The sequence below is a fragment of the Sander vitreus genome, chromosome 9 (assembly GCF_031162955.1).
Source record: "Sander vitreus isolate 19-12246 chromosome 9, sanVit1, whole genome shotgun sequence".
In the NCBI taxonomy this organism is placed as follows: Eukaryota; Metazoa; Chordata; class Actinopteri; order Perciformes; family Percidae; genus Sander; species Sander vitreus.
The window spans coordinates 9325235-9447130 of record NC_135863.1 but is presented as its reverse complement, the minus strand read 5'-3'; the positions used below and the strand labels follow the sequence as shown (position 1 = coordinate 9447130).

Sequence of the window (121896 nt, the reverse complement as noted above, 5' to 3'; positions counted from 1 at the left end):
TGAAAAAGGAGCGAAAAAGATCTGTCATCTGAAGCTGCTGTAATCCTGTAAAAACACCCACCAATCGTGGCCAGTTAGCTTAGTTGGTAGAGCAGGCGCACACACACACACATATATATATATAGAGGTTTATTCCTCGATGCAGAAGGTCCAGGGTTCGAGTCTGACCTGTGACGGTTTTCCTGCATGTCTTCCCCCTCTCTCTCCCCTTTCATGTCTGAGCTGTCCTATCATTAAAGGCATAAAAAATAAAAAATCTTTAAAAAAACACCCACCAATCACTGACTCCTAGTCCGCTTGATAAGAACCAATATCCTGAGCTCAAAGCACGTCGCCGCCGCCGACAGAGTTATTGTCATCATTATTATTATTATTGTAAGTCCATTGAAGAATGGAGTAGTCATGTTTGTTTTAAACATTCTGTACGATAATATTAGGTGTTTGCTTACCGGTGAATGAGACGTGAAGTAGTTTTGATGAGTGAAATTGCAGCCCTTTCTCTGCCCTGCTCTGAAGCAGCTATGCAGAGATGCTCATGCATGTCTGTGTGTGGGAGGGGGAGGGGTTAGACAGAGCCCCGAGAAGATGCTACTTTCAAATCTTGCTAGCTTTTCAACATTACCAACCCTACCTTTAAAGTAAGTTCCTTATGTGTGTGTGTGTGTGTGTGTGTGTGTGTGTGTGTGTGTGTGTGTGTGTGTGTGTGTGTGTGTGTGTGTGTGTGTGTGTGTGTGTGTGTGTGTGTTTGTGTTTGTGCGTGTGTGTATGTATGTGTGTGTGTTGGTTCTGTTAAGGTAACTTTGGTCTTGGCATGTCACAGAGTCTTTGCAGTGTTTTGGAGTGTATCTTGGCCTGTGTGTCTGTGAGTGTTTGCTGTGTGGACCACAGAGTTGAGCGTCAGGACTCAGTGGATTCATCAGTGGTTCTTGTCGTAGTCCTTAACCATGCCCTTGATGTGGAACAGTTTGTGTCTCAGGCTGCGACACTGTTTCTTCTTAGATTGGTAGTCTGATGTCTACAGAGCAGAGGGGGGCAGTAGATGAGTCATTTAATAGCCTAAAACAGTGCATTCATGCATAAATTATTTAATACTACTAGACAGTAAAAATGTTAGCTCTTCTGCTCTACAAATAAAAGCTCTGTGATAGACTGTCAAGGAAAAAGGTCAGAGACATAGGTTTATGTGCAAAAGAACACAATAAAAACTAAATGATTCATTTTGTCGCTGGATGTTAACAACTTAATTCTTCCATAAATAACTGCAATATATTTTTTAAATAAAGTTTATATGGAATTTAGTTTATAAAATGTATCATCAGAGACGTCTCCCCACCTGCTTCAGATCCTTCAACTGATTATATTCCACTGCTACAGCCTGTGGAAAAAATGAGGAAAAAAAACATTTGTTACAACATTTGTGTCATTCACATAGAAACTGAATGTTAAAAGAATCTTGTCTATTACCATTTAAAATAAATTTTTGTTCACTCAGGACCTTGGTGATCAGGGATTTTAGTCTTTGTGTGTCCGTCTGAGTCTTTGCAATATATACTTGCATTTCCTTGCTGCCATAAAAAATAGCGCCAGGTAGGAGGAGCTAGAGAGACAGATATTCCAACAACATCCCAAGACAAAGTTGGATATGACATTTGGTTGAACTAATTAGTGCAGTGACTCAGCAACTGAAAATCTAACTGTACAAATGCTAAAAGTTAAGGGTGCGTGTTTTATAATTTCCCTTAACGATTCGTAAAACTTTAGCACACTCAGTAAAAGATTTCTTGCCTAATTGTGAACTGTCGCACTGCAGACTGACATCTAAATATTCAGTTATTATTGAGTTCCCTATTGCATTCCTCATTTGTAATTTAGGCTTATACATGCCTTTTTCCTGCGTTTTGGGGGTGAGCACTGTGTATATTTGACCTGGTATTTGGCAGAGTTTTCATCCAGTGTGTCCAGCTGCCGGCTGAGTTTGTTTAACTGGTCATTAATGTCGTCCATCTCAGCACACAGGCGCTTGTATTCCTTAAGGTCGGCATCAAACTCTCTCTTATAGTCATGACGCTGAGCATCAGATGTTATTTCTGGGTACATACTGGAGGAGGAGGAGAAAGGGTGGGGAGAGGAGAGGGATCAGCATCGGAGATAAACCTACATCAGTCACTAGAAAGACTTAAAAACATTCCCAATGTTGCAGCACAAGAACATCCAGTGTTGTAATGTAACGTAGTACGAATACTTTACTGTACACAAGTAGACTTTTCATGTATCTGTACTTTACTTCGTTACTTATATTTCTGGAAACCTTTACTTATACTCCACTACATTTCTTAAATAAAATGTATACTTTACTCCACTACATTTCTCATGGTGAATGGGGTGGTGATAAAGATAACATTGAACACCTGTGGAAATGTTTTCGTGTATTGGAGTAAAAGATTCTTCCTCACAAAAAAAGAAATGAAAATTCTGTTTCTGTTGTTCTCTTTGCTGATGTCAGCTCTCTCAAAAATATGGAGTGTTTGATCCTTTGCCTTGGGAGCCACAATAAAGTTCATAATCAAAGTCCATTTTTTACTTTTACTTCTAAATATTAAGTACATTTAATATCAGAATGTTACTTTTGATGCTTAAGTACAGTAAATATCAGATACTTTAAGACTTTTACTCAAGTAATATTCTAAAAGGTGACTTTAACTTCTATCAAAGTCATTTTCTGCTAAGATACTTGTACTTTTACTCAACTATTGCGTTCAAGTACTTTATACAAGACTGAGAATATCACACCTAACAACCTTCACTGAGGTTATCAGGCTTACTATTGAACTACAGGAATACAGTGTTAAGTGCTGGTTTCAATAAGGTGTGTTAGTCTGGGTGTCTCACAGCCAAATATAACTGCTTTCTCATAAACTACATCGACTTTCATGTTTTGTACCTTTGGCCCAATTCTCTCATTATTCCTGAGTACAGCCCATGTGAACTGGCATGCCTCAGAGGATTAACTACTCTCCTGGACAGAGTAAAGCATATACAGACTGAAGCCTTTTCCACACAGACGTTCTAGCTGCATTTTCTTGTAAATCATGTTCACTCTATGTGAGCTTGATTTTCTGAGCTTACAGTTCATTTAAATCAAAGAATTAAGGTCTGGTCCTGAGGGAGCGACTGCAATCTACGTTCTGTGTTCTTAGGTAATGAAATTGCATCTTTAATCCAGACAAAGTATGATTTGCACAGAGATACAATGGTACATTCTTACTTCTCCCACTCTTCTCCATCAAGTTCATTTCCTGTTTCTCCTCCTGTGGTGTACTCTGTCTCATACTGAGACTCATCCAGCTCTGGGTTACGTCTGCGTCTCTTGCCCCTGTTGGCAGAGGGTTTGCGGCCCCCGCCGGTCCCCTCTGACGGGCTCGAGCTGGTTCGTCCACCATGGGAGAAGGCTTCTGATGGTCTGCTGGTGGTTCTCTCCGAGTACCTGCAGCACAGAAAAAATAACATGAAAAGTAATGACTGGCTTCCACTCGAACCACAAAAAAAGTATTGTTCATGGGAACAGAATTGGTACGACAATTTTGTTGGAGAGATAATATTCATAAAACCATAAAGAGGTGACTGAAAGCAGAATGTCAATTTGTGTTTTGTGTCTTTCACTTTTCCCTTGTTGTCTACTAGCAGTGAGTTTCTATACTGAATCCAGGGATTCCCACAGTAATGTCAAGTACAGTAAAATTAAAGGTACAGTAGAGTTCAGTACAGGCTAGACAATAATTAATTACCTAGACTGCATTTGCAAGTATAAAGTTTTGATTTCAGAAGTGGACGTGAAGCCGAGGTACTTCAGTTCCCAAAACAAGTGAAATTTTCTGCATTTGAACTAGGGCTGGGCAATATATCGATATTATATTGATATATGAGGCTAGATATCGTCTTAAATTTTGGATATCGTAATATCCTGATATGACTCACAAGTGTTGTCTTTTCCTGGTTTTAAAAGCTGCATTACAGTAGAGTGATGTTATTTTCTGAACACACCAGACTGTTCTAGTTGTTCCATTATTTGCCTTTACCCACATAGTTATTATATCAACATAACTGATTATTTATCAAAAATCTGATTGCGTGCATATTTTGTGAAAGCACCAATTGTCAACCCTACAATATCGGCAGAATATCGATATCGAGGTATTTGGTCAAAAATATGGGGATATCTGATTTTCTCCATATCGCCCAGCCCTAATTTGAACACATTTATATTTGTTCTTATTCATATTAATCTAGCAAATAACATATACAGTAATGAAATATAAACCCTACTAAAAATCACATTTATGAGAGCTGATAAATAATGCTGTATTTGCATCTTTACTACAAAGGGGCAGCGACAGTAACTCAGTCCGTGGGGGCTTGGCTTGGGTTAAATTTGGACCAAGTATGGAGAGTGGACTGGTAGCTGGAGGGTGCAAGTTCACCTCCTGGGCACTACTGAAGTGCCCTTGAGCAATGCACCAAACCCCCAACTGCTTGGGTGCCATCATATGAGGCAGCCCCCTCTGGCCTGTGTGTGTGTGTGTGTGTGTGTGTGTGTGTGTGTGTGTGTGTGTGTGTGTGTGTGTGTGTGTGTGTGTGTGTGTGTGTGTGTGTGTAAATAGAACATTGTGAAAACTTTATATTTCCCCTTTCAGGGATTAATAAAGTATACAGTAAGCAAAAACATCAGGACCCAAATAACGCCAGAAACGTAAGGAAAGGTCTAATGTGAGACTGTGTCTAAAGAAAAAACTATTTACTGACATGGCCCAGACAGATCCCATATGGAGGAAGGTAAACACTTTGAACCACTAATGATTATTTTTGCTAACACCCTACAATTTGACTATGCCATGTTGAGGGCCCTCAGTGACCAGGGAGCAGGACAGCAGGTACAGCTCTTTAATAACGGTAAGGAGGAAACATGCTCAATTTTGTAGGTTTCTAGGGATTTGTAGAGTAATTCAAGTCCAGCGGTGCAGATATTACAAGGCTGCATAATGTCAACAACAGAGCACTCTGACATTCTTCTGCTTATGAAAATACCAGCTATATTTACTTTGTGAGAGAGGAAGTCATCAAAATTATAATATTCTGTGCTTTGAACCTAATCTAAATCCTGTTATGTAAAATGTGATTATTTTGTCTTAGAGTCCGGGAACATTAACTGTGCAGTCAACATTAATCAGATCACTCAGAGCATATTTTTGACACAAGCTGGGCTTGTTTTTAAGAAACTGTTAGGAGCAACGTTTTTCGTCTGATACACGGCAGTCTTGAGGACATTGACGCAAACAAAAACAAGGTGCTTGAGCAATAATTTCTAGCATTGAAGAAAAGCAAATACAGTTGTTCACAAACATGCTGCATTTCAGTGAACATGAGGAAAAAAAGGAAAGTTAATCCAACAAGGGCTCAAAGGTCTCACACACACACACACACACACACACACACACACACACACACACACACACACACACACACACACACACACACAGAGAACTCATTTTGTGTGTAGGGCAATATGTTATCATGGGCTTTAAAAGAGCAGTGATTAAATATTGCTTGTGTGAGTCACATGTTTGGAGGTTCATTGTTTGCATAGAATCTTTGCTTTACAGTGTACAGTCAAATGTTGCAGCTACTTTCTGAATAGAATATTACCTAAATCTGTCCGATTGGAAAAACATTCACTGCTGTATGTATATCTTAAAGACACAGTCAAATAATTACAACATCATTCTGCATCTTTGTGTCACTTGGTAACTTATCTCTTGTTATATACCAAATATAAATCAAATCATTGTGATCTTTTCTTTTCTCATCTTGAACTCGGGGTGTTTTTGTACATTAATCCAATCAAATGTGATTTGTGGCAACTCGCTAACCTCGCTCATATATAACCATGCTCATTGGGCCTAGTAGCTAGCAGTGATATCATGGTCAGAGGTGTGTGTTTTGAAGTCAAAAACGTTTACATTTTCAAAAGAGCGTTTGTGGTGAGGGGGATGTAGGTGGAAGCCAGCAGTCCTCTACAGCTCCATATCACGGTGTATTTGCTTAACAACACCCACTTTTGAGCGATCCAATCAAGGGATTGGAATTAAAATCCCTCGCATAACTAAACACATTTTTTTTTTGTTTAGCCAAAACATGCTTCATCTGATTTGTATGTATAATTCCAGATTCTCAGTTGAAAAGGGGCGGAGAATTTAGGTTCACCCACTCATTGTTGTCATAGTTGTCCTCATTATAGGAGCTGCTGTCCACCTTAGCTGGGGGGTAGGAGATGACACTGTTCGCTGAGGCGTTGAGCAGCCCGGCTCCCTTCTCTGATACCAGCAGGGTAGGGGCGTCTTGAACACTGCGGCTTTCCTCTACATTGTTCACCTACAGCAGGCAGGAAAAAACAAAAGGAACAGACTCAGCAAACAGAAACAAACAACTAAAGCACTCACAAAGACCAGGTCACGCTACAGGGTCATTTTCTGATTGACATCCTGTTCATCCAGAAACCGTAAATATTTTCTTCTTTTCCTTAGGTCCCTTCTTGAGAAGAAAAGCTATCTCTACAACCAAGACAGAAGTATGGTAATTATTAGTGCCTTAAGTTTCAAAGAAAAGTCAGGCATGTAATTGGACAGCACAGTCTAACTACTCAGTGAAATGAGGGCTATCGGTTTGGTTCACAAAAACAAAGGATGACTTACGGCTAATTGTAAAATAAACCTGACACTAACCATAAATAAATGGATATATGGTCTCTTGTTTACAGTGTTTGCTCTAGTTTTGTCTGTTTCTGAGAGCCTTATAACCTAAAAAGATAAGGATAAGGATATAATGTATACACAGAAAATATCTGACAATAATTCCAGCTTCACTTTCAATTCTTTCTATTGTTTTATGTCTGCATGAACACCTGGAACGGATGTGCTCCTTTCTTTCTTAAAACAAAAGATCTGACATGTAAATAAGTGTTCCTTAATCTGTATTTTCAACTCCTTCCTGTGAGCTCAGACAGCCTGCATGAGGGAATTCCTCACAAAAATGAAGGCCTCAGGGGTGGTCACTGTTTCTCTCACTTCCACTGGGTCAGCAAATGTATCAATCATTAGATGCCTTTCAGACAAACTCTACACAAAGCAGTTAAGTGTAAACTAGGGTCTTACTGTGCTTCTGCTACCTGGAAGGCTAACTGGCTTAAAGTTAAAGCAGAAACCCTTTTGGTTGTTTTTCAAATCTAGCAACACAAAGAGGATGTGAAGCCACTAAAAACACAACAAAAAGGAGACTAAAACTTAAACAATTCATCGTATAAGCAAGTACGCAGGTAAGCAGGTTTTAAATTAAGCAGGCACACAGTATCTGCCTTTGTACACAAAATAGCCCTGACAATGGTTTGGGTGGTGTTACTTTTGACAATGCATATTTCTGAAAAAAACATTAAAACTGTGTGCAGCAACGTGCAGGAGTATGTTCTTCTGAAATACATCTACTGCACCTGCACAAGAAGGCATTCATATTTGCTGTACTTGTCTATAACGTATTTCAGCACCACTCCTGCTTAGAGGTGATAATTTACAACTATACTGTATATATAACCCTTAAAAAAACATCTTACCGCTTACTTGATGGTACATTACTGAGCAATCTCTTAAATTCCTTACAGTGCAGGAGCATAAGCCTTGCCCCCGAAAAACAATAATCATTGTGGGTGGAGTGACTGGGTGGGGGAGAGTTGCCCTTGCAACTTGCAGCTGCAGGAGAATCCCATTTGAAGACTGCACTTCATGTAAGAATCTCAACAATGCCTCCTCAGTGTGCAGCACAGCAGCTGCTGGGCTGTGAGCAGCCTGTGTAAGCACAGTAAAAATGTCTGAGTCCTGGACCCGGTGAAGAAAAGCATAAAGGCAATGATGGAGAGACACAGAGCGAGACAGGGAGACGAAGACATGGATGATGATGAGGGAAGGAGCCATGGGAAGCAGACAGGCATGCAAAGTGAGGGAGAAGTGCATGTGTGATAAAAGAAGAAGAAGAAGAAGAAGAAGAAGAAGAAGAAGAAGAAGAAGAAGAAGAAGAAGCGTAGTGGCAAGGAGAGTCACAATGGAAAAGGGTATAAATGTCTACTTGAAAACCAAAAAACAGTCTTACTTGTAGGATTGTGCTTCACCAAAGAAGATGCAATTGTGCTTTGCAAAACTAACCAGAACAGCACGTTTTATTGAGCAGCAGTGTTTGACATATTTAAAAGAGAAAATACAGTGAAAGCTGCAATTTTCAAATCACAATAGCCACGCGCCGACCGTGGACTGCACCATCTGTAAGGACAACTCTATGATTTTATAATTTTTGTATTTTTTGTAAAATATTTTAGTTAGTTTTGTTTGATTTTTGTTTTCTTTAATGCTATATAAATAACCAACACACCACTGAATTAATTTTGAAGAGAATACAAAAATCACAATTTAAATCTATTTTAAATGAACTATTGGCCAAAATAATCATATTTATATATTTTTCTACACTCTACACTACTCCTCCTCGAAGAGATGCCAGTACTCAAAACATTTCAAACAATACACCTCATCAGTCAGACCAGGGATACCACTTTGGGAGAAATTAATTACAAATCTTTGATATTTATGGTGCAGCCATATTGTGTTTCTTAATACAATTGTTCTAACTTGTTTATTGTCTGCACAGTATTATGCTATATATACTACCAATGTTATACTATAGCATCAAACCAGATTCACTCTGTATTTGGATGTTTTAATCTGCCTCTATGAAACCAGCCCAGGATGCTTTCACTCTACATTTGTAGAGCACTTCAGTGTTTCCAGCACACAGACAGCCCTGCAGAAACCGACTCTGATGACCTCATGCAGCAGACACAATGCAGCCCCCCTTGGGCCAGCTGAATGAGGCCAGTGTATGAGGTCATCAGAGCATGCCAGGCCTCTCCGAGCTCAGCAACAGAGATGGGTCCAATCTCAAACCAACCACAGCCTTAGACTGTCACTGACCTTGTGTTTAAAAGGGCCAAACAAGCCTGATGACTCACTTTGTGGCACAGATACAGTATGCAGGTAGCGCAGCAATGAAGGAGAATAGTAACGGCAGTGTGGAACATTGGACATATAAGGAAAATGAGGACAGAAGGTCAATTCTACCACATTAAGAGCCTGTTTATTGAGGCAGAAAGCAAAAGTCAAATATGTTCCACAACCTACATACATGTGTTAATCTTTGAGACTGAGTAGCTTGAATAAATAATTATCTGATTGCAATAGCAGTCATCAAATCTAAGAAATATTTGCTCTTTCCGCCAACCTTTAAAATCCAAAACATGTCTCTTACTACAAACATGAGTATTTACATAAAACATGTTAGAATTGTGAAATTTCTAAATGCAGTAGCAGTGTACATGCCATTACTGTACCTACAATAAGTCCGATGACATCAGTGAGCATGGCTCCATTATCAGACACTAGTGCTAGTCATAGGATTCACTCTAGGTTTGTCGAATCTACTCTGCTCTGCCTGTACACCTCTGTGTGCATGCTGCCATGTTCTAGGCAATGACAACCACTCTCAAAAGCAAACAGCTCTGTACAATCTAATATAACAACATGTCTGTTTGTGTTCTTTAAGTATTGTATGTCAGTGCAAGAGATAAAGGGTTAAGGTCAGCTAGCAATATTTAGTTTTGTTTAAAACCTGTTTTTTGCATACTAAGGGATATTTAGCTTTTCAATTTCTTTCACTTGCAATTGGCATGCATGTACTGTATACCATGTGTCTGCATGTATTGATTTGTGTTCGTGACACACTCTTGCACAATGTTTGAACAAACACTGGATTTGGACAATATGTGTTGGGGAGAATGCTGATTGCAGTATGTAGAAACAGAAAAGACATATTCTACAGACCCAGTTTTAACAATAAAACAAATTGCTTACAAACCAAGTTTAAAGAATGTCAAACTACCCTATTAGTTCTGTTTGTGACTATCAATTAAATTTTCAAACCTGAGCTTTTGATGTCAACTCATTCTCAATCACTGTATTAAATAGGGCATCTTTGAAAAGGGGCAGGTCAAGTCAATCATCAACCCATATCTCAGATAACATTCCCATGTTTAAAGCGATATTAATAGACATTTAAAAACCTGAAAGCAGGCTAGAAACTGCCTGCCTGCTTACTATCTTCTCAGGTGGTTAATGATTACTCAGAGTGAAACCAGGTAGTAGGCCATGAGCATAACAATCAGTGACTGCCGTCAGCCCCTAACCCGGAACAATGTGACTAAGTCAGAGGAAACACTGTTAAGATAGTGTGACTGTTTCCCTGCAGGATCCGATAAACTCATAAAGATCTGTTTATGATGCTCCTTTTGGACTTTCAACCCATAAAGAGAAACAATGAAAGCATAAGAGAGATTTGAACTGGTGAACAACATCTCCTAATATTGTGTCAAAAATAGCATAACAAGTTACAAACCAACCTGTGGAGAGTGGCAGCTGGGCTATTTACTGCATCTACGTCACCACAATCACCTAACCTACAGTATCTCACAAAAGTGAGTACACCCCTCACATTTTAGTAAATATTTCATTATATCTTTTAATGGGACAACACTGAAGAAATTACACTTTGCTACAATGTAAAGTATTAAGTGTACAGCTTGTATAACAGTATAAATGTGTTGTCCCCTCAAAATAACTCAACACACAGCCATTAATGTCTAAACCGCTGGCAACAAATGTGAGTACACCCCTATGTTAAATTCCCATAGAGGCAGGCAGATTTTTATTTTTAAAGGCCAGTTATTTCATGGACCCAGGATACTATGCATCCTGATAAAGTTCCCTTGGCCTTTGGAATTAAAATAGCCCCACATCATCACATGCCCTTCACCATACCTAGACACCTGGCATGGTTTTATGTTGGTTAGCCTAATAGCTGGTTTGATTTGCATAGAGAGATGATTTTATGGAAAGTACCCCATGCCAATCTCTAGGTATGGTGAAGGGTATGTGATGATGTGGGGCTATTTTAATTCCAAAGGCCAAGGGAACTTTATCAGGATGCATAGTATCCTGGATCCATGAAATAACTGGCCTTTAAAAATAAAAATCTGCCTGCCTCTATGGGAATTTAACATAGGGGTGTACTCACTTTTGTTGCCAGCGGTTTAGACATTAATGGCTGTGTGTTGAGTTATTTTGAGGGGACAGCACATTTACACTGTTATACAAGCTGTATACTTAATACTTTGTAATACATTGTAGCAAAGTGTAATTGCTTCAGTGTTGTCCCATTAAAAGATATAATGAAATATTTATTAAAATGTGAGGGGTGTACTCACTTTTGTGAGATATTCTATATCTATACATGATGACTACCTAAGCAGGATGACTTCCTCACTGATGACCTACCTTCTTTACCTACTTCGCATTGTAAAAAAAAAGGTTGGAAACTAATTTCCCACATAGCAAACTTGGTGACAGATGGACAAAAGCATATGTCAATCAGTTTTGGTGGCACAACCTTGATAAGAAAAAACACTGTAGTTGATCATTTCATCATCTAATCAAATCGCCTGTGAACATTGTATTCCATCAACTTTTCTAAGGCTAGATTTAAGCTCTCTAAGCTGTGCATGCACAAACTCGGGGTCAGTTTGGGTCCAAAAAGTGATTTTTCTTTGTAAATCCCACGTAAACCCAGTTTATATTGTGACTACCATCCTGTTGTCTCTTACCCATTCCTCTACGTCCCTGCCCTCTGAGGCCTTCCCGCCAACGAGAGGCTCTTCCCAGTAGATGTTTGGTTTCCCATATCGCCAGATCTTGCCTCTTGTTTTATGTGCAAAGAAAGCTGCAACACCGAAGGCGATGACAACCACGAATCCACACACCATGGCAACTCCCTAGAAAAGCAAGAACATGACAATACAATCTGGAAAGTTCTCAAAGAGACAAACTGTAAAATAAAGCTGGTTTATCCTGGTACAAAAAGTACACAAATACAGGTGTGACATCATTCAGAGAAATAAATATCACAATTTGTGGCTTCATGTACCCAAAAAATGTAACAAATGCTTCATGATAACAGATAACAAAACAGTACAGGACTGATAACATGGGAGACTATAATATGCTTTGTGAGTCCAAATTCATCTCACACTTCCCACATTTTTACAGCAATATTTCACAAAAACCAAAACCCAAAGCATTTCAACTACATTAATTTGAGTGCTTAAGCACAAACATAATCATCAACAATTCTGATAATGAATTAATAAGTAATCTAATAAAAACAGCTTAACATTACCTAGTAATACAGTAGTACAGCTCCAGTAATGTGAGGATTTGCTGTTTGTTTTATTTGTTTTATATTATTGTATATTGAATATATTTGGGTTTTGGGTTGTTGTTCAGACAAAATAAACAAAGACTGAACAGTTAATGGATTGTTTATTTTTTAACAGAGAAATTGATGAAATTGTTACTTGCAGCCTTATTTAATTAATTTGTAGTCTTTCACATGTTGCAATGAAGTTTAAAAGTGCCTTCACTGCTCATCCAACTTATAATACCTTCCACATAAAGTATTACGGTTAGAACTCTAGTCCGATCAATTTAAAATCATGTTATAAATATTCAAAAGAGGCCATTGTCAGACTATTCAAGCTACTACTTGAATGGATCACACCAAACACTGACTCAATCCTTGATATCTACACACCTCCTGTGGGTCCACAAAGCAGTAATGGTAGAGATACTGGTTGTATATGGGGAAGCCTCCCACTCCTCCCATCTGAGAGTAGCTGGTCTGGTAGAGGCTCTGGCACATCATAAGCATTGGATTGTACATCATACTTGAGGTGCCCTGGGACATGGGGTTCACCCCGACAATGTAGACAATGTTTATGATGCCCTGGAAAATACAATGACAGTCATTATTACTTACATTATCACATTATTATTTACAACATAAGGTAACCATAAAATGTGTATGAGTTTTACCTGCAGGATCGCCATGATGATGCTGGCTATCATGAGGGCCAGAAAGAACTTTCTACCACGGACAGTGTTGGATTTAGAGAAGCTTGTGATGAAGAAGGCCAGTGCCCCTATGAAGTTAATGGCTGCCATGGCAATCATGGTGGTTTTGGCTGAGTAAGGTGAGAGGTAGGAGCCATAGCCTCCTCCGTAGCCACCTCCGTAGCCTCCTCCGTAGCCTCCTCCGTAGCCTCCATAACCACCGTATCCTGAGCCGTAGCTGCCGCCGCCATATCCACTGCCGTAGCCCATTCCCATTCCCATTCCATACTGCATGTCCCACATGAGAGTGGAGGCCACGCAGGCAAATATCGCCACACACAACACGATCACTGTAGCCATCATGGCCTTGATGATCCCTGGAGGTGACAGCCATTTGTAGAAGTGCTGAGGTTTGTCCTCAATGTAGTAAGATCCCGGCGGAGGTGGGTATGCGTTGTAACCGCTCTGAGGGGCATTGAAGCTGCCTGGAGGGCCAAAGCCGTTGTTGGATGGCGAGCGGAAAGGAGGAGTGTAAACAGGTGGACTCTCGTAGTGCTGCTTGTCGAACATCGCTCAAAGATATCCCGTACTGTAAACAAAATTAAAAAAAACTGTTTGATGATAGATGAGAGAGCAAAGTGTACTGCACAAAACTAGGAAGAGTTGTCCGGCTCTGTTTTTCAGCAGCACTGATATGAATATAATACTACGTGGAGATATGGGAAAGTTAGGCGTGACTGTCTTTCGTAATGAGAGTTAGTAACAGAACAGTGTAAATATTTTAACGTTTCCAGGGGGTGTGATTAATGCGGGCACAAGTTAGGCTTGTTTCTGCAATTTGTTCTTTCAGGTTGAGTAAATTAGTTTTACAGAGAGCAGAGCACAAAGTTTATCACTTGTCATTTTATAAACTAGATCAGACCTGCTTTCCTAACAGAAAATAGAATTATCAGAGGAATGCCCTTAAGCTTTAAGGTCTCTGAGCCGGCAAAGTCAGAATCAGTGTGGAGATGTTGGTACCAGGGTGGGAAGCGCAGCCAAACAACAATACTTTCCTTTTTGCCTCTTCACAGGCTGTAGGAGTCTCTCTCCAGCCCCCACAATGTCCAGCCAGACTTTGAACATTTCACATCCCGCCCGCTACATTTTTGTTTTCTTTTCTTTCTGGTTACAAATCTTACAGAAAGATATCCAAGGCCACAGCGTATACAATTTAACAATACCCATTCTTCTACATGGAGCTCTACAGGGAGGGGGCTGCCTACATGTGAGTGAAACGCAGAGCAAAGTCACTGTAGAGTTAGAACATTAATGCCTTTTTTACTTATTTTACAACACAACGCTCAGTGCTTGTAACAGACTGTAAAATATCATCTGTTAATACATCACATAACAATAGAAGAAATTATTAATTATTTCAAGGTCCAGCACAGGTTCCCAAAGCCCAAGGTCAAGTCTTAAAATGACTTGTTTTATCAGATCAAATGTCCGAAACACAAAGATATGGAGTTTTCAAGCTAAAAAAACATGGATGTGTTCTTTTGTCATGTATGATTGTAAACTGAACAGTTGAACAAACCATGTGATTTAAATATCAGTTTGTATATTAGTCACTTTGCTCTGGGAAATTGTAATGGCCATTTTATTTTACTATTTACTTACATTTTATAGACAAAACGATTGTTCGATTTAGTGAGAAAATAATCAATAACTTAATCGTTAATGAAAATAATATTTTTTTCAGCTCTATTTAGCCTAATTTATTATCAAGGGATATTTGCAATGTGCTCTGCCTTTCTAAGCTCGGTCTTCCAGTGGCATTACATCAATGATTTTAACAACAACAACAAAAATATCTTCCATCTACATCATGCTACTGTTCAGTCACCTTAGTGGGATTGTGAAGGAGGTAACGGCCATTCAGAAACATAGACATACAGACAGACGGACGGACAGGGAGACAGTCCCTGGCACTGCCCACAGTCTCCAGTCCCCAGTAATAACTCTCCTCTCTTTATGGGACTCTGGCATACACGGCAGAAGAGGTCTCGCCTCAGAGCCTCCATCCCAGACACCTTCCCATTATTCCCTCCCTCATTCCTCCATATCCTTCATCCCCCTTACAATTCCCCCTATCCCCCAGCTCTCCTCCCCCCAATTCTCTCCTTCCCTCCATAACTTCTTGCCTTTGTTTTGGGAGCAGGAGGGGCAAAAGTCAAGGCTGCTCGTCACGGGAACAGTGTTGCCATGGAGTTGGGGTAAAAAAAAAAAAATTAAAAAAATGTGGGGCACTGTCCAGGGAGGATCACACAAGGGCTCCTCTGTGCTGCTCCTGAGTGGAGTGAGGCAGGAGAAAGAGGGGAGGACAGGTGGATGTTGTGCACAGAGGTGTCAGGTGTCCTCTATTGTTGATCAACAGGCCGTCTCCTAAGCCACTGGGTCTTAGTTTAATTTCTACTGCCAGTGTTTGATTCATGGTTTGATTATATCAAAGATTTTCCGGTACACACTTCCTGTCTCTTAAATGGGCATGGTCTGGTTTGAAAGTGTAGTTAATGTTGTGGGGATTTATAAGGATACATTTGCATGACTAATTCATATTTGCTTTTGCTAACATTGCATATTTACACAGCTAAAAGCAATATTTTTATTACAACGAAAATCAATTTCGTTAGGGTGTTCGCAAACGTTAGTTGACGTTAGCTTATCTGTTTCCAGATCTTGCGAGAGTTTGTTCCTGAGACAGAAAGGTCTAGAACAAAGTTCATTTTCCCCTGATTTGTCCATCTAAAAAATGCCATTTTGTGAAAAAATGGGTTCAATGTTTACTTTGGTGACTATAGGGGAAAGAATCATAATCTGTGTTCATCTTCACTTCTCCCATTGGAATCTATACACCCAGGTCCTGCCGCTAGTCTCCTAAAGAGACTTGGCAGTGGTGAAACTAACATGACACAGATACAGGAAATGACTCTGAATTGTGGCGTCTCGGTCTCATTTGATCATATTGATAACTGGCAGGAAATAATCTGAGGCTCATGCCCTTTCCGAGCAATGAAATTGCACTGAGGACCAAACAATTGTAAATTATACTTCCCAAGGCCTCATAACATGAATTCCTTTTTCTATGTTATAACAGTAGGAAAAGTACAGCTTTTTAAGCCCAAACTGTCCTTGTGTCAGGTACAGAGAGAAATCAAGGGCTTTAAAATCTTGAAATCTGAATCTTAAACTCTTTGAGCTGAAATTGTTGTACTTTCCTCAATGTAATAAAGTAGGAATTTTCTAAAGGGAGCGTTTGAAAGTAGTGTGAATCTTTGGGAGGCAGAAATCACAAGTACAGGTTTTTGGACTTGGCTAGAGCTGCAATGATTCATGGTTTAAATCATTCCGGCAAGCAAAAATTCCAAACATTTGGTGGTTTTAGCTTCTCAAATGTAAGAATTTGCTGCTTGTTCTTTTTTTTTAATGTTATTGTAAATATCTATGGGTGTGGACCTTTAGTCTGACAAAACAAAACATATGGTGACATTAACTTTGGCTATTGGGCCTTTTCCACTACATTTTGTTGATCAAAAAATGAATCAATTATTAAAACAAATATTGGCAGATTAATCGATATTGCAGCCACAGACTCAGTACCTGGACAAGAAAGATGTGATTGTGTCTTGCACCCTGATTGTTAAGCCCCACAAAACCACAATATCTTATTTAGGACATCTGCTTTACATTAAGGGAAAGCCTTTAAAGGACAAATCCGGCACAAAATGAACCTAGGGGTTAAGAACACGTGTGTCCGAGTTCGACCGTTCTCTGGGATATGTTTTCATGCTCATCGAATGTGACCAGTTTTATTGCAAACCGCTAATTACCTTATAACGCTAGTCGTCGGGGCACGGGTAAAGTAAAAAGAACTCGCTATTTCTATACTACTAACAAGGCTCAAAATAGCACCACACTTCCTCCTTTAAGTTATTTAACAGCCTATTTCCTGATAACAAAGCATTTGCTGTAGCAGCAGCAGCAGCGTGGCAACTATAGTAGGAGTACCAGGTGATGACTAATGAGGATCCTTAATAAAGAATAAACCAGTAGTAGCAGCAGTAGTAGTAGCAGTAGTGATCGTAGTAGCAGTAGTAATACAGTGGTGTTTGTCTAAAACTGGCACACAAATCTCATTTTCATGCTGGGCAGAAGGCACAGCGTTTGGACCAAAGTCACAGGTCAGGTCAGACACCCACCAGCAGCAGCCTGAGCTCCTCTACAACACAGAGACTTTATCATCTGCTGCTGATAATGGAATTCTAGTCATACAGTCACATGTCTCACATCTGTCAAAAACAATTAGGCCCCTGCCCAATGTAGGCTGGGACCCACTGGGAAACTCACAGGAGTCAGCCAAGGCTTCCTGCTCAAAAACACCCCACTGAAAATTCTTGTGGGCCATACAAAATACTCAGTAAAACTTTTGGAAAAAACATGTTGTGCAGATGTTTTAGGTACACCAATTACACCAATGAAGGTAGAGTAAATGTTGAATCAACATAACCCTGAACAAAACATTTGCTCCTCAGTATTTAATGTTATGTTTTTTTTATTCAATATTGTATGCATATTATTTAACTGTGTTATATACTCAATGGTACTTGTCACAGGGTTGTATGTTGGATGGTTGTAAGTTGTATTCTATTCTACCCTTTATGAAGGTAGGATTTACTGCAGGGCTGCTGTATTGTACTGCAGTTTTAGCTGGGTGTACCTACTGTATAAACTGGTATCTGAGCGCAATTATTAAGTAATTTACTTGTTTACATAACAAACAAAGAAACTCTTAAACTACATTAATAATACATCTTTGAGTCAAGACGGTCGTTTTGGTTTTAGTCAATTAAGATTTATTTTGCCGATTTGTGCTTTATCCTTTTAATGCTGAATGACTAATAGTATATTGAGAACACTAATCAGCACATCTGTGGTAAAAACAACTCCGTTTTACAGATCTGTTGATTCACTCATTCATATGAGTGTAAGTCAACTTAATGAAAGACTTTCTTTAGTCAAGGACAGCCCTAGTGTTTACAATAAATTAAAGATATACAAAGATAGACATTTAACATAATCAGAAAACATAACAAATTTACAGATTGCAGGTTGTGAACCTGCTGTGATTTGTTTTTGGTTGTGGCTAATGTCATTGGGGGAATGTAGTACAATTTGAGGTACTTGTACTTTGAATGAATATTTCCATTTTATGCTACTTATACTTATTCTCCTCAATATTTTGGAAGCCTATATTGTACTTATTACTGGACTAACTTTATCTGGCAATTCTTCAGATATTAGAAATAGAAAACATAATTCAACTAATAAATGATGATGCATTATTATAAATTAAGTTGCTGAAAAGTAGTTAAAATGAGGTTCACCTTTACCAGCTGCAATATTAGTGATGCTCAATGCATCACCAATTATAATAGGCCTACGTTATTCTGGAATGGGACATTCTGCAAATGATTACTTTTGGCACTTTGAGTAATTGAGTAGCCTATATTTTGATGCCAACACTGTGTTTACACTGTGGTATTGCTTACTGAACAACTTGATAAAAACACATTAATGCAAGTTTAGTCTGATAGAATAACTCTACATACTGCAATCAAAATCACCTTTAAACTTCATGTTGCCTTACCTGTGGAACGCCAAAGGGGAATAGGAACTTCCAGCCAATCCCTGTTTCCTGTCAAAACTCCCCTTCTGAAAGTTAGGAGCTGAATAATGTTTCCGTCAGAAAACTAACCTGTCTCCGAGATGAATTAATATTAAAGTGAAGCTCTTTATTCGAGGCTATCTTTAAACGTAGCGACTCCGCTTAAGCTGCTGTCCCAGGCGAAGACAGAGACAACGGTTTAGCTTCGACAAACAGCCTCTGCACAAGTGCTTTGTCCCGCCTGTCCGCTGTGATGAGGCCCACCGCACAACACCGCTACTCTACCGAATTTCAACCGCCAGAGGTCGGGCTTTCTGCGGCTAACAGTGACCATTCCGGACAGAGACGGCAGAAAGACCCTTTTTAATTCAATCCATTCTAAAATTATAGTAATGAAATTATTAATAATGCGTATAATAACATCATCATCGTCATCATAGTCTTCCGCCAAACAATGTAGTTCTTGAAAAGTAGTTTAGTCATTTCTAGCTAAAAACATTGGTGGAATGTAGTATCCTACATTTACTCAAGTAGCCTACTGTAACCTACAAATCTGAGGTAGCCTACCGTAGGCTACTTTCAACTCCGCTACATTTATTTCACAACTTTAGTTACTTGTTACTTTACTGATCGATATTTTTGCATACAAAACATATGTAGAGCTTATAAAATATGTTTTATTATAAATTAAAGTAGGCCTACCCAAAAGTTTATACAATTAGGCTACAGCTGAAACTATTAGTTGATTGACAGAAAATGAACTGGCAAGTACGCTGTTTTGCACAAGCATTGTGAAGGTGTTACTTTGGGTAATTGTGATGAGCATTTCATTTTTACAAACCAAACAAATTAATTTATTAATGGAGAAAATAAGCAGCAGATTAATCCATAATGCAAATAATCATTAGTTTCAGTCCTGCACAAAATAGTTGTAAATTAGCTCCACCTCAACCAACTACAGTAAATAAAATCAATAAAATCCTGCTTTTACATTAATGCATGAGTAACAATAATCCAATGATATCAAAAACAATAGTACAACAGTCACAGAGGCCATTTCTTTGCATTGATTACATTTTCCTGATGACTTATACTTTTACTTAAGTAACATTTTCAATGCAGGACTTTTACTTGCAATGAAGTTCTTACATTGTGGTATCAGAAGGAAAGTGTTTTTATGTGGGTTTCCCTTCATAAATGTAATCTTTAGACAGCTGTAAAGTCAGATTCAATGAGAAACCTGTTAACACTCAATTTTGAGTCATCAGAATTGAGTCAACATCACCATATTGGGGTCTGTGGTCACTCAAATCAAACTGGTGCAGATGTTTTAATTAATCTTACATAGAGAAAAGTTGACCGATATGATTTAGGTTCACCTAGTTCAATCCTTGGATCAGCGCCACAATTGCTGCCAGGTCAATGAAAACATTCAGCTTTATTCACAGTAGAAAGCTGAGGCAGAGATTGGATCGCATTTGCAATACATTTATTAGTTTTCACTTTTACAACAAATAGAAAATGGAGACATTATGTAATCCACAGGAGGAAAATAAGGGATACAGGGCACAATCTCCAGCTCCAAATCCAATATGTTTTCTACTCCAGATAGTGTATTGGACATTTGGCCCAGTTTAATATTCAACTCTATTTTATACAATATATGTATTAGGAGGTCCGTGCTCCGTCTGTCTTTCAGCGAAGGGGTCCTTGGTCTAAAAATCGTTGAAGACCCCTGCCCTATATAAAGCAGAGTAGTTACAGATTCATACACTAGGTGGCAGCATGGCATGTGTAGTGCAGACTTTGAACCCCTAACATCTTCCTATCCTGATTGGACAGATTAGAAGAGTGAACAGGCAAAATGCTGCAGCCACACCCATGCCCCCGGTTACCATCGCCATGACGTCACGATAAAACCAAACACAGTCTGGGCAGCAGACACCTGTGCTGTTAGAGAGAAGAAAAGAAAATACGAGTAGCTTTTGTTAAACTGTGGAAAAAAGCAGCAACGTTATGGTTGTTGAGAAGTGAAAGGTCAACTGTGTGCAATGTGTGTAAGAAAAAAATCCTCCATTTAGTGAATTCATTTCGGAAAATAAAACATACACATAGTCATAAGTTGAAGGATAAGGCTGGTGTTATTTTATATCTTACTGGCAGCAAATTGCATTAAAATACACAAGCCAATCATAACTCCTAATACCACACTTCCATTGAAGTCCATTAGTTCCTATTGAAGATGTAAATATTAAACAAGTCACACATATATTGTTAAATAATTTAAGTCTAAGTAATTACCTATAACAGCTGGGCACTATGTTTTAGCAAGCAGGAGTAAATAGTGCATTTTGTTCGGGACTATTTTCAACAGTGGATTATTACAAATTTGGTGCTCTAGTGAGTGTTTCAAGCAGCTGGGCGGTGTACGTGGAATTGAAAATAAACTACAGTGCCCATGTTCATCGTAATGTAGGGAACATGTTACCCAGCATTCACCTCATCCTGCCAGGGAGAAAAGTTTTGTGGTTTATCTGTCTGTGGGGAATGCCTACGCTTTTTCTGACAGCTTTCTCCAAACTTTTATTTTAAACAGAGTGTCAGTGAAAGGACTGCTTCAGACAGCAGGGTGTCAGTCACATTGAGAGACTCACCTGCATGGTCGTATGCTCTGGATGAGGACGATCCCCACACCATTAGCAAACTTGTCGGTGAGGCTCATCAATCCATAAACAAAGGCTCCACTTTGCTGCCAAAAAAGACAGAGATCAAAGATATAGTCGCTGCAGCAAAGCACAAAGGAATAAAATCCATCTAAAAAACCCACACAGTTCTTCACAGCATTCTTCTTTGTGAATAAGATACACAATAGACTGTGAGCATTTATCTGGCATTTTCATTCTTTTTTTTTTTTCAGACAGTGTGAGATGTGACAGCAGTAAATGTAATGTGCTGTGATAACCCTCCCATTTAATGACAGCTTTGTCTTGAACATTAACCACAAAGTGCAACTAACATACTTACTTTTAAGTATCATGCGATTTTTTGTATTTATTCCCTGATGTATTTAAGCTTTTTCAAAGACGATTTTTGGCACACTAGTAAACTACTGTGTTGTAACTGTCAACCCAGCCATGGGACTCAACTGTTGCCCAAATTCTCCTAATTTAAAAGATAGGGCTAGCATTATTCTATATTTTATTAAAATTATTCAATATTATTTTCAACAAATCCCATTAAAAGACCAACACCAACCAAGTCTGTCGATCAGTACTTTTTTGTCTTCCCATCCTTGTCCGTGGCAGTCACAAGCCCATTCGTTCCTACTGAAAATGTAAATCTTTAACAACAGGGTCACAAATATATAGTTTAAAGGCCCGTTTCTCAAGCAGAAGTCAATTTTGCATGTTGTGGACTATTTTCAGCTGCGGATAAAATACACATTTGGTGCTCTAGTGTGTATGTGGGATTGACTCCTAATAAACTGCAGTGCCTGTGTTCATCGTAATGAAGGAACATGTTACTCAGTGCAACAGTGTGAATAGGATATGACCAATTCATTATTCTAATTAGCTTTTTAATGAGATTTGTTGATAACAAGGAAAATATAGCATATGGCCAGCCTTATCCTCTTTAATTCCTTTATGCAACATCTCTCCTACAAGCTATAAACTGTTGTAGGTTAGTTCCTCTCCACCTACCGTCTGCTCCCCGATGAGTTTGGCCGTCATGGACAGAGACATGACTAGGATTGTAGCCGAACCGGCTCCCAGCAGCATGGCTGCTACATAGATCCTCTCAGCTCCCATGCTCTTGTCCACTAACACCCAGGTGGCGAAGCCCAGCACCAACAACAGGCCGACCAAATAGGTAATCTGACAACGAATAAATACATTTCATTTCAATATAACTTTTCTTTCTAATCACTAATTTATTAATCATGCAACATATATGAAATGTATGCATCTTGTTAGGGAGAGACTCACACTGATTCCTATGAGCTTGCTGACTGGTTTCATGGCCAGAGAGCAAACAAAACCACTGACATACATCACCAGAGGTATGATGGCAATGAAGTTCTCAGGAGAGAGGAGGGAGAAAAGTATTTAAATTGCAACACAGATGTTTGACAAACCGAGGCTACATAATGAGTTACAAACTCATGTAAACTCATTACAAACTGTGTAGCCTTACCTTTGGTAACATCAGTGAGTCGGTGAGGTAAACTGAGATGTAGGTCTGAGATAAGTTGACTATTAATCTGGTGCACATGTACAAGAAAGCCACCTGGTACAAAATCAATCAAAGGAAACAAGATTCAAAGGACCAATCCAGTGTTTTTGCAAACAAATTCAGTCATTTCATACCAAAATACTTCTCAAACGCATCACTGTTTTACTTAACACAAAGTTGATTTAAATACAGTCTACAATGACCGAAACTGTGATTTAAATAAGGAAATCTGATTTTTTTTTTTAAGTTAACAAGACTAAGAATTTGACCAATCATTCAATGCTGAAGTTATTAAATATTATTTTATATTATTATAACCTGTGATAATAGCCCTGTTGTGTTTGACACACGACAGGTTGGATTGCAAAATGGTAAGCTGCGATGTTGTAAGTACCTATAATTTAACTCCAACAACAAACTATATTCAGAGTGGTTGCCATTCCCTGTGAGAAAAGGGTTGAGAAATGTTCTGAATCAGCAGAAAGTTACCCAGCACATATTCACCTGGTAGAAGGAGGGCTCCTTCAGCCAATGCTTCCACTGAAATATAGGACGAGGCAAAACTTCCTGGGAAGGGGAAGGTATGAGCAGCTGATCCTCGCACCTCGAGGCTGACACCTTCTCTTTGGTGCCGATATGGAATATCAGGGAGAATAAAGCTCCAATACCCAGCATAATGAGGGCCAGCGTCTACGGACAGAGAAAGAGAGATAAGATAGAAAATAGTGATTTTACACAACTGTATTATCTCTCTGGCGTCTCTTTTACCCTGAACAGAGGGATGTCCACCTGGCCCAAGTTATCTGTGTTGTCAGGGTCCACATTTAGCTGAGACTGGAAGTGAAAGAGCAGCCAGGCCACAGTGTATACTGTAATATTGGCCACCACAGTAAAGGCATACCTACACAAGGAAGAATATAATTGACACAATCAAACGGTAACTTGGTTGTTACAGCTTTAAAGGAATGATAACAAAAAGAAACATAGGCATTTTGTTCTTGCTTCTATATTTGAGATTTGAGCTGCTCTGGACAACATGATAAAATGACAGTTACTTCTCTTTTCACTGGGAATTTCTGCCTTATTGTTTCACTTCCACTGGCATAATAATGGCCTGTGAAATGAATCCAATGTTGTAGAAATATTGTATCGTAGAAAAGACATTCCTCAGCTCTACTCTTTTAGTTATGACAACTTTTTTAAGGATAGGAATGAGAAGAGGGTTGCACAGAGGCAATAGGAGACATGGAACAATGGAAGAACTGACACCATTGTTCATGTTTTCATATTTCCATAAAAGTATATCAGTCTAAAAACTGTAATGTAACCCTAACCCATTTAAATGAATGGGCAGACTGGCGTTTTTGCCTGAGTGTCTGATTCTGTCTTCATGCGGCCTGTTTTTGGAAAACCAGTGCACCAGTCCAGTCACACCAGGTTGGCTTCCTCTATGATTGAGAGGGAATTATGAATGGAATTATGTGACTGCTCAACAACTGTGAAATTCAGCATCAGAGATTCCTTGTAAAGGAAAAACTAAGAAATGGTGACCATTGTGTTAAACAAATCATAATACATCCATACTATGACCCATAGGGTCAGTCCCTAATTTATGAACCGACAGCAAAAAGCTAAATTTGTAATGTCTCTTTGTGTCTGTAGATACTAATTTTACTGTTAAAGTCAGTGGAAAATCAGTATTAAATTCATCTGTATTTTCCCTATAAAGTTATCATAATCCGGTGATCATTGCAAGGCAAACAACGTTAAAGGAATAGTAGACATTTTGGAAATAGTCTTACCATAGAAATGAAAAATCCATTTTATCTCTATGAGTCTAACTCATGGGGTCTATCTATATTTGCTTTCTGGCCGAGAGATAGACTACATCATTAAAAGATACCACTTGTTACTTCAGCCAGTTAGCTTAGCTAGTTCAGCTTGAAGACTGGAGTGGAAACAGCTCACCTGGCTCTGTCCAAAGGCAACATAATCCACCTTCCAGCACCTCTAAACCCTTGTTTGTTTAATTCAGACAAAATCCGAAGTGTAACAAATACAATTCGCTATTTCAATTGGGATGGTAAGACATCTGTACGCCCAACACTTATATTGTCCCTTCCTGTCATTTAGAATTTCCATTTATAATCAAAGACTAATCACTAATGCTTTTACAAAGTTGAACAAACAAACCCCATGTGTGTATGATATGTGCACACTTCATAAATCTAATCTGCTAGCTGAGCGAGATGTTAGCTAAAGGGATGTCAGTCCACGCTGGTTGCCTGACAAGTGAAGTCAAATGCATTTCGAAAAATCTTAAACTTAAACTTTTCCTTTCAAGCTAAATTTCAATCAGAGCAAATGTGTTTCCATGTCAACATGAAAGAGCTTACCTTTCCTTTAAAATACAAAATGACAGTTTTGTACATTTTAAAACGCGAGTAACTAAGATGAGACCGTGATGACGTCATCTGACCTGTACGCAGTGAGCTCCACCTTGGCGCTCTCGCTGGACACGAGCTCTGGGATCAGGGACAGGTGTGAGATCTGAGTGGCTGCCCAGCCGAGCTGGAAGACGATGATAAAGGGGGAGAAGTAAAGAATCCGAGCCCACTGAGGAGTGTTGTCGTTACAGGCCAGGCAGGGGTTGAAAATGAAGAGGAAAGATACAACAACACAAATAGTTCCTAGAAAGTAAAGAGGGAACAAAATAAACAGGCCTATTATAATAATTATTATTATTTTTATTATTATGGTGTCACTAAAACATTTCTTTGGCTGTGGGACATATAACATCAGTGGTCGAAAGCAGTGGTGGAATGTAAAGAAGTACATTTACTCAAGTACTGTACTTAAGTACAAATTTGAGGTAATTGTACTTTGAGTTTTTTCTTTTCATGCCACTTTCTACTTCTACTCCACTATATTTCAGAGAGAAATGTTGTACTTTTAACTCCACTACATTAATCTGACAGCTTTAGTTACTAGTGACTTTACAAATTAAGATATTTGCACATTAAACAGTTTATAAAAAACAAGTGCTGCTGAGATGATTAGACGATTAAACACTAAGTTTAAAAATCCTGACATTTTAGAAACTGGAAACGATCAATCGTGTCTAACTGTGTGTCAATCACTGCTCATGCACATGCATTAATTCTCCCTTGTTGGGGGAGGGGCTTAGGAGAACGTTTTGGGCTTTATCAGAAAGCAGGAGGGACTGAGAAGTTGTTGATGTTCAATTTCTTTTGGCTAAATCCTGGATCTTCCCAATCCTACCTACAGCACCTTTAAGTAACATTTTCAATGCAGGACTTTTGTCAATCAATCAGACTTTATTTATATAGCATTTGTCATACATAAAAATATAGCACAAAGTGCTTCATACAACCCCCCCCACACACACACACAGATATACACATATAACACAATTTCCCCCCCCCCACCTCCCAACCCCATTCACCCCCCTACCCAACCACCCCTAAATTGACAGAAATGTCATTCAAAACAGGAACAAGCCGAACTAAACTGAACCAGTATTTTTACAGTGTGGAATTAGTACTTTTACTTAAGTATAGGCTCTGAATACTTCTTCCACCGCTGGTCGAAAGTAACTAAGCACTTTTACTTAAATAGGCTACAATTTTGTTTTATAGGCTAGGCTACTTTTCTTAAGTATTTCCATTTTATGCTATACTCCACTACATTTAAGGACAATTAACTGTAATACATTTTAGACAGGTACTTATATTATCAACTAATAATATTTGAATTGTTAAAGGTTAAACTAAAAGTAGGCTGTGTAAAAATTAGCTCCATTTCAACCAGCTACAAGCCTACATTAAATGCTGCTTACACATTCATGTTGCAGCAACAATGATAATAATCCAATAATACTCAAGGGGCCATTCTGAATTAGCAGCGGTGGAATGTAACTACTACATTTACTCAAGTATGGTACCTTAGTACAATTTGGCTGTACTTGTACTTTACTTAAGTTTTCATTGTATGCAACTTTGTACTTCTTCCACCTCACTATTTAAAAGGCATATATTCCACGTTTTACTCTACTACATTTAGGCCTAGTTGATAGCTTTAATTACTTTGAAGATTTAGTTTGTTACAAAATATAAATCAACTAATAAATTATGATATAGGCTTTAGGCCATTTCTGCATGAGTACTTACTTTTGGTACTTTAAGCGCATTTTAATGCTAATAGCCTACTTTTGTAGTTTTACTTGAGTAAAGTTTTGAATGCAGGACTTTAACTTGTAGCAGAGTAGGCCTATTTTGCTTTAGTAAAAGATCGGAATACTTCTTTCATCACTGTTTATAGGCCTACTTTAAGTGCATTTAGCTGGAAATAGTCTACTTGTACTTAAGTCAAATTCGTTTCTCATACTTACCCAATAGGTGCCAGGATTTTCTCTTGCCGTAAATGCACGCTATTCTGTCAGATCCATATCCAACCAGAGGCGTGCAGACCCCGTCCGCTATCTGACCAATCAGCAGCAGCACACCTGCATAGGTGCTCTGGAAGCCTAGCACGGAGTGGAGGTAGACCAGCAGATAGGTGAACCACATAGAGGCGCACAGGTCGTTTAGAAAATGTCCTGCTGCGTAACATAACCGCCTGCAGACTGCTAAAGAGCGTTCAGCACGTACAAACTTCTCCATGATTGATTTGAGTCCTGTGATAAAACTTCCTTTATTCACAAGTAGAGCTCTGTCGAGGTCATATTTACAAATACATAATGCAATTTGTTACACTAACAGACGAGCAAAAACACAGTTCAACCTTGGTCTGAGGATCTCAAAAAATATCCTTAATTATAAAGCACATAATAAACTTAGTGTAATGGATTATGCCAAGCTGTGTCCCCAAGCTGGTCAGCTGAACCGGTTTAGCTTTCAGCGGAATAAATTAATGCTCCAACAAAAGCTTCTTTTTTTTTTTTTAGCTATCAGCAGCACTTAACTCACACCAACAACTTCACGCGTAAAAAAAAAAGCGCGCTGGTGCAACATGTCATCCTCGGAGCATCTGGAGATCGGTTTTGTCTTTAAAGTTATTATGCAGCTCCGCAATGTACACGGCTCCGGTGTAGTCTATATTAGATGAATAACCAAGCCGTGATTATGAGTGGCTTTAAAAACTCGTGAGTTACAATACCCTTATCAAATACAGTTTGTTCCTGACGTGACATTAATTCGGAATTTTAGCACCTCAACTGGCCTCGGATGTCAAGTAGCCCATTTGTTTTCAATCCATCAGTACGGATTTACACATTTGCAATATTGCCCTTCTGTAAGACACACGTGTCGGGGTCATGGTCATGATTCTCATCACACAGTGGTGACATTACTGGTCAGTCATTGTTGTGCAATCTTAAAATCAAAAGTTAAACTTGTATGAATCATAACAATGAGGTTCAAGTGTTTTTAAAGGGGCACCTCCACTGATTTTATACATGAAGATCAGCTATTCAGCTCTGTGGGGAGCGCTCTAAAGTCTGAGAAACATAACCCTGATGATGCCATAGTCTCTCTTTCTGGGCTTGACAGAAAGCCTGCGTTACAAACAGGGCATGTGGGGTTTTACGGAGGGAGGGAAGGGGGGTGGGCGGTGTTTAGAATGAAGGAAATATTTAATAAAAAATAAAAACATTCAGTTGCATTGTGGGAAATGTAGGATCCAGTGTCTTTGGAATTTGACCCATGCTAGTCAAGTTATCTTGGCTCCTGCTGCTTCGATTTTCCACCTTTAAAAAAAAAATAAAAATCTGCCTCGTGAGTCCCCCAACTTTATGCAAGCACAATATTAAAATCGCTGGAGTATTCCTTTGTAAATTGAATAATTTAGTGTTTTAGACTGCGAGTCAGACAATAAACAGGATATTTGATGATGTGGGGCCTAGGATAAAATAATGTGGGTTTTCTGACGGTTTATAGTCCAAATGATTATTCGATTAATCGAGAAAATAGGCAGCAGATTAATCGATAATGAAAATAATCATTAGTTTCAGTCCTACGCGACACTACAGTTATGAGCAGGCAGCAGCAATGAACTCAAAAAAAGGGCAATTGTTTCTCCCCCCCCCCTTGACTTTTAAGAAGGTTCCTTTGTTTTCAGGCTCAGAAACAGCAGCCCATTAACTTCAGACATGAAGTACCTCATGAACAAGTAAACCTCATTGCGCTGCATGTCTGTCTGTTACCTCCTGACAAAATGAAACAATGGTTCACACAGATTTGGGTTGTCTATTAGACCTCTTACACACATGCACAAACACCAGTCCTGATCGCCCTCCAAACCAAACACCATTGTACAGATGTGTCGATTGTGACAGCAGAGGATGAAGGGATGTATGCTGTTTGTGAGAGCAAGTGACTGACACACACACACACACACACACACACACACACACACACACAAAATGCCATTGCGGGACACTCATTTGAGCTTTAAACATTTTACTTAGAAAGGCACAAACTATGATTTCCTGGTAAATTATTTTGATGTAAGAAATAAAAATCGAAAGACATATCTTTTTTTTTTTCTTCCATGTAAATCGACAACATTTTTCAGCCTTAACTCAGATATAAGCGTTGTGAAGGACTCTTCCTAGATCAGTCTTTATTAAGTTGTTTTCTTAATTGTTAATTTCAAACCTAAAGTTTTCCACTGTAATTGTTTTTTTTCCCAAAAGTGCAATAATAATAAGAGAGCTTAATATCTGTTTCTCTCAATCTTCCACAGTACCTGAGCCCAGTGACTGTGCTACAAAGTCCACGTTGACAGAGAAAAAGAAAGCCAGAGTGAGGAAAAGAATTGAACTCCAGAAACACTACAACATAAAAATAAGTTTTCAATGCAGGGATTTGATTTTGAAAACTGAGGATTCAATTACAAAAAAACAAACATTAAAATCCTCCAAATTCTGTTTTGTAGATGAAATGCTGCGTCGCTCAGATTTAACGTTAGCATAGTTCACCGTTTCCTCTTTACCTTGATCCCAAAACACACCAAAGGAAGAAAAGAAAAACAAACAAAAAACATTTTCCTAAAAGGAGCAGATTTCTTTCACTTGAACCACTCAACTGGTTCCCCCTGATCAACAGCTGACTGTTGGAACAACACGCGTTCTTATGGAATCTAGAATACAGAACTGTTTCAAACAGTTTCTTTTTTCATATTCACACCACGGTATTCGAGTGTTACATGTTGTGTCATTGTTACAGCTTTTTTTTTTAATATACTTTTTCTCAAGCCCCTCCCCCGTTGTAATGCAGGTACGTTTGTTTTTCGTTGATAAAGGAATCAAGAGTCTGTTGTGGAGTCAGTGGGACTGCAACATTCCTTTAACTCGCCAGTAGCCGGGGAGCACTGAGAACGTGAAAGCGAGCGCAAGGAGGTGGGGGGAGAGGGGTACAGTGACAGTGGGAATAAGGTGAGAGGGATAAAGAGGTGAGGGGGAAGCTGGAAAGAGATAAGGGACAGGGAGTCCGTGTAGTTGCTTCCATTTAAAACTTGACAGTGACCACAATGTTTCAAGTTCTCTCCGTTCTCTTCTTTCACTTGTGCCTCTGGAGGGCTTTCCTCTTTCTCCTTTTGAAGAAACAACAGCACCTGCAGGAAAACAAAGGAAAAAATAATTTCGAGACATATCTACAGAAATTAGATATTGGTACATCAACAGCACTCAACACACTGCTCGTTAGTGTTGGGTTTCAACGCTGGTTCAATTTTGGATCCGGTTTCCAGATTCACTTAACTTCACTTCTTTTTTTTTTTTAGCAAAGAGCGATGTAGAAAACGTTCAGTGTGTTTACATGCACTTACATGCACATTGACGGCTTTCTCCAAATTACTTAAATGTCATATAAACAAGAAAGTTTCCGTAGTTGAGGTAGCGGATTACAGAAAACAGATTTCTCCTGGGGCCCGTGTAGTTTTCTAATATGCTTTTTACAAGTAATGCATGTGCCTGACAAAGACTAGAGAGAGACAATAGAGATGCATTCTCATATTTTAAATAATTCCATCCAAAGCTAGACTAAGACGAAAACCAACACAAAGTAGCCTCTCGCAGTCTAAATAGGTTGGTTTCCAATGCTGAAGCGCTGTTTTTATTTAGATCAGGAAGCAACGTAGCACTGTTTTCTATCACTATTAGAGATAAAATCAGCAAGTAATACTTCCAAGATAAGGTCAGGGAGAATAGTTTACTCATCTGCTGCATGTATACGCATATTTACAGTAACCAATGCATTGCAAAGGTATTCTAAGATTACCTGCGTAACCTGGTTTCTTGAATGTATGTCAATGTACTGGTCACACGTTTCACTTTCACTGGTTGAAATCATCCAAATTGTACTCGCAAATAACAATAGCTGAACTTAAAGAGATTCAGTAAGGAATGCAAAAAGGGTTCAGATTTGTTTCCAATTTCACACTGGATTTGAACTCATTTAAATGCTATTAAACCCAGACCCAACAACGGCTAGCAGGACTGTCTTCTAAGCATGTGGACAGCGGGTTCGTACTTGGTTTCGTCGGCCACTTCAACCTCGGTGGGAGCGGTGATGGGAGCGTTGGAGTGTCCGGCTGTGGGATCATCGGTGTTTAGCTCGCCATTCGTTGAGCTCATCACCTGCACGAGTACAAAAGGACACCAGACTGCTCACACACACATACACTTCGAGCCGCCGACTGCAGGGTGGAAATGAACATTCACATAAAAATATGTACTCTTGAATATCCCAAATGATCTGCCCTCTCTCAGATAAGGAGAGCAGTTCAGCACGTAACCTGGAATGCCCCGACTAACGCCGGGTTCACACAAAAGCACAGCAAACGGCCGCAAACTGCTGCCCGCTTCCTTTCGCACCCATGTTAACCAATTGGGACGTTCACATAGGACGCGACGTGCCGCGAGCTCCACAGGCGGCTTGCGTTCTGCAGCGATAGTTTTGGCGTCTGGTCTATTTTTCCACGTACCGCGAGCGTATCTGGCATGAAATCACACTGATAAATTATTTAATATATACGCTACATAAAAGACAGTATACATATAAATGATCTGATTCTGATAAATGAGAGAAAATGAATCCTTTTGATTTTGCTGCCACTGTCCCTGCTGTTCTCCAGACGTTTTAGTTCCCCCGGTTTGACATGACATTTTAAAGTCTGCTCATCCACTAGGCTACATTTTTTAGAAATAGCCTGGTATCACTGCTGTTCGGGATTGTGTTTTTTTTTTACTTAAACCACATATTTGTCAATTGTGTCTAAACAGAGAGTTACATCGATAAGCAGACACACACGAGCACACACACGAGCACGCACGCACACACACACGAGCACACACACGAGCACGCACGCACGCACACACGAGCACGCACGCACGCACACACACACAAATTAGCTCTACGTGTGTTCAGAACAGTGTTGAAGTGAAAGTGTTGCCCGGCGCGGAGAAATTGAAATAGCTAGTTCTTGCCTGAGAACTGACAGATCGCAGTGTGAACCTGGCGTAAAGCAACTTCACAGAAGTTTAGAGTATAGGTTCACATTTTTGTGTTTGTCTTAACACGAAAGTCAGGTGCCCACATGGACATTTAAACAGGTTTTGCTTGCTGTAATCAGTCTTCCTTTTCATACTGCCCATTAAAGGGGTCCTTTTCTAATGTTTATAAGATGGTGGATAAAATCCAGAGTCCTCGATCTGTGTAAATATATACGTTCCAAGGTTCAATTAAAGCTAAAATGAAGTTCCAGTAGCTTGAGTTAGACACATCAAGTGCATATCTTTCAGTTAGACTATTTTTAGTACAACATTCCCTCTGTGTTGCTATCCCTCCACTGCAGCTCAGCACAGAAACACTGTCTGTGGTAACAAAGAGGGGATTCAATACTGAAAAGACCAACTTGATCTAACAAACTGCTAAAGTGTCACATCAGCTTTAGATAAACTTTGGAATACATTTTTCCAGAGCGAAGACTGTAAATCTTGTCTCGCATCTCTTCCATTGGAAGCGCATTAGAACAGGAGGAATTATAACAAGCAAAACAAACCCTGTGTCAATGGTCAAATGTGCATAATGGCATGTGAATACTGTTAAGACTTGAGAAATGTGAGCATATCCTTTAAAAGTTGCAATTCTATTAGCTAACACTAGGTGGCATATTTGTGCCACATTTACTACGGATGCCTCTGATTTCTACTGATATACAATTGGAATGCAATCCATTTTTTTAAATACTAACTGAAAAAACTAAAATCTATTGCGCTGCTATTGGCCTATCAGTTTGTGTTTTTCTAATGATTTAAGAACCTTTTAGTCGTGAGGTTTGCATGACAGTTGCTGTTTGATGTCATCTTGTTGGATGACCCTTCCTGTGGGCTTTCTATACAGCAGATGGGGCGAATAAAGCAGTGAGAGCAAATAGAGCAGGCAAAGCACTAACACACAGGAATTCAAACAGTCTGATGCAGAGAGAGAGAGAGAGAGAGAGAGAGAGAGAGAGAGAGAGAGAGAGAGAGAAGCGAAAAGAGAAGACAGAGCCTCTGACAGGCAGACAGTATGGAGTCAGTGGGAGAGGGGAATCAGACACATTCAGAACTATGGCTTCATGCATTAGCCACCAGAGCAGCAGCAGCAGCAGCAGTACCTGAACAGAGCCCCCCAGCCGCTCAGCTGTGAGGTGTGACCCCAGAGTCTCCTTATTGGTCACTGGAGTGGGCTGAGACTCACTTCCTTTGGGCTCAGGCGACTTGACGCAAAGAGCAAAAAGTGTTGAGGCAGGTGTTCGTGAAGTGGTGAGAAGGGGGGGGTTGTCAGGTGAAGGTGAGGCAATGTGGTGGGAGGGGGTTGAGGGTAGAGTTGTGTGACGGAGAAGGGACAAGGGGGAGGGGGAGTGAATGAAAACAAAAACAAAAAAATTATAGAAGACTTCTCCCAAGCAGAAGCAGGCTTGTTAAGACAAACTATGTTAATAGAAGAGTAGAGGGAAGCAAAAATTTATGCAAAGCTCAACACACTAACAAAGTCATGCAGGAGTAAAAGAAAACAGCCTTGATCACCTCAACTAGCACTGCATAGTCACTACGAACAGACAAGTATCTATGTTATTGGGTATTTGGGTAACAGCATTACTTGAACTTCAACTAGAGGCTCAAATTTTGCAGACTTAAAATGATACTTTTTCTCTTCCCACCAACAAATATAACCTACAGAGACACATAACACGTTTTCTTTTAATGCAGAAGACTGTTTTAACCAGGATGTTACAGGTTTTTACAGTCACGAGCAACGTGCATGGAACTGGAGGTGGTGCTTTGAGAGAAAAAGGTGGCAAGTTGTTGCCAAGCCAATCACGTTAAATGGAGAGCAGTGAAAAAGAGGTTAGAGTCCACTCTAATAAGTCAATCATAAAATCTAATGACCTCCCCGTCTGGCTTTACGGGAAACACTGAGTCAGACTCATCAAGTGAAACAACATGATTGGTACCATTATTTGAGTCTATCAGAAGGATTTCATAAATCATTTTCTACTTAAACTCTTGAATTATGGCCCCTCTACTAAACAAACAAAAACAAGGCTCGGATAGCATGCCAATAAAAGGAATAAAACAAAGTCAACACTTTGTCACACACTAAGCATATAGTTTGTCATTACTGGTATGAACAATGCAATATGCATTTTCAACTCATGCATGCAATGACTGGAGCTTAGAGTGGCAAGGTGTGAAGGATAAATTGAAGCCGAAAACTGTGCTTTGTTTCGCAGCTGGAGCAGGAGAGCCTGCCTCATGATTATGCATGTTGGTTCATTTACTGGTAGAGTATAAATTTTGTAAAAGTCTTGATGAAAGATGATGTCCCTGCCGAGCAGTCAGACTGTAGACAGGAACAGGAACGAAGGAGAAGTGGAACTGAAAGGCAGCCATTTTCTCCAGGAAGTTGATTACACTTGGACACAACAAGAGTAGCCAGTCAGAGGAACTTCAATGACAGGGTTGGCTGGTTGGCTGGCTGGTCAGTTGGTTGGTTGGTTTGTAGATTGGTGGGTGGGTGTGGTGTTTGTTGTGTTTTACTGCTGATGACCTCACCTGGTTTTTGGTCTGCTGTTGTGTTTTGTCTCTGCTGCTGGGCTGCAGGGGCGCGTCACTGGGGATAGGGCCTATCGGTGTGGGCTGCGGGAAACAACAAAACAATCAGTGTCAAAATGAACAATTTAAAAAGGGAACAAAGAGGAAAAACTAGTGTTGAATTTAGAGAAATGTTAAAATATTCAGCACCCATAGTGAGCAATTTTACGTAACAGGGTTTGCAGAAAGAAGTGACGAATCTAGTGACGGATTATTACAGTGACAGCAATAAAGCAACTGCGGCCGTGAAAGTCCAATCAAAAGGATTTCAGAGGGGAAGGACGAGTGGATTCGGTAAGAGCCACTCACAAGTGATTTGCCGACCCAGTCATATTCATAGTCAAAGACATAGCCATTCCTGTCGAACAGATCAGTGAAGAGCTTCCTCAAGTAGTCATAATCAGGCTTCTCAAAGAAGTCCAGCCTCCTCACATAGCGCAGGTAGGTGGCCATCTCTTCTGTAGCAAAAGAGAACATATAATGAAATTACTAATCTGGTTGAATGATGAAGAAATTAACCCTTGTGCATCCCATTAATAAAAGTTGATCTGATGTCCGTAGAAGTCAAAACTGCCATAAAGTGATATATTAATATTATTTTCCACTTTCACGGAGTTAAATCTTTTAAATCATCTTCAGTCCTGATCATCACTACCAAATGCATATTGATGCATTGCATCAAACACTGTAGTGCTCCATAATACCGCAGCAATGCCTCTATTGGAAACCAGAATAATTTATGTATTTGCTAGTGGTGTAACGGACCACAGTTGATCACTCACAGTTCGGAATGCATGTGAACCGCAGATCAATTGCAAAGTTTAACCATAATAATAGTGCGGAATACCTTTTTACGGTCGCTGTTACTTAACGTAGGCTGATAAACTCTCACTCTCACTCTCTCTCTCTCTCTCTCAAACAACCGGTACCGGAATAGCAACACGGATTTCAGTGCCACTTAAATGCCTGCACTGCTCTCTGATGCTCTGAAACAGGCGTTAGAGGCAACAGAAGCATCGCTGCATGTCACGCATGTTAACACTAACGGTACACTCTCTCCAGCAGCAGGTAACGCTGATGTTAGCCTAACGTTACCATTAGCTAGTAGCTGGATTAAACATGGTTAAAATGCTGACCGCTAGATGGTGTAAAAGTGTGTCTGTATTTCACTGTAGAGGATTCCAACACCGGGACGTACAATGGTCTGCCGCTAAAGCTAAGAGATAAAAGACAACGGCTGTTGTCGGAAAAACAACACAGACGTGAATGTTGCGTTTACTTGAAACTAGTAAACCTCATTTAAAGTTATTGTAAAATAAAATTGTTAACAGCAACTTACTCGTGAAAGAAGTTATTGTTGTTACATTTTTAATAAATCATTTAAATTGCCCCCTTTTTTGTGCTGATCCGAAAATGTATCCGATCCCTGATCCGAACCGTGAGTTTTGTGATCCATTGCACCCCTAGTATTTGCCCCATAGGGCTTACACGACAAAATGGCTCAATCTGGTGGAAAATAGTAAAAACAACAACTTCGAGGCCAGGGCTCTAGATTGAAAGTCTGATATAATAGAATGCGTAATTCTATGGTGTAATGGCCATGGGATCAAAAAATTCGATTTTAATGGGATTCAATGGGGATATTTTTATCCTTAAGGCTCTTATGGCGTTTTTCCATTACATAGTACCTGCTCGACTCGCCTCGCCTCTACTCGCCTCACTGTGCGTCCGTTTTCCATTGCAGATTTTAGTACTGTCTCAGCGTGGCTGGTCGTCATAGCGGCGCCGCAGTAAACTACCGTGACCTAACGCGACACACAGAACGTGGAAGGTGTGTTGTTGTTGCCACAGCCAGAAGACACATTTTGTTTCAAATGAAGCTAGAGGCAGCAAAAATAACCACAGCTGGCTAAACTATTTAAAAATGGCGGGTTTGTTCAGGACACCCCCCTCTGTCGCTTTCACGTCACCTTTTGGTATCGGCTCAGCTCGCTTGGAACCTCGACTGAGGTGGTACTAAAAAAAAAGTACCTGTTAGCAGGTACCAGGGACTTTTTTTCGTAATGGAAAACCAAAAAAGGCGAGTAGAGTCGAGGCGAGTCGAGCAGGTACCACGTAATGGAAAAGCGCCATTAGTGTCTGTATTATGGCTACACCGTTTATTATAGGAGCTGAGGTTGGACTTCCAAAATAAAAAAATTAAAAACTCACACCCATGACGAAATGTATGCCATATGCATCAAGACAGCAAAAATGAAAAATCCAAGGGTTAAATAACACCGTAAACAAAAGCAAAATGGTTGGTTCTACTGACCAGGGAAGCTTTCACAAAGCACTTCAATAGGTGTCGCTCGTTTGGTGTCTCCAATTTTCTGATACCTCTCCTTCAAAGTGTCCGCCTAGAAGGGAAAAATACATATTACACTCAAAATGTGAGCAAATACAAAGCTGTGGGCGGTGTAAACGAATAGGTGTATTATTCAAATGTGTTACATATTGGGCACCTGAGCTGAAGTCAGATGCAAATTCTCTGGGAAGTCATTCTGAATTCTTGAGCCATTACAGATATGGACAGCACTGAGATGCTTGTGTTGGTGAAAATCGGCTTTGTCACCCCAGTCACCAGAAACATGGAAACATCTGTTCAGTACAATCCCAGACAGTTTTTGCCACAGGCTATGGCACGGACCCAAAAAGGGACCTGTAGCATTATGACGTTTAAACCGACTATGTAAACATCGGTACTTGTCACAACAATAAAAATGTTGTTCATATCAGGGGGTTGTGTAGTCAGTTCATGTCCATGATGTGGGAACTCTCCTTGGGGGACACATGATGGATAAGTCTTGTATGCCATGATATTATGGTATACTTGCGTAACACAGTGTCAATCTATAGACATTAAAATGCACACTTCATACCAGCATCCAAAATGGTTGCACTTCACCCACTGGCCTGTACATTTTCAACTATGCATGATAGATTCTCACACTCAATCTACCACTGTCAACTACCAACCTGGATTCATCAGACTAGAAAAACTTCTTCCACTAATCAGCAGTCTAGTTATGATAATCCTTCACCCACTGCTTTAAACAACAATGACCCTGCAGGATTGTATACCATTATACTCCATCTGGTCACTTCACTCCTTCATTGTATTTTGATGCTAACTGTCATGTTGTGTTGGTGAGAACCTGTTTTGGCCCGAGCCAGCCAGACATCCCCCACATTCATACATCTATCACATTCATCTACAATGAGCTTCCTCCCACATAGCAAATGTTCAAATGAAGTGTTGGGTCTTCCAGTCTTTTCTATGTACACCTTTGATTTTGACGCCTGTAAAAAGCCCAGAAACTGCAGCTATAACCTGCCGTCCAGGAACATGTCAGCACACCAGTGTTTCTTAGTGCTTTAAGCTCTTTCTCAGTAAACTGTTCAAATGCAAAGCAAGTGTGGAGGTGGATGTGGTTGTGTTGCATGTGACTGTTTATGTAGCAACACAAATGCAAATGCAGGGAATAGCTCACATTTACAGGGGCAGAGTCTTTTCTAGTCACAGACTGTTAGATTTGATTGTGAGCACTTAACTTGAAAACTTGAACATGATAACAAAAACGTAAGTGGTGTGTGGCCCAAATGCAAACAGCAATTTATGACAAATTACTTTATAAAAAGGAAGACAATATTAGCAATTGTTTAGGATGTCAGAGCAGATACTTTACTGTAGATTTGTACTAAAACCAAGTTTTAAAGAATTTAAAGTAGTCTGTGGGCTTGGGTGACCAGCTGTACACTTTGGGGGAATAATGAGATAAAAATAAAATAAAATATATATATATATATATATATATATATACATACATACACACACACACACACACACACACATACATACGCTGCAAATACATGGAACACGAAAATCTACCTTATGTTGGGTGGTTAACCAACAATAATCACTATATAAGCAAAATAAAAAAGGGAATATAATATATTTTTAAGTGACCACAGAAAAACAAAAAACGTCAAAAGGTTTCCTGATAGAGAAAATAACAAGACTTTGCACAGGGAACACCACTTTGCTTCAAGTTGCCTCCGCCATGTCATTTATACGCAAGTGCCTCAACATTGTGCTTTCCAACACAGATTATATCAAGTTTGTATTAAACAACATAAATTAAAACAATCATGGAGGTCTCAATAGTTTCTGTGTCTGAGTGACAATACAGATCAGTGGGGAGACCTTGGAATGTCACCAGTGTGAGAGGATGACATCATAAACACCAGGCTCTCTGTCCCTAAATCATGTGGATGGGTGTGAAAGATATACTGTACTGACGAGTCCAGCAGGAAAAAGTACATCTCTATACCAAGCATTAGGAGGATTACAGGAGTCTGACGTTAAGGTATGTGCCAACATATGGATGGTGTCAAACAATACGCTACAGTACCTTTAGGCCCTGCCAGGGAAGGCTACCTCGGAGGAAGTACATGAACATGTGACCCAGCGCCTCCAAATCATCTCTTCTGCTTTGCTCTGGAAGAGACAGAACAAGACAAAAATTAGGTTACTTGTGAGAAAGAAATTCATTTCATAACCAGCTGGCAAGGTGAACAGGCAACTGATCAGTAGGAAATACAGCATAATTATGCAGGAGTTCAAATTAACAATGTACAGTGTAAAAGGCCATGATTAAGCCGTGGAGAGGGGCAATCCTGTGCCACGGAGAGTCAACAGTCTGCAGGTTTTCTCTCACTGATTAGCACTCTGACAAGTAGACGGGAAGAACTATTGGTTGGACTTTAAACACACAGACTGTTGACTCTCCAAAAATGTTTTTTTTTCTTCCTTTTTTTACAATGCTGTGTACATGTCGGTGAAATATTTGTACACAATACAGTTAGCAGTCTTCATTAAACTTAATGTAAATGCAAGCAAAGCTTGTCTATGCAAATCTAAAAGGCTTATCAAACCCCAGCCCTGCTGTATAGACTTCCTTACCCTTTCCCAAGTGTGTGTTGATGCTCATGTAGCGTGCCGTCCCAGTCAGACTCTTGTGCTCCCGGTAGGGGATGTGTTTTTTGGTCTCTGGGTCTATGTACTCTTTGGCCAGACCAAAGTCAATAATGTGGATGGTGTGTTGCCTCTTGCTTCCTGGCCGCCCGACCAGGAAGTTTTCTGGCTTCACGTCTCTGTATATCAGACTCTTGGTGTGGACGTACTCCATCCGTGTTATCTAGACAAGCAATAAACAGATCAAATTTAAATCACTCAATTTTCCAGACAGTTTTCAAACATGAACATGTGTCCGTCTTCAGTACTCAGAATACATTACGTATTCTGAGTACTGAAGACAGACACTTTCAGTAAACATCATAACTTTATTACATTATTACTTTCAGCTATCTTTGATGACTACCCAATTCAAATTTATCCCAAACTATGGTAGTGTCAACAATGCTACAATACTTTGCATGCAGCACCTTAGCATTCCCTCAACTATAAGTATGTAATAATGTCTAAGTTGCCCTATAATTTCTGTAAAGCTTGAAATCACTAAAGCTAGCTTATCTAAATATGTGCCTGCTGCACTCCTCCTCAAAGGCCTTACCAGCTGTATGGCTATCATGAGGACAGTCTTGAGGGAGAAGGTGCGGTCACAGAGATCAAACAGGTCCTCTAGACTGGGCCCGAGCAGCTCCAGCACCATGGCGTTGTATTTCCCACAAGGACCAAAGTAGTACACCTGAGGGATTCCCTCTGTGGAAACACAAATACACACAAATAAAGTGTGTGGACTTTTGTAATAATAACATATTCTCTTTAATTGGCACATTTATTCTTCTTGCCTGACAAAGAGTTATGTTTTTGGTGTAGACAGCACATGTGGAAAAAAAAAACACCAGAAACTACTCAACTACAGGGTCGCTCAGAGATAAGGGTGCAGAGGTCTATAAACTGCAAATGCACTGATATTTGTAGTATGTTTTCATTATAACAACTGTTGCAATAAAGTTGAGTTTACAACACTGCAGAGTATTGACGTGGCAACATGAATAAGCTGCCGAGGTCATCAGAACGTTGGGACATAAAAATGTGGTTGTGGTCAGTGTAATGTTTCCCATAATCCTGGGCCCTATCTTGCACCCAGCGCAATTGACTTTGTACACCGATGCATGTATCATTCCGATTTTGCACCAGACGCACAGCGAACTTTTCCCTCCACAGCGCGCGTCGGTAAATTAGGGAATGAACTTGCGCTCCCGGGGGTGGTTCAGCGAAAAGAGGTGTGTTCAGGTGCAAATGTTCCCTGGTGCTATTTTGCAGTTTCAGAAAACAATTCTGCCACAAACCAGGAAAAACGTAGTCTAAAGTCACTGGCGCATTATTCAGATGATATTTTAGAGGCGCATGCTTGGCCGTAATGTAGCGTGTGCACAACGCGCATACACTTTGCTTCTCTCATCTACACGGACGCAGCAGTTCCCATTTTTGCAAACCATTCATAAATACAAGGAAAAATATTACTGAAAATGCGCTTCAGGTGTTTGGATAGGTCAGGAGGCACTTTACAGTACAGTGCTCAAAAAGTCGCAGCATTCTTTGTGGCTTGTTGCGTTTTACACAACATTTCCATGAATCATGGATGTGTCGATGACATAAATGAGGAAATATTAAAGGACTTAAGGAGACGTGATGTTGAACTGCATGTGCCGATGTCAACCCAAATGCCCCAGCAGCAGCACGGGAGAGGAGAGACAGAAGAGCTGCATCGTCTATAGTGAGGTAAGCAAAGTAATCTCGGTCTAATGTTACACTACATATCAAAAATATCACCATGCATTCATAACCTCGAGATTCAGTGAGAGTGAGCCCAAAACATCGGAAAGTAAGTCTTTGTGACATTTCTTTATTTACATTTTGTCAAAAAGAAAAATCAATAGCGAACTGTAACTGAACAGAAAAAAAAATACAAACGGAAAATGAAAAAAAAAGAGAAAAATAACTAATTATTTTTCCCTCCTCTGATAGGCATGCGACGCGCGCCACGGCGGGATTGGACACTTGAGGGTCCGGGAGTGGCAATGCGCGATGTGCTCCTGGTGGAGCGGGTGGACGGAGATGGAGTGGGGGGATAAGGAAGGGGCAAAACAGGAGGAGGAAGGGGCACAACAGGAGCTTGTGGTGCATTTGGAGGCCCACGCTCCATGGCTGCAGCAATCCTCTCCAGACTTGAGATGTGCTCAAGAGGCCGCAGCAAGATCGGCACCCGGTCAAGACGGCCGTTTATACTTTGCTGCAACCCCGGACAGCTCCCGCTCCAGCCCTGACGACGACGTTGGCCTCCTTGGCTGTGAACCGCTCCTGTCGTGCGCCATTTTAATAGCAATCCACCATGGAACAAGCGCGCCTGCTTTTAAAAGGGAATGCGAGATGACGCTCTGATTGGTTTATTGTATGTTACGCCCAAACCACACCTATGAGTAATGTAGCTACTTCAGACCAACCCATTTTTGATTTGCGTCAGGCGCAAGAGTCATTTATCCCGCCGGTATAACAGCAACAGCGCCCGAGATCCGCCCACAAAACTACTTGTGTTTCACGTTTGATACTTGCGTTTCAGATCGTCAAAATAGGGCCCCCTGTCATCCCTGCATCAAATGAACCACAAACAAATGTCACTGGCTTTGCCATGTTAAGGATTTAAAACTTCATATTTTCAAAATATTGCCATATAGTAACAAACTAGTGTAATACATAGTGAGAAGACGTTATAAGTGCCGTGAAAGGTGCTTTATGCGCTGAACTGAATCATCACCCTGGTTTGTTGATAAAGTGTGGGAGGAGACTCCTCAGACACTACAGCAGCAATGACAAACTGCACTTCAGTTGGCTTCCCTCAACAGGTTTGTCAGAAACAGGCTACAGTACAGCTTTCCTCTGAAGTAGGATTAAAGGGAAAGGTGTCTAAAAGAAACACTAGTGACACTGTGGAGCACCCTGTCAACAACTGTAAATAGCCTTTGCTACTAGAAACCACCACACCCATTTTGTGGTAATGTGTATGACTTCTGAGGAATGTTGATGGATCAACACAGCAGTTTGTATGCGCTATCGTCATGTATATCAATGTTTTGACAGTGGGAAAACTGGGGAATGGCAAAACACTACAGTATGTCCCTCTGTTGGAACAATACTAAGAGTAGGGCTGGGCAAAATATCGATATTATATCGATAACGTTATATGAGACTAGATATCTTAGATTTTGGATATCGTAATATGACATAAGTGTTGTCTTTTACTGGTTTTAAAGGCTGCATTACAGTTAAGTGTTAAGTACAGTTAAGACTGTTCTAGCCTTTTCCCCACTTAGACATTATGTCCACATTACTGATGATTATTTATCTAAAATCTAAGTGTTAAGATATTTTGTTAAAGCACCAATTGTCAACTCTAGAATATCGCCGCAATATCGATATCGAGGTATATGGTCAAGAATATCGTGATATCTGATTTTCTCCCTATCGCCCAGCCCTAACTAAGAGTAATGCTGTTTCTGATTTTGCAAAAAGAAAGCCTGCGAATCCATTGACATTGATCCACTGACAGAAAAGTTGTAGCCTGTCTGCACTTCTCCCACGATCAAAACCACCAGTTACCAAGTTGACAGTCATTGCTACCGGGTTAGTCCTTGTCGAGTTGGTTCTGTCACAAGGAAGCCATACCAAGATCTTTGAACTACGCTGTGGAGCCAAATATCTAGTATCTATATTCCAGCCATCTGCCTGAAAGCTCACTAATCATTAGACATCACATCAGCGCTGCTACAATAGGGGTAAGAGCAGCACTGTGACAGTGACACAGACATAAAAAGAGTCCACAAGATTAAGATTTGGCAAACATTTTGTACTCTACTTGTACTAAAATGTATGACAGAAATAAACTAAAGACCATCTTGCGATGGGATCAGCCCAGGGGTGTAAAGTGGGGGCAACTCGGCCTTTATTTTGATCTCAACTACACACCTGTAAAGTTACGTGACTGCATCTTGTATAGTTGTGATGCTATCGCGGTGACAGAACACACACACGTAATGAGAGTTGAGAATGGGAAGTATTCAGCTTGGATTGTGTGTCAGCTGCTAGCCAGGGGACAGAGTTTACAGTCGGATTTACCCAATTTACCCTTCCACATCAGTCCAACACACTACACTGCCACACACACACACACACACACACACACACACACACACCTGTCTGCCCTTTAGTCTCTAGGATTTTCCTGGTAATAAAGCCTATGACAGATGAAGCAGTGACAAGAGATCACCTGGAGGGCTGACTCATCCATGCTTGGCCCAAATCTAGAGGGCATTCAAAGCACAGTCATCACAAGAGGAAAAGCACACAGTGTATTTTAATCTTATGCTGGTGAATGTGAGCAAATATATAATAGTGTTTTACAGCAACTGTAAGAACCAATCTTGAAATGGCTGGTGGAAAAAGCCCAAAGCCCATTTGGGGTGATTTCTGTCTACTAATGTAACTTATACTATATATTGTGAAATAACTCACAACAATAGCTGTGCTCAATAGAATGTGAGACTATGTCAGATGTGATGGTTGACATGCACTTAACCATAACAACATAACGGCAAAATTACTCTCCAATGCAACAAAGTTTCTCTAATAAGAAAGGAGTACTTCAAAAAGCAACATAATGATGAATCACGACTACCAATAATCATCTTGATCAGGCAACAATTTTGTTCTCTTCAAAAGCTAAAGGCCAAACAAACCATTTCAGCAGTTGGCTTTTCTCAATGATATAAAATAAGCAAAATGAATCTCATACAATTCTATTACATAAAAAAATACATCCAACTGTGTTCAGCATTATGGGATATGCTCTGGCTTTCATTGCAAGCCAATGTCAGCGGTGCTCTGACCCCTGCTGTATTTACAATTTGAGACAATCCGACCTATTGTATCTGCAGGCAGGCAACACAGTAAGAGGGGAGGGTGCATAATGGCAGCTGAAGAAAATGTTGCCCTACAATGAAATGTCAGATTTAAGGGCCAAAAAAAGAGAGGGCTCGACAAGAGAGGAGGAGAGGACAGGGAATGTGTATTAAAGATTTAGATAATGGCGTGCACTGAGAGAAGAGGAGGAGAAGAAGTGAATTCCATTAGGCCCAGTGCTCTGAAGATGTTCTCATAAGGCTGAAATGTGATCAGTACTTGGGCATGCACAGACTGAGCCTGGAGCTACAAATGCAACGCAGCTCACAACAATCCCCCAAAACGGCATAGGGCAAATAATTAGTGGGGAAATAAAACAGCTATACTTGTTTTTATCAAGTTATTAATTAATTCTACCAGATATTTGCAGCTTTTAATCTCAGTAGGTCCACAAGATATTGGTCAAGCAGTGACATGCCTAATTTTAAACTAGGGCAGTTTCTCTAAGTCAATACAGCACTCTCTTAACTCATTGAGAGCAAAACCAGTAACAATTATAATAATAATGAAGTTATTTATCAGATTGACTACTAGACTGTCTTTATGTCATTAGAAAGTTGTCACTCCTTACATTGCATCCTTTTAATTTTGACTATTGGACATACATTTATTGAGATAAAGACAAATTATTCATCATTGAGCCCTTTTATAAATAATGGCAAAAATATTTACTTAATAAAACTTGTCATTATAATCTTTTTTTTTGCTTCTTGATATTTCTTCTGCTATACACTATAGAGCATTTATCTCTATGGTATAGCTTTTGATGAGTTGTTAAAATAATTATTATTATCATCAATAATAATAATAATAATAATAATAATAATAATAATAATAATAATAATAATAATGTTATCAATTTAAACTATGATAGTCCTACAACAGCAGTCAACATGCAAACTGATTTGTATCTGTAAAATTATCCACATGGCATGCATAAGAATCCACAATTTGCATGAAATAATATCAACATAGACCCTGTGTCACTGACACAGCATTTCGTGAACTCAAAAGCCTTGATGGGGCTCATAAATATTCACAGGCATGCTCATAATAACCATCACTGAAAAATGGAAACCTCCCTATACGTGACACTAATTACAGTAACATATATGCAATCATGTATCCATGATTGCACAAGCTAAATCGGCCTGTGAAATACAGTTAAATGACACGGTGCATAAAAACTGCACAACATCTCTGCAGCCATTCTCTTGACAACTGTGGTAAAGTGATTAAGAAAGAAGCCAAAAACTCTTAGGTTGTCTAGAACAGGACTTGCTTTAGTATCACCAGCACATTTTAGCAGTGCTGTCATTACTGACAAGAGCAACTGAAATGCCAGGTCTATTCTCAATTTTCACAAAGAAAATGTAAACTGGGCGGCAGGAATCCCAACTGCTGGGATCTGTTCAGGACAGGAGAGATTTAACATGTTCAGATAAGCTCCTCCTGGGCATTAAGCACAGAGTTGTTTATGCAGTGACATATTTGAGGCTCGCGGGTTGTGCAGGACTAACAGAGTTGAAAATATAAGTAGATTTAATCTATCGCCTTGACTCCTCCCATGATAGACATGAGCCTGTCATAGTAGTAGTCTTCATCTCTGCTCAATTGTGTGGTTATATTGTAGCTCAATGTTAAGATGTCTTAAGGCACAGACACACAGAGCCGACGGCCAAACGTCAGCAGAAAAGGCAGTTGGGCTGATCAGTCTCCCCAAATTGGTCAAAAAAGTGCCTCAGAACACACCAAAGCGACAAGACGTAATACGTCTCCATAACAGCAGGTAGCGCTAATCTGTATCGTCTCCCAAAAATGAAAACCGGCAGCTGCTTGGACGAACGCGTCACGTGGGTCTTGTTTCTCCGGAAATTCAAAGACAGACTGTCATGGCAGCTTGTTCAGAATAAGATCTCATATTGTACTAAAATAGTTCACCAAAACGTGTTTCTGAAAACATTTTAAGCGAGAAATAGGCCATGCAGTTGCTGAATCTGTCTTCATTTCAGATCAGCAAAGGTCAGTTTTAAAGATTTGTCAGATTTTGAGAGACTCTAGTCACACTCATTCTGCTCCCCATTTCCGGGTTAGCACTCTACCAATCAGATGGGCCATTTGAGCGGAACACACCGAACAGACTCGAGTCACTGACCTCGCCAGACTGTCCAACGGCCAATTATCGGCTCTGTGTCCGGGCCTTTAGCCAATGGACAATTTAAAGTGCTTTATTTTGGCAACTTAATATTCTGTCTCCTGTTCAAAGTATCAACATGTGAGTAGTTTAAGGACTTAAACATGGTGGGAGGGAATTTAGCATTCATCGTTAATTATGTCCCCGATTTCCACACACTCATTGTCTGCAAGTCACACTTTGGCAACATTATGTGACACGTCACACCACCTGTTGAATCTGAATGTGTGTTGCAAGATCTCACCAGCTATTTCAGCCTAAATAAAAAAATAAATAAAATAATGGGAAATGCAATAGCTCTATACATGGCTCTGTTTTTGAAAGATAAAAATACCATATGATATGAATCCTAATCTAGGCTCTGCTCCTGAATAGGTCAATCAGAATATTTTGCCCACCATGTGCCCACCGATTTTAGTGAAATTCAGAAAGTGAGGTGAGTCAGGTCAATCTTGTACATAATGTTGACTTGCAGTCTACATCTGTAAAAAATGTGTGCAGTAGCAATCATAACTGAAACCATAAAAATAATAGTGTAATAATGTTCAGTATGCATTTGAAAACAGTTAAATGGCATCACATGAGCTTGTTCAATTATCCTACCTGTACATATCGCCTGTCTGTAGTTGTGTGTAAGGGCTAGGAATATTTTTACATGTTGCACAACCCCAGACTTCCATTAATAAGAGTAAGGCCAAAGGCCAGCAATGGCCTCAATGGAAGAGATGGTCAGGATGTGTTTAAATGCACCAGAGACAACAACCGAACGCAGAGAGAGACAAGCCAGCGCTAGAGGAATCTTCTGCTAAATGGCACGGAAGACAATTACAGTTACTGTTGAGTTTAGGCATTTGTGGGCATGCATTGTCTAAGATTTGCTCACAGATCAGAATGACGGATTGAAATAAGAACAGCCATAAAGAAAAACAAACAGGCCACACCCTGTTAGCAATGCACGTTCAAGAGTTTCCCTGCAATCTGCAGGCAGCACATAGTCAATCAGGGAGGCAGAGGACACACCATAATGGCCTGACTGCTTGTAGAGGGCCATCTATAAATAGTCAAGGACTGCCCTAATGCCCCACCTCCTTATCAACAGTAGAGGGCTTTTGCTCTGGCACAAGGAGCCAGGAAGCTGGCACGTGTCACTAAATTAGACCACGATGCACACACTGGGAGGATCACTGCAACGAGAGGAACCGGCCACTTGCAATAGTCTTCAAAACCAAAACTTGTCCGATATACAGACCTTAAAGAGGGAGTACACACTAAATTAGTTGTACTAAATAATTTGTTGGCACTTTACAGATAACCACATAGGTTCTTGTTGGCATATGATGAAAATTCAAAACGTATAAAAAAAAAAAAGTCCTCTCAAAATGATTTTGTATGCATCTGCTTGGATTTGAAAATTTGTTTCAGCTAAATACTCTGGCCCCTCATAATCATGATGAAATAGGAGAGACTCGAGGTCTACTACATATGTTGACCCCCCTTCCTCCATCTGCGTTAGTAGTTGCTGCGCCAAGAATATAAAGCAGAACACTGGCTAACCACAGTCAACAGTGTGTGCTTGTCTCACATAGCTGCTGGTTGGGCTAGCATTAGCAAGCCTGGGTGGAAACACGACGTTCATTAACAAGATTTACTCCTCTGCAGTGGCAGTAAACACAACATATAGGCCCGTCGAAAAACTGTGCTATATTCAGAGCTTTAAAAACACATTTAGAGCCTACAAACATTGACGTTAACCACAACAAATAGCACCGTTACAGCTATGTACTGACACTCTCGCTTGTAGTAGAGCCGTTAGCCCAGCTACAACACAGGTACCCACACGGAAATTCTCTCAAAAAGGGCCATAAACATGCTTCTAATGACTGTCAAGGCTAGAGTTGGACCGATTTCTGGTTTCACCGATCCAATCTATGAGGCTAAACCTCCATTTGTCACCAAGTCCCCTTCTGGCAAATTAAAAAATTAGCTAACATTATCAACCTGTGCCAACGGCATCACAGCACTAAATCCAACTTGTATTGCAAGCAATGTTGGGCAGTAGCATTAATAGTAGAACTACTTCTAAAAAGCATTGCTGTTTTCTGAATCAAATAGCTTGTCACTAGCCTAAGCTAGCTCTTTTATTGATCAAGTGGTATGGTAGTGTCCACGCAAGCTAACATACATTTCCACGAACATTCTGAAGGTCAAGCACGGAGCTTTCTGCTACAGTCTGAAATAAAACTGCCGAGTATCACTGGTGCTACTGCTAAACACAGACGTGTATCGTTACATGGATGTATAAAAAAGAGCTTTGATGTAGTAAACTACTATTGCCATGTTGATGTAACTAATAGCTTGCTTCATTTATTTAGGGGCTAACGTTAGCTTCAGTGTAGTGAATCTTTATTTACTGTTGAACAACTGGTAACGTTAGCTTAGCTCACTAAACTTCCCAATAGCGTGCCGAACACTGGTAATAAGCAATATGACAATATGGTTAACATAATGTTTGCATATAAAAGGAACTAACTAACAGAGTCGTTAGTGTCTGATGGCAAACTACTGCCGAGCCGAGGGGCACTGTGAAGGAGATTACATTTCAGTAGCGGTGGGAGTATGGGTGAGAGGGGAAATGGCTGAACGGCGCATGCTGTTTGTTTAATGTTTCTAGAAAGTTCATGGCGCATTACATTACACCGCCATGTGGTCTAGAGTCTACACGCTTAATATGGGCTCGCTCACCTATCTCACTCGGGAGCGGCTGAGACAAGTGTGAAACTTAGTGGTAAAATTCGGTATACCGGTCCAGTCCAGTATTTGGCTCGATATCTAACCGGTTAGAAAAATTTTACACCGGCCCACGCCTAGTCAAGGCTACATCAGACTCCCTGTCTTTCCAGTAGAGAAACAGAGGGTCTGACAGTAGCTTCTCATAGCTGGTTAGCTCTGACTACCAGCTCTACGTCACTGTCCATGCTACACTGAGCAGTGGTCAGTCAGTCTCTCCTTTGTCCCCTGACCCTCCTCGTCACACACTACAGAGCCACAAAGCCACGTCTCCTACAGCCTTTGCTCCCTTACTTTTCTCTAGCATTTTTTAAATATGCTGTGAAGGACGGTTATGGCAGAATTTGTGTGTAAATACCCTTTAATAGACTAAGTTAGCCTACTTTAGGCTAAATTATGTAATAAAATGTCAATTGGGACTTGGTACTTGCACTTACTCAATTATAGAAAGGACTTGATCGGGAGACAAAAAAAGAACTAATGGGACACGCAGGTGTGGATGGTTGCAGAGTGGGACTTTTCAGTTTGACTAAGTAGTGGGGACATGTTTGCACATGGTGTCTGAATTAAACCAAATCAAATCAACACATGCATCTTCTACACAAACTTATACAAACACGACAGGTGAGCATTCCCAAAAAAAATAAAAAAGTCCCAGTCCCTCACAACCATCTGAATCTGCCTTCTCTCTCACCCTCTATAACTAACTGACCAGCCAGAAAAGATCAAAGAGCTGCTGCCCTGGAGCCACAGCTATGCATCATAGCACATTAACATGTTCTGGGGCGTGGTGTAGAAGAGGAAAGAGGAAAAGAGGAAGCAGGCTTTCATAGCATCCATTGGCTCCCACAGATGTGGAAAGATAAACAAACGCACACCTGAAAATTAGCTTCAAGTAGAATGGAAGCCATTGGTGTTTTGTTCATGCGTTTGTTTCCTGATGCTACATGTCCACATTTGAAAATGCATCCTTTCCTCTCCATTTTTGCCTCCCATCTACACCACACTGGAAATTTTCACATTTTCTTTCTGAATAGATGCTGTATATCTGAGGTCTCGCATTGCAGAGAAAAAAAACTAAGCCAGTCCATGTATTTTTTTTCAAATAAAAAGGCATAATAGTAAGATATGATCACATTTGTTGCATTACAGTATATAATCCTCGATGTAAACAAATTGTCTCACACAAGATAAACATTTTTAGGGATTAAATCTTTGTCCTCCTCAGTCTCCATTTGTTAACATGCTCTCATAAAAGGCATCCATTTCCATGCTGCCATTTAGGGATGCACCGATCCGACTTTTTCAGTCCCGATACCGATGCCTGGGCTTTGTGTATCTGTCGATACCCAATATCGATCCGATACCGTTGTTTAATTAATAATAAACTGTATACCTTCCACCTTATACCTTCCTTCCACCATGTGGAAGAGACTAAAGGCACCAGACTTTCCTAACTAGACATTACTTTCCTAACTAAGACAAAATAACAGATGTAATGTATTGAATTCTTATTTATGTGTAGACTCAACTCTTCCAGCATGCGCCACACGTGCGGGGGGAAAAAAATATGAGTGGAAGCAATTTTTCACACCCTTGAGGTGCACGTCTGTTTTTGAATATAAAATCTGAGTTTTCTCTTCCTGCCCAATGACGTGTGAAAATGCGCATTCACATTTAACTCATCATTATGGTGCTGTCTATCAGAAACTAATAATCTATAGACTGCAATCTCTCTTACCTGAATTTCCCAACTGTTTGTAAAATCTATACTCCAAATGGAGCTGAGGCGCCCTGGACTTTATAGGTTCCTGAAAGAGAAGAGAGAGAAGAAAAAAAAAAAAAAAGGAGTGTTAAATATTTCATAGATCACAAATTTGTTAACAATGTCAATATTCTTTATCTACGATGACATGTTGGTGGTTTGGCTCAGTTAACCCTGCAGGTGACTACTATTCTGAAATTGGGAAAACAGAGCATTGTGTATTTGTAAAGCTCATTTGGAAAGTAATGGAAAGTAGTTGTGACAATCTTGCGTACAACATGATTATCTCGGCCTGCTATTAACTTAAATACGTACAATACAATGTTGTCCTTATTTCCGTGCCTAATATAACTTAAATTAAGTCTCAGGTCAGACTTGTTGGATGTGAGAGGATAAAGAGCATTCCCAGCTGGTGAACAGCAGGCTTTTGTGATGACATGTCTGATAATCAACCCACTGGGACATATTGTTCATTATATTGCTAGCTCCAGCTTTACAACCTAAAATGTAATCTGATTATCCCCACTGTTATGATACGAGGGCATTATAGATAAACTTGAAGAAGATAGAACAAACGCACATCAAACTTAATTCCTTTCCTTAATCTTCAACACAGCTTGTGCAAAAGCCTTGTCCACAGTAGCAGTATAGAGCTCAACAGTGACCAGCCACTTTTTGTCAGCTCTGTCTCCAGAAGTGTTTTTCCCCATTCAATTGTTTCATTGACGTTTCGAAAAAAAAAAAAAATTTATATATATATATATATTTATATATTTATATTTATTACACACACACATACATACATATACACACAAGTTTTAAGTCTGGAACCAAGCCAACCAGCTACGAGATGAATACTGAGCATAACATTTAATTTGGCGCAAAAAAACATTTTGAAAACGGAAAAGGTACAAGACCGTGTACAGAAACTATCATAGACTTCAATGGTAGAAGCTCACTCTAGCCGTTCGGTTTCGCGGGTACGGTAAACGTTTTTATGGTAACAACGAGTTGGACCAATCAAAGACGTTGCGGTTACGCTTAGGATTGCGAGTAGTGTAGTTTTTTCTCCATTAAATCGCGGATAAAACATGTTATTCTTAAAAAAAGGTTGATTTCATACGGACTTCTAGCTTCTACAGGAGCAGAAACCTTTGTTTCACAACCACGTAGCTTGGGGTCAGTCTACCTCAGATGGTAGAGACATTATGACTGATATTCTAGTCTCAAGTAAACCTGTGAGACAATTAGTTATAAAAAGATTTAGTAAAATCAATAAACTACAAAAAAAGAACAGAATAAAAAATGGAGTGTAAAGCTTATTCTCTGTGTTTTAACCTTACTACTCTACATACACATTCATGAAAATGCCTAAATATGTATTTGCCCTAGACACTTCTCAAGAAGTGCTTGAAGTGAGATTTAATCTTAAAAGTTGTTTCCTATGTGCGTCTAATTCTAAAAGCACTTACATCTATCTATAAATTGCAGGAACGTCTGTCAGTGTGTCTGTGTGTGTGTTATGTGCATATCTTTCCAATCATTAGTCCGATGGATTTCAAACTTCACAGGTGTCTTGCTACGGGCACGAGTAAGTGCAGTGCCAAGTTTGACGTTGCTTGGATTAGAAAGGCGAGCGAGAGAGCGAGAGAGATATATAAAAGTCACTTTTTTTTCAAGCTTTGGCTGGTCCTGCGACTTATAGTCAGGTGCGACATATATCAAAATATATATAATTTAACATGTTTTAAATGTTATTTTCATTAAGAAAACAAAGAAAGCTAGTCGCGCGCTGAAATCCAGATGGCCAGAGCTGGAGGAAGGAGTCCACAGATGGGTGCTTGAACAACGTGCTGCTGGGAGAGGCTCGTCAACAGTGCAGTTACGTTACGTTAACATACCGGACACCTACCGTATTCAGCCCCTTGTTCTGTGTGCTGTTGTGTAGTTTAATAACTTGCCTTTCCAGATTAAATGTCTGTTCTTGGTCTTGGATGTTGTGAAATAAATTTCTAAATAAATGCGACATAGTCCAGTTCGACTTATATACGTTGTTTTCCTCTTCATGACGTATTTTTTGACTGATGCGACTTATACTCCGGAGCGACTTATAGTCCAGAAAATACGGTATATAAATATATAAAAGAAGCACACGTTGGCTTTTGCCGCTGGCCACTCCCCCTCTCACCCTGAGGACCAGAGAGCTTTGGCAGCTAAAATGTGTATTTTGTGATTACATTCTGAATCTGCAGCATTCTCTGTCAGGTAAATACAGTAGTACAATGTCTTCCTCTGATGTAGAAGTAGCCTACACTGTAAGTCAGTAATAGGCTATACAGTGGAGTTGCATCTTAAGTGGTTTGGAGTCCTTCTGTAAGTCATTTTGGGGTACAATTTGGTTTTGATGAATTCTACAAGCAGAAATACCACAGACCAAGTAATCGCCAAGGTTATAATTGTTAACGAAAACGAATGAAATAACGAAAACTAGGTGGGAAAAAACACTGTCGTTAACTGAAATAAAACTAAAAACGAGGCATTACAAAAAAACAACTGTCAGATAAAAGTGCCTTTCAGTGGAAGGTGGTAAAATATGTGGACAATTTATTAAAGGGAAACAGCCCACGAATTTGAAAGTACATTTGAAAAGCGCACACAAGCTAGGATGCTAACCTAAACAAAGTAAAGGAGAACGCAAAGCCCCCTTTCCCCGAAACAGAAGCTAACCCTGGTAACGTTACGGGCATGGATGTATGATACAGGGCCAGGCAGCATGACGGAGACAACAGCAGGACAGAGAACACTACAGGAGGGCTTTCACCGGCAACCCAATAGCTGCTGGTTAGTACATACGCATGAACAACAAAAGCGGGAGGAAGCGTGGGTTAATATGTGGATTGATACTGGGATGTCTACACAACTGTGTGACTCGATTGACTTCAAAAAGTTCGCCACTTTACTCGAATTAAAGTTGAAAACGTCCTGTTCGTGTCTTCTTTAGTCTGTTGGCTATTTAGGTTTTTTTCCTGGAACACGTCACTTACACATTTTACACATACTGCGTCTTGTGTAGACTGTTACTGCTACATTTTATGTACTAGTGTTATTGTTGAATACATTGTGAATACATATTTCTAAAATTGTACGATGTTTTCATTAAGTTATTATTACACAATACTTTTTCTGATCTTTTTGAATCCCCCAACAAATAACCCATATTACAAAAAGAAAAAAGAGAAACTAATAACTAAACTAAAACTAAGCATTTTCAAAAAATAAAAAATAAACTAAACTAGCAAACCCGCTTTAAAAACTCATTAAAACTAAACTGAATTTGAAAACAAAAAGTCAAAACAAAATAAAAAACTAATGAAAAATGCAAAACTATAATAACCTTGGTAATCGCCCGTTCCAAACAGGCACTGCACTAGTTGTTTTTTTTTATTATATAAACTAAAAGCTGAAAGCTGTTAAGCTCCCACATTCACTCCATTAGGCCTTTGTTAAATCAGGAGCATTTTCTCTACTGGTGCCCTGCTAGCACGTAGGAGTGTACACACAAAGTATGAGCTGTGTTCAACACAAAAAAGGTACTTCCTTTTTCCATCCATTTGTGATGGCCGTTCTCAGTCCGATCTGATGTGTTCTGTGGATTCACTTCAAGGTTCAATCAAAAGATGGTTTGGTTTATTATTAAACCAACCTCGCTTGACTGTGTTTTAAAATATCCCCAAAACAGACAGCTTATTGCACCTTATACAGTAGTAGACAACTTGTCACACTTGTGGAAAAAAATAAAAAGGGTTACCTCAGATATTCCTCAATTTTGTCTCTACCTGCCTTCTACAAAACAATATCTGATCAATTAAAATAGTAAAATAACATAAAGAAAGGACCGAAAAAGTCTCTAAATCGGTTTTCAACTGGCCATGTTCAGTTTTGTCCTGCCTGCTGCCATTTCTTTTCTGACAGGATGATCTCCTCTGGATTCTGGCCAGAGATATTTTTGGGGGGAAGGCAAAGAGACAGAGCCGGAGTCACATGGTGTATGTGTTGTTGAGATTTCCATTCCAACCCCCTCTGTTTTAAGTAGGTGGGTCTGTGTCAATGTAATCAAACACCTGATAAGCTAATGATAATGACCAGTTGTGTATGTTTGCGTGTCTTCTGATGGAGGGAGCTGCAATTGCAGGCAGGGAAAATACAAAGGGTAGCAAGAGACATCATCTTGTCATATTTTAATTAAACCCTACATCAAACATCTAAACTAAGATTTTGCAGTGAGCCTAACGCTTCATGCTAAAATGTATCCTTGTGGCCAACAGTAAAGCAGCCCCAGATATTACGCATCTTGAGTGGCTTTGTGGTCATCCAACCACATCTTTTCTGTTATTCTCTGTAATGTGTCACACATTCACAATACATACATTTTAATGTGAATGCAGTGGTAGGCATTTACTGAGGAAGTGCTAACAGTATCAGCAAGGTTCAGTTACATTACCAAAGGGTGATTCAATGACGTTTTTCTAAAATAAGCTTTTAAAAACACTCAGATAGAAGTGAATCAATGAACGATAAAAGAGAGATCATAAGAAAATGGGGTATAAGGTTAGATCTTAGGAACGACAACAAACATCTGGCAAACACTGCAGGAACTATGTAGTTTTACAGTTTGGTTTTGGTTTGCAAGCAAAAAGAAGAAAAAGCAGCCATACACAGGTGGCAATGTTAAATAAGGAGGTGCATGAGCTTCTAATAATTTGACCAAGAAACTAAAACATGTTATAAAGATGATTCATGTGACTACATACGTGTTTTTTGATCGATGGGAGAACGTGCATTCTCCTGTTCCCATATGATGCCAACATGGAAAGTATGGAGAACTTGAAAACATCCCTACAAAAACCAATAGGTAATCTCACAGAGACTACATACATGTTTTTTCTATTTTTTTTGTTTGTTTTTTTTTTGGGGGGGGGGCTGCCAGAGAAATCAGCAGCCACTGGGCATGCCGTAGGATTGAAATTGAGAGTGGAAGACAGGAGGGAATACAAAGGAGTGGAGTCCTGTGGCAGGAAGACATGTGACTAGTCTGGAAGGTGGAGTGAGGAATTGCTGTAGTGTCTTCCACTTCTGACATGAACACGGACAATGACCACGTCTCGCACAAGTCAGGCCGCACCAGTGAGGAGAGGGAAAGAAAATATAAAATATATAAATAATGAGGCAAAACAGATGGCACCAAACCACAGGACCCGTTAAAACAGCTTACAATAGGAAACAGGGGCTTATGGCAGCTTTCGTACTTAAGAGACATCTCTATTCCTAGCAGATGGGCTTAGCTATGGCTATGTAAATGACCAGGGCCAAGGTACAAATGTCTGATGTAACATCTTTGCATATGATGAGGATTTTTCACAGCTCCTTCCCATATCAAACAATCTTTGATCTGCTCCCTGTGCCGACATGCTCCCTGGACATTTTGGGCATTTTTGTAAAAGGGAACGTATTGAGGGTTTATTTCTCCCAAGCATATATCCAAAAACTGAAGTCAGCTACACCCTTCACCTCATCCCCTTTGGTATTTGTATAAAAGAAAACATGTGGCCTTCTACAATTAATGATGCAATATTAGTTTTCAGATGACTTAACAATTCACTTTTAACTTCATCTTGTTTGTAATACTTGACTCGAGTGGAAGTTTTGGTTACCCTGTGTGGTGTCATGCAGAGAGCAGCTTTTTGCCAAGTGTGCTGGCCTGTGTCCAGGGCAGCTGACCCGCAGGCCAGAAGGGCCCTTCCCTGTCTGACCTGCTGCTACAGTAACCTCTCCACCTCAGCTGTTCCAAACTGCAGCCGTGTATGTTTCTTTGTATCTGGGTTTAATGTATCTCAAACCAAATTGTATCTGCATGAGACCAGGAGAAAAATTAGAGATCAATAAAAAATAGGAACGAGAAACTATTTTCAAGACCACACTTATGTACAAAAATCACAGCTGCTGTATTTGTAGTAAAAACAATTTCTCTAGCTTGTTCAGTTTAGGGACTTAAGTGAACCTTTATTAGGTAGTGCCATTAGACTAGCCACTAGGCTTGGGCCGGCGTAAACATTTTCAAGCCTAACACCGGAACAGACTACCAAATTTACCACTAGTTGTCGCACTTGTCTCACGAGTGAGACTGGTGAGAGAGCCCATAATAAGAGTGAAGCGACATCAGTCCACATGGCGGTGGTAATGCGCCTCTAAGCCATGACTTTTTACCTGCAGTGAGGTTAGTATCGTTGGTTATAATAACTCTTTGGTTAGGTGATTACACTTTGCCTCGACTTTGGCTTGAAGTTTTAGTTTAGTGAGCTAAGCTAACGTTACCAGTTAAGCGTGATTTATACTTCTGCGTAAAATCCACGCCATGGCTACGTACGTGGAGACACGAACCTACACCGTAGCCTGACCTTCTCCATAAACGACATGACATCAAGGAGATGGTTAACTTTTCCTGCTATAGATTTATGACCGTGGTCAGAAAACACAGGGGAGACACTTTGTTTCTCTCACTATGCCTCTAGAGTCCTTACTTGCTCGAAGCTAATCGCCGTCACTCTCTCAACCACTCACTCCCCACACACGCTGGGCCTGCTATTGTCTTAAAGAGATCGACGCACAAGTATAAACTTCAGGCCTCTTACGTAGGCTACGACAAAAGCTCTGCGTGGAGCCTCCGCACAACCATAAATCAAGCTTTATTCTACAGTAAACTAAGCTTCACTACACTGAAGCCAACGTTAGCCCCCAAGTAAATGAGGCAAGCTAAAAGCTACGTCAACATGGCAATAGTAGTGTACTACAGCGGATCTATTTTTTATATATCCTTGTAACGATTCACATCCGTGATTGGCAGTAGCACATCAGTTATATTCAGCAGTTTTATTTCAGACTGCAGCAGAAAGCTCCGGTGTTTGAGCTTCAGAATGCTCGGGGAAATGTACGTTAGCTTGTGTGGACACTACCACACCACTTGATCAATAAAAAAAGCAAACTTAAGCTATTGAAAAGCTATTTGATTCAGAAAACAGCAACGCTATTTAGAAGTGGTTAAACTGGTAAAGCTACTAACCAACTCTGCTTGCAATACAAGCTGGATTTAGTGCCATGACGCCGTCGGCCCAGGGAATTTGACAAAATTAACACTGCAACTAATGATTATTTTCTTTATTGATTATTTTCTCATTTTCAGTTTCCTGAAACCATGACAGCCAATCAGATGCCACCATCTCTGGCTTCTCAGTCAAATTTTGTCGACGATTGCAGGGACGATAGACTTGAGCATATAAATAGTGGTAGTTGACATACTAGCTGCTCCTCACAGCTAAAAAGCTTACAGAATAGTCAATATAAGCACTACCAGCACATACTGCTCTAGTAGGATCAAATCCTGTAATTACAACAGCCTGGGGATGGGTGCGAAATGAAATGTTACATGCCATTTCAAGGATCCCTCTTCGAGTATACGATTTGAATCTTGTACAAAAATATGATTATGTCATGACGGATTAGGTGGTGGTTCCTGTATTTCAACCTGTGGTAACCTCCATACTTGTCTGGATGGAGCAAGCCATCAGCCCCACAATAAAGTCCTCTTCCTGGGATTAACCAACTCTGCATATGATGTCATCTGGGCTAAATCTGATCTCTGCTCACCACAGCTGAGGAAGATCAGAATTGACCTCTGTGACTGGATGGAGTAATGACCATCAAAAGAAGAGGAGAAAAAAGAAAACTATCAATGATAGATCATTCAGAATAACTTTAAAGGGTAGCAAACAACAGACACGTAACAGTCAACAACTGCCTCAACACTACGCTGCAAATCTAGAATCTGTTAAAATGAAATTTCAACAAATCATGAAATATTGCTGACCAATTAGAACAAAGCTGTGGAAAAACGATGTCCCAGCGCTTTGTGCCTGTGCAAACAAACCACCTACAATTTCATGTCTCGTATATTCTCACATAACAAATTACACTAATTCTGCTCAATTAGTGACCCAGCTCACGAGACAGGACACGAGATAGGGTTCACGAGATTGGTTCACAAGATTTTAACACTATTTTACAGAAAACTTCAATGAAGTAGTAAGACAAAAAGTCACAAAATGAAAATGGTTTTGCCACAAACTTAAAATGACTGGCTTCTCTCCTGTATAACAGTTACACTGTTACTTATTCCATATGTACGGTGGAGAGACAGTCTCTTCACTCAGAGAACCAAGGTTACAACTAGGGCTGTCAAAATAACGCAGATTAATCCATTCCATATCGACGTTTGACCCGGAGCCGTTCTAGCCACCATTCGACTGTAAAAATGAAGGAGGGAGACGAGAATGTGCTGCCTGGATCATTAATTGGAACATTTACTTGTAAAAATCTTCGTCCTGCCAACCCTGGCTACCGAAATCTGGTGCCACTGATATGTCTGCACTTCTCTCTCTCTGATGGTCTGAAGACGATACAGGCAACACAAACACCGCTGCATGTGACGCTAGTTAACACTATACTCGACAGCAGCTAACGTTAGCCTACCGCTAGCTAGTAGCTGGATACACACGGTTACAATGCTGACAGCTAACGCTAAACGGTGTAAAGTTGGACTGTGTTTCACTGTAGAGGATTCAACACCGGTATCTAACAATTTGCAGCTGCTGTCGGAGAAACACCACAGACTGTGCGTTCAATGAAACTGGTAAACTACAGCCTCGTGGTGTATTTGAAGTTATTGTAAATGTCCTTTACCATCTGGTGATTGTTTTTGTCGTTCAACAGCAATTTACTAATGAAATAAGTTATTGTTATACATTAGTATTAAACATTTAATTTTGGCCATATGGCCTTAGCAATAAACAAGCCGTTCTTTAATGTCACCAACTGTTGTTTAGTACCCTTTTTTTTCCCCCCTTTTCTTTTTTTACTTTCTTAAAAAAAGTATCGGTTCAGGCACCGTTAATTATGTATGCGATTCATTTCGATTAATTAATCAGAGTATGTAATTAATTAGATTACATTTTTTAATCGATTGACAGCCCTAGTTACAACATAACCAAGCATTTTCTGGCAGTAGTTGAGACCAAATATTTTGTACTTGAATCTGTCATTGTACAGTAGACAGAGAGAAATAAAGCTTATTTTACTATTGTTTCACATTGATTACGTTCTAAAAATATATTACCATCAAACACTCAACAGATGATTTTTATGAAGATAGATGCTCTTTTCTCATCCTCTGCATTTTATTAACTGCAGCATTAAACAAAGAAGTAGGCAACACTAGTATCGATTTATGACCAGTATAGGACAGACGGAGAACGTTTCTCTCTGTTCAATATCATTAAAAGTAAAGTTAGGTTTTGCTGTCTGCTTTCTGGCTCATTTTAAAGTGCTCAATTATTGAAAAAAAATAATAAAAAAAAAAATCACTTCTTTTTGGGATTTGGGGTGTTATTTTGTGTCTCATCCACATCCATGCTGTTTTGAGTGAGAAACCGGTTTCTGAATGTGTCCTGGCTTCAGTCTCCGCGTGAGCTGTTCAAAATCTGCAGGGCTTTTTACGTCACTAGCCGAAACAAGGTGGCTAACCGTAGCATGCTAGCGCTAGCATACAAGCTTGTTCTGAATGGCAAAACACTGCTACAACACACACTAGTTCACCATAACCTACAAAAGAACTACTTGCATGTCTCTGTTCTGCAGGTATTCCACGCAAAGTTGGAAGTGTGCCCTCGTTTAGAAGAAGTCTCCCGGCTAATCCTGCCTTGTACTCCTGAAGTTGTAGAAACAAACAGCTAGCTAGATGATGTGATCTTACCTAGCTACTGCGCATGTGCGACTGCCAACAAAGATGTTACAGCAGTGAGAGTTCTCACTCTGTAGCTAAAACAGAGACCTGAACACAGGGTGAAAAGACGAGCTGCAGCAATGTGCAAGACAACAAAAATATGGTGTTTTTTGAAAATTAAACCATGTAAACCTATTCTGGTACAACCTCAAAATACAAATTATGAACCTGAAAATGAGCATAATATGGCCACTTTAACAGAGAAAGAGGGTGGTCTGTGTGTGTGTATCTCGGCCAAGAGAGAGAGGGAGAGAGAGCGGCGGTACTCTCTACAGGCAGCTTTTTTCTTGTGTTCAACTACTTTTAAAAAGATAAAACAATTAGTCAATCAGCAGAAATAAAATCAACTTTCTAGACCAAACAATTAATCAACTGATCAAGAAAAAATAATTGCATTTTAAAACAGTATGATACAGTAAAACAGACAGCTGTGATGTAATGTAACATACCTAAACATCTGTGTTGTGTATCATCTGTAAAGCCAGTGTGACATTCAACATGTGCATATGTATGCCATATTCAGGGGAACAGACCCAACATTATGCATAAAGCCCAAAATAGACCTTGACCTTTGCCTGACACCCAGTAAACCATTTCACCATATGCAACTGGCAATGTGACTCCCCTCATCTTGGCTCAAATGTCAACATAGTGCATCTTAGCAGCCTCCATATGGGTATTAATGATACTAGTGATTGCAGTGTGTGTGGTGTGTGTGTTTCTCTATTCATGCGTTCTTCATGATCAGAGGTGTATATGGTTGGGAGGTGGTGTTAAGGAGCAAGTGGTATCAGAGAGCAACAGCTGGCCGGTGTCCAGCACTTCTCCTGTTTCAGCTCAGATTTAACACACCCAGGTGGAGCCATCAGCTGCCTCCCAAAACCCAGAGCGATAATCGGGCACTGCTTGAAATCAGCCAGAATTAAACATCAATTGGATGTTCTCCACAATTTGACTGGAGTGGGGTTACAGTGGCTTTTGACCTAGATTCACTTCATGTGCCAATTGAGAATTATCATCATGATTTAAGCCAGATGATTAACTTAAATGTTTCTACTTCACATGGGCTGCGGGAGAGGAGTGGTACAGCTAAATGAATGGAGAGATAGCATCCGGTCAATTAATGGTGTATCATGTTATCTCATTGTCAACACTAAAGATGGCTTCAAGAGCAGTTCAAGTACAATGTCTAGTATCATTATCAGGCCTTAGGTGCATCTAAGAGAGCTGCCATGTACTTCTCAAATGATTGTATTTTGATGTTTATTGACCTTTGTATTGGAAATAGGTATTGACTTGTGAAGTTAGAAAAGCCTCTGTCAATTTCAAATATCCGCTTTCAATACTTTTCCCTTTGCTTCCATGACAACATCACACACAAAAATCTATAGCGGCCATCTTTAATGCTGCAGTGAAATTAGCAGGCTTACAAATTCTGTTAAATTGGGCTGGCTCTTTAGCAGCAGTTTAAAAGTAAGAGGAAGGCAAACACAGCACACAATGTTGCCAGTGATCTACAGTCAGGGGAAGTTCCACTCATGTAAACCCAAGAGGCTAGTCTCCTTTGTCAGGAGCTAGGCGTGGCATTAAGTACAATGTGTTGCATTGTGTACTTCCTCATTTGTTAAACTTTGAGCCTGTACAGAATAGAAATGGGTTTTTTTGTCAGAAGCTAACATTAGTGCTCTCTCCCGTTCCTCCGTCTTTGACTCCCCGCTGCAGGAGTCAAAGACGGAGTATTCACACGACACGCTGTATTCACTTTACTGTTTAAAACATTTTCCAGTTACGTTTTCCATGTATACTGCTCAAAACCAACATGAAAAAAAACGTAGTTATGTCCCCTCAGCATTTAGTTTAGTTTAACTGTAAATAAAATGAGCTGTGACGTTATTCTAAAATGTGATCTGAGATGCACTTTGCAAACTGTATCAGGAAATCGGGTTGAAGAAATAGTCTATGTAACCGCAGCTAGTGTTACTTGGTGAAGCCCCTAAACAAGAAAAAATTAAAGATGGCTTGAATGCAGGCCTGAGAGATCATCAGAAAATAGATACCAAGTTTCTGCTGATCACAGACTTCCGAGAGTCATTGACTGCATTTTCAAGCAAATTTTAATTAGTCCAAAACTTGTTGCTCCCCTAAAATCAAATCGAGGTACTATGTGTAATAAGGGCTACAAGCCCTACTGTTCATTCCATCTGATGTGGATGCACCACCCTCAGTAATGGGGCCTTTTCACAGCAGAAATGTTTACATGTCATAGCAGGAAAAGAAAACAAGTAATTACTACCATTAACGCTGGCTTTGCTCCTTTTGTGTGTGACCCATGTCAAAGTGGCAGTATGCAAAATAGTAGGGCCCTGGAACAGGTAAATGGATAGCAACCCTTATTAATATTAATTGCACCTGTGGTTTTCCCCTCATACGACATGTCAAAATGTTTGATTTCAAATCTAATATGCTAAACTACAGACTCAACAAAAGAAAGCGTCCCTGTCCTATTCCTCATGGTCTGCACCACATACCCTGTCAAACCCAAGCCATGCAGCAACATATTTACATTTCTCGCATGGTATGAAGCTGCTTTAATTCTAACCTCAAACCTTGCATTTTTGTCTTGCAAAGCAAACTCTCAAAAATAGACCTGAGGTCAATTTGGCTTCAGCTCTTTTCAAATTACCATCATCTGATTCTGGTTTGGTTATTTTGGCTCTAGTTTACCATTTCAATTATGATGAAGAAAGTTGAGACAGAACAGTGCAGTGTAGATTCATGACAGTCACCATAATCACAATAAAAAAGTGTGAGAAACTGGTTGACTATTGCTATAGCCTTGAACATTACATATAATTTAGAAAACAAGAATACATTGTCAGCGTGACGCCTTAAAAAAACTCTTAAATGGAAAACGTGATGTGCTTTGGCATGAACCAGGATGTACAAGGTACAATTACACAGCACTCACTGCTTTACAGGCACACACCCTACACCATATTCAAACTATTTTTTCTGCAGTCACACAAAACTGTTCTTGTTGCTACTCTGAAGTCAGCAACATTTAGACTATCCTGCGCAGGTTTTATGACGATACTAAATCAACCTTAAAGCAACAATGTATCTGAATGTACTGTGTTACTGCTGGCTACTGATTCATTAGAGGATTAGCTATTTGACTGAAAGTAGAATTGTACATGCTGTTGACATCCAAGGATTTATTCATTTAGCCTGGCCAGCATGCTCTCTGGAGAGCCCGAGCAGGGTAGGGAATAACTTAAATTGTCAAAATGTCACCTTAATTCCAGCCAAACATGCTGATAGACCTTTTGTGCCTTCACAGTTCTCTGACAACTGCCTCATGGCGAGCTGGTGTAAGCTGCTGAGCTAGACTGCAACAAGAGTTGCTTATCAAGCTTCACTGGGAGGCAGACAGGAGAGTTCAGTACAACACCTCAGATTTCCTTCAGAGTATCACGACTGACCAGCACCGCAAGCGGCTTCACTCACATAAACCACCTTACTCTAGGGGTGTGCAAATTGCGATTCAACCGAATTCAAAGAATTCCAAAAATCGATATTTTTTAATTTGAAAAAAAAAAAAAAAAAAAATTTTTTAATTTTTTGTTATAAATTGTATGTCTACTGCAAATCACATGGGAAAAGTAACTACATTTACATACTGTGAACCGTCTGTCGAGAATCGTTTTTGAAATGAAAAATCGATTTTGAATCGAATATTGAGCCTGAAAATCGATATTGAATCGTGACATTTTCTGAATCGTACACCCCTACTTACTCTTGTGCCTCTGCATCAGTAACTCAGCCACAGACTTTCACAGCCACACATATGCACTACTTTTTTTTTGGCCTTTGGGAATATGTTGGAAAACATGTTAATTGCCAATATACACATCCAGCACACAGCAATATTAGCATTTATTTGGACTCCGATATCTGGCAACCTGTAAGCCCAATGTTCTCCCTATAGCTCCGTTTTGGTTTTCACTAAGTCAGTGGGTTTGTCATGGCTTTTTCTTTGAAAATAGCTACTTGCTGTAGCTAGAAATGGCTGATGAGAGCAGTAAGTTTGAATCAAACAGTAAATTTGCAGTCTGGAAAACCAATACAATATGCTGCAGGATGCTAAACGTACCGTAAAGCTGAGGGAAACAGCAGTCGAGTGATACATTTTGTGATTTGGCCAACAAATGGAATTAACCTTAATTAGCTTCAGCTAGAAAGTCCAAAGGCGAAAATACTAATTTCAGTCAGAGCCATCAAGTTTGCGGGCTTAAAATAACAAGTATGGACTTCATTTTCAAGTCTTCAATCCATCTGTGCTTTGAACAAGCACTGGCAACATACAGAACAGTGTTTTACCCTATGTAAGTATATGGCTAGCACACAATGCACAGTAGGTCTCTGCGTTTGTCTCCCTATATGGTCACTCTAATATCAACCCCCCTCTCCCTGAGCTAAGGGACACGCACTGTGCTGTAAAGTAAGTCCCAACAATATAGCATTCACATATTACACTGCTCCCATGTTGGGCAGATATTACAGCCACTTGTCATTGTCAAAAGTGTGTCACCACAAAGAGGCCTCCAACTGGTTTATTACTGATAATACCAGTTTTGCAAGCCGCATTTCTGACAGGCACCTATCTGTCAATGGATGACAAACTACATGAAAAGGGGCTATAATGAAATACAAGCTGTAAAGTTTGCAACTCCAACTGTTTGCAGAGCGCAGTGCACTGGTGGAAATTTCAGTGAAAACCAATTAAATTAAATTTCTGAGCCCAAAGAATGGATTAGGTGGGTGTGCGCAAGTGCCCTGCACCCAAGGCTGGCACAATGATGGGGCTAAGAGGAGGCTGATGACCTTGATAAGAAAGTATCCTGAAGATATTGGCAGAGAGAGAGAGAGAGAGAGAAAGCACTGCACCAAGATAGCAAAAGCATTCAAATCAAAATAGTACAACACAGTGATGTTTAAGGGGAAAAGAGGATTAGATGGTCTTTTTCTCAGTGGACAGTTATGTCACCATACAAAAGTAGTGTATTGATGGGGCTGAGGGTTCCCCTTTACCCTTATAAATGAGCCTGATGTGTGCTAGTTTCTACAGTAAGCCTCGACAGAAAGCAGACATTAATTCTGCCGCCTCCATCACACAGGCGTTTGTTAGTGTGAGAAAGCATCCAGCTGAACCAAAGACTGAACCACTGTGTGTCGACAAGGCCTGCTAACAAAGACGACCTTTCAGCACTCAGCAGTTTCCCCCTTCTCTCTTGCTTTTTGCAGCAGTATTCACAGCAGTTCCAGATCCACTGACAGAGGATCTTGTGCACTGGTCTACCATACATCTTTATCTCTGCTGTCATGTGGTGGAGCAGGGTGACACTGGCATTCACCTTTGTCCCAGGTGCAGGCAGGCACCACCCACATGCGCAACTCTGCAAGTTGGTTCACGTGACACTCGGCACAAAGGCACTAGCTAAACACTGAGTAATCACTATGTGCTGTCCTGCAGAGGCTGGGATCTACAATTCATCATGTTGCAAAAAAAGAGAGAGATTAAACTAGTTTTAACCAGTAAGGTAACAAATCACACTATCTAAACAAAGTTTCCTTCCTGGCAGACCAACATCACTTTTTATTCAACCAGTCACAAAGTAATAACTGACATGCATCCTTAGAGGTTTCATGAGACCAACTGTAGAAATCTGATTTTAATGTCAATGGGAAATGGAGCGTAGTCTATATTAAAGTATGTATTAGAGCTGAAATGATCAGTTGTTGAATGCCAACTATAATGGTAATCTATTAATCTTTTAAGTCATGTATAAAGCAAAAAGGCCAAACATTCTTTGGTACAAGTTTCTCAAATGTAAGCATTTGCTTCGCATTTCTTTTACTAACTAAAAATCACATCTCTTTGGGTTTTGGACTGATCGGTTGAGCAAAACCAGTAATATGAAAACATCATCTTGGATTCAGGAAAAATTGTTTGACTATTTTCTGACATTTATAGACTAAACAATTGGAATGGAAATAATAATCCACAGATTGATAAATGATCAAAAAAATATTAGTTGCAGTCCTAATATACTAGTTCCTTTCAAACAAAATAATATTTGCACAGTTTAATATTGACTTCACTCTGAATCGTATCCACTTAAAATTGGATTATATTAAACTGTACAATATACTTTATAAATAAACATATAATTAATAGCATTTCCCCAGTCCTAGACTTTGCTAACAATTGTTTTAGATTCTATATTTAAGTGAGCCGTTACCACTGAAGTGACTGACAGACAACGGAGGAGAAACTACTCATGTCAAACATGTGCTCATAGATAACAGGGCTGTTATTTGTGTTAGTACATAAGGAAGAGCTCAGTAACAGCCTCTGACACAACTGGCCGTGCAGTGACATTCACTGGGTTACCCCACGGAGCTGTGAGATCAGGGACAGACATAAACATGTGGACAGACAACTGTGCGAGAGTCTGGGTTAGCCCAATAATTGACAAGGGAGAAGCCCTCTCCATGTCAGGCGTAACAACACCAGTGCATGGGCCGAAAACTACAATAAGAGTCCAAATTGTCTAGTTCATGTTGAAAATAAGAGCCTAAAAGTGATAGCTATTGTGAGCATCAAAGGAAGCAATTAGAGCCATCATTGTAGCGCCGAAAATACAAGAAACATTAATCACTATCTGAAATTAGTCCTCAAAATAAAATCCTAAATAAACCAGAGTCCTCACAATCAGGCCCTACTATTAGCCAGGCCTTGTCAAGTTTGTTGACACGATTAGCATACTTCCTTCTCTCACTATTATACATTCAGATAAACGCTGGATCCAGTGGGCCACAAGATCCATGGAGCAGTGTTATGGCCCTAATGCCAGATCCAGATATAGCTGGACACCATGGGGATAAAAATAACAGATGGGAGGGTTCACAGGCAAGGGGGGGGGGGGGGAGCCAGCACAACTAGAGATGTCAGAGGAGAGGAGAACTGCAATTACAGCTGTTTGCTAACCTCTGCCTTCCATGTGGTTAGCGAAGCCTTTAGTGGATGCCCGTTCAGAGATAATGACCTCACTGGGAGATGCGATGTGGTGGAGAGGATGCCAAGCTCACCCATCAGCTCCAGTATGACTACTTAACTGGAATTTGAGTTAGACTTCACTAACAATAAGCCCATGTCAGAGAGAAAAAAAAATCTGCCAGTGATCAAAAAGCTACAAGTGGCAACACATGTATCGCAGAAAGAAAAGCTGTGAAGAGGAAAGTGCGGAGGAAATGGTTGAGCAGAATCTAACAATCAGAAAACAAACAAGCCTTGACATTTCATGTGGTTTCTCACAGCTTGTCTAAATGCTACTCAACCGGTGGCTCTTTTATATATAAAAAAGAAAGAAAAAAAAGGGTTTGTGCTGACATAAAACAAAAAAGAAAGTAAAATATTGATTGCTCATATGGTGCGAGCTTATTAAAAAGAGAGAGCTTACAAGAATTGACTTTAAACTCCACTGACTGAGGAAAGTGTAGTATCAGTAGACAGGAAGTTGGAAAATTTTGGCTTTAACAATGTTTACATTTTACAAACCTTCAAAAATGTCAGTCCAGAGGACAGCAAGTCAGCCTTAACATACTTGTTTAGAACCACTTTGAGGAACTAAAACATGTTATAGTTAAAAGTTTACTTTAAGTTTGCCCTCTTTTTAAAATGCTGTAAGAGAGAATAGAGATGCCTCTCCTGTAAAAAAACAAAACAAACCCAGTCAAGAAATAGTTTAAGATATTATGCAGTCTATTCATCTTCACTTCTTTGATAAACACAAGCAGAGAGTTGACTCATGAACAGTACATGGGGCCCAGCTGTGGGAAGAGGGGGAGGGGGACAGTTCCTATTTACTTCCTGTGTCTGACTCTTCTAGGTCAAACTGCACATTAAAATACACTTTTAACATAATTGAACTACTAATACAAAAATTATAAACAGATTTGCAGTGTATACGTGGAATTGTGGCTTTATATTTCTACGTTACTTCACCAACCCTGAGGATGCACTTACCAATTTGATGGCCACATATTCGTTAGTATAGAGATTTTTTCCCAACCGCAGCTCTCCAAAGTTCCCACAGCCAATTTTTTTACCCACACGGAAGTTTGGGCCAACCATAAGAACTCCAGAATTGGTCCCTGAACTCCGGCCCCCATGTCCAGTCCTGCTGCCTGCTGTCTTAGACATCTTTTTCCCTTCCTCTGTCTCTCCCTTGCCCCCTCTCTTATCAAAATCCATAAGCTTGTGATACCCTGGCCTCTCCACGGTTATTCTCCAGCCATGCAAACCATAGAAGCTCCAATAACAACGACAGATGATGCTTTAGGGAGAGGGAGGGAGACAAAATCTCATAGGACAGAGGAAAGGTGTTGCTGTTAAAATGTGCAGTTGTTTAGAAGACACTTAAATGTGATGAAGTGCCCCTCGTGTCCATCAGGCAACTCTTCTGCTGAGTGCTTCCCTTTTTTCTTTGCGTTCCTTGTTAACCAGAGGGGCTCCTTTCTTGTGTTTTTCTTCAGTTTCAGTCTCAGAGTAGCATGTCCCTGCCTGAAGAATAGGCAGGTTGTGCTAGGATGTGCCCACAGACGCACATACAATACTAGTCATAAAAAAGCACTCCGATCCCAACTACTGCATCCACAAGGCCACTGGGGAACATCTCGTGGAGTGCCTCATTCCTTCTGGTCAGCCTTCAGTGACACAGTATACACTCTCCATGTTGCAGGGCCACAGCAGACAAGGCAACCCAGTGAGAGAAAACAGCGACGAGAGAGACAGGTAACCGATGGGTTTGATGTCAGCTGGATATCTGAAAAAGCAAAAACACACAGAAATTAGTTTGTTTTCTGTGTAGGCTGTAACAACACAGATCATCCGTTGTAAAATAAACTCAGTCAGTACTGTTTTGTTTTTAAAAAATCAATATAATATATCAATATTATATCGACATCGACATATGAGGCTAGGTATCGTCCTAAATTCTGGATATCGTAATATTGTGATATGACGCAAGTGCTGCCTTTTCTTGATTTAAACATTTTTTAATACTGAACTTACCATACATTTCTAGCGGTTTTATTATTTGCCTTTACTGACTTAGTCATTGTATCCATATTATAGACCTTTTTCACGGCACACATGTTGACATGTCATAGTAGGAAAAGCACAGGTGTATTCAAACCCATTAATGATGGCTGCATTCCACTTAGGAGGCATGCTGACTCACTGAAATAGCTTACTGGGACACTTGATGGAATTGAGCCATCGTTAAGGTTATCAATTTCAGCTGTGCTTTTCCTACTATGACAAGTCAAAATGTCTGCTGTGAAAATGGTCCATTGGTGATTATTTGTGTATTTGTATACTTGTGTAAATATTTTGAGAAAGCATCAATAGTCAACCCTACAATATTGCCGGAATTTCGACATTGATGTATTTGATCAAAAATATCGTGATATTCGATGTTCTCCATATCGCCCAGCCCTATATATCAATCAATATAGGGCAAAATATTGGAAAAATCTATCTTTATCTGTTCTTATAACACTTTGTGGCCATGAAGAGATTAACATTTTCATAATAAAAACGTTAACTTTTTATTTGAAGATCAAATGATGTCTACTGTGGCTGTCCCTTACTACAATCGAAATGAGATTTTGCTCCAGACTGGCGCAAGGGAAATTCAATAAAGCAATCGATATGAGCGGAAATATTCCACAGTGGACCTCAGGCATGAGAAAAAAAAAAAAAGAAAAAAAATCTCTTTTACAATTAAACCTATTTTTTGAAAGCCCAAAACAGTGCCTTTCAGGGATTTTGTAGATCACAAAGTTGTATTCTCATAAATGAGACTAATCCATCTAAAGTTGTTAGACTGTCATCTAATGCTAAGTTGCAGGCTCAATACTCAAAAGCTTTTCTAGATGTGTAAAACACAAAATAAGAACAGTAAAAAAAATAAAAAAAATAAAAAGATCTGCATACTTCTGCTAATGCATACAAACACACATCCAAGAGGTCAGGATTCAAAAAAAGTGACAAGATATGAGACTAAGCCATACATTATAATAAAAGCAATATCACACACAAACGACGCCAATCACAACCATAATTTCGGTTTTCTTTGGCAGTGTAACTTGACCGTCTCTGTGCAGCTTTTCTCTAACAATCACATGCAGATGTCTCTGTCCAGAGCAGCCCTCCTAACTCTCCTATGTCCATGATGTAAGATGGTGGTGGTGCTGAAGAGAGCAGGTAATGCAGGCACTAGCGATGGGCAGCTACTCTTTCCTATGGAAAGGCACTTACATGGATCAATGACTGCTGTAATGCCTCATCTCATCACAACATTTGCATCATTGGGAACATATTATTGGAAGGATTTGGATATGGTCTAGTCTACAGCTAGCTCAGCTTATCTGACAGACTAAGAACTAATATAGCCTTTACAGGACTAAAATACAGCATTATCAGTATGTTGATGATGAGTGAGCAGTGTTTTGTAAAAGATTTTTTTAAATCACTCACAGATATGATACCATTGGGATTTTAATCAAGTCTACAGAATGTTTTTTCCACAAACAAATTGGAGAGGTGGCATTTCCTTGAGGAGGCAAGGCTATATTCAATTACACTAGCTACTTAAGTCTGAAACGTTTTGAGGTCCATGTGTGAGTTAATAAACAATGACACAACCCATTAAAATCCACTGAAAATCTTGAGTATGTCTGTACTCTCACTACTGCAGTCAGCACACCTGAGAAAAAGCACACATTTATAAGCCAGTCAATCATTACACTGTCATGTCTACCTTTCAGCATGGCGAGACTTACTGTAGGAAATAAGGAGAGACTAGCCTACCTGGTCACAAGATTTCAAAGTACAATAAACAAGGTGGTTAAAAGCAAAGTCAAATGATCAGAAAAACCACTGAAATGGCACACATCATTTGTCAAGGTGACCCAAAAACAACTACACAAGTCCATGCTTTTAAAACACAAGTATGACATTAGGTGCTTTCCGACCGGATAGTACTTGTACTTTTTAGAGGAAAAGTACACTTCTAAGCAGTTCTAAGATCTACTCTCCCCCAAAATCTTTTTTTTCCATTTGCATTCCCACTGGCCAAGTGGCCATAGGGACTGGTAGGAGGGGTATGAAAGTGACGCAAGCACTGCAACGGTCTTTGCCCGGCGAGCCGCAGGACACGCGTGTGGAGTTTAACTCCGAAAAGACAGTTAACCACAGGTTCCTGTTAATCTTATGATGGACATGTGTTGTGATATTTAAACAAACGAACAGTCAACGGTGAAATAAAAGCCTCTTATTTACGAGAGCGGTCTGAGAGACCTCCAGCTCACAGCGAGGTGTCTGAGCAAGACTGGCCGAGTGACGAGCTAGAGGCCGGGGCAGGCGCTTGTTGGCTGTCGCCTCACTTCATGGTGGTTCTCAACTCCGAAAACTTTGAAGCAAATTGTCAATTCGGCATCAATTTTCGCAAGACTGCCTATATTCGAAATCTAAACAGTTAATTTCTCGCCTAAAACGTTGTCAGAAGTGAATTTAATGAGGAATAAGATGGTGAAAATTGTTAAAAATGTCCCGTTGTTGGTTGTTGCTCTGTCTGCAAGTTCCGAGTTGGCAGTGTGTGTGACTTATAAGTTCGACCAATCAAGTACACCTAGGAAAAGGGAAAATACCCTGCTCTGAAGTAGGAGCTAAAAAAGTACGCTACTAAGGCCAGAGGAACTTAAAAATCCCCAAATTTTTCCTGTCCGAACGACGAAAAAGTGTTCTAGGAACGTTTAGTTCTAAGAACTGCAAAAATCCCTCCGGTCGGAAAGCCCCTAGTGTTTGAAGACTAGAAATGATATAGAAAGGAACTTTTTGGCCAACTTGGCTCACATGTCTAGATTAGATTAGATTAGATGTCTCATTTCAGGAAATGCTGTATTGCTTTTCATGTCAACTGTTTAATATAGCAACCAAGTTGTTAACAAAATAGTGACAGAGTAGTCCCATACTTGTCTTGATGGGGTACATACAAATACAGAGACAAAAAAACGGTATGATACCTCGCCAAAACTAAACACTAGGTTCTATCGTCAGCTTGCTACAATAGACGTTAGTTAGCTAGTCCATACAGTGAGCTAGTGATAACGACACAATTTTCAAACGTAATAAATATGAATCCAACAGAGAGACTCAAATCAATAATAAATAGTGGTACCCGGACCAGATTGACACATTTTCCTTTCCCATGGTACAATATATCTGCCTTTTGAGTAGAGATGTTTTCCGATACCAATACCAATATTGGAAATGCCTCCAATACTGCCCAAAATGCTGGAATCGGTAACGGTGTATACACTATTCTATGCACAGATGTGATACCAACGGGGGGAAAAAAAATCTATATCTAACTAATGCGCACTGGAATCCGATTGGTAATCGGTATCAGCCGATACCTACGTTCACATTTCAGAATCGGTATCAAGAAGGACATCTCTATTTTTGAGCTTATATTAATCAATGTTAGCTCATAGCCAACTGGCTACCGAATAATGGTAGTGGCAGCTGTCATTTAGCAGTTAGACTTAAATTCAAAGGGTCTTTATTAGCATAAAAGTTTCAATGACCAAGGTTGCCAAAGCATCAAAATACAATGTGTCCAAATATTCGGACAGTACACAAACAGCAAAATGAACATTAACACAACATTAAGATTGATTTATATTAATTATATTTAAGCGTAGCTAGCTATATCTTGTGTGGGGGGTAATGTGTAGCTGTGCGTGTAGCTATGTGTGTTGTTTCAAAAGTACCTGATGTAGCTAGCTATATCTTTGATAGCACTAACTTTGTTTTACGTTATGAGAAAAATAAAACTAAATCTTACAAGTAAACCCCGTAGATGAGTGTCTTCATAAGTGTTACCATTACACTAGCTAGATGATTCGGCGGACAAGGCCAGATAACGTACTCAGGCTATCTTGGTGTTAGTTAGCAAGCTCAAGTTAGCTTGATATCGTTCACCCGCGGCCAGTTGGTTTCTGTTTAACCGTTTTTTTGTTCTATATATAAACGTTATATACAAACAGCATAAACGGCGATTAATCTAGAGTAGACGGTTATCTATACGCTGCAGCTCAATCGAAATGTCACATAGCAGTGTTAAGCTAACCTAGCTAGCACCTACCAAAAACATCTTTCTCTTGGCCCAACGCCTGATATATAAAACAGCTAACGATGTAACGAGGGCTGATCTATTAACAAAACTGTACAATAACAACACAAGCTGGCAAATCGTTAACGAACCAATGCAAATTGAACAAGTCGAAGCATAAAATATTCATTGATTGTCCCTGTGCTAACGTTACATTAACCTGGATAGTTAGTGAACGCTTAGCTTATAACTGAGAAATAACAAGTGACGTTGTAACGTTAACTAGTTAAATGTCACCGACTGGTTAAGATAAAAGGGGTCGTTGTTTCACCTAAGAGTGTGGTTTTTTTGAGTTCAGATTCCAGCCATTATCCTGACCACTGCCGGGCAACTCCTTAATCCTGAACACACACGGCAGCCCCGGGATCTCTTACCGCTTAGCTAGCTCAATAGCTAGCTAGCCATTTAGCAAGCTAACTTAGCACACGAAACATTAGCAAGGACGATAATGTACGGCGAGACGGTGTCTTTAAAAACAACAGTTACGTATACATCTGTGTTGCCAAATGAAAGCGTGTTACCTTTAAATTTCAGCTATCGAAAGGGAATCGAAGTCATGGTTCTTCGTTTGTGGGTGTCTTTCTTATTTCGTTTCTGTTGCCCTCAAGTTGCTATGATTTTGCTGTTGTCTCTTTAAGCCTCCCTCCGCTGCCGATACCCAGGCACAGCGTCATGGGCTCACTCACAACGCTGTGATACGCTGAAAAACTCACGTAACTGGTTTGGAGAATAAAGCAGAACATCAAGCGTGCGTTGAGTAACTGCTCGAAATCTCATCTCTATTACATCCATGTTCGAAATACATCCATACTCCAAACTGGTCGATTTAGTTGACACATTTAGCTAGGTGTGAAGACATTCAAACATCTACAACCTGGTAAACATGTGCACATACAAGTATATTATTTAGTTTCCTAAATATGATCCTCTCAAACATGTTTTTTTTTTTGCCACAGGTGTATCAAAAGGGTGACCACTGTCAATATTTTGAATTAACAGAGGTGGAAGAAATACTCAGTTGTCATGTTGTACGTAACCACAGTGTAGAAATACTCTGTTACAAGTAAAAGCCATCCATTCAAAATTGTACTTAAGTAAAAGTACAAAAGTAAAGTAAAAGTATTATGCAGTATGGCCCATTTCTGAATAATTTTTCTAATAAATGTGCATATCACTTTAATGTTGAAGCTGGTAAAGGTGAGGCTTGTTTGAACTACTTGTGAATTTTCCCCCTGGGCATCAATAAAGTTTTATCTTAATCCATAATATTACATCGTAATGTATTTGTTCATTATATTTTGTATTATTCATCTGAATCTTCAAAGCAACTAGTAACTAAAGTTATTGAATAAATGTAGTGAAGTAACCTACAATATTTGCCTCTGAATTTTAGTGGCATAAAAGTATAAAGTAGCATAAAATAGTAAAGTACTTGAGTAAATGTAATTAGTTACTTTCCACCACTACATAATGCAGAATGGCCCCTTGTCCTTGTTTTAGCTGTATGTCTATTTCTGTTTATGTACATTGAGAGCAATGGAAAAACTGTCAAATTCCTTGTATGTGTTTCCATACTTGGTCAATTGATTCCGATACAATTCTACTCTTGATAAATGATCAAATTGAATCATCACCCAGCCGCATACCAAATAGTTTGATGAAAATGTCTGAATGAGTACCAATAATATAATTTATTATTCTTGCAGTCTTGTAAATGTGTCCCAAAAAAACATTTTGAGTAAGTGAAACCCACTTTACTGGCGGTATACTAAACCTCACAAGAACTAAAGGAAAAAAAGACTTCAGGTACAAATAATTTTATTTTCCATTTCTATGTTGCTGTGCCTAGTTACAATAAGGAACTTCACTCAAACGTGTTTACCATCATTATTACTGTGTAGCTCCTTGGCAGTGTTGCCAGATAAATTGTTGAAGGAGACAACAATATCTTTAAATGTGGTGTTTACACTGCTTGTGATGGATTAAACAACAGCCTCCTTCAAGCAAACTCACACCACTGGCAACCTGTAGGATGTTAATGTGAGCAGACCCAAATTAGACTTGAAAGTATATGACAGTTCATCTGTACATCCCTTTAGACATACAGGCATTCAATAAAGCTATAATAAAAATTCATATTCTGTCTGTCATCAGGTTTACAGGAACAAGGCAATAAGTGCTTCTCCAACACAGGGTTGCTTCAGGTGTACCTGAGTCCACAAGGAGCAGAGATCTCCGACTGTAGGTGTACAGGTCTACAGTTACAGCCCCAGGTGAGGGTGAAGCACAGCTTTCGGGAACAAGCAGTCTAAAGGGAGAGCCTACAGTTTTTAGTAACTGATGATGGATGAACCCCCAGGGCGGAGCTGTGCTGCTGTATGATGGGCCAGAAAACCGGGGGAAAGGCGACCTCGGTGGACAGCACTCCTACAACCGGCTGGTGGCTGTAGCGCTCCCCCGCCATGAAGGGGAAAAGTGGAGGAGAGTGAAGGCGGAGGGGGCACCGTGAAACATCAGAGTCTGAAGGAGCGAGAGGGGGGCAAACATCCTTTGTTTCATGAGGAGGAGGAGGAGGACAGCAATGAAGAGGAGGGATGTTTCTGTCAACATGTGATGTGGTGATGTCCTGTTCGTCTTTGGCCCTGACTTCCTCCTGTCCCATGGTGCTGCGATGTGGTGCCTCCTCCAGACTGTGGTCTCTTGAGAGTGGGGAGCATCTCTGACCTTTACGAAACTTTGCCCTCCTGTTCTTGAACCACACCTGGACGAGAGAGAGTAAAACAGCAAAGGTAAATGTATCTTTATAGTACCATTCATACAAAAAAGTTTCAAAGTGCTTTACAACATTTATACTTTAAAAGGAAAGCAACATTAAAGGTGCACTATGAGTTCCTGCATGGTTTCAGCGCAATTTCATTTTTGCCTCAAATCATAGGCATCTCTCCTTGATCCGCTAGCTGCCTGCCCCCTGAATATACTGTGAAAAAGCCCGGTCAACACAGGGGTCGTAAACATCAAAAAAACACTAGGGGAACAGGCTGTGCACCAAAATAAAACAAATCACTCCAGCCAATCACCGACAAGATGGTTGGGGGAGGGGGTGGGGGTTAGTGACAGTTAAGCCCGAGACACACCAAACCGATAATCGTCCGTCGGACAGTCTGGCGAGGTCAGTGACTCGAGTCTGTTCGGTGTGTTCTGTGCCATCGTCCGTCCGAGGGGCCGTCGGCCTTCATTTTGGCCGATTTGACATGTATAATCGGCGGGGCGGGCACTGCCGGCAGTCGGACTCAAATTACCCATCTGATTGGTAGAGTACTAACCTGGAAACGGGGAGCGGAATGAGTGTGACTAGAGTCTCTCAAAATCTGACGAAAATCTTTAAAACTGACCTTTGCTGATCTGAAATGAAGACAGATTCAGCAACTGCATGGCCTATTTCTCGCTTAAAATGTTTTCAGAAACACGTTTCGGTGAACTATTTTAGTACAATATGAGATCTTATTCTGAACAAGCCGCCCGTCTGTCTTTGAATTTCTGGAGAAACAAGACCCACGCGATGTGTTCGTCCAATCAGCTACCGGTTTTCATTTTTGGGCGACAATACAGATTAGCGCCGCATGCTGTTATGGAGACGTATTACGTCTCGTCGCTTTGGTGTGTTCTGAAGCACAAACTCGGTGAGACTGATCAGTTCAACTGCCTTTTCTGCCGAGGGTCGGCCATCTGGTAAGTGTGTCTGCAGCTTCAGTCAGTTAGTCATGAGGGGCGAGCTTGCTCTGTTTTGTTTGAAATGTACTTGGAACATCAACATTAGTGACCATGCAGGAACTCATAGTGCACCTTTAAAAGACTGAATAAAAAAATGTGAACATATGTCGAAATTCAGAGGCAATTCTAATGTGAAAAGGAAAATGAAGACATAACAACAAACAATATGCTTTTGACCCGATTTGATTCTTTCATGACACATGGATGCCGGTTTGATTTGTTTGCCCAGTTTGTTATTTTTATTTATTGCGATTCTAGAAGTATTGCGATTCGATAGTATTTATTGCGATTTTCTTTTCCTTCTTTAACAAAAATAAAAGTTGAATAATGCACTTCTAGAGATAATATATTATGAGACCTTTCTAAAAAGTAATTGTTATCTAAAAAAAGAATGCACATCACATTGCAGTCAGTCAGTCTGACATTTATTTCATTTTTAAAGAAGTACATAACATATATTTTCTGCATTTTCTGCTTTTGCTCTGTTTTGCTGGAAACTGATATGATGTAGTCATCATCAGCGGTACCGTATAAACAGAAAATATTTAGGTGAATCATTGGTAAAAAAAAAAAAAATAATATATATATATATAGATTCTGGGTAAAAAAATCAATTTTAAAAATTGTCACAAAAAAATCACGATACATATGATTTTCTTCCCACCCCTAATAGATAGATAGATAGATAGATAGATAGATAGATAGATAGATAGATAGACAGATAGATAGACAGATAGACAGCTAGATAGCTAGATAGATAGATAGATAGACAGATAGACAGATAGATAGATAGATAGATAGATAGACAGATAGATAGACAGATAGATAGATAGATAGATAGATAGACAGATAGATAGACAGATAGACAGCTAGATAGCTAGATAGATAGATAGATAGACAGATAGACAGATAGATAGATAGATAGATAGATAGATAGATAGATAGATAGATAGATAGATAGATAGATAGATAGATGTACTTTCTTAATCCCAGGGAAATTGCAGCCGTGAAAACTTAAGTTTAATTTGAACTAGAACCTGAGCTAAACCTTTACAAATCAATATTTGTTGGGTGTTGAGTGTGCTCTCACCTGGATGCGAGCCTCAGGCAGGTTGATGCAGACAGCTAGCCTCTCTCTCATGCTGACATCTGGGTACTGAGTCTGCTGGAAGGCTTTCTCCAGAGCCTGCAGCTGTGACACGGTGAAGGCCGTTCGGCTGCGGCGCTGCTTCTGCTGGTTGCCATACCGAGCCTCCAGGATAAGCTCTGGGCGAAACAGAGAGAGAAACAAAAAGTCATCACCAACATATAATCGGAGGTATACTCAGGTTCTCTTTAACTTACTGTAATAAGGAGCATCATAATGGACGTCATTTTCTATTTTCTCCCACATTTCAATGTTTTTCTTTGCTACCAGGAGGTTTGACCTTATTTTAGACTTTTATTTGAAAATTGTTACCTCTTTTCTTAGGCTCAGTAAAGTATGAATTCCTAGTAGGTTGTGCAGTAGCCTAGTTGTATCAGGTGGATGCCAGATATAAACAGTGGTGGAAGATTATTATTTGAGTCAGAGTAGCAATACCACACTTTAAAAATACTCCATTACAAGTCCTGCATTCATAGTTTAACTAAGTCTTATCAACAAAACAATGCAACAAAATGCATTAATGTGTAGCATTGCAATGCTGAAGCTGGTTGAGATGGAGCTCATTTAAACTAATTTATGGCATTTCAGTTCTTTCAATACAGCATATCTTATTTGGATTATCTTCATTTACAAAGCAACCATTGGTGAAATAAGTACTCAGATATTTTACTTAAGTAAAAGTAATGTTCATTTAAGCTTTTTTTAAAGTCACTGTATATTAGGCTAAGTTAAATACATGTTAGTCCTGGAGAAGATACATCATTTTAAACTTTAGACTAAACTCTGAGACTGAAGTTTCTGAGTCACTTGAAGTGTTACAGGACTATGACCCACCTGCCAGTCTCTCAGCCACAGAGAGAGTGTGCACTGCAGGTCCGGCTGCAGAGTAGACGTGGTACTGCTCCGCCATCTGGTGGTGCAGGTCGAACAGCATGGAGTTAACACCGTGGAGGGGATACACGCCACCGCTGGACGGCCCGCAGAAATTCAACGAGTTCATATTGAATCTAAGGAAACAGAAATACTTATTTTACTGACTGAAGGGTGTATTTTTAATATGGAAAGCATTAAAGTAGGCCGATACTGAACTATTCTCAAACCTAGGCTTAATTGGTCTCTTAAACGTTCGAAATACAATTATGAGCTGCTAAAAGTATTAGGTCAAGGGAGCAATTACTACAGAATGAACAGATAATCTATTGTTATTTGATACTTAAATTGATAAATTGTCGGAATGAGAAGCCTACAAATAAAACACATGGCCACGACAGAACATGAGGGACTTACATTATTTCTCAATGCTCCCTAAAGTATTATAATTACTATTAATCTCCTTTTCGCCTTTCTTGGCATGTTATTAGTCACTGTTCCGATTGTCAACTCTGTATTTTATAAGTTAATTAAAATGTATGTATGAATTGGTAAAAATTGGGCGATTCAAAAATATGAAGTAAAAAAGTATTATTATTATTAGATTTCTTACGAATTTGGTGACATTTCTGATCTTTTACTACAAATACTCCAATTTGATGACAATTTTACATCTTATATCCATAAAAGCAGCTATAACAAAAATCTGATTTCGTTGATATCCTTCATACAATTTAGATACGCGAATCCTCTCCTCATTCTATGATTTCTTCCGTGATAAAAAAATAAATAAAAATAGTCATTCAATATCCTTGGCTGTTTACCTGCAAAACTAGAGCGTGAGATCCAGGTGCGCTTTTACGCACAGAAGTCTGAACCTGGTGAGCAGTGTAGTCCAGTATTTCCTAGTCCAGTTTGAGCCTTGAACCCTCGTACACCAGCGCTCTTTGTCGTGGCACGAATCTAAATTCTCCGAAACCATTCTCACCCACGACTATTTAAGAAGCATTTACCCAGGCTCCCCTCAGCCATTAGCCAATAGAAAGAAAGGTATTAGCCGGGATTAGGTGGGATGAGGGAAGAGAGGGGGGTTGCAAGGAGCTCAAGTTTTTTGAAACTATTGAACTTGAGAGATTTATGCCAAGGATCCCCCTATAAGCGAGCGTTTCATTCCCTCCCGTTAAAACAATTAAAACAATGTGGTCGGCTAATCTCCGAGGCAGGACAGATTAAAATAACAGCCTTTGATTGTGCTCTCCTTCTCAGTCCTCTTTCTCAGATCGCTGGCTTTGACAGTCTCCCCGTTTTTTTTTCTCTCTCTCTAAGGGTTTGTTTTGCTAACAGGCACCATATTTTGCCCATAAACTGTCACCATGTGAAGTTAATCTGAACCTCCTCAATGAGAACTATTTCTTTAAAAATCCCGCTGAGATAAATTAGGAGTCTTCCCAGGAACAGCAAACAGGAAAACACTTGGTACATTTTATAAACCATAAACTAGTAGTGGAAAGTAACTGGGTGCATTTACTTGACTTAATTACAGTTTTTTTTAGGTCGAGTTTTTCCATTTTGCATTTCTAAAGATTCAGATTTTACCCACACAGCATTCATGGTGTAGTTGTATGCAGATGTAGGGGCATTTCAACTGTTTATGAATGTACAGTATTTGTCAACAATTATAACTTCTTTTATATTCATTACATTCTACTAAATTGTCATTCATTATCTGTTTATACAGCAGCCTCCACTTATGAGTGCCCATGGGAGGAGTTATAGTTGTTGACAAATACATTCATAAAAACACCTATATCTGCTTACAACTTCATTATATGTTATAATCCATTTATTATATATGTTTACATACTGATTGCTAAGTAGAGGGGTTAAAGTGTTACCTCTTGCTCAAATACTTGTGCATTTATTAAAAAAAGGTTTTGTTACTATAGTTACTTTGCAGATTCAGAAAAATATAATCAACAAATAAATTAAGATGTATTATTATAGATCAAGATAAGACTATATTGATCCTCGGAGGTAAATACACAAGCTACAGTACCCAGTAGTATATAAAGTCATTAAATTGGCTCCACCTTTATTAGCAGCAACGTTAAATTGATAAACACATTAATGCATCAATACTTATAATCAGTAATATGATATATATATACATACATCACTCTGAAATGGGTGATTCTGTATTATTTCTACACTGTGGCATTGCTTCTTTTACTTAAGGAAAATATCTTAGTACTTCTCCCACCACTAATTTCCTATCAGGCCAAGTTAATTTTATTAATATAGCCCAGTATCATGACCTGTATAACATTCATCTATCCTTACATCCTCAATTTGGATGAGAAAAAACGTAATCGTACTTCAGAAGATGTAGGAGAAAGGAATGTAAATATCAGTTTTAAGGTAGTTTCTTGTTAAGTGTGTTTAAATGTAGTTGTATTTACTTTTTTTATTCTTAGTTTACAACATAAAAATGTAAAGTAAACTTCCTGAGCGTGAAATTCTCTAAAATAATGCTTTGTTGTGAGTACAACTTGTTGCATATACTTAAGTATTGCAGACACATTTGCCTGCTCTCAGTTTCAATTGACATTCTCATCTAACAAACATAAATGATGCTAAATAAGATGCTACAGGTACATTCCTCCACCCCATTCAACTGCACATGATTGTGTATTAATAATCACAGATAAACATGTTAGATGTCTTGACAGTTGTGTGTGCAGCAAATATTTGTGGTTCACTTCTTCTTCTCACACTTGCACACAATCCACTGCTCAGACTTCCAAAATATGTGAAAATGTTTGTGCTCTTTTTTCCCCTGGCTTTTTCTTTCCTCCTCCTTTCGCCGTTCTTGGCTGTCAAGCTATATTAGTGTCCGATAGAAATAAGTCATTTAGAAGAGGCTCTGTCGGCCAGCCCCTCAGACCCACTAAAAGCTCCAGGATTAGGTCCCAGAGGCCTTTGTCTCCGCAGCCCGCAGGATTAGGGGAGATTTACTGCGAGGAGAGAAAAAAAGTAGTTATTTCATGGCACTTTCATGATGAAACCTGGCCAAAGCTCTGTTGGCTGGGGGGATTAGAGGCACACAAAGAGTGTGGTTGTGTGTGACCCTCCCCATCCCAGAGCCGCCACCACTGACTCACCGCCCCCCTCCTCTTCCTTGGATCATTTCCACTTCTGCAGGGCCAGGCAGGGCTTCACCTCCTACCAATGAAGACGACCAGGGTTCGGTCTAAATGAGTAATGGCCTCTTCAATTAGCCCAGTCATCCAAAACTTGCTGACTGACTGTACCACTCAGTGAGCTCTGAACAACATCATATTCCATTACGTTAATCAGCAGTTTTGTGAATTCAAAATAAGAAACAGGCCTTGGTGCAGTAGGTCTAATCACCAGGATGTGAGTGTTTTGCATTAAAGCACAAGGTGCAGAGGTAAATGAGAAGTTACTGGATTTGAGTGCCTCCTGTAGTGTTTAAAAAAGCTTAAAGGGAGTTATCCTGCTCTTAGAGGATCCACTTACACATGCATGGATTACAGTGAATAAAAGGCTAAGCCACATCACTGACAACAGACTCACCGCTGAGCAGGTGGAAACTCGCGCAGGTTTAATAACTCTTGTCACATAGCAAGAGGGAATTACCGTAAGAAAATGACGTGAATAGTGACCATCAAAACATTCTGTCTTTATCCCGCTTGATGGCAAATAACATGAAGTTGTTAAAGTTCAGCTAATTAAAGCCCTAGCACATATTTTGCTGTACTGTTGCAAACATAGAGCATGCTGAATGTATTGCAAAACATTTGATACCAGACGATACCTTCAATGATAATGGTTAATAAATCATTAAGTAATCCGGTTATAAGCCGTTAACAAGAACAACTTTTAGGTTGCCAGGTTGTGAAATACCCCTTTGACTGGTTTGACCACTTGTTTATGGAGTAAGGGCAGCCAACAATATATTAGCACGCACAACTGCAGACTTGATGATTAAACCTCTTTGTTAATGACTTAACATTTTGTAAGTGTGGCCTTAATGATTATTATTAGAAAGTAAGTAGTCCGGAACAACGGAAGTACATTTCCAGGATAATTGCCGGACATCCCACGCATGGCTCATGCACCAGATGCACCTCACCTTCCTCCCTCTGAGTGTTGCAGTTTGCTGCTTGGTTCTTTCGGGGAATGGTTGTAAAGATTTACAAAGAATATGTTAACAGCATTTACTATTTAACTGGAACGTTTTGGGACCAATTGGTGGGGGATTGCTGTGGACGAAGTACACACGGCGATAAACTGGATACACTGGTAAAACAATACTCATAACCACGTATCCAGCTAATTTAAATAGCTCACATTACTGTATTGTGTGAACAGTTTAATTAATATTGTAATAGTTTAATTTTGTATGTAGTTTTTTCTTTTACAGTGTGCAAATGTTCCACCAAAACAAGTTCTTATCCGAGACCAGAGGCACCGACGCTGCGCCCGGAGCTTAGCGTCGCCCAAGACGATTGTGATTGGTTTAAAGAAATGCAAACAACTCAAAGCATGTGCGGTGTAGCCAGACCTTACTCCACAGGACTGTGGAGATAGGTCTGGCAATGCGAGACTAGAAAGTGAGAAACCCACGAGCATTCATTAAAGGATTACCAACATTTATTACTTCATTACTAAATAGAAAGGATAAACAGCTGCCAATAGGATTTTTCACAACTTGGCAACCTAAAAGTTATTCATTTTGATGGATTATAACTGATCAATAAAGCAATAGTTTATTATTTATAAACCATTAAGAACGTTTTTAAAAAGTCTGGTTACAACTTATAAACACAGTACCAAAAGCTGTGATTTTGTAGGATTCATAAGCTTCCAAAAATAATAAAATTATCTGATGACGTGATACTGAAAGAGCGAAAGGAAACACTTTGATTCAATCAGGCCTGCAACTAATGGTTATTTTCATTATTGATTAATCTGCCAATCATTCTCTTGGTTAATCGTTTTGGCTCATTGCAAATGTATAAAGCCCAAAGTGACATCTTCAAATTGCTTTTTTTGAACGACCAACAGTCCAAACCCCAAAGATATTTTTTATTATTAGGTAGTTTATTATAAAAGGAGACTAAAAACACCAACAAATGTCATTTAAGAAGCTGGAACAAGTGATTTTTTGGAGGGCATTTTTGCTTTAAAAATGGCTGATTACTTTTTTTGTCCACCAATTGATCAACTAATTGTTTTAGCTCTAAAACATTTTTACTTCAGTGTGGATAACATCTTAAGTTCAACAAATGTGATCTAAATTCCTCATCAGGATTTCAGCTGTGGATGGTCTGGCAACATATTTGCATTCAACAGGTCCAAATGTGACAAAGTGGGAGCTGTAAGTTTTAGGTTTAGTGGGAAGATATGACGGAAAATATTGACAAAAGCCTTTACGTTCCAAATGGATTGTTAACGATCACATTAAAAAGTCAAATAAAAACAATCGAGAACCTGGGAATAGGAATTATTTGGCATATTTGCTTGAAAAATGACCTAAACGATAAACCGATTAACAAAGTTGCCACTTCATTTTCTGTCCATAGACTAATAAATCATCGACTCATAATTCCAGCTTTAGACTCAAAGCACCTGTTGTTTCATTAAAGTTTATGTATTAATGAAATTTGCATTGGTGGAAATTGGTATGCAGTGGAAGAAAATGAGGGTGGAGTGGAGGGGCTTTTTTGTCACTAAGAGGTTTTTTGTTAATGTCTCCTGTTTAACAGATGTTTCAGCGAGCAATCCTCCCCTTATGTTCAGGCTTTCTTTAATTACTTATCAATAGTGGAAATTTGTATTGACAAGAGCCTGTCAGGAGGGGACCTTTGTAGTTGTCAGTTATCTCAAAGGAAGGCCCCCCTCAGACACCAACTGGATCGATCGGGATGCCAAACACAATTGAAAGGCCTTTTGGGGCCGCGATGATAGTCCGGGAGCGTGTGGGCCCAAGAGGGGAGAGCTAAAGACTTCTTCATCTGGGGGGAATCGATAGGGCCGGCTGGCCTTTGACCTGAGGGAGACGGGGAGAGCGGGCGCAGTTCAGTCGCTCTTCTTAAGCCCCAGGATCACGCTGTGAGGCCTGACACTGGCTATGACACACTCAGAGCTTAGAGTGACATTGACCCGGCAGCAAACACACCAAGTACACACACACAAAAAAATCTAACACACACACACACACACACACACACACACACACACACACACACACACACACACACGTAGCTTTGGTTCAGAGAGTGAAGTTTAAAGGAGAATATCATTTTAAGCGAACAAACCAATCCATTAGTCTGATTTTATCGATCTAAAATGAGTCTGAGAAATGCATTACACTCTAATAGTTCTTCCTTTATGAGAACTTAAGACTTATTGCCTTCCAATTAGCTTCTTATGATCTCCTGTGCAGCCCTTGGGAGCGCGGCAATAAGCAGCTACACCAGCAGATCAATACGAGGGACTGAGTAAACATCAGTCTCTTAATTGTGCGAGAGTGCAATAGATTAAAGAGAGAGAGCGGGGGACAGGCAGCTGTGGGTGTCCCGAGGGTCAAGGGCACCCACAGGGGGCCAGACCGGGGTGCAAGGGGTGAACTCTGACCAACAGAGAGAGAAAACAGACCCTGACCTCTTTAAGCCATCGTCTATTCAGCACCATCTTTTAAGACCTAGTGATAATACGAGCTGTGTAAACAAAGATTTAGTTTTGAGTTTTATCCAAATGGAAGAGGTATTAAGTTACACAGGATTTAGTAGAGGAGCCCCCGAGTAAAGGAAAAGGAGAACATTTAATATGATAAATATGTGAACAAATATGGATGCTTCCTGAGGAAGACCACCACGCTTTTGCACAAAATAAGCATATTTTCTAGATTGAATGGCTCCCCCTTCCTTTTTCTGTGTATTAAGACTGACCCGTTAGCGTTTCTCCACTGTTTCTCATGCATTCAAGATTAAGTTACATGTATAACGTCTTTTAAGTTCTGCCTTGAGTATTATGATTCGTTAAATATACTTTCAACCATCTTCTGGTCTTATTCGGTTATGTGTAAAAAAAGATGTCAGAATACCAGAGATGCAGATGAGTTATTCTAAGGATGCAACAGATCGAGAAGCTTTTCCTAAAAATACCATTTGAGCTGAAATAATTTGTTAAATAATCAGTTAGTGGCAACTGTTATATATAACATATAATCGTATGTCATTTTTAAAGCAAAAATGGAAATTGGCTGTTTTTCTTTGTCTTTTCTGATAGTAAACGGAATATATTTGAGTTTGGAGCTGATAGTCAGACAAAACAAGACATCTAAAGACAAAAGTCACAGTAGGTTCAGGATCAGGGCTGGATCTGCAGTGAATTTGACATTTTTGCTCAATTAATAAAAAATTGATTTTCGACTAATGAATGAATGAACTAATGGTTTCAGTCTGCAGGCAGTGAAGTGTTTATTTGTTCTGGCTCTCGCTGAGATAATGGAGCTCTTCATCTCCCAGCATGGGCTCAGTTTCGGGGCCCCGGCCTGCAGCTTCCCCCTTGTGACCCCCGCTAGTCAAAGGTGATCACAGGGGAGAGAGAAAGAGGCTCTGATCGAATTTGATAATGAAGACGACCCTTCTAAGCTGCTTTGCTCCACATGTTCAAAATCTCTGCAACACTCAATAAACACTAGGAAGCCCCCCCTCCCTGTCACTGGAACATTGTGTAGGTATTGATCCCAGCTAACTGGCTCTTTTAATACCTGAGGTCTGTGGCCCGGCCTGGGGAAATGCATACTGACATGTGACGGGAGGAGCTTAACAGGCAAACACACCGAAGAAAAGATGGGCCTCTCAGTTTAGCATTTCTCTCCCATTTTTTCCCAATTTACACATCTGCTGAAGAAAGGAGAATTACAGCCGCTGCACCTGCTGTTAAAGGGACATATACCGTAGACTACAAGAGACCCGGCACTGTACTGAGAAAAAGCTGTCACACTGTCAAAAACTATTTGTGCAGCAGAGGTGGAGGAAGTATTCAGATCTTTTAATGGAGCAAAAAGTTGCAATAAAACTGTAAAAATACTAGCTATTCCATACTTCTATAATACTAGCTATACTAACAAGAAAAAGTTCTGGAACAAAAGTATTATCAGCGAAATGTACTTTAAGTCTTTTAAAAAACATGATCAGCATATAAGTCAACTTCCCAGCATGCATTGTTTGAGTTAAACCTCTCCAGTCTTTTTTTTGTAGTTTAAAGAAAACATACATGATGGAAACCTGCTTTGTTTTTAATATATGTTAAGATAGGTCATTGTTTCTTTTCATAATAATAAAAACAACTCTAAGCATGATTAAGGTTGGTGTCGATTTCAGTCCCTACAGCCTGTTCACCTATAATTTGAAAAATAAACAATCACTGGGAGCAGCTTTACATATCTGTGAACTCCAACATCAGCAGCTGTAAATTCTGAATGAAGAACTGACTTTTCAAACTGAGAAAATGTAAACAGAAAGCAATTCTGTCTGTAATGTTTGTCAGTGTGTGTTGATTCAACTTATCATCTTAAAGGTGCCGTAGGTAGGATTGTGAAGATCCAGGACTTAGCCAAAAAATTTGAACATCAACAACTTCTTAGTCCCTCCCTCCTTTCCGCTAAAGCCCAAAACTGTCTACTAAGCCCCCCCCCGCTTCGTGTAGTTCTACTAGAACATAGGGTCAGTTTCAGCAAATATGACAGAAAGTTAGTTTTATAAAAGTCTTACCTACTGCACCTTTAAGGTTCAATTAACTCACTTTTTTAAGGCAGCAGGAGAACTTTACATTAAGTTGAACCATCTTAAAAATGATTTACAGTGTGTGCATGCTGTTGGTTAGTTTAATCTGTAACTAATAAACTGATCAAATGTTTTGTATGTAAACCTTTACTGAGACAAATGACCAGTAACTATAGCTGCAGTAAAAAGTACAATATTTCCTTCTGACATGTAGTGGAGTAGAAGTAGAAAGCAGAATAATCAAGTAAAGTACAAGTATCTCAAACTTTTACAGTACTTGAGTAAATCTACGTACTGTTGAGATGTAAAGACAGAACATCTTCTTTTAACTAATACCTTTTAATAGAAAAAGATAAACAACCAAAATTGAACAAATACAAAAGGAAACAGCATATTTACAGCCCTTGAGTATTCTTTCAGTCATTTTCAACATAAAACAGTACAGGTTAGCTGGTATTAACTAAATGATAATTGTCTGTGATTAATAACCCAGGCCTAATTTAACAATACTGAACCTAATTTTGTCTGCATGGAGGAATAACATGTCATAACTTCTGTCAAAATGATTCCCGTGGCTTTATTTCATGCAGTGCACATGACACAGAGACACTCGTGGATATACTATCACTATTTTGTCGGAGCTATAAAATACAGTGATTTATTCCATCAACCATACCAAATAGGTGATAAGCAGAGACTTTACATTTCTGCTGAGGATCTTTTATATGATCAAGTATTATAGGATTAGTTAGGTTTTGAGAGCCAACCAACAAAATGAACTGGATAAACAGAGCCTCAGTGAGTGAAAAAACAATGTGGAAAAACACAAGTGCATTTACATAGCAATGTTTGACAGACTATCACATCAATGCACTTAAGTGTAACTAAGTGTAACTAACAGGTAATGTGTTATCCATTAGAAGCGATTTCTTTAATAACACAGATGAGGTACTCAGACTTGGGCCCTATACACCAGAGCGTTTATATAGTGCAATTTAGGCTGAAGACACAGCCTGGCATGAATATCATATTAATCATCATTGTTCAGCAGACAATGCCCCATTATTTTAAGAAGTCCTTCTATAGAAAGGGTCTATTCATAAATTGTTTGAGGCCTTAAAAGAGATACTGCTCAAAATAAACAGATATACATTTTAACTAACATTATTTAGAACTGAAATACTAATAAGCAAATGAAAATACTGTTAATGTGGGCTCTTATTGCTTTGAAGGGACTGGCAGTTCCCCTATTCAGTACAGTGGGTAGCAACAGCAAACTTCCAACTGCAATGAAGCATCCCTCCCACCCCACCGACACTCTGACCTTAACTCTCTGAGAGCATGTGCAGGCCTCCTGATCGTCTCTGTCTCCCTGACTCTGACATGAAGGCAGGAAGTTGAACTGTGGAAAGGGTAGCAGAGGGGTCTGAGGTCATCTTTTGACCTTTGCATCCTCCTTGATCTTCCAGAACATCAGCTCCATGCAGGCAGATGCATCTTCACTCGAGTCGTGGCCCTCCACTGGGGGGAAGAAAAAAAAACGGAACGCAATTATTCCTTTTGTACCTGAATACTGCAGTGCTGAACATGTAAAAAGCTACAGTAGCATGGTTGTTTACTATTAGATTAATACAGATAAATGCAAACCTTATAGTAATCTGAAAACACAGTATGAATAACTTAATAAAAAGAAAATACTGTGTCGATGATGTTTAAAAGTTATATAGCAGCTCTGTGAGGCTGTACTAAGGCCCCGAGCTAAATGCTAACATGTTTAGCAGGTATAATGTTTTTTACAATGCTCACTCAACATTTCATAATAAGCACTGAAAACAAAGTACAGCTGAGACTGAGACAAATTGCTTTTTCAACCTGATGATGGCACAAGAGGAGAAGTCAGAGGATCACCAAAGTTAATACAATTCATCCTGACGGGGGGGGGGGGCATGTGTGTACCAAATGTCATGGAAAATCTGCCTAATAGTTGTAGAGACATTTCTCTCAAAACCATAAATATGTACATGTTTCCTTGCCATGGCTGTTGATAGGTCTTCATATTTGTACTATATGTGTAATTGTTGTCTAACTGTGTGTATTTTTCTTTTCTTTCCTTCTTTTGAGCAGAACTGCTCGGGAACGCAAAATGAATTTCAGTGTAAACTGACAATAAAGTTGTATCGTATCATACTGTAAATATCAACCTGTGATGGTGGCGCTAGAGAAAAAGTCAGGGGACCACCAAAGTCAGTAGGATTCTTCCCCTGGGGATCGTCAATGTTTGTACAAAAGTTCATTGCAACACATCCAGTAGTTGTTGAGATATTTCGGTCTGAGGTTGTGGGCCGACCAACCGACAGACTCAAACATTTTTTTTCCCCCAAGGATATAGCCACCTTATGGCACCGTTAAGGTTGAAGGATATGGAAAGGAAGAGATTAGGAAGTAATGGCAACACTGTTTAGTTTCCAAAGAGACTGCTGCTGCTTCTTTAGAAATCTTTGACTCTGAAACTGTTTTCATTAGTCCTAAACAGACCTTAAGTAGTGACGGAGAAACAAGACTTTTGTTTGAAGTTTGAGGCGTTTCAGCAAACTGGACTTAATGGGTGTTAACTCTCTGTTGACACATGAGGGACATCTGCTGGTGACAAGGTGGCAGGGCAGTCAAACTGTATTGGACCGCACTGCATTAATATAGATAGATAGATAATATAGATATAAGACAGACAGACTTCCTCTGGCTATGATGTGATGCGCCACACATGCATATTCATAAGTTTGAATTCAAAGCAGTTTACTTACCCGTTCCTTGGACTTATCTTATTGTACATCTTCATACAGGATTTACTACGTTACTATTATTGACCAGTGAGAATCCAACTGTTAGTGCTGTATTTTGTATTTCTACTAACTGTTGTATCTTTCCATTGCCATTTACCCACCTACAGCTCCTGTTGTAGCCCCAGCCATTCAAATGAAGATCCTCTCCTAAGCTTTCTTCAACATTTTTGTTTTTGTCCAGGAGGTTTTTGGGGGAGTTTTTCCCCTCACTTCAATAAAGCTAGGCCTTGGCGGGGACCTGCAGCTGCTGTGTGCCTATGCAGCCCATTAAAACATTGGGCTATACAAATTAACTTGAGGTTAAAGGACAAATCCGGCGCAAAATGAACCTAGGGGTTAATAACACGTGTACAGAGTCGACCGCTCTCTGGGATATGTTTTCATGCTCATTGAATGTGACCAGTTTTATCGCAAACCGCTGATTAGCTTATAACGCCATCTTGGGAAAACAGTCACGACCAGTCAAACGACAAACGCCATGCTTGAGCTGTGTTACTGGTTACTGGTTGCACGGCGTTCGTCGTTCGACTGGTCGTGACTGTTTTCCCAAGATGGTGCCCGCTTGTATACGTGAAAGGTACTGTCTTTCTAAACTATCTTTTTAATAAACTGTCTGTACACTTACAAAGTTCTCAATGCTTCGGTTTACATGTATGGACCCTCATTATGCTACCGTGGAAGTGTGGTGCTATTTTGAACCTAGTTAGTGGTATAGAAATAGCGATTTCTTTTTACTTTACCCTTGCCCCTAATTAACGGTTTGCAATAAAACTGGTCACATTCGATTAGCATGAAAACATATCCCAGAGAAATGTCGACTTGGTACACGTGTTATTAACCCCTAGGTTCATTTTGCGCCGGATTTGTCCTTTATTTTGACTGTAATCCTTTAAAAATGTTATTCATTGTAACTTGGCAGGCATGAATCTGCGGGCTATCCTTCAATAAAATGTGCTCAACAAATAAAGATTTACTGATGCTGACTGATCAATCAGTTAATCTTTAGTTGTTTGCATGGAATTTGACATGAATCAGTTACAAATGGAGATTATGTGATTATGCTGCTCTCTGGTCTGTCTGTGTAACTAGGGCCATGTTTATGTGATAGGGGATTATATTTGATGTGTGTGATAGGGATGCAAGCTTTTTCCCACCGTTGTCCTGGATGATGCGTTTGAGGTGGTCGGACATCAGGTTCCTCAAGGCACGTTTGTAGGGCAAGCCGAGGCGGTGAGGAAACACAATGGCCGTGTCTACAACTGAACTGTGGATTAGCTGGAGGCGAGGGAGACAGAAAGAGACAAACTGTGTTTTATGTCAACCGGTTTATTTTTTATTTCAGTCCAGATTTAACAGTAGAAACAAGGACAATTAACGCACTCCTTCCCTTTAAAGCAAGAATCGTCTGGAGTTACTCCTGATTGTAATTAAATCTCACTTAATGCACTGCTCTGCTTGAATATGTGCATTTTTGGGCGCTGCAAAAGAAAACACCTGTGAAAACGTTCTCGTGTGCTAAGTTTCAGTTTTCAGTCTGTTTCAGTTTTTTGTCCAAAAAAGTTCACTGAATGAGTATTTCTTAAAGCCGGGATTCTAAATCATTTAAGATTTACTTAAGAATTAAGTAAAACCTAGATTTTCCTTTAGCTTAATCTTTGCAACTTTTTGCACAGTTTCACAAAACGTTTTAGTTGTGACTGATAGGGGGACCAAAGCAGTAACGGGCAACAGAGAGGAACAATGTTCGCATTGTGGAAATAGCTACCATTGAATGAATTATTGAAATAAAAAAGCACCTTGCAGGTTAATGAAGAGCACACAATACCTTCAGAGCGAGCAGGTCACTCTCCAGACTGTGTCCTATGAGGATGGATTCAGCACTGAACATACTGAGCAGCACGGCCTGAACATCTCTCAGAGTGATGGTGGTGCTCTCCAAGTCCTCCTCCGTCACACCGGAAAATCTGGTAATTACATAAAAGATATACATATATACTGCGTTTAAAACATTGTGACTGTTTCAAAGACACATTAAGACAATGACTTTACCAGTTAAGTTCAATAGCAGACATGACCCATGCAGTGTCGAGTTGCGGGACACAAACTCACCGTGTGTTGTAATCAACCACTTTGCTTTCAGGTTTGACAAACGTATCGTAGATGACTTTCAACTCAGAGTCGATGACCGTCACCCTCGTCAGCTCCAGGCCCTGCTTTGTGTAACACTGATTCAGAGGAGAGAAGACACACATTTATGTGACTATGAATACCAAATATAAAAAACGTTTTGACAAAAAGAGACAAATCATTAATTTTATCTTAATTTTACTCATGTAATTTTACTGTAACAAACATATTGAGCACTGAGTGTTATTTGTATTAAACGGGCCTATGATATATCAATTCTAAAATCAAATATACACACACAAGATGGCAGTTTAAGACAAATTGTGCATTTAGATTAGAGTTTTCTCAGCACTGACTCACCATCTCACAGTCCAAAGCAAACACCCCTCCATTGCCATCTGGTGATAGAGCTTTACTGAACGTTGTGACATATCCATCAAATGATTCTTTACGCCCGTCCTGAACATGTTGCTGTGAGAATAATAATAAATGTTAAGTCTGGGGAGGTTTTCTTTTATAAATGTTTTTTTTTAAATGTGCAGACAATTACTTAAAAACTAGTAGATGAGAAGTTTTATTGTAGTTATACTGGAAGTGCTTGATTTTAAGTTTGAGTGTTATTATGTCCAGTTGTCTTCAGTAAAAAGACACAGCTCAGCTAAGCATTGGAAGTTAGACACAACACTGAATTCTGATATTGTAACACATGTCGGAATGTTATCCCAGAGAAGTATATCCTTAAATATATTTTAAATAATATATTTTTGATCTGACTGACGGATATGCAAGAGGTTATTTTGTCTACACAACTACAAGCTACAGAGATGAATTAACATCTCTGACAGTTTTTTACGACAACCAAACATTATGAGCTTCACTAAACTGGTCTTTACTGTAAGGTTATAGTACTGTCATTTAAGGTAAATTGTTTCCAGTGGCTCTCTCCATTAGCTTGTTTTACATTTCATTTCATTGTAAAAAATATGTGTACCATGACAGCCCATACATCTGACTATTTAACATGCAAACAAGGTTAACTAATAGTTGTTGGCTTGAAAAGAATTATACCTTGCAAACTTGGCAGCCTGGAGCTCCAACAGCCGCAGCACAGCAGCTGTAGTTGGTCTCCCAGCCCCCAGCGACTAACAGACAGCAAAAACATGAAAGAACAAGACGGACAGACAGACGTAAATAAAAGTTGAGAAAAGGGGTGGAGAGTTTGGCAGTATGAATTACAATACAAAGACCAAAATGTGCATGTATAAGATTGTTTTTTTATTAACGGTTTTCACTAGATAAATGCAAACAAGCTTGCCTTTATGTCTGCGCAATCGTCCCCAGTGAAAAATACATTCCTCTTTTCGTATACAGTTGCCACTGACATTGATCTTATACTCCGCTCCACATCGACAGCATATCTTGTTGAACGCTGGGAAACACATCACAGAGTGCCAGTCAAAGAATTGCTAGACCACACATGTTAATATAATTTAGTATTGGTCATTAGAAATGAGTGAGAGAGCTATGGGGTCATGCAGTTACTCACGATCTGAGATGGCCTTTTTCTCTGGGAGGTTGTACATGACGGCTTTGCCGGCAGCCTCTGGGCTTGCTCTCGGGTATCCGTGCTCCTGCAGTTGCTCTTCCGTCATCAGGTATGCCTGCAGCTTCCTGTACAGTGTAGCTCCTACAGTGGGACACAGCAACAAGTTAAACTGATGTCTTTGTGCAATGATGTGATAAAACCTACACTGAAAATGTGACGAAACACAAATAGAAGATGGAAACAGTGTTTTTCACTCTGACAAGTTGATCATAAATACTTATGCATGTGGAGAGACAACTAATTTTGCAAGAAACTTTCAACACGACCAGATAAATGTCGACTGCATTTAACATTTGGCTTAAGAGTTGCAGACTAATACAATTAATCTGGGGCTGCAACTAATGATTACTTTCATAATTTATTTAATCTTTAAGTCAGGGTTAAAATATTGACATTTAAAAGTTACTTATACGTTTGACCCAAATGTTATTTATCTGTTCATTTGTTTTTGCAAGTTAGACAGTGAGCAAAAGTTTTGTTTAAAAAAGATATTCCCTCTGACATCAGGTCATGGGGCAGGAGGTTTGCTGTAAACAGGACCTGGAGGTTGTCACATGGTTATCTGAACAGTTCCATTTTCTGTCTCGACACATCACAGACACCGAGACTCTCTTCAGTTTCTTTCTTTTTTTTTGTTCTCTTGTTCTTTTTGATTTTATCAATATTAATCAATTTTATCATATATTTTTAACATATCTGCGTTTTTATGTTGTTAGATATGTGATCAGGTTACTGAAGAAAAACAGAATGAGAGAAAAATGAGAATGACATGTAAAAACATGTTCAAGAAATAGGTTTACAACAATTCTAGAGAAAGAACTGAAAACACTGCAAACGTGATTCTTCTTGTCATCTTGACTAAGAAAGAAAAAGGAAGAACTAGAATAACAGCATTGCAGTTGTATGCAAACCAGTGGCAAGTTTACATCCTGTAATAATATATGTAGTGAAGACTTAAAAGGAATTTAATAAACGGGTATTAAGTGTATTTTTGGCGAAACATGAATGCTTCACACACATATTTAACCCGGCAGCACAGAGGATCTATACAATCACCACAGTTTCAAGGTGGGCACCACCTTAGTGTGACCAATTCAGTATGCAACCAAATGTCTCCTCTTATGGCGTTAAATAATTGCCAGAAAAGTCTTTTTACACATTTTATGTGCAGTTATCTTTTGCGGGGTGCAAATGTTTCACCTAAACAAGTTCCTTTCCAAGACTATTTTGCAGAGCCAGTGTCCCTGCGTCCGGAGCTTGGCGCCTCCCAAGACGATTGTGATTGGTTTAAAGAAACGCAAACAACCCAGAGTGTTTCTTTTTCCTATCCCAGAATGTATGTGTGGTGTAGCCACTACCAGACCTTACTCCACAGCGCTGTGGAGATAGGTCTGGCTATGCAAGACTATAGTGACCTTGACCTTTGACCACTGAATTCTAATCCTCATCTTTGAGTCCAAGTGGACGTTTGTGCAAAAATGTCAAGAAATTCTCTCAAGGTGTTCCTGAGATATCGCATTCACGAGAATGGGACTGTCCTACGTATGTACGGACATAAGAAAACATAAACGTACTGCTCGCCGGTGCGGAGACATACAAATCTAACTTACCAATGAGTTTCTCCTCCTGCTGTTTACCCATCCTGTTGACAGTGAAGCTGGTTGTAGCAGCAAGACGACCTCCCAGAACTTCTTCGTGGGACTGAGCCCTCCTGTTAGCAACTAACCCCAGGTCCTCTGCAGAGAAACACACACAAACAAAGAAGTTACCACTGAAACGTAGTCTGACCACCAGTCTGTACATCCATTACATTTCTGTTTTTTTTACATTTTTTATGTAACTAAACAAAAGCATCATGTACATGTTGACTAAGAGTAAATACTGTATGGCATACTGCACAGGGACTAAGGTGACATACTGGTGACAGGCAATGGAGAGGAGCCGCACTTGCTGCGGAGCTTCTTCAGAGTGTTCACAGCTACATTGAGGTAGATGTTCTTACTGCTGCTGCGCTCATATACCAGCTTCTCCTCGTCAAGGGCCTGAAACAATCAAACCTCTGTCACTGTCAAAACCACAACTTGTTCAACTGAAGCTGACTGTTATTGAATCTCCTCTGCATTCAAGACGGGGTATGATGAGAGCCTGCAGCGTTCTCTACATGAACAACCATCTTCTTCAAGACATTTTCAAAACTGTACATGGTTTCTAAGCTAGGCTAGGTGTTGATGGGACAGAAGAAAAAACATCTCCCTGGGTACAAATAGTGAAAACTGGGTGTGAATCATACCATCTGGAAGGCAACGTCCTCTGATGAGCAAAATTTGACACATTCATCTATGAAAGCGTTAAGGTAGCGCTGGCGGATGTTGTTGGGAACTTTGGCCCCAAACTCAATGGGGATGATGGGGCGCTTCATTGAACTACTCTGAAAATGTCAAAACAGAAAGAGCACATTTCTCAAGGTTATGCAGGGATGTTCAGACACAAAAACTATTCATAATAATAATAATATTATTATTCAGAAAAAAAACAACCAGCAGCATTAAATGCTGTGGCCTGGGGATACCTTCATGGTGGGTGTGTGTGCCACCCTCCTCTGCATGACAGTGGACACGGTCTTTGGCAAGATGCCAGCGGTGGTTTGGGCTTTGACAGTCTGATGGGTCTGGCTGGGGGATAACACTCGACTGGCAGCTGGTTTAACATCTGCAGGACCTGGTCAGACACGCATGTGACTTTCTACTTCAGTCTAACAGTCAAAATAGTTCCATTCAGAAATGATCAGGGGAAAGCAGTGGTACAGTTGTGTAAAAATAAAAACAAAAGCCGAATCCTGTTACAATATAGAACAGCGGAGGCACTCATACTTGTTTTGGAGGATGTTGTCTGTGGGCTGGGACGGTGTGCTATTCTCTTCCGCTCTCCAGAGAAGCCGGGGCTGGAGCTCTGTGAGGAAGCTTTGACTGTAGCAGAAAGCTGAGCAGCTTGCTGCTGTGCCATCTGCATACGCTTGTAGCAGACCTCCTGGGCTGAGAGTCTCTTGTATGGACGCACCACAGTTGTAGAAGGTGCGTCACTCTGATAAAAACAGAAGTACATTTTATTAAAAAGTGACCACTTTGTTCTTAATACAGAACGTATGATGATAAAATAAAATGATAAGGAAATAAGTCCAATTATTCTTTGGCTTCCTGCACTAGAGATGAAATCAGAGACTGCAAGGTAGTTTTAATTTGAAGCACCTGAGATGTGTACATACAGTATAAGCTACCTACTGAGATGTGTACATACAGTATAAGCTACCTCCCTGTGGAATATCTGACTTTGGTAATGATAATGTGAATGCACAACTGCAAATCAGATAATGCAAAAAGCAAGTAATACAAAGTTGCACACAAGTTTTTTTTAATGTTTATATAGATTCTGTATGTCTACACTTATTGTTAAATCGCTTACTGTCAAATCATGTAGTCTATTTAAAAAATACAGCCTGTACAAGCTGCGCCAATATTTGAATATTGTTCTTTCACTGTTTACTTCCTTGTTTGTTCTAATGCAACTGTACAGGCTTCCTGAATAACCACCATTAATATTTGTGATAAACCAAAACAAAGGTCCTACAGTATTGTATGATTGATTGATTGATTGTGGTTGTACTGGCAGCTTCCAGGTATGAATGTGTAACTGTGTGAATGTGATCAGGGCGTTCCTGCAAAAGAGAGGCTTCCTCTCAGTGAACCTTCCCTGAATAAATAAAAGGTAAAAACTAAAAAAAAATAAAAACCCAAGGAGATGTTTCCTTACTGCTCTCCTACCTCTGGCTTCACATGTACATGCTGCAAAGACAGGAAGTGAGTTTCCAACAGAGAGACATACAGGGTCAAGAACAATTGTACACGTACACATGCATTTTAATTAGAGTGATTACTTCTGACTTGCTGTATCTCACACGTATTGTGTGTTCCCCCCTGACTGGTTAAAGTCAAGGTGACAAACTTACACTTCCTTTGGCAACAAAATGGGAGACTCTCTTCTTTTGACCGGGAAAGAGAGAGGTTAATGCGCTCTCTGTGCTTCTCTCCTCCTCTGAATCCCTGGAGGGCTGAGAGGGCACAACATAGCATGTTTAACTGGCATTTGCAAAATATGACACTAGTTAAAAAAAAAGTATTTGGTAAAGGAAAAAGACAACTAAAGTGCAACAGAATGGCGAGAAAGAAATACCTGTTTAGCTTGCCTTCCCTTGTCTTCCATCTTCACATCCTTGGATTCATTGAAGATCCGCAAACACTCCTCCATGGGATCTGAGTCAAAGTCCAAATCGTCCTGGAAACTAGAGAAGTCGATTCCAACATCGTCGACCTCGTCGTTACCTGCCCCGCTGCCCTCCACACCGCGATCACCCTCGTCGTCAGAAGAAGACGGAGTCAGCTCGGACGCTTTCCTCTTGTTCAAACGTGCCCTCCTTAAAGCATCGGCAGATTTTCTCACCAGCACTTCTTCGTGTTCGTAGTCATCCTCACTGTCATCGTCCACCACTATTGGTTTGACCTCCTCTGGGCTCTCATCTCCAAACAGATCAACGTGACTAAGACTTCGCCGTTTGTCCTTAAGTCTTTTCCCATTTGATGAGCTGACGTTTTGCTTCACCTTATCTTTACTGTTTGCGGAACTCCCTTTAATGTTACTGCTATTGCTCCCACCACTAGAACTACTTTTACAAATTTTCTTTATATCCTTTTCTCTTTTACTGCTATCAAGTTTACCATTTTTGTGTTGCCGGTCCTTATACTTGCTTTGTTCCTTTTCCTTCTCTGATATCTTGCTTTTCTTGCTTACCCTTGCACCATTTTCTGTATCTTTATCTCGTTTGCTTGAGTCTGTTTTTACTTTTTCCACAGCTTTGATCTTACCATCACTTCTCTTTTCATCTCTGGCTTCCCTCTGAATTTTATCAGGTGTCTTAACCTTAACTGCAATTTTCCTATCGTCGCTTTTTCCATGACTCTTGTTCTCCTTCTTTGCAGAGTCCTGGTTTGAGTTCTTTATTGACCCCTTGTCTTTAGTGCTGCTGCTACTACTCTTACTACTAGTCGTTTTGTTTGCTACCTTTTCAAGTTTATGCACTTTCTCAGATGTGGCAATTTTTTTGTGGCTAGTTAGACTAGCCACCTTCTTTTTCTCTAAACTGTCCTTTTGTTTAATATCTTCCTTGACGTCTGAGTCCCCTGCCAAGTCCTCTGTATTCCTCTGTGTCAGTGCATTTAGCATACTATCAGTTTTTTCTTTTCTCTCCTTCCCCACAGCGTCCCAAAGTGACCCACTTTTGCCTTTTCTCTGCTGGAGATTGCTTAGCGAGGTGGGTCGATACTCTGTTCCAGAGCTCTCCCCATCAGAGTCAGAGAAAGTGTACTTTTTTGAGTCTACACTTTGCTGCCGTGGTTTTTTCACAGCTACAGCATACTCTGACATAGCTGATCCTGGTTGTTTGTGTGTGTTTCTCTGCTCCGTCTTAACAGCTTGAGCATCCCGGTCCCTCTTGCTTTTCGCTGCGATTCCTGCCGAGTAGTTGGACAGCGGGTCATACTCCATATCTGTAGATGGTTTTGAATTGTCCACAGTGTATTTACACTTAGAGGAGGATGTGCTGTTTGAGTACTTTGGACTGGGGGGAGGAGAGGGGGGTTGGTGTGTGTGTGTTCGAGATGGAGGCTTTCTCACTGAAGTAGGAACATATTCCATTGAGTTACTATTGTTCCCCTTGTTGTCTGAATCCAAGGTATACTTGCTGCAGCCAGGGGTGGGATTATAACCGCCAGTGGTCATCTGATAACTCCCAGGGTCATAGGCCATGTGTGAAGGTGGCGTTTTACTTTTAACAGCATCAGATGTAGACAACTTTGTACTCTTGCTGGGATCGTACGGTTCATCCCCAATCCGAGAGAGCTTCCTCTTCTCCCTCTCCACCTCGCTGCGGACCTCCTCGATGGCCTTGTTGACCAGCTCCAGAGCACCAGTAAGGTCTCCCGAAGCAGCCGGCTTTCCATTCTGCTGCTCCTGGGGCCTCACAACTTCTGGGTTGAAGGGATCATAACCTTGTTCTGCAGGGATGCAAGACAAACAAACGGTCTTAATAAATGAACCAATAAAACAATAAAAGGTCCACTGACTAGCTTTTAACTAGGGATGCACTGATCCAGTCTGCCCTAATATCGACCAGTTTAAGTTACATTCAATCAGTCATCAAAGACCACCCGCTCAATTGTAATCCCTGGAGAATAATACTGTACTCTTATTTAACTAAATATATATAATTCTTAATTTTGAAAAATCAGCAGACTGAGTATAGGTGTTCGAATCAGTACCAGTAGAGAAAACGTTTGATTGATGCATTCCTACTTTCCACTACATCTGGAGGTCTTCATCTGAGGATGCTATTAGCCAGAGAGAATTACATACATAATACAGCCGGCATCACAAGGTGAAGATCAAACTTTGACGCTCAATCCTAAAAAACATACACGACAATATATGCAACTATAACAAGGTCAGATGGTCTATGGCTGAATATTGTTGAGAGGATTCTAATGGGATATGAACATAAGTAGTTCATTTGTGCAAGTTAAAGATAAGTCTGGGGGCTAACAAAACAAAATCCAGGAGGACAAGTGGTGTATTATTCTTCCAGGGGGACATACTCAACAGACCAAAACAAAACACACTACCTAATTGTTCACTATCTGCAATACTGTCTTTGTAAGACATGTGCTTTGGTTTGGTGCTACAAGTGCAAGAACTATCTTTTGCTGCCAACACTGCTACCTGCAGATACAGGACCCTTTATTGATACACCTGATCTATTTTTAAATTACAACTTCCTTGTCATCTCAATTTTTTTTGGACTATTTTGTCTCAATACACTTATTTATGTTGGTGTAGTGTTTGGTGCCTTATTTTTGTTTTATTGTTGCTACGTTTATATGTAGCAGATGTTCATAATGTATATATTATTCAGTTGTGTTCTTAATACTATGCATCTGTTCTTTTGTTGCTTTGACACTTCCTTGTGTGGGCTCAATGCACTTTATCTAGTACTTCCTAGCTAAACCTCAGTTTACAGCAACCATGGGGGGTATATAACTGGTAAGATGGATATACTGTGGTTATTTGCAAAATGCAGCTAACGTTAACAGAAATTTACTTTACAGCGTTATCAGTTTTTCCGACATATTTTCAAGACTGTGGTCCAGTCCACACGTCCTCGCTGCCGACTCCGCGAGCGAAGACGTTCAAGTATGCGTAGTAAAATAAGCAGCACCTTTCTGTGCGGAGTGCAGGTCTCTTTGCTTTGTAACATCAGCTGGTGCTCCGTAGGACGCCCGTCTCTGCTGGCTGTGCCTGAAGTGACAGTACGGTCTGTTACACCCATTTCTGCTGCCTTTGCCCTCGCTGTATTCCGTGTAAAACGGGCAGTCAATCCCTCGGAAGAAGCCGGTGGATCTTATCATCATCCCCAGATGTTGCTCTCATGCCAACATGAACACGATCGGCCGTTTTCCGCGTAGTTTTCGTCGTACTACAGGAGCTTGAAGAAGCGACCGAACAATAACAACGTCTCTACGGCGCCATGTTGGATTGGTCGGAGAGATGAAATATCGCGTGAATTTCCACGTGTCGCGCTTCTTGACGTCAGCGATAGTACAACGTTAACGAAAAAAAAAGTTGTCATGTGATATCGTGGATTAGGAGAAACGTGTGACATCTTCCGACACCCTCCTCCCCCCCCAAAAAAAGCCCAAACGCCCAACTAATTTAAAAAAAATAAAAAAAAAAGTCTACCTTAATATGTCTACTAATCAAAACATTTGCTCGTAACGTGAGGTGGGTATTTTTCAGTTAGTGTAAGATTTAAATTTCACTCCTTTCCACTTTATTCAGTTCTTTACCTTGCTGGGCTTTTGCTAACCAAAAGCTTAATGTTAATTAGCATTAGTAGAAACACTTTGTGTGTGCGCTCCTCATTGTGGAACTGAAAGGGGCTCAGCCAGCTTTGCCAAAATAAGTGAGACAAGTTTTTCAACATTTTATTTCACAGGAATCCAGTGAGGGTCTGGTCTTTAAGTTTTCGGGTCAAATGGCCTGGGGAGGGGCGAGGAAAAAAAAAAAAAAAAACTTTTGCTCACAATAGACCTAGCTCATGGCAGATATTTTGAGGTCTCACAATAGGAAAGCACAGGCGTATTCAATAATGGTATCCCCCAGATCGGAAATTCACATAGGCTAACTGCATTCCACTTGAGGCCCTGGTATTGTGCAGCACACGGATAAATTTTCAGGGCTTGCTGCACGAAATAAGGGTTTGGGTTAAAATAAGCAGTTTCTGGCAGAAAGCTCTGAAGACCTCACGTGGCTTTTCCTAATGACAAGTCAACATGTCTACTGTGAAAAGTATATATATATAAATGGAATGACATTTTAGATAATTCACTTACAAGCCATTTGACCTTTGCGGAGAATTAGCCGTTAATGTTCTCGCTTCAACTATGCAAGTAGGCTACAGTTGCAAATAAACGCAATCCCCAAAATTCGGAACCATTTTAAAAATGTCTAATTAAAAAAAGTGTTTGAAATCGCGTTTCCCTAAGCACATGCGACAAGTTAGCGTATTCTGAGAGTTTAGAACTTTACATGTCAACTAGTCTTTATAAACGCTTGAACATGAAGCACATCTTTAAAAACAAAATGTACATATATTCACTGAATGTCAGTTAAGTTAAGGTGAAGGTCATGACAAACATTTTTCCATGTTTCAGTAGGCCTATTTATTCTTGCATTTATTTTTAAATTAACCAGTAACATAATCCCTTCGTTCTCGCTATGACAACCACATGTCCTGACAGGTAGGCTAGAAATACAAAACCTCTAAACACTACAAGCAGCTTCCTAAAATGCTCCATGATACCTACCTCCAGCTCCACTCTCAAATTTCAGACTAACACGTGCTGAGGCTTTTTGTGCATGCCACACAGACACGTGATCCAATTAGACCAGCCCTGGTCACCATGACTCTCAGGTGCACTGGGCAGGTAATCAGTGACGTAATAATTGCCACTTTTTCAGCCAGTGAACTTTTGTTTTCAAAAGTCAGCTCCTCAAATACCCCTTAACCTCAGAGATGTTTTCTTTGGTCCCTTGGTTTATATGTTTGTACCTCTGTTTCTTCACTGCTATTGTTGCACCTATTACTTTTTAGATTACTTATTATAAAGCTACGTTTTATGCTGCCTGTTTGCACATTGTTTACATTCAATAGAAAATCAATACTTCTGAAATGGGTCCTATACAAAATACATGTTTTTTGTTGTTTTTTTTAATTTAAAAAGCAAATAGGGTGTTTAAAAGATAAATACACAGGCATGTTTAGCTGAATGTTTTACAGTTGGAAGTCTCAGGAAGCTTTATTAAAGCAGTGACAAGTTTGGAGGAAATAATAAGAAAACAGAAAACACTGGTAATCCATTAATGAGAACACAGGTTTCATTTAATTAAAAAAATCTTGATTATTTGTAATAAAAGTAGCTGTACATGATAGAATTAGTGACGCTCTGGATTCTCTGGTCATATTGTGCAGACTGGCTCATTGTCACATAGGCTAACTTACTGACACACTTATATATAATGGAGGCATCGTTAGTGACACCTGTGCTTTTCCTGCTGTGACAAGTCAAAGTGTCTGCTGTGAGAAAGTCCTACTGCATGCATCTTCCCTGAAGTGAAGTTTATATTTTACAATGTTTATTGTATTTAACCGTGATGCATGAATAATACTTTGCTGTTTGTATGTTTAGGCATGACTATTGTGAAATGATGAGATGAAAAGGAAAACCAGGTAACTGCATGCTTAATTACTTCACATGATGGTGAGGCATTACAATTCTAAAATAATTGTAATGCCTCACAGGTAGACTAAACCTTCTGAGAATGCAAACTCACACTAACCCTTAGGTTTTATTACACATTGAGCAAATCATCCTCTTAGACAGTTAAGCAGCTGCTTGAACTGTCTCATCTGTCCCTTAAAAATATTTGTTCAAATTTAGCTTAGATTCTGCTACAACCAAGACAGAAATGAAAGTAATATTGGGATCCATGAATATTGTTTTCCTTTTTTTGAATGTGCTGATTTTGTTTTAACGTGTCCTGTTACTTATCGTATTAGTATCCCTATTTTATCAGTAATATATTTCTGATATAAGTAATTTTCTTTTTCTTTTTTTAGCACTAAAAAAAGAAATGAGCAGTAATAGCAAATGTAAAAACAAAAAAAGAGATCTGAGCTCTGTCTCATGACTTGGAATCTTATGTGGCTTACACAAGCTTGATCTGTTCCTCCCTTTATCTAATATTTGATGTAATCAAATAAAAAATAAAATGTTCTTTATTTATTGGTTAAGGATATCATTTACGGCATATTTATAAAATAGATTATCATAACTAAACACCAAGAGGCTAGGCCTACTATTTCAGGTTAAGCTTGGCAGTGTGTTGCAGTTGTGAGAAGTGTCCACTAGAGGGAGACAAACACCTGTGAAATCACTAATCCATCATGTTCTCTGGATGTTGTACAACGTGTGTGTGTGCGCGCGCGCGCCTCATACTAATGTGGTCACTGTGGTAAATTACATTGACATCAATTTGATGATTTAATCAAACTTGGTGCCGATTGCTCTGCTGGTATTTTTGTTTTTCATTGCTCTTTTTTGACCAAACGCATCTTATTGTTTATCTACTTAGTAATGTTCCTTTATACATTATTTTAGTCGATACAGCTGATTTTTAACTACAGGAAGACAAATCCTGACTTGCAGCAGTGATGAAACGACACACTGGCATTTAGCTTATTCAGCAGAAGTCATTTTGTATTTCCAGGCAGATCGTGCGGTGGCACTCAGGAGCTGCAGCTCTTGCAGCAGGTTGCATCAGTCTCGTCAGATCAGGCCTCTGCAGCTGTGAACAGCGCCACCCCCCACAGCAGCACTCTGGGTGATTTAACAAGGTGAAACCACCGTCACGTCAGTGTGTGAGGTGACAACTGAGCTCATATTTACTAACAGCCAAGGACACATATCACGTAGTCGGCTCAGATATCAGGGAATGTTGCGTATTAGGGGATTTACAGCACAGAATCGGATGAAACCGCCTGAACCTTGGCCAAAAGATAAGACTGCTAGTTAATATGTAGTCTTGCCGGACCTGTCTCCACAGCACTGCGGAGTAGTTAATATGAAACTAGTGATACAGGGTAGAGCAGCCCTTTAAGCAAGCAAAACTGTACAGTAACCAGACTAACAGGTGTGTTGTTCAAAGCATTTTATTGCATTTTTTTTTTAGAAAAACAATACAAAATTCTGTAGCAACGGTCATAAATGTTGCCTTGAGTGAACTGCAATCATTCACATGGTACAGTAAAGTGCTTATTTTAAAATCAAAATATTTTGTATTTAAAAAAGGATGTATTCATTTTAAACTTCCCATGAACATGATGGGCTTGGTGTGATTCAGACAGTGTTGAAATCAGGTGTCAACTCCCAATAAAGAAAGATGGACTGAATCAACGTCGACAAAATAACCACGTCCATGAAATGAACCATTTATAAAACATTTGATCAATGTTGCTGGATTGTAAATGCTTTTGCCTGTGGGCTACATTCAAATTGTGGGGAGGTTGATGGACTGTCCATTTGAATGAATGATTTTAACACTTCCTTACTTCAAAATGACTTACAATATAAAAATTGTGAGGCTTACCCCACCCCCCACCCCCCAATAAAAGGCAGCCCGAAAAGCTACTGCCATTTGACAAAAGTAGAAATGGTCATGACCAAGAAAACTTATACCATTCAGGATATTAAAGAGAATGGCCAAAATCTGTGCATTTGAGTAGCCAACCCCTGTCAAAAAGTAGGGACTAACTCATCTGATGCTCAAAAGGGAGAAAAAGGCAGAATACTGAACTGTATAGGTATTTTCAAAACCCCAATATTGCCTTGATCATCAGCTTAATGCTTTGAGATTACCGATAGCAAAGTAGTTTTCCAAATGGAGAAGAAATCGCTGCATACACAAATTCAAGTAAGTCTTATTATAAGACATAGAACCCCTTAACGATGCATCTGTAGAAAGATTTTTTTTTTCTCCAAACTATTACAGTGTCCTATTATCAGCATAATGACACCAACAGAGCCATTTCCAGAGTACCGTTGCTGAAGTGCTGGCAACAAGACATGGACAATAAGAATCCCTCACTTCTCACTGCTAAGGTGATAGATGTTCAATGTCATGACTTGAACCCTCTTTGGTGAAATGGCTACAGTGTTGTGAGACGTCATCACCAGTCCATTACCTGTTAGTTTTAGAATGAGCTTTAACTTAATCTGAATTAAAAAATATAAAAAAAGAGAATTTTGCTAACTCTTAAACATAAAAAAATAAAAACTTAACACTCGCTTTCACTGGGCATGAACGCTCCAGATCAACTTAAACTTTCCGTCTCATCTTATACGCCGAACTTTTTAAAAACACAAAACAAGGAAAACATCCGGCGTTTCACCTGAACTGAACAGCACCTGCATGGAAATCACCATATAGAAAATAAAAGCTTAACAGCCAGACAAAAGAGGGGGGGGAGGAGGGGAGAGAAATCAGTGTGGCACTGACATGGAGTTTTCAAACATGAAAAATAAAGTAAACTTAATACAGCTACATGTCCGTGGAAGACTTTTTTGTGGAATGTTTTTCCTTTTTTTTGTTTTTGAAAAATACCATCTGCCTTTTAGTTTGTTAGGTCATTATTTTGAAAGGGGTGCCTTATATAAAACAAGACAATGGTGAACCTTTGTGGGGGAAATGGTCCAAATAAATGTATTCGATCAACAAATGACACTCAAGTCACATTTGCCAAAATGTGCTTTTCAAACCCCTGATAGGAGTTCTAACCTTTACTGCCAAAATATTCAAGGTTCAATATAATGCATTAATTCATATGTAGAAACAAAAATTACAACAAAAAAAGAAGACGTGGCAAGGGGACATGTCATGAATTATTTCCAATTAAAGTAACACTGACCCTGTTTCACTTGCCTAGCCATTTAACATAATTAGCTTGTACCAACATACCAGATATACGGCAGAGCTAGCTCAGAAATTTAATTTCGGGGGGGGCCATGCATCATAAACCAATTACAATGGTTTAACAATACTATTAGACTTGCCTGATGGTCTCAAACACTGAAAGTGTTGCCACTGATAATTTGGTATAAATGTTGGTGTAATAAACCAAATAATCGGTACAACAGTAATTAATGGCTGGCTGGCTACAGACAAACATTCTTTGCTCCATGAGCATTAAGTGCATGGCCACCAAGCTAGATGAGTGCGTGTTTAATCTCAGACATTGACAGAGGAGGCTCAGTGTTGAGAAATTTCTTAAATAGAGAAAAAGAATCTTTGAAGTCCCCAGCGATATTAATGAACCGCACCAGGCACGGACAGCATTGGCTTACAGCCCTTCCAACCCCTTATGCTGAATCCCTTCGAGACAGGAACAGCCTTCATCTTGGCATATTGCATAAGCTTGTACGTATCTGCAGATGGGCCATTCGTGCATATACATACATACATACATACATACATACATACAGGCAGGCAAAGAGAACATTCCAGATAACTTAATTCACAGTGGATCCAGTTGTAACGTGGGAGCAGCATAACAGGTTGTCCTTTGGTGTCTGAGCTTAATTTCGAAGATAAGTGTTCTGCTTTCTTCTGAACTGAGTTTTATGAAAAAGGAGAGAAAAAAAGAAAAGAAAAAAAAAAGAAAAGAAAATACTTCTCTCTACCAAATCATTAACTGGACCTTCTCCCCGACCTGTACATGCACATGTGTGTTTGCAATTTGCAGGCCCTGGGCTGATGTGCTTCAGAAGGCATTTAGAGGAAGGGCTGCAAGCAGCATCTCCTTTTACAGTGAGGCAAGAACACCTGAATGGCAGAGGAACCAAGGCCAGCTAGAGCCAGAGAGAGGGGCCAGAATGGTAAAGAAAGTCTCAGAGTAGATCTGGACTTAAATCTAAACAGAAGGTCGGAGGTCAGGGTTGAGAAAGTTCAGGCACAGTCTCCTACAATAACGAGAGGAGCCAAGAGCTGACAAAGCTCTGCAGCAGAGACGGGCCCTCCCTTGAGCTGGCTGTTTTGCTGCCTGCGCCTGGCCAGCTTGGAGTTGGAAGGAGGAGAGAGGCGCATAGAAGAACCAGTAGCGGTAACAACAAATGGGACTTCCTGCTGCTGCTGGTCTTCCATGCCATCCTGTTCAGCCAGCTGCCGATTGACAGCCATGGCCTTGTCAGCAAAGAATGTCAGATCCCTGGCATTGTTGGTTCTAATGGACAAAATTACAAAACTGACAAACTTACAAAAAAAACTGAATTACAAGGTGCAAATATTTTTAGGCTTAAGTGTCCAAAGGAATGCAGTCTATTGTAGCTGCAACAACATTTTCTTACCTTTGATGCAGGATGGATGTTGGCAAAGTGTCAGATGCACCCTGAAAAAATAGTTAAAAAGTTATAAACCTCAAGACTTACTAATTAACCCTAAACATAAACAATGTCTGTCAAAGACATGCCAAAGAGGCTTCATAATTTTGGACCTACCCCCTGCACCCAGGGGTGCTGCAGCACCTGGCTGGCACTCAGGCGGTTTTTGGCATCCCGAACCAAAAGTTTGGATATTAGGTCTTTGGCACTTAAGGAGATGTGAGCCCAGTCTTTCTCTGGAAACTCATATTTTCCTTCCTGGATACTCTCAAACAAAGTGTTCTAGAAATGGACATAAAAACATGTACCATCAGTTACTTTGACCTGGATGGAGAGAAGATGCATTGTTTAAGTGTCACTAATGTCCTGTACAAGATCTAGGAAACTGAAGGGCTGAAATAAGTTGTCAAATTCTTACCTGGCAGGTGTGGCAGGGTTCCCCTAATTCCCAGCCACAGTCACCTCCACATCGGCCTACGAAAGGTGGGTAGCCGCTCAGCATGATGTAGAGGATGACTCCAAGGCTCCACAGGTCACAGCGCTTGTCATAAATTGTGGCTTCCTCACTGAAGGCCTCAACCACCTCAGGTGCCATGTACTCTGCTGAGCCACACTGAAACAAAAAAAAAAAAAAACAAGTTGGTAAGCTCCAGGGATGACAAAAAAACAAAGTACAGCTGAAAGAAAGTTGAGAGAGAAACCCAGGCCTCATTTGGCAGCGGCCAACGTTCCTTCATTCAGCCGATACCTCGTGTTTGCAAGTGTTAAAGCTTGGGGCCTACTCTTGGGCTGTGCGGTGGGAGGCGGCAGCCTATGTGATGGTCACATGCTTATGCGCAGTGATGGGTTCATTTAAAAATTAGCTATACAGCTTTTCTCAATGTGTTAAGGACACCCAAGTAGAAACATCACATACAATTACATTTCAAGGGTAGAGGAAGGGAGGACTATGCTATAATTAGGCAGGTTAGTTTGAGTAGGCAGCAGCAGTGACTCACTACTTTGACCATCCAGCTGTACACAAGCCAGGCAGAATGAGCTGAGGGCAAGGGTTAGATCAGCTCTGACGGTACCTTGTTATGCAGCTAAGAAAGAAATTAGGCCAAACACTGAGCAGGGAAAAGAGGATTGTGTCCTGCAGAGCCAGAGACTGGGCTGAGCCCTCGCCAGTTACACAACTTAGAAACAAACCCCAAATGTCGTTTTAAAAAAACTTTAGGAACAGAAAAGACGAGCAGGTGGCTAGTTCAGCAGGACGCGCATTTTATTGTTGCCTCATTCTATCAACTTAAACAAAAAACATCCATCCATCTTCGTCAGTTTATCCGGTATCGGGTCACGGTTAAACAAAAATTTTATAATAATAAATTTAATGTTTCATGTTTAGGGTTAGACATTTCTAAATATAGACTACTGGTATACATTCTGAGAACCTGCTCTGATCAGTTATTTTTAACAGTAGCCTATATACACATTTTAGTTAGTATTTGTCCCGAACAAGGTAAAGCCCTCTGGCCTATATTCTTCCATCTGTAGGTGAGCCCGTTTACAATGAGCACATCTATTGTGTCCCAGTACCATATAGCAGCTGTCTCCGAACTCCTCCTACCCATGCTGCACCCTTATGTAATGAAATTTGCTGCACAGGAATCTCATCTCAGACAAAGCTGCTTCTGTAGGAGAGAAAACCCCCAACCCCCACATTTCCACCAACAACACCATGTCTGGCAACTGCCTCCACAGACAAGCTCACAGGATTCAGGCCAAATGCAGCTGCCGCAGAAATAAAAGACACAGGCACAAAAGGATTTGTTTGCCTACCAAGGTGCCCCAAAACTGAAACGGCAATGAGATCGCTGTGCTATCAAAAAACTGCTATCGAGGCTAATCATGTTTTAAAGCCACCCGAATACACCGCCAGGATAAAGATAGCCAGTCATGGACTGCCTGCATTCGCCAGTGATAAGAGCTGAAGAGGGGCAGTGAAATAACAGCAATCTCACATTTGTTTTTTTCTGTGCTGCTGCAGCTGCAAATGCCTTCTGAACTTGCGTCAGTCACATCCTCCTTAAACCTTCTTGTAAGCTGCAGATAGTCGCTATTCAGCTGCCACAGGATTTGTTAGCATCGCAACCTGGGGCTTTCCTGAAACCATGTGACTAGTCAGGCCATACTGACACCACTGATGACACACACCTCTGCCATTTGTAAACTACAGGATTATTTTTAAAGAGACTTACAGGCAAGAGACCTGTTATGTTGTCATGCAGCTGCATCTGTAACCACAAATAACAGATGCAGTTCCTTTTTTAAAACTGTCTAAGCTGCTTCTCTGTAATGTTTTCATGTTGCAGTTTCACCCAGTCCCCAACTTAAAAGTTCTTAATTAACTAAAATTAGCTTTTTCCTAGAAAAGGTCCATCTGCTCTTCCATGTGTTCTCCATTGTACAAGAGAGCACACATCAACAGTAAACTTACATTTTTTTTAAACACCCCCTAGATAAAAGATGAATAAAACGCATTTAGTTGGATCAGGAACATAAACAATAAATGCAAAAGCAAATTATATTGTGCAACTGTAGGAATGGGGGGCTGGGGTGGCAGGGTAACGGATAACATTGTTCCTGTGACCAGGAAAACAAGCCAAAACGCATGAGCAGATAAACAGACTGGGTATTTGTCCCTCCCAGTTACCCTCCCCCTCCCACTGGTCGAGCCAATCACATCTCAGTTGCTAGGTATAGGGGGAAAGACTAACATTTCTAGAACAAGCCTTATGCACAGCCTTTGTAAAAAGAACATAAAGACAGCACAGACAAGCACGGTCGGGGACACTGGGTGGAGACTAAGCAGAAAGACAGGAGGGTGGATGTTTTTCTCTTATACTACAGAGAAAAGGGGAAATGAGCAAGAGTTGCTGTGTTTTGGTTTCATTGTAACTTCATACCACAGGACATGGCCTTGTAAGAGTTACAATGTATTCCCTGCAGCCTTCAAGACAATCACATTGTGTCCCATCCTCAGGCATCAACTTTTCCTACACTGAAATGTTGCATTAGATCAAGTCTGGTGGTTATTTACAACAAAACTTTAGAATAAAATAAATACCTACTGAACCAAACACACACGGTCATCAGACCCAACCTCAAAGACTAAAAACAAGAGGCCTCCTGGGCCCCAAAACTATCTCCCTTTCAAATAGTCAAGGGATGGGCTCTATCCATTAGTACTGCTTAAGGAAGATGAAGTTACCAGTGTAGAAAAACCCCCCACCCACTCCTACATTCCTGCAGGCTAAACTGCTTCACCTGCTCTGGTCCATCTATCCAGCCCCAGCCAGCCAGTAGACAGTATGTGTTGACATGTTCAGGGCTTGCCAGTTCAACTTTACCATTCCCCTCTGAAGTTGCAAGGGTCCCACTTTTGTGGGCTGTGTTCAGAGGATTTGCTTTGTGTTGTGACAACAGCAGGAGAGTTAAACAATCATAACCCCTAAACTCATGTGCCTCAATATTTGCGACTGATAAGCAACAGGTCCATTTCAGAGTCCAACACTGTACTGCCTTAACCTCAAAACCCAACCTTTTCCCCTCTCCAATCAGCGAGCTGCCCTGCCGCTAACACCACTGAGGATTGCCCAATGGTAAACCAGCCAGTTGGACTTGATAAATACATTGTTTTACAGCCTGAAAACACCCTGCTTATCCACAACAAGGTCACAAACCACTGCAAGGAAAATGTGACCAAGACCATATGACAGATTCCATCTCTTCCTTTCTCTCAATAGCTATACTCATACATTGCTTGCATGCATGCATTCATTTCCCTGTTATAGCACTTTCCCCAATACCATTTATAAAAGTGGTCTGAACTGTTTGGCGAACAAGACAAGCACAATATGCAGGTGAACTTACAGGAGTTAGGAGCTCAGGAGTAGAAATAGGTGAGCTGTCGCTGTTTAGCTTGATCCCACTGCCCAAGTCAAAGTCACAGATCTTGACCGGGGAAATCTGACAAAAAGATACAAGTTCAGAATCAAATTCATCTACATTCTTAAGGAATATCTACTTGTGGGCCCAGAGATTTTCACTGCCATTTATCATTACCAGGGTTCATATCTTCATTTTAGGGCACGGTTTTAGCTCAAACATGTTTACAGTAAACTCACCTTGTCTGCACTCTTACAGAGAATGTTTTCAGGTTTCAGGTCTCTATGTGCCATTCCTGGGGAAAAAAATGTAATCAAAAAGCAATCAGTCAGTCTTTAATGTTAGTAAGATCCAGCCATCATTCCAGAATCAAGTATAATGCATTTTTTTTTTTTTTTTTTTTTAACAAAACAAAGCATTGTTGGGTCTTTTTGATGATCATGACGAGTAATAAAATTTGCTCGCCATTTTGTACGAGTGGTCTTACCCTTGTTATGCAGGAAATTTAGAGCGCTGGCAATGTCCTGCACGACAACACTGGCTTCCTGCTCACTGAAGTGCCGTCTCTTGTGAATTTGTGCCAAGATAGACCCTAATAGGAGCAACAATGTGAGTATATCAGCTCCATTTGCAAGTAAAAAGCATAGAATAAATGCTTTCCCACACAGACAGAAACAACTGGCTACACACTAGAAACTGCTTTACAGGAATGTTTAAAAATAAACAGATCTGATGCAGGCATCCTGCAGCAGCTATAATTCACTAACCTCCTCTCAGCTTTTCAAACACCAGGTAGAATTTGTCTTCCTCTTCAAAGAACTCCACCAGCTCCAGGATGTTACTGCAGAAAAGAAAAAAAGCACTATGAGCCAGCTTCAACAAGGGATTGGTCGTCATTTTCGAAGGGTCATTCAATTCTAAAAAAAGTGGAATAGTTTATGAAACTATCGTCTTGTCTTTCCTTGTTTTTTTACCGGCCCCTGGTAGCACGCAACTGTGTGTGGCACATTTAGTTTGGCCCTTTTCCGCACAAGGGCAGTCTGTGGTACTGTCTCCATACATTCATCAGGTAGCATTGCTTTAGTTGGTCATGATGACAAAAAGGACATTACCTGTGGCCCTGGCATTGATAGAGCATCTCAACCTCACGGAAGACACGGCTGCGGCTGTGACCCGGTCTTTTCTCAATGATCTGGAACAGAACATTATAGTTCAGCCACGTTACCATAAGAATCTCCCAAAGAAAAGCATCTATGCCCAGAGCCTATCTGTTAGAGTTGATGTTTGGGTGAAGTCCGTGCCCTCAAGCTGCACCACAAAACCCCACTCCTGGTTTTAACTGTCTAGCAGAGATTATATATTCCATATACAGAGCTCTAGAACTGGTTTCCTTCTAGACCAGCATTTTCCTGCTTTCCTACCTTCAGCCCACCCTGTGACACAGATGTAATGAGTGATTAAACTACTTTCAGTGCTGCCTGCCAAAGCAGAGACAACAGAATGAGAATGTAACAAGTCACAGCATCTCTATATTTAGCACTGCATGCATGACCCATATTTAAATCTGAAGCGCTCTTAAGGAGCCATGCATGTTCTTTGAAACATCCCATCAGCTAATCCAAAACTTTTACGATAAACTAAAAATGCTTGCTAAATATAACTTTGTGCTGCCTGGAACTAAACCACCGAGGGGCCACCAGCTGCACGATGCCCTGCCAAGAGAAACAGAACGATAGACTGCTGACACCAAAGCAAAAAGGCCTGAATTTTCCAGCCCTGGTTGGTTATTGTCTGCTTGGGAGGCGGTGCATGTTGTACTTCCTGGTAGCTGGATTACAGCTGCTATTGAAGCCCAGTGGGGCCAGAGTTGCAGTTGTGTGTCTAGGATTAATAGACAGACAAGAGGCATGTGAGCAGTTAAAGCCTCTGCACTGTTCCAGTCTGAGTCAGCAACACAAACAGCCCCCAATCAGCTCACTTTCTCCTGACCACTACACACACAATTTATGGTTGCTTATCCAAATCACAGATCTGAATAACCTGCTGCAAAACATGGCCCTTCTGTTCAATCATCAACCCAGGGTTGGGAAATAATACCTTTAAGGAGAAGGATTTGTTGGAGAACCAGAGCTTCAGATAGGCACGCACTACACCGCCCTCTGCTCACCCTTAGTGCACTAAGGCTTTTGTTGCAATTGCAACACAAGGAGCCCACACATGAAACTCACTCCAGTCTGGAGGGGGAGGGGAGACAGGACATCTGGCAGGAGCCCCCTCCAACTCCTAAGTGACCTTCAATAACTGCCGACCCTTGTGCCTCCTCCCCCACAAAGTCTCAAGGGACCTAGCAAACCACCCCAGAGTATATAACGCCAACCATGGTCACATAATAGAATTTAAGCTTTGATTCCCCTGAAATATTAATTGGTATGCTATGGACACTTTCTCTATTGGGAACCAGGTTTGAACCGTCAACACCTCATTTCAAACTTTTTGAAACAGAATTCAACTGCAAATTATTAGATTAATTAGACATATAAAAAATAAAAAAAAATAGCTCAGTGTCCAGGGTCTCAAATGGGATTAGTGGGCTAGGTGCGATTTTCAAAAAGATAAACAAGCCTCAGTTCTACTTTTCAACAAAGAAAAAAAAATCCACAATGTTTTGTTCCTAAAAATGAGGACATAAGCATTACATATAAAAAAGTGAAAAAACGAAGTCCCCAGGAGTCAAGACATGTATTTACAAGTATAGACCCAATTTGGACAAGGAAGAGAAGAAAAAAAAAAAATAAAAATAAAAAATAAAAAAAATAAAAAAGTAAAAAAACTGTACCAAGCAAGAAAGAACAAAGCAGTGTAAACAGCTTGGGCCACAACCCTCACCCAGCGCCCCTCCTTCTCTACGTGGGTTTTGTTTTGGCAGTTACCAGTACACAATGTTCTCACAACTACCGTCCTCTGTAGGCAATAGGAGTAATGAAAAAAGGGGTGGGTGTATCCCTCCCAGCTTTCTGATAGGCTGACAATCTGTAAAAACAGCGAGGGGAAGTGTCTAACAGCAGCTAGTGTTGCACATTAAGGGAAAAGTACAGCAGTAGCACAACATAGATGAGAGCCTGCAGACATCCATTATAGAGAGCTAAACAAACAAACAAAAAAAAAAAGGAAAAGTATCCTGCCCCAGGATCAGAACTTCCCTCAACGAAAGATTTCAATGGAATGACCGGGGAAAAGAAGGAAACCTGGACACAATGATGCACATCCCGTAGCTCTTCAACTAGATGTAATGCCACAGGGCTCCTTTATGTGCAAAGGCATTTCATAACTAAACTCACAAAGTAAGATGAAGTAACCAAGCGCAGTCCTAGAAATGCAATGTCTCTAGATTGATCTCTAGCCGTGGTGACCCGCATAAACAGGCGAGTTATGTGGCAACAAGAACAGTCAGACTCATGAGACAGAAGCACTGACTTGCAGGAATCAAGACTCCATGCATTATGCTAATGTTTTCAAATACATTTCAGTCATCCATACAAGTGTGTGAAAATGGCTGCTTTCTTACCTTGACAGCATACTCTTTATTGGTGATGAGGTTGATGCATGTTTGCACTCTGGCATAAGCGCCCTCTCCTAGTACCTCTTCCTGCAGTCCGTAGACATCTGTAGCACAGAGTTTCACGTTGAGAAAATACTCAATATAATTGAAGGAGCAGAATCTCTAAATGCGCCATACAATGTTTTATGAAGAGATTTATAACGGCGACATAATGATACTGGAAATAAAAGCTTTTACCCTCGAATCGTCCAGAGAAACTGTCAGTTGCCCGGCAACGCTTTTTCTTCTTGTTTCTCTTCTTGGCATCTGGGATGTCGATAGGCTGGCTGGAAGGTATGTCTGTCAAAATAAAAAGGTGGCTACATTATCATGTGCTGGCAAAGAAACAACCCAAACAAAGTTTAAGACCGCACATAAGGGAAATTTAAGGTCAATCAGAATAGAGTTGATGAAAGTAAATTGTACATTTATTTCAAATTGGAGAAACCAGCCTTGGTTAATTAACTAGGTAACTCTTGGTGCAACTACAGCATTATGGATTAACAAAACTCAGATTAAAAAAAAAAAAAGTACCAATTTTCAAAACAGTTCAAATACTTACCATGTCTTGGGGAGGAATCAAAATTAAATGACGAATCAATGAGATGGGATCCATTTTTAGTGAAGTCATCAGATTCAAAGGGATTTTGGCCCTAGAAAATAATAAAAACAAACCATGTTCTGGTTAGGATTTGCAATCAATGAGCCATTTAGCTGAGAGAATAAATTGTTAGTCACAACTGATAAGAGCCTTTGTTATCTCTCATTCTGAAACCATGAAATAAGAGTAGACTCAAAACAGCCGATTGGTGGAAACTTTTAAAATGACCATAAATATTTGATGCACAGCCATCTAGCTAGTAATCTAAAGACCCACAGCAGTCCATCCTAACATAATACAAATCTTGCTAAAAATGAATGCAAGAGCAAGCCATGTTCCTGCAACTTTAACTATTAGCTGCCACCCACTCCAGTCACACTTTCAATAACTGAACATACATGTCCCACCAGGCCACACAGTACATTTGTCAGCCATAAGACGTAGGAGAGCAACAGATGGGTTTTTTTATATAGTGAGGTGCTCTCATACATGCTGACAAATGTTCGCCGATTATAGAGACTTCCCAAAAGGCATGATAGCTGCTCTGCATTTTCCCTTCAACAAATCTTCAAACTCACCCTGAAAGAGCGGTGGAATCCAGTGACCTCGGTGATCTTATTTTGCACCATTTTGCTTTGATTTGGGATGATGTTTTGGTGGGTGTGCGGCGGCGGCTGCAGTGGTTTTTGGGTTATCAATTTGCACTTCTCCGAAACAGAAAGTCGTTTCAGAGGGAGTAGCAAGTGATCACACTGCGCTGGCTGGTCAACTTGCTGCTGCGCTTTAAACGGGAGCCCTGTGGACAACACAAAACACACCGCAACGTTACAACCCATATTACCAGAGCAAATGACACCAACATACAATAAACGTTTCGCCAAGTTCAAATGAACGCTTAACCACATAAACACAAGTAACGTTATAGCAGATAAACAGGGAATATTCGTCACATGTTCGTGTGCAATAAAAACAATCAGAGTGCAACAACAGTTAACTGCATAGCCACCCACGTTTAGCCTTAGCAACTGTTGTAGGTTGGCTACAGCCATTTAGCGAAGTTAAGAAGTTACGAGACGGAGACACTCATTACAACACTACAGTCCGTGTAAGATAAGCAAATATGTCGGAAAGCCACGCTGTTTTCAGTCGTAGAGTGACGGTTGAGGCCGCCTCAACAGCCGCAGGGAGGCTAACATTTGTTTAGTCATAACGGCCAAGTCGTGAGCACTGGTCCCGAGTTGACCGTTGTCACATATTCAATTTTAACGTCAGACAACAAAGGTTAGCGACCGTTAATACTGTAACGTCACTGTAGTGTTGCGAGAAGAACGATTGCGTTTGAAATTGCCAAAACAAAATGGGAGAATGAACAGCCGCTATCCAAAGCTAACGTTACTTTTTTGTACTCACCCCGTTGTTAATTTTACAGCTCCAGTGTTAGCGTCGTTGTTTGACCCACTGCTTCACAAGCCGCAGAGGACGGTCAAGGGAGGGGATAGCCTGATAGTGAGTGCGTGGAAGGTGGCGAAAGAGCAACGGTTTATGTGTTTTATAACCTCTCTGCTGACTCCTCCTTGTCTCCTCCCTCCTCAGAACTGCGTCAACAGACGGGATGCATCACGTGCTTTCTAGAAATGGATATGGCGGCTAGGTACCATTTCGTCTCGCTGCTACAATTGTATCTCTTCTCGAGGTAAGAAGCATAAATAGTTGCTCGACGTAGTGCAGAAGACATACGGTAATAATTAACTTTATGAGGTACGTCATTTAGTAGTTTAATATCGACTTACGTGAAAACCTGAACATATTTCAGGAAAAGGTCTCGGAAACTAAAGTAACACACGATATGGTACCCAGCCAGTGAGCTATGTTTTGTTCTAGAGGCCACACCACGGGTTGTATGGAGGAACAAAACCGCGAGTACGTGCACATTAGCACAGTCAGCACCCACGGCTGTTCTGAAGAAAGAGATCTCAATGGAGGTGGAGAGAGACGGGACTAGCGCAGCAATGCAGCATGTTGACAGACCAAGATTCAGCACCAGTTTACACTGCATGCGTTCAAATCATAATAACGATCTGCTGCATTGTGCTATGTTAAATATATAAACAAGCAGATGATGAAAAATACTTCACCAGGCCTACGTGTAAAAGTCCTGCACTCAATTTTTTACTGAAGCACAAGTAAAGTGCGTTATTATATAATGCAGGATTGTTATTGATTACTGTGTATGCAGCATTTTTGTTGTGGCTGCTTGAAGTAAAGCTACATTTAAAAAAATATATTTTGTATGTAAACCTTAAACTTCAAAAAGCTGTCAAGTAAATGTGGTGGAGTAAAAAGTACTAACCAAAAGCCAAACTACAAAGTGCAACATGTTGGCCTAAGTGCGTTATTTTATAACCATCATCTTCTTTCTATTTTTTTTTTTACATAAATGGGAAATGTATTCAAAATGATTCATACAATGTCACAGCAATTAGTAATTTGTAATTGACAGGGAAGGTGATCACGATGGCAGAAACGTGTGCTCTTATAACCCATCGGCGTGTGAGATGCCGAAGCAACATTGCCACAGACATGACAAGTCCATACAGTATTTCCACAGATTAGGAGGCACAGTAGAGGGATGGCAAACCCCTTTATTTCATATTAATATTGTTCTTTTACATTAATTCACTTAATTATTTTCATAAACTCGTAACAGAAAGTTACTGTTGCATTATATGCCAAGAAGTGTGAATGCTTTATTTTGCTATGTGCTTTGTTGTCAAACTGTACAGTATGTCCTCATTGATTCATATTAACTGTTATTTATCACTGCATATAATCC

General features: G+C 40.0%; 6 protein-coding genes across 9 annotated transcripts; all 6 read right to left on the bottom strand.

Moving 5' to 3' along the window:
* Positions 1–656: 656 nt before the first annotated feature.
* On the bottom strand, positions 657–19042 carry LOC144523209 (occludin). Its single transcript, XM_078258622.1, has 9 exons — positions 18781–19042; positions 13074–13680; positions 12793–12984; positions 11807–11974; positions 6263–6426; positions 3266–3484; positions 1927–2098; positions 1334–1375; positions 657–1015 (listed from the first exon to the last, which is right to left on the bottom strand). Exons 2-9 carry the CDS (start codon positions 13659–13661, stop codon positions 917–919), a joined length of 1644 nt encoding a protein of 547 aa, XP_078114748.1. The 5' UTR covers positions 13662–13680; positions 18781–19042; the 3' UTR covers positions 657–916.
* A 1235-nt stretch (positions 19043–20277) lies between these two features.
* Positions 20278–29397, bottom strand: mfsd12b (major facilitator superfamily domain containing 12b). Its single transcript, XM_078258616.1, has 9 exons — positions 27443–29397; positions 25511–25721; positions 23800–23932; positions 23536–23721; positions 22993–23085; positions 22785–22877; positions 22500–22673; positions 21453–21547; positions 20278–20748 (listed from the first exon to the last, which is right to left on the bottom strand). The coding sequence occupies exons 1-9, from the start codon at positions 27711–27713 to the stop codon at positions 20613–20615; spliced, it is 1392 nt and encodes a 463-aa protein (XP_078114742.1). The 5' UTR covers positions 27714–29397; the 3' UTR covers positions 20278–20612.
* Positions 29398–29493: 96 nt separating this feature from the next.
* On the bottom strand, positions 29494–75828 carry csnk1g2b (casein kinase 1, gamma 2b). Of its 4 annotated transcripts, XM_078258620.1 has the most exons (12): positions 75679–75828; positions 69943–70741; positions 51938–52007; positions 40807–40955; positions 40197–40431; positions 39646–39731; positions 37506–37590; positions 35501–35649; positions 35153–35236; positions 33712–33813; positions 31584–31690; positions 29494–30666 (listed from the first exon to the last, which is right to left on the bottom strand). In XM_078258620.1, the coding sequence occupies exons 2-12, from the start codon at positions 70168–70170 to the stop codon at positions 30612–30614; spliced, it is 1350 nt and encodes a 449-aa protein (XP_078114746.1). In that variant the 5' UTR covers positions 70171–70741; positions 75679–75828; the 3' UTR covers positions 29494–30611. The 4 variants fall into 4 exon arrangements, with proteins under 4 accessions (XP_078114746.1, XP_078114743.1, XP_078114745.1 ...); XM_078258617.1 differs by lacking the exon at positions 33712–33813 and having other exon boundaries at positions 75679–75827; XM_078258619.1 differs by lacking the exon at positions 33712–33813 and having other exon boundaries at positions 35501–35646; positions 75679–75827.
* A 1172-nt stretch (positions 75829–77000) lies between these two features.
* dmbx2 (diencephalon/mesencephalon homeobox 2) lies at positions 77001–89654 on the bottom strand. The gene is made up of 3 exons (XM_078258615.1): positions 80910–89654; positions 80019–80194; positions 77001–77918 (listed from the first exon to the last, which is right to left on the bottom strand). Exons 1-3 carry the CDS (start codon positions 81073–81075, stop codon positions 77466–77468), a joined length of 795 nt encoding a protein of 264 aa, XP_078114741.1. The 5' UTR covers positions 81076–89654; the 3' UTR covers positions 77001–77465.
* Positions 89655–90084: 430 nt separating this feature from the next.
* Positions 90085–104003, bottom strand: rexo1 (REX1, RNA exonuclease 1 homolog). Its single transcript, XM_078258614.1, has 16 exons — positions 103659–104003; positions 100565–102441; positions 100341–100442; positions 99208–99418; positions 98907–99055; positions 98628–98765; positions 98256–98379; positions 97948–98073; positions 96278–96418; positions 96047–96160; positions 95800–95873; positions 95092–95202; positions 94714–94829; positions 94430–94568; positions 93759–93879; positions 90085–91285 (listed from the first exon to the last, which is right to left on the bottom strand). Exons 1-16 carry the CDS (start codon positions 103849–103851, stop codon positions 91197–91199), a joined length of 3825 nt encoding a protein of 1274 aa, XP_078114740.1. The 5' UTR covers positions 103852–104003; the 3' UTR covers positions 90085–91196.
* Positions 104004–109303: 5300 nt separating this feature from the next.
* mknk2b (MAPK interacting serine/threonine kinase 2b) lies at positions 109304–120603 on the bottom strand. Its single transcript, XM_078258613.1, has 14 exons — positions 120474–120603; positions 119642–119859; positions 119025–119115; positions 118661–118762; positions 118430–118527; positions 115977–116056; positions 115632–115705; positions 115352–115456; positions 115104–115159; positions 114850–114945; positions 111353–111547; positions 111052–111216; positions 110902–110942; positions 109304–110777 (listed from the first exon to the last, which is right to left on the bottom strand). The coding sequence occupies exons 2-14, from the start codon at positions 119690–119692 to the stop codon at positions 110504–110506; spliced, it is 1428 nt and encodes a 475-aa protein (XP_078114739.1). The 5' UTR covers positions 119693–119859; positions 120474–120603; the 3' UTR covers positions 109304–110503.
* Positions 120604–121896: the final 1293 nt, after the last annotated feature.

Bases quoted from the DNA above. Each gene is read 5' to 3' on its own strand.
- csnk1g2b (XM_078258620.1), bottom strand. From the start codon at position 70,170: ATGGATTTTGATAAGAGAGGGGGCAAGGGAGAGACAGAGGAAGGGAAA. The intron at 35,237-35,500 runs GTGAGTGGCTCT...TGTTTCCCGCAG, and splicing joins ACTGGGTCGGCAAATCACTT to CCCACACCGATAGGCCCTAT. The intron at 31,691-33,711 runs GTACTGCTGCTG...GTACTCGTGCAG, and splicing joins GGCTGGGGGGCTCTGTTCAG to GTGATGAGCTCAACGAATGG.
- rexo1 (XM_078258614.1), bottom strand. From the start codon at position 103,851: ATGATGATAAGATCCACCGGCTTCTTCCGAGGGATTGACTGCCCGTTT. The intron at 95,203-95,799 runs GTATAATTCTTT...TTATTCTCACAG, and splicing joins CAGGCTGCCAAGTTTGCAAG to CAACATGTTCAGGACGGGCG. The intron at 93,880-94,429 runs GTATTGTGTGCT...CCTCGCCTCCAG, and splicing joins GTGACCTGCTCGCTCTGAAG to CTAATCCACAGTTCAGTTGT.
- LOC144523209 (XM_078258622.1), bottom strand. From the start codon at position 13,661: ATGTTCGACAAGCAGCACTACGAGAGTCCACCTGTTTACACTCCTCCT. The intron at 11,975-12,792 runs GTGTGTAGATAT...TTGCTTTTCTAG, and splicing joins GCTTTGTGGACCCACAGGAG to GGAGTTGCCATGGTGTGTGG. The intron at 1,016-1,333 runs GTGGGGAGACGT...TCTGCTCTGTAG, and splicing joins AGTTGAAGGATCTGAAGCAG to ACATCAGACTACCAATCTAA.
- dmbx2 (XM_078258615.1), bottom strand. From the start codon at position 81,075: ATGAACTCGTTGAATTTCTGCGGGCCGTCCAGCGGTGGCGTGTATCCC. The intron at 80,195-80,909 runs GTGGGTCATAGT...TGTTTCGCCCAG, and splicing joins TGTGGCTGAGAGACTGGCAG to AGCTTATCCTGGAGGCTCGG. The intron at 77,919-80,018 runs GTGAGAGCACAC...TCTCTCGTCCAG, and splicing joins TGCCTGAGGCTCGCATCCAG to GTGTGGTTCAAGAACAGGAG.
- mfsd12b (XM_078258616.1), bottom strand. From the start codon at position 27,713: ATGGAGAAGTTTGTACGTGCTGAACGCTCTTTAGCAGTCTGCAGGCGG. The intron at 25,722-27,442 runs GTAAGTATGAGA...TTTACTTTCTAG, and splicing joins AAAATCCTGGCACCTATTGG to GAACTATTTGTGTTGTTGTA. The intron at 20,749-21,452 runs GTGAGTCTCTCA...TCTCTCTAACAG, and splicing joins CAGAGCATACGACCATGCAG to CACAGGTGTCTGCTGCCCAG.
- mknk2b (XM_078258613.1), bottom strand. From the start codon at position 119,692: ATGGTGCAAAATAAGATCACCGAGGTCACTGGATTCCACCGCTCTTTC. The intron at 111,548-114,849 runs GTAAGTTCACCT...TTTTTGTTTCAG, and splicing joins CTCCTGAGCTCCTAACTCCT to TGTGGCTCAGCAGAGTACAT. The intron at 110,943-111,051 runs GTAGGTCCAAAA...CTATTTTTTCAG, and splicing joins AGCACCCCTGGGTGCAGGGG to GGTGCATCTGACACTTTGCC.